Below are 144179 nucleotides of genomic sequence, written 5' to 3' on the forward strand. Positions count from 1 at the left end.
GTGATTATATTACAGTAAGTCATACTGAGTTTCTAATGGAACGTGATGATTCACAGAACATACCGTCATCATGTACTATTTACACGACTCTTACATTCTACCCAATTTCCAAACATATTAAGAACATATCATCTTGATAGCTCTATATTTTCGGATATTCTGGTAATTTGCCAAATCAAGATCGTGCCATTACGATTTTCTTCTTGGAACATTAACTATGTTCATCCAAAAATTCATATCTACAAATTCTGGACCATTATCCACTTGACTTAAGGTCGGGAAGAGAAAACGAAAGCATGAAGCTCCGAAATATAATGGAGAATATAAAGCCCGATAACAACCCCGAAATTACAAACCGTGTATATCAATGCGTATAGCAATATAAAGACACGGGAGAATGAAAAACACAATAACCCCAAGGTAATGGTAAAAGAAAATAAGTTCCTCCGGTGGTAGATGAAAAAGAAGAATGACAGATATGAAAGTTAAGAGTATATCAAGAATCAATACTGGATGAAGCATATTATCGAATGCTTTAAAGTATGAATTGGGGAGAAAGACTAGAAGGTGTGAGCTGTGGAAATAAAGAAACGAAAGGGGGTGGATTTATAGTAAAATATCAGACAAAGAAATCGAGACAGATTATCGCATTTAATCAAAGAAGATCATGATTTCCTTAATCGCCGAAGAACCAAATCTTATTGCAAAGATTTTCTTTAAATCCCATGAATTCCGGAAATCAATCATAACTACGTCATCGGTTAAAAACAAATATACGTTTACTCATTTCACTCTCTTGCGATAGCTTCACTTATACTCTTCGCGTAATCAAATTGTTTTATCTATATTACTCAATGATGATAAAACTCTATTTATCAACTCATATTCGTCATGAAAACATTTTTATAGTTAGCCATGACGACCTCGATCAAATTTCAGGATGAAATTTCTTTAACGGGTAGGTACTGTGACGACCCGAAAATTTCTGACCAAATTTAAACTTAACCTTTATATGTTTCCGACACGATAAGCAGAATTTGTAATGTTGAATCTCAAAAAGTTTGGAACTACATTCATGTAATCAATTACCCTTTGACCGTGTTCGACGATTCACGAACAATTATGTGTATATAGATATGTATATATAATATATAATAACTGAAAACATTAACAAAGTATTTGATATATATGACACTTTACATGAACGTATTTGTTTCGATATATTTATCGACAGAATTAAGAGATAATATCAAAAGATTGAATTATCAGATACATTATGATATGATTACGGGCCAATGTTATGAGGTCCACTGTGATTTAAGAAATCTATTCTTTTTGACAATATTCGAAAAATGGTAAAGTGATCTATAAGTAAGAACGTGGAGTGTAAATAACTTAGATGTTGGATATCGACAAGTTAAGTAACTCGACATTTTTCATTAAGATGATTTCATACGTTTATTAAACCTTTGGACTTTATCCCATGCTTCACCAACAGACTGTAATTTAAAAACTTGAAACCTATTATGAATATATATAATTCTACTTTTCTAAAATGTTTTATGATATAACAATTTAAATTAATATTAAATATATTTATACGCGTATTATACGTACATAGTTTTATACTTTTACTATACTTTAACTTTACCTTTACTTTACTTTTACTTTACTTTTACTTTACTTTAACTTTAATAATTCATACTTTAATAATTCATACTTTAATAATTCACTTTAATAATTCATACTTTAATAATTCACTTTAATAATTCACTTTAATAATTCATACTTTAATAATTCACTTTAATAATTCATACTTTAATAATTCACTTTAATAATTTATACTTTAATAATTCATACTTTAATAATTCACTTTAATAATTCACTTTAATAATTCATACTTTAATAATTCACTTTAATAATTCATACTTTAATAATTCACTTTAATAATTCATACTTTAATAATTCACTTTAATAATTCAAAAATCTATTATAAATAGAATTCAATAGGTTTCATTATTTCATAGAAACTTGAAAATATATTTCTCTAAACTCTCTCAATCGAATTACATATAAATATTTTCTTTGTATTATTTCAAGATATTATTAGTATACATAAAATACTACGACGGAGTTATATTCAGACGATTTCAAAATAAGTTTTCAAACGGGATAGAGCTGAGGAAATTATGGGTTATAGCTATGGAGGTTATGGGTATTGATCGAGGGTATTGCTCGTGAGGTCAACCTAACGTTTATCATTTTCGTTGCGTCTACGTACTTTCCTGCAATATTGAATCACAATATTGATACGTTCGTGAATTCGAGACAAACCCTGCACTTGTTCAGTGCCGTCATATACATAATTGCTATGAAATACAGTATTGTGAGTTTCATTTGCTCCCTTTTTAATTGCTTTTGCAATATATATTTTTGGGCTGAGAATACATGCGCTATTTTATAAATGTTTTACGAAATAGGCACAAGTACTAAAACTAATTCTACGTGGGTTTAAACCAGAAATATACCCTTAGCTTGGTAACATTAAACTACTTGTCTATGTACGATAGGCGCGAATCCTAAAGATAGATCTATTGGGCCTGACAAACCCCATCCTGACTATGGGATGCTTTAGTACTTCGAGGTTATATTAAACACCCCTGATCTGGTGTACTTCAGAGGGTAAAACATGAATGTTAAGGCTTGTTACCGGGTGCCTACAACTTATAGAATACTTTTATACACTTGCGAGTGTACGGATATTTATGGAAACTGAAATCTTGTGGTCTATTACTATTACGGAAATGATTGATTATGATAAACTAATGAACTCACCAACTTTAGAGCATGTTTATTCTCAGGTATTAAAGAAATCTTCCGCTGTGCATTAGCTCATTTTAAGGATATTACCTGGAGTCATTCATGACATACTTTGAAAGACGTTGCATTCGAGTCGTTGAGTTCATCAAGATTAATATTAAGTCAATTATAGTTGGATGTAATATGAAATGGTATGCATGCCGTCAATTTTTGATGTAAAGAAAGTTTGTCTTTTAAAAACGAATGCAATGTTTGTAAAACGTATCATATAGAGGTCAAATACCTCGCGATGTAATCAACGATTGTGAATCGTTTATAATGTATATGAACGGGTCCTTTCAGTAATCTACTGCTACGAGGACATATTCTTTCCCATTAGACTTTGGGAATGGGCCCATGAAGTCTAATCCCCATATATCGAAGATCTCGCAAGCTTGGATATTAGTCCGAGGCATCTCATTCTTCATAGAGATAATACCTTGCCTTTGGCATGCGTCACAACGCTTTAAAAGCTCTTGCGCACCTCGGAATATAGACGGCCAGTAGAATCCTGATTCGTATAATTTTCTTGCGATTAAGTTTGCTCCATGATGACCTCCAGTTGGTCCATGGTGACACTGGTGAAGAATCCCTGCTGCTTGCTTTTCATCGACGCACCTCCTGATTATCTGATCAGGGCAAATTCTAAACAGGTAAGGATCTTCCCAGTAGTAGTACTTGGCATCCCTGAAGAACTTCCTTCTTCGGGAGGTACTCATTCCCTTTTGTACTACTCAGGCAACTAGGTAGTTGGCCATTTCGGCATACCAAGGAGTGTCAGTAAATTGTGATCCTATGTGAGTTTGTCCTAAACTCATAAGCTGTTCCTCCGGAAATTTATCTCTGATATCTTGTTTAGCAAGGTTTTCCATCGCTGGGTCCTCCAAATGACTAAGATGATCTGCTGCGACGTTCTCTGCTCCTTTCTTATCTTTAATCTCAATATCGAATTCCTGAAGGAGTAAGATCCATCGTAGGAGTCTTGGCTTTGCATCTTGCTTAGTGAATAGACATTTGAGGGCTAAATGATCTGTATAGACTGTAGTCTTGGACAGGATGAGATAGGAACGAAATTTGTTGAAGGCGAATACTATGGCTAGCAACTCCTTTTCCGTGGGAGTGTAATTCTCTTGAGCTCCGGTTAAGGTTTTTCTTGCGTAATAGATTGGATGAAAGTGTTAATCTACCCGTTGTCCAAGCACAGATCCAACTGCGAAATCACTCGCATCATACATGATTTCGAAGGGTAGACTCCAATCAGGAGCTATTATGATGGGCGAATGTGTTAGCTGTTCTTTCAGATAGTTCAATGCTTTTTGACATTCTTCATTGAAGACAAACGGGACTTCCTTTCCTAGGAGATTAGTGAGAGGTCGTGTGACCTTTGAAAAATCCTTAATGAAGTGTCGGTAAAAACCGGCGTGTCCTAGGAAACTCCTAACCGCTCTTACTGTGGTAGGTTCTGGAATTTTGGTAATGGTCTTAATCTTAGCCTTATCAACTTCTATTCCTACTTTTGAAATCTTATGCCCTAAAACTATCCCTTCTTTTACCATGAAGTGACATTTTTCCCAATTCAGAACTAAATTTGACTCTTCACACCGGGTGAGCATCTTGTCAAGGTTTGAAAGGCACGAATCAAAGGTACTACCAAAGACTGAGAAGTCGTCCATGAAGACTTACATACGACGTTCAATCATGTCGTGGAATATTGCCACCATGCATCGCTGAAATGTAGCCGGTGCATTGCATAACCCAAAGGGCATGCGTCGATACACAAATGTTCCATAAGGACAGGTGAAGGTTGTTTTCTCTTGGTCCTTTGGATCGAGGGGAATTTGAAAGTAGCCGAAAAAAATGTCAAGGAAACAATAGAATTCATTTTCTGATAGACGTTCCAACATTTGATCGATAAAAGGTAATGGAAAATGATCCTTCCGGGTTGCATCGTTTAGTTTACGATAGTCTATGCAAACCCTCCAACCGGTGACTTCCCGTGTTGGAATAAGCTCATTATTCTCATTTTGAATTACGGTTGTCCCTCCCTTTTTGGGTACCTCTTGAACAGGACTGAACCATGGTGAATCAGAGATGGGATATATCAGACCTGCGTCTAGAAGTTTGATTACTTCTTTCTTGACGACTTCTTGAATCATAGGGTTGACCCTTCTTTGCCTATGAACTGATGGTTTGAAATCATCTTCCATGAAGATCTTGTGGGTGCAATAGTTGGGGTTGATCCCTTTAATGTCGGAGATCTTCCACGCAATTGCCTTCTTATGTGATTTCAAAACTTGAATCAATTTTGCCTTCTCTTGTGGCGTGAGGTCTTTTGATATGATCACATGGAGTTGCGATTCTCCTTCTAAGAATGCATACTTCAGATTGTCGGGTAACTTCTTCAATTCTAATTCCGGAGGCTCCTCGATAGATGGTTTCATCCTAGCTATTTCCTTTCGGTCTAACGAGTCGTACCTCTCCTGGAATTCTGATTCTTCAGTAGCGGTCACTGATGCTATCTGTTCTTAATTTCTGGAAATTGTCTTTCTTAATGCTTCCTCTTCAGAAACGTCTTCCTTAGTTTCGAAGGTAGGTTCGGAAACTCCTCACAGTCTTCCCTTGACTGGGGTTCCTGATATACCGGAATGAAGTCTATTTCTTCATTCGGTCTTCTCCTTAATAGAGGTAAAGGAATGCCTTGTCCTAGTTGTAAGACCCGAATAATGTTTGTAAAGTGGTGTAAATAGGGTACTTGAAGCGTGGGAAATTTTGTGCAGTTAAACAGTGGTCAGAGACTGAGCTGAGCAAGGTTCGCTCAGCGCACACCTAAAGGTGCGCGTGGCGCACTACTTCCTGTAGCCAAATTCAGTTTCTTTTAATGAGATATTTTGAAGGGCTTTTTGGTAATTTCACTTGTGGACGATTTTAAGGCCAGTAGGTTAGATCTTGGGGTGTCATTCACTCCATTTCCAACAACCTTATCTTATCCACTTCAATTTTAGAGAGAGAGAGAGAGAGAGTGATATTCTTGTGTGAGAAAGCTCAAGCAAAGGAAGAAGGAGCTAGTTTTGAGTCTTAACTCGAGTTATAAAGTTGTTCATCTCCTCTCTAGCTACATTTTGGTTGTAGTGGTATGTTCTAACCTTGATTTCCCTATTTTAATTTGTTAAGGGTTAGGGTTTGGGTTAGTGAAGAACATAAAACCCATATTTGGTGATTTTGGGTGTTCTTGGGTAAGATCGAGTCATGAGGACTCAAGAATTACTAACCTAGGAATTTGAAATGATAAATGACTTTATGAGTCATAATTGGTTAGTTAATTACTAGCACACCTAGTTAATAAAATGAATGGGGATTATGTGGGCTAGTGGATGACCCGAAATGGGTGTATTGACCTTAAATGGTAAGTTTCAATGTAAATGGGGCATTTAATGCATTTAAGTCATTAAATGCACATGAGTGAGTTGTTGGTGTTTAGTCCAACTAGTGTGTGTGTGTTGATTGAGTACTTATTGTATTAGGTACTCGGCTTTGAAGCATTCGGAAGTGTAAAATTGTCACCAAATCATTAAGGTGAGTGAAATAATTATATATGTATGTATATGATTTATTTGCTTGTGGGGTATGGGTTAAAGTTCGATGCTGACGATACCATATCCTAGAGTATATTGTTGGTTCGTTTTGATGAGAGTTTAAGTTCGATGTTGAAGATACCTCATGTATGGATTTAAAGTTCGATGTTGACGAAGCCATACCGCTATTGTAGTGAAATTCAATGAGGGTTTAAGTTCGATGTTGACGATACCTCATATGTGGTATTATGTTCGATGTTGACGATACCACATTTATTAGGACGAATGGGAATTAAGTTCGATGTTGACGATACCATTCGTTGGGCTAGCCTAGGGATTCGAGTACTAATGGATGTTGTGAACATCAATGCGTATGTATTGTGTTGTAACGTATTGTATTGTTTGCATTATATGATATTGTTACACTAGCTTATGTTATCGAGGATTTTAGCGTTATACATTATAAAGGTATGCTAATTATGTTGCTAGTATGTATGCGGATTTGTTGTAAGTGTTTGTAAATAAGTAAGTTTTATATGTATATGTATAATTATTGCATTCACTAAGCTTTGCTTACCCTCTCGTTGTTTACCTTTTTATAGCCTCGGGCGTTGACAAGGGTAAGGGCGTACGATCGGATTAGAGATCCCGCTTGTTTGTTAAGGGACGCTTTTGGATGTGTTAGCTTTTGAAGTTTGACCGAGAGTTGGATAGTTTAACTGTAGTGACCCGAACTTTTCCGAACCTTTCTATGATTATATGTTTAATGAAAACTATATTTACATGATTAAATGTTTCCAACATGGTAAGCAATCAAACTTGTTAAGACTTGGTTAATTGAAACGGAAATTTTGTAAACGTCTGATTACCCAGTTTGACCAATGATTCACGAACGCTATAAGTTGTATATGACATGATGATACATAAATGAATAAATATATATGTTTAACATGATATAATGATCATCAAGTATCTCATTAAAAATAGTAACAAAAAGTTATATACTTAAAAAGGAGACTATTGACGTATGAAACTCGAAACGATACATATAACGATTATCGTTATAACCACGTCTTACTAAATATATATGAAGCATATTAATACATTGTTATATTATATATAACATGATAATATGATAATTAAATATATCATTAAGTGTATTAACAATGAACTACATAAGTAAAAACAAGACTACTAACTTAAGGATTTCGAAACGAGACATATATGTAACGATTATCGTTGTAACGACATTTAAATATATATATCATATTAAGATATATTAATATATCATAATATCATGATAATATAATAATTTAAAATCTAATTTGATATTATAAACTTTGGGTTAACAACATTTAACAAGACCGTTAACCTAAAGGTCTCAAAACAACACTTACATGTAACGACTAACGATGACTTAACGACTCAGTTAAAATGTATATACATGTAGTGTTTTAATATGTATTCATACACTTTTGAAAGACTTCAATACACTTATCAAAATACTTCTACTTAACAAAAATGCTTACAATTACATCCTCGTTCAGTTTCATCAACAATTCTACTCGTATGCACCCGTATTCGTACTCGTACAATACACATCTTTTAGATGTGTGTACTATTGGTATATACACTCCAATGATTAGCTCTTAGCAGCTCATGTGAATCACCTAACACATGTGGGAACCATCATTTGGCAACTAGCATGAAATATCTCATAAAATTACAAAAATATGAGTAATCATTCATGACTTATTTACATGAAAACAAAATTACATATCCTTTATATCTAATCCATACACCAACGACCAAAAACACCTATAAACACTTTCATTCTTCAATTTTATTCATCTAATTGATCTCTCTCAAGTTCTAACTTCAAGTTCTAAGTGTTCTTCATAAATTCTACAAGTTCTAGTTACATAAAATCAAGAATACTTTCAAGTTTGCTAGCTCACTTCCAATCTTGTAAGGTGATCATCCAACCTCAAGAAATCTTTGTTTCTTACAGTAGGTTATCATTCTAATACAAGGTAATAATCATATTCAGACTTTGGTTCAATTTCTATAACTATAACAATCTTATTTCAAGTGATGATCTTACTTGAACTTGTTTTCGTGTCATGATTCTGCTTCAAGAACTTCGAGCCATCCAAGGATCCGTTGAAGCTAGATCCATTTTTCTCTTTTCCAGTAGGTTTATCCAAGGAACTTAAGGTAGTAATGATGTTCATAACATCATTCGATTCATACATAAAAAGCTATCATATTCGAAGTGGTAAACTAGTAATCACTAGAACATAGTTTAGTTAATTCTAAACTTGTTCGCAAATAAAGTTAATCCTTCTAAATACACTTTTAAAATCAACTATACACATGATCTATATCTATATTATATGCTAACTTAATGATTTAAAGCCCGGAAACACGATAAACACCATAAAACCGGATTTACGCCGTCGTAGTTACAACCGGGGGCTGTTTTGGTTTGGATAATTAAAAACTATGAAAAACTTTGATTTAAAAGCTATACTTCTGGGAAAATGAATTTTCTTATGAACATGAAACCATATCTAAAAATCATAGTTAAACTCAAAGTGAAAGTATGTTTTTCAAAATAGTCATCAAGATGTCGTTCTTTCGACGGAAATGACTACCTCTTTCAAAAACGACTTGTAACTTGTATTTCCGGCTATAAACCTATACCTTTTCTGTTTAGTTTCATAAAGTCATGTTCAATACGAAACCGTGGCCTCTTAAATCACTCAAAACGGATTAGCAACGAAGAAATGGCGAGCAAAACAAAATTGGTAAAAACTACTCATTTTAGCTACGTGAAAATTGGTAACAAATCTATTCCAACCATAACTTAATCAACTTGTATTGTATATTATGTAATCTTGAGATACCATAGACACGTATACAATGTTTCGACCTATCATGTCGACACATCTATATATATTTCGGAACAACCATAGACACTCTATATGTGAATGTTGGAGTTAGCTATACAGGGTTGAGGTTGATTCCAAAATATATATAGTTTGAGTTGTGATCAATACTGAGATATGTATACACTGGGTCGTGGATTGATTCAAGATAATATATATCGATTTATTTCTGTACATCTAACTGTGGACAACTAGTTGTAGGTTACTAACGAGGACAGCTGACTTAATAAACTTAAAACATCAAAATGTATTAAAAGTGATGTAAATATATTTTGAACATATTTTGATATATATGTACATATTTGTTATAGGTTCGTGAATCGACCAGTGGCCAAGTCTTACTTCCCGACGAAGTAAAAAATCTGTGAAAGTGAGTTATAGTCCCACTTTTAAAATCTAATATTTTTGGGATGAGAATACATGCAGGTTTTATAAATGATTTAAAAAATAGACACAAGTACGTGAAACTACATTTTATGGTTGAATTATCGAAATCGAATATGCCCCTTTTTATTAAGTCTGGTAATCTAAGAATTAGGGAACAGACACCCTAATTGACGCGAATCCTAAAGATAGATCTATTGAGCCTAACAAACCCCATCCAAAGTACCGGATGCTTTAGTACTTCGAAATTTATATCATATCTGAAGGGTGTCCCGGAATGATGGGGATATTCTTAAGTATGCATCTTGTTAATATCGGTTACCAGGTGTTCACCATATGAATGATTTTTATCTCTATGTATGGGATGTGTATTGAAATATGAAATCTTGTGGTCTATTATTACGATTTGATATATATAGGTTAAACCTATAACTCACCAACATTTTTGTTGACGTTTTAAGCATGTTTATTCTCAGGTGATTATTAAGAGCTTCCGCTATCGCATACTTAAATAAGGACGAGATTTGGAGTCCATGCATGTATGATATTGTGTAAAAATTGCATTCAAGAAACTTATTTCGTTGTAACATATTTGGATTGTAAACCATTATGTAATGGTCGCGTGTAAACAGGATATTTTAGATTATCATTATTTGATAATCTACGTAAAGCTTTTTAAACCTTTATTGATGAAATAAAGGTTATGGTTTGTTTTAAAATGAATGCAGTCTTTGAAAAACGTCTCATATAGAGGTCAAAACCTCGCAAAGAAATCAATTAATATGGAACGTTTTTAATCAATAAGAACGGGACATTTCAGTTGGTATCAGAGCGTTGGTCTTAGAGAACCAGAATTTTGCATTAGTGTGTCTTATCGAGTTTGTTAGGATGCATTAGTAAGTCTGGACTTCGACCGTGTTTAATTGAAAAATGGTTGCTTAACAAATTTTGTTGGAAACTATATATTTTTAACATGTGAATATTATGTGATATATTAATCTCTTAATGTGTTTGATATTATGTGATAGATATCTACCTCTAGAACAAGTCCCATTGACTCACCTAATAATAATGAAGAGTCAAATGTAAATTGGAATGATTCGTGGACTGATTCACAAGTTCCCGAAGAGAAGCCGGAAGAAGAGTCGGAACCGGAAGAAGAATTAGAACCGGAAGAAGAATCGGAACCAGAAGAAGAAATAGAACTAGTGGGGGAAATAATAAAATGGTTAAGTAGAAGAAAATCCTCAACCAACCGACCAAAGTTAATTATGGTCAATGGTGTTTCCGCCAAGGAAGCAAAGTATTGGGAGGATTACCAATTCTCTGATGAATCGGATCCCGACAAGGATTCCGATGATGTTATAGAAATTACCCCAACACAATTTAATAAGGCAAAAGAGAACAATAAGAGAAAGGGCATAAAAATAGAGAAATTTGATTCCAAACCCGATGAACTTTATATGTATCGTCAACACCCGTATTTCTTAAGTTGTGACAATAACCCGGGAACCTCTAAACCACCAGGTTTTTCTAAACTAATGTGGAAAACGACGGCTCGTATTAGGGGAACATCATATATCCCTAGAAACTTGGCAAAACGAACCAAAATCGAAGAAGAAGAAACGAGCGAGTCGGAATAAGATAGTTGTATTCGTGTGGTGTAATATATGTAATATAGTGTGCTCATGCTTTATGATATATATAAAAATTGCTTGTATTAATAAGTATTTTTTTTTATGAATCTAACTCTTGTCTATTTTACAGTATAAAAACACAAAATGGATAGACAACCCAATATTTTAAGAGACCTACCCGGAGACATGATTGATGAAATCTTGTCTAGAGTCGGTCAGAATTCCTCGGCACAACTATTTAGGGCGAGATCAGTTTGTAAGACATTCGAAGAACGTTCCAAGAATGCCTTGGTTTATAAAAGGCTTTCGTTCGAAAGATGGGGGATATCACATTGGGAAATCCATAAGTTACGATGTGTTTACTTTGATGCATATATTGCGGGGAACCCAAATGCTATTTTACGCAACGGGTTAAGAAATTATTTTGACTCAATATATCCAAATATAGGACTTCGTGATTTAGAAAAAGTGGCTAACATGCAACATAAAGAAGCATGTTATGCTTACGGGTTAGTAATGTTCGCTTCTCACTAAAGTGAGAACAAGAACATCGGGCTACAACTATTAAACAAAACGTTCCCACAAGTGACAGAGTCGGTAATTGGGGTAAGAAATGAGGTTTTTAGATTGTTACAGGACTGTTGGACATTACGTAACCCTCGTCCCTTTGACGACGTTACAACACGCTGTCTTATCAATGGCCATAACGGTTATGTTCCACAAGACCAAGGATGGGAAGTAGTCCTAGTAAAACCAGAATGCATGACTTGTTTCTGGACGTATGAATTACATGTCTTTATTGCCTTTGCTGAACGACTTGTGTACTAGCTAGACTTATCTTCACAACTATCTTGTATCAAAGTTATTGTGTACTATATTTCATGTTATATGTAAAATAAGCGGTATTGTATGTTTGTAAAATATTGTGAAAAAGTTTGAACGCGAAATATTATTATAATCAGTTTTTCATATAGAATTGTAGTAGTTGAATTGTATATTAGCTACTAAGTATGAACTTAACGGGTAGGTACTACCCGAATTTAAACTTATAAAACACTAATATGAAGAAAAAGCTTTTATAAATGAGTTCATATTATGCTACGAGATACTATTGACTACTCTTAATATTCTGTATGATTAACTTGTTTCATTTAACTATTTTGAAGGAAATGGCACCAACTACTCGACAAACCTTGAATATGAGTGAAGAGGAATTTCGTGCCTTTCTTGCTTCAAACATAGCCGCAGTACAGGCTGCGCTACATACCAACAATAACCTTGGATCTAGCAGTACAGAAAATCGTGTAGGATGCACCTACAAAGAATTCACTTCCTGTAAACCTTTAGAATTTGATGGAACCGAAGGACCGATCGGATTGAAACGGTGGACCGAGAAGGTCGAATCGGTGTTTGCCATAAGCAAGTGTATTGAAGAGGACAAAGTGAAGTACGCTATACATACCTTCACAGGTACTGCGTTAACATGGTGGAATACCTATCTAGAGCAAGTGGGACAAGATGATGCTTACGCACTACCGTGGTCAGCATTCAAGCACTTGATGAACGAGAAGTACCGTCCCAGAACCGAGGTCAATAAGCTCAAGACAGAACTTAGAGGGTTACGAACCCAAGGATTTGATATTACCACGTATGAAAGACGATTCACAGAATTGTGCCTATTGTGTCCAGGAGCGTTCGAAGATGAGGAAGAGAAGATTGACGCATTTGTGAAAGGATTACCGGAAAGAATCCAAGAAGATATAAGTTCACACGAGCCCGCCTCCATACAACAGGCATGTAGAATGGCTCACAAACTAGTGAACCAGATTGAGAAAAGAATTAAAGAACAGGCGGCTGAAGAGGCCAATGTGAAGCAAGTCAAAAGAAAGTGGGAGGAAAACGGTGATAAGAATCACCAATACAACAACAACAGCAATTACAACAATAATCGCAACAACTATCCCAACAATCGCAACATCAATCGCAACTACAACAAACGGCCCAACAACAACAACAACAACAACAACAACAGCAACTACAACAATCATCCCAACAATAATAACAAACGCAACAACAACAATAATCAGAAGCAGCTATGCCAAAGGTGTGAAAAGTATCACTCGGGGTTCTGCACCAAATTTTGCAACAAGTGTAAAAGAAATGGTCATAGCGCGGCGAAGTGTGAGGTCTACGGACCAGGGGTTAACAGAACGAAAGGAACAAATGGTGTCGGAACGAGTAATGGTGGAGCAAGTAGTGTCGGAGCAAGTTATGCCAATGTAGTTTGTAATAAATGTGGAAAACCGGGCCACATTATTAGAAATTGCCCGAACCAGGAGAACACGAATGGACAAGGCCGCAGAAGAGTTTTCAATATTAATGCGGCAGAGGCACAGGAAGACCCGAAGCTTGTTACGGGTACGTTTCTTATTGACAATAAATCTGCTTACGTTTTATTTGATTCGGGTGCAGATAGAAGCTATATGAGTAGAGATTTTTGTGCTAAATTAAGTTGTCCATTGACGCCGTTGGATAGTAAATTTTTACTCGAATTAGCAAACGGTAAATTAATTTCAGCAGATTATATATGCCGGAATCGAGAAATTAAACTGGGTAGCGAAATATTTAAGATTGATTTAATACCAGTAGAGTTAGGGAGTTTTGATGTAATAGTTGGCATGGACTGGCTGAAGAAGGTGAAAGCAGAGATCGTATGTTATAAAAATGCAATTCGCATTGTACGAGAAGAAGGAGAACCCTTAATGGTGTACGGAGAAAAGGGCAACACGAAGCTACATCTTATTAGTAATTTGAAGGCACAAAAACTAATAAGAAAAGGTTTCTATGCTGTTCTAGCACATGTCGAGAAAGTACAAACTGAAGAAAAGAGCATCAATGATGTTTTTGTCCCAAAAGAATTTCCCGATGTATTTCCGAAAGAATTACCGGGACTACCTCCACATCGATCTGTTGAATTTCAAATAGATCTTGTACCAGGAGCTGCACCAATAGCTCGTGCTCCTTACAGACTCGCACCCAGTGAGATGAAAGAACTGCAAAGCTGAAATGTCCCGTTCTTATTGATTAAAAACGTTCCATATTAATTGATTTCGTTGCGAGGTTTTGACCTCTATATGAGACGTTTTTCAAAGACTGCATTCATTTTAAAACAAACCATAACCTTTATTTCATCAATAAAGGTTTAAAAAGCTTTACGTAGATTATCAAATAATGATAATCTAAAATATCTTGTTTACACACGACCATTACATAATGGTTTACAATACAAATATGTTACAATAAAATAAGTTTCTTGAATGCAGTTTTTACACAATATCATACAAGCATGGACTCCAAATCTCGTCCTTATTTAAGTATGCGACAGCGGAAGCTCTTAATAATCACCTGAGAATAAACATGCTTAAAACGTCAACAAAAATGTTAGTGAGTTATAGGTTTAACCTATATATATCAAATCATAATAATAGACCACAAGATTTCATATTTCAATACACATCCCATACATAGAGATAAAAATCATTCATATGGTGAACACCTGGTAACCGACATTAACAAGATGCATATATAAGAATATCCCCATCATTCCGGGATACCCTTCGGATATGATATAAATTTCGAAGTACTAAAGCATCCGGTACTTTGGATGGGGTTTGTTAGGCCCAATAGATCTATCTTTAGGATTCGCGTCAATTAGGGTGTCTGTTCCCTAATTCTTAGATTACCAGACTTAATAAAAAGGGGCATATTCGATTTCGATAATTCAACCATAGAATGTAGTTTCACGTACTTGTGTCTATTTTGTAAATCATTTATAAAACCTGCATGTATTCTCATCCCAAAAATATTAGATTTTAAAAGTGGGACTATAACTCACTTTCACAGATTTTTACTTCGTCAGGAAGTAAGACTTGGCCACTGGTTGATTCACGAACCTATAACAATATATACATATATATCAAAGTATGTTCAAAATATATTTATAACACTTTTAATATATTTTGATGTTTTAAGTTTATTAAGTCAGCTGTCCTCGTTAGTAACCTACAACTAGTTGTCCACAGTTAGATGTACAGAAATAAATCGATAAATATTATCTTGAATCAATCCACGACCCAGTGTATACGTATCTCAGTATTGCTCACAACTCAAACTATATATATTTTGGAATCAACCTCAACCCTGTATAGCTAACTCCAACATTCACATATAGAGTGTCTATGGTTGTTCCGAAATATATATAGATGTGTCGACATGATAGGTCGAAATATTGTATACGTGTCTATGATATCTCTAGATTACATAATATACAATACAAGTTGATTAAGTTATGGTTGGAATAGATTTGTTACCAATTTTCACGTAGCTAAAATGAGAAAAATTATCCAATCTTGTTTTACCCATAACTTCTTCATTTTAAATCCGTTTTGAGTGAATCAAATTGCTATGGTTTCATATTGAACTCTATTTTATGAATCTAAATAGAAAAAGTATAGGTTAATAGTCAGAAAAATAAGTTACAAGTCATTTTTATAAAGGTAGTCATTTCAGTCGAAAGAACGACGTCTAGATGACCATTTTAGAAAACATACTTCCACTTTGAGTTTAACCATAATTTTTGGATATAGTTTCATGTTCATAATAAAAATCATTTTTCTCAGAATAACAACTTTTAAATCAAAGTTTATCATAGTTTTTAATTAACTAACCTAAAACAGCCCGCGGCGTTACTACGACGGCGTAAATCCGGTTTTACGGTGTTTTTCGTGTTTCCAGGTTTTAAATCATTAAGTTAGCATATCATATAGATATAGAACATGTGTTTAGTTGATTTTAAAAGTTAAGTTAGAAGGATTAACTTTTGTTTGCGAAAAAGTTTAGAATTAACTAAACTATGTTCTAGTGATTACAAGTTTAAACCTTCGAATAAGATAGCTTTATATGTATGAATCGAATGATGTTATGAACATCATTACTACCTTAAGTTCCTTGGATAAACCTACTTGAAAAGAGAAAAATGGATCTAGCTTCAACGGATCCTTGGATGGCTCGAAGTTCTTGAAGCAGAATCATGACACGAAAACAAGTTCAAGTAAGATCATCACTTGAAATAAGATTGTTATAGTTATAGAAATTGAACCAAAGTTTCAATATGATTATTACCTTGTATTAGAATGATAACCTACTGTAAGAAACAAAGATTTCTTGAGGTTGGATGATCACCTTACAATATTGGAAGTGAGCTAGCAAACTTGAAATTATTCTTGATTTTATGTAACTAGAACTTGTAGAATTTATGAAGAACACTTAGAACTTGAAGATAGAACTTGAGAGAGATCAATTAGATGAAGAAAATTGAAGAATGAAAGTGTTTGTAGGTGTTTTTGATCGTTGGTGTATGGATTAGATATAAAGGATATGTAATTTTGTTTTCATGTAAATAAGTCATGAATGATTACTCATATTTTTGTAATTTTATGAGATATTTCATGCTAGTTGCCAAATGATGGTTCCCACATGTGTTAGGTGACTCACATGGGCTGCTAAGAGCTGATCATTGGAGTGTATATACCAATAGTACATACATCTAAAAGCTGTGTATTGTACGAGTACGAATACGGGTTCATACGAGTAGAATTGTTGATGAAACTGAACGAGGATATAATTGTAAGTATTTTTGTTAAGTAGAAGTATTTTGATAAGTGTATTGAAGTCTTTCAAAAGTGTATAAATACATATTAAAACACTACATGTATATACATTTTAACTGAGTCGTTAAGTCATCGTTAGTCGTTACATGTAAGTGTTGTTTTGAAACCTTTAGGTTAACGATCTTGTTAAATGTTGTTAACCCAATGTTTATAATATCAAATGAGATTTTAAATTATTATATTATCATGATATTATCATGTATGAATATCTCTTAATATGATATATATACATTAAATGTCTTTACAACGATAATTGTTACATATATGTCTCGTTTAAAAATCATTAAGTTAGTAGTCTTGTTTTTACATATGTAGTTCATTATTAATATACTTAATGATATGTTTACTTATCATAGTATCATGTTAACTATATATATATCCATATATATGTCATCATATAGTTTTTACAAGTTTTAACGTTCGTGAATCACCGGTCAACTTGGGTGGTCAATTGTCTATATGAAACATATTTCAATTAATCAAGTCTTAAAAAGTTTGATTGCTTAATATATATAAACATGGAAAAGTTCGGGTCACTACAGTACCTACCCGTTAAATAAATTTCGTCCCGAAATTTTAAGCTGTTGAAGGTGTTGACGAATCTTCTGGAAATAGATGCGGGTATTTCTTCTTCATCTGATCTTCACGCTGCCAGGTGAACTCGGGTCCTCTACGAGCATTCCATCGAACCTTAACAATTGGTATCTTGTTTTGCTTAAGTCTTTTAACCTCACGATCCATTATTTCGACGGGTTCTTCGATGAATTGAAGTTTTTCGTTGATTTGGATTTCATCTAACGGAATAGTGAGATCTTCTTTAGCAAAACATTTCTTCAAATTCGAGACGTGGAAAGTGTTATGTACAGCCGCGAGTTGTTGAGGTAACTCAAGTCGGTAAGCTACTGGTCCGACACGATCAATAATCTTGAATGGTCCAATATACCTTGGATTTAATTTCCCTCGTTTACCAAATCGAACAATGCCTTTCCAAGGTGAAACTTTAAGCATGACCATCTCTCCAATTTCAAATTCTATATCTTTTCTTTTAATGTCAGCGTAGCTCTTTTGTCGACTTTGGGCGGTTTTCAACCGTTGTTGAATTTGGATGATCTTCTCGGTAGTTTCTTGTATAATCTCCGGACCCGTAATCTGTCTATCCCCCACTTCACTTCAACAAATCGGAGTCCTGCACTTTCTACCATAAAGTGCTTCAAACGGCGCCATCTCAATGCTTGAATGGTAGCTGTTGTTGTAGGAAAATTCTGCTAACGGTAGATGTCGATCCCAACTGTTTCCGAAATCAATAACACATGCTCGTAGCGTGTCTTCAAGTGTTTGTATCGTCCTTTCGCTCTGCCCATCAGTTTGTGGATGATAGGCAGTACTCATGTCTAGACGAGTTCCTAATGCTTGCTGTAATATCTTCCAGAATCTTGAAATAAATCTGCCATCCCTATCAGAGATAATAGAGATTGGTATTCCATGTCTGGAGATGACTTCCTTCAAATACAGTCGTGCTAACTTCTCCATCTTGTCATCTTCTCTTATTGGCAGAAAGTGTGCTGATTTGGTGAGACGATCAACTATTACCCAAATAGTATCAAAACCACTTGCAGTCCTTGGTAATTTAGTGATGAAATCCATGGTAATGTTTTCCCATTTCCATTCCGGGATTTTGGGTTGTTGAAGTAGACCTGATGGTTTCTGATGCTCAGCTTTGACCTTAGAACACATCAAACAATCTCCTACATATTTAGCAACATCGGCTTTCATACCCGGCCACCAAAAATGTTTCTTGAGATCCTTGTACATCTTCCCCGTTCCAGGATGTATTGAGTATCTTGTTTTATGAGCTTCTCTAAGTACCATTTCTCTCATATCTCCAAATTTTGGTACCCAAATCCTTTCAGCCCTATACCGGGTTCTGTCTTCCCGAATATTAAGATGCTTCTCTGATCCTTTGGGTATTTCATCCTTTAAATTTCCCTCTTTTAAAACTCCTTGTTGTGCCTCCTTTATTTGAGTAGTAAGGTTATTATGAATCATTATATTCATAGATTTTACTCGAATGGGTTCTCTGTCCTTCCTGCTCAAGGCATCGGCTACCACATTTGCCTTCCCCGGGTGGTAACGAATCTCAAAGTCGTAATCATTCAACAATTCAATCCACCTACGCTGCCTCATATTCAGTTGTTTCTGATTAAATATGCGTTGAAGACTTTTGTGGTCAGTATATATAATACTTTTGACCCCATATAAGTAGTGCCTCCAAGTCTTTAATGCAAAAACAACCGCGCATAATTCCAAATCATGCGTCGTATAATTTTTTTCGTGAATCTTCAATTGTCTAGACACATATGCAATCACCTTCGTTCGTTGCATTAATACACAATCGAGACCTTGCTTTGATGCGTCACAATAAATCACAAAATCATCATTCCCTTCAGGCAATGACAATATAGGTGCCGTAGTTAGCTTTTTCTTCAATAACTGAAACGCTTTCTCTTGTTCATCATTCCATTCAAATTTCTTCCCTTTATGCGTTAATGCAGTCAAGGGTTTTGCTATTCTGGAAAAGTCTTGGATGAACCTTCTGTAGTAACCAGCTAGTCCTAAAAACTGGCGTAAGTGTTTCGGAGTTTTCGGGGTTTCCCACTTTTCAACAGTTTCTATCTTTGCCGGATCCACCTTAATACCTTCTTTGTTCACTATGTGACCGAGGAATTGAACTTCTTCCAACCAAAATGCACACTTTGAAAACTTAGCGTACAATTCTTCCTTCCTCAATACTTCTAACACCTTTCTCAAATGTTCACCGTGTTCTTGGTCATTCTTTGAGTAAATAAGTATGTCATCAATGAAAACAATGACAAACTTGTCAAGGTATGGTCCGCACACTCGGTTCATAAGGTCCATGAACACAACTGGTGCATTAGTTAAATCAAACGGCATGACCATAAACTCGTAATGACCGTAACGTGTTCTGAAAGCAGTCTTTGGAATATCATCTTCTTTCACCCGCATTTGATGATACCCGGAACGTAAGTCAATCTTTGAATAAACAGACGAGCCTTGTAGTTGATCAAATAAGTCGTCGATTCTCGGTAGTGGGTAGCGGTTCTTGATGGTAAGTTTGTTCAACTCTCGGTAGTCGATACACAACCTGAATGTACCATCTTTCTTCTTGACAAACAAAATAGGAGCTCCCCACGGTGATGTGCTTGGTCGAATGAAACCACGCTCTAAAAGTTCTTGTAATTAGCTTTGTAGTTCTTTCATCTCGCTGGGTGCGAGTCTGTAAGGAGCACGAGCTATTGGTGCAGCTCCTGGTACAAGATCTATTTGAAATTCAACGGATCGATGTGGGGGTAATCCGGGTAATTCTTTCGGAAATACACCGAGAAATTCTTTTGCAATGGGAACATCATTGATGCTCTTTTCTTCAGTTTGTACTTTCTCGATGTGTGCTAGAACAGCGTAGCAACCTTTTCTTATTAGTTTTTGTGCCTTCAAATTATTAATAAGATGTAGCTTCGTGTTGCCCTTTTCTCCGTACACCATTAAGGGTTTTCCTTTTTCTCATATAATGCGAATTGCATTTTTGTAACAAACGATCTCTGCTTTCACTTCTTTCAACCAGTCCATACCGATTATCACATCAAAACTCCCTAACTCTACTGGTATCAAATCAATCTTAAATGTTTCGCTAACCAGTTTAATTTCTCGATTCCGACATATATTATCTGCTGAAATTAATTTACCATTTGCTAATTCGAGTAAAAATTTACTATCCAAAGGCGTCAATGGACAACTTAATTTAGCACAAAAATCTCTACTCATATAGCTTCTATCCGCACCCGAATCAAATAAAACGTAAGCAGATTTATTGTCAATAATAAACGTACCCGTAACAAGCTCCGGGTCTTCCTATGCCTCTGCCGCATTAATATTGAAAACTCTTCCGCGGCCTTGTCCATTCGTGTTCTCCTGGTTCGGGCAATTTCTAATAATGTGGCCCAGTTTTCCACATTTATAACAACTACATTGGCATAACTTGCTCCGACACTACTTGCTCCGCCATTACTCGTTCCGACACCATTTGTTCCTTTTGTTCTCTTAACCCCTGGTCCGTAGACCTCACACTTCGCCGCGCTATGACCATTTCTTTTACACTTGTTGCAAAATTTGGTGCAGAACCCCGAGTGATACTTTTCACACCTTTGGCATAGCTGCTTCTGATTGTTGTTGTTGTTGCGGTTATTATTGTTATTGGGATGATTGTTGTAGTTGTTGTTGTTGTTGTTGTTGTTGTTGTTGTTGGGCCGTTTGTTGTAGTTGCGATTGATGTTGCGATTGTTGAGATAATTGTTGCGATTATTGTTGTAATTGCTGTTGTTGTTGTATTGGTGATTCTTATCACCGTTTTCCTCCCACTTTCTTTTGACTTGCTTCACATTGGCCTCTTCAGCAGTCTGTTCTTTAATTCTTTCTTCAATCTGGTTCACTAGTTTGTGAGCCATTCTACATGCCTGTTGTATGGAGGCGGGCTCGTGTGAACTTATATCTTCTTGGATTCTTTCCGGTAATCCTTTCACAAACGCGTCGATCTTCTCTTCCTCATCTTCGAATGCTCCCGGACACAATAGGCACAATTCTGTGAATCGTCTTTTGTACGTGGTAATATCAAATCCTTGGGTTCGTAACCCTCTAAGTTCTGTCTTGAGCTTATTGACCTCGGTTCTGGGACGGTACTTCTCGTTCATCAAGTGCTTGAATGCTGACCACAGTAGTGCGTACGCATCATCTTATCCCACTTACCCTAGATAGGTATTCCACTATGTTAACGCAGAACCTGTGAAGGTATGCGTAGCGTACTTCACTTTGTCCTCTTCAGTACACTTACTTATGGCAAACACCGATTCGACCTTCTCGGTCCACCGTTTCAATCCAATCGGTCCTTCGGTTCCATCAAATTCCAAAGGTTTGCAGGCAGTGAATTCTTTGTAGGTACATCCTACACGATTTCCTGTACTGCTAGATCCAAGGTTATTGTTGGTATGTAGCACAGCCTGTACTGCGGCTATGTTTGAAGCTAGAAAAGTACGGAATTCCTCTTCATTCATATTCACGGTGTGTCGAGTAGTCGGTACCATTTCCTTCAAAATATTCAAATGGAACAAGTTAATCATACAGAATATTAAGAGTAGTTAATAGTATTTCGTAGCATAATATGAACTCATTTATAAAAGCTTTTTATTCATATTAGCGTTTTATAAGTTTAAATTCGGGTAGTACCTACCCGTTAAGTTCATACTTAGTAGCTAAGATACAATTCAACTACTACAATTCTATATGAAAAACTGATTATAATAATATTTCGCGTTCAAACTTTTATACAATATTTTACAAACTTACAATACTGCTTTTTTTACATAAAGCATGAAATATAGCACACAATAACTTTGATACAAGATAGTTGTGAAGATAATTCTAGCTAGTACACAAGTCATTCAGCAAAGGCAATAAAGACACGTAATTCATACGTCCAGAAACAAGTCATGCATTCTGGTTTTACTAGGACTACTTCCCATCCTTGGTCTTGTGGAACATAACCGTTATGGCCGTTGATAAGACTGCGTGTTGTAACATCGTCAAAGGGACGAGGGTTACGTAATGTCCAACAGTCCCGTAACAATCTAAAAACCTCATTTCTTACCCCAATTACCGACTCCGTCACTTGTGGGAACGTTTTGTTTAATAGCTGTAGCCCGATGTTCTTTTTCTCACTTTGGTGAGAAGCAAACATTACTAACCCGTAAGCATAGCATGCTTCTTTATGTTGCATGTTAGCCGATTTTTCTAAATCATGAAGTCCTATATTCGGATACATTGAGTCAAAATAATTTCTTAACCCGTTGCGTAAAATAGCATTTGGGTTCCCCGCAATATATGCGTCAAAGTAAACACATCGTAACTTATGGGTTTCCCAATGTGATATCCCCCATCTTTCAAACGAAAGTCTCTTATAAACCAAGACATTCTTGGAACGTTCTTCGAATGTCTTACAAACTGATCTCGCCTTAAATAGTTGTGCCAAGGAATTCTGACCGACTCTAGACAAGATTTCATCAATCATGTCTCCGGGTAGGTCTCTTAAAATATTGGGTTGTCTATCCATTTTGTGTTTTTATACTGTAAAATAGACAATAGTTAGATTCATAAAAAAAATACTTATTAATACAAGTAATTTTTACATATATCATAAAGCATAAGTACACTATATTACATATATTACACCACACGAATACAACTATCTTATTCCGACTCGCTTGTTTCTTCTTCTTCGGTTTTGGTTCGTTTTGCCAAGTTTCTAGGGATATATGATGTTCCCCTAATACGAGCTGTCGTTTTCCACATTGGTTTAGAAAAACCTGGTGGTTTAGAGGTTCCCGGGTCATTGTTACAACTTAAGGGCTTCGGGGGTTGACGATACATATAAAGTTCATCGGGGTTGGAATTAGATTTCTCTATTTTTATGCCCTTTCCCTTATTATTTTCTTTTGCCTTTTTAAATTCAGTTGGGGTAATTTCTATAACATCATCGGAATTCTCGTCGGAATCCGATTCATCGGAGAATTGGTAATCCTCCCAATATTTTGCTTCCTTGGCGGAAACACCATTGACCATAATTAACCTTGGTCAGTTGGTTGAGGATTTTCTTTTACTTAACCGTTTTATTATTTCCCCCACCGGTTCTATTTCCTCCTCCGGTTCCTCCTCTTCCGGTTCTGATTCTTCTTCCGGTTCTGATTCTTCTTCCGGTTCTTCTTCGGGAACTTGTGAATCAGTCCAATATATATTCGACTCTTCGTTATTATTAGGTGAGTCAATGGGATTTGTGCTAGAGGTAGACATCTATCACACAATATCAAACATGTTAAGAGATTAATATATCACATAATATATACATGTTAATAATATATAGTTTCAACAAAAATGTTAAGCAATTATTTTTAAAGAAAACACGGTCGAAGTCTAGACTCACTAATGCATCCTAACAAACTCGATAAGACATACTAATGCAAATTTTTTGATTCTCTAAGACCAACGCTCGGATACCAACTGAAATGTCCCGTTCTTATTGATTAAAAACGTTCCATATTAATTGATTTCGTTGCGAGGTTTTGACCACTATATGAGACGTTTTTCAAAGACTGCATTCATTTTAAAACAAACCATAACCTTTATTTCATCAATAAATGTTTAAAAAGCTTTACGTAGATTATCAAATAATGATAATCTAAAATATCCTGTTTACACACGACCATTACATAATGGTTTACAATACAAATATGTTACAACAAAATAAGTTTCTTGAATGCAGTTTTTACCAAATATCATACAAGCATGGACTCCAAATCTCGTCCTTATTTAAGTATGCGATAGCGGAAGCTCTTAATAATCACCTGAGAATAAACATGCTTAAAACGTCAACAAAAATGTTGGTGAGTTATAGGTTTAACCTATATATATCAAATCATAATAATAGACCACAAGATTTCATATTTCAATACACATCTCATACATAGAGATAAAAATCATTCATATGGTGAACACCTGGTAACCGACATTAACAAGATGCATATATAAGAATATCCCCATCATTCCGGGACACCCTTCGGATATGATATAAATTTCGAAGTACTAAAGCATCCGGTACTTTGGATGGGGTTTGTTAGGCCCAATATATCTATCTTTAGGATTCGCATCAATTAGGGTGTCTGTTCCCTAATTCTTAGATTACCAGACTTAATAAAAAGGGGCATATTCGATTTCGATAATTCAACCATAGAATGTAGTTTCACGTACTTGTGTCTATTTTGTAAATCATTTATAAAACCTGCATGTATTCTCATCCCAAAAATATTAGATTTTAAAAGTGGGACTATAACTCACTTTCACAAATTTTTACTTCGTCGGGAAGTAAGACTTGGCCACTGGTTGATTCACGAACCTATAACAATATATACATATATATCAAAGTATGTTCAAAATATGTTTACAACACTTTTAATATATTTTGATGTTTTAAGTTTATTAAGTCAGCTGTCCTCGTTAGTAACCTACAAGTAGTTGTCCACAGTTAGATGTACAGAAATAAATCGATAAATATTATCTTGAATCAATCCACGACCCAGTGTATACGTATCTCAGTATTGATCACAACTCAAACTATATATATTTTGGAATCAACCTCAACCCTGTATAGCTAACTCCAACATTCACATATAGAGTGTCTATGGTTGTTCCGAAATATATATAGATGTGTCGACATGATAGGTCGAAACATTGTATACGTGTCTATGGTATCTCAAGATTACATAATATAAAATACAAGTTGATTAAGTTATGGTTGGAATAGATTTGTTACCAATTTTCACGTAGCTAAAATGAGAAAAATTATCCAATCTTGTTTTACCCATAACTTCTTCATTTTAAATCTGTTTTGAGTAAATCAAATTGCTATGGTTTCATATTGAACTCTATTTTATGAATCTAAATAGAAAAAGTATAGGTTTATAGTCGGAAAAATAAGTTACAAGTCGTTTTTGTAAAGGTAGTCATTTCAGTCGAAAGAACGACGTCTAGATGACCATTTTAGAAAACATACTTCCACTTTGAGTTTAACCATAATTTTTGGATGTAGTTTCATGTTCATAATAAAAATCATTTTTCTCAAAATAACAACTTTTAAATCAAAGTTTATGATAGTTTTTAATTAACTAACCCAAAACAGCCCGCGGTGTTACTACGACGGCGTAAATCCAGTTTTACGGTGTTTTTCGTGTTTCCAGGTTTTAAATCATTAAGTTAGCATATCATATAGATATAGAACATGTGTTTAGTTGATTTTAAAAGTCAAGTTAGAAGGATTAACTTTTGTTTGCGAACAAGTTTAGAATTAACTAAACTATGTTCTAGTGATTACAAGTTTAAACCTTCGAATAAGATAGCTTTATATGTATGAATCGAATGATGTTATGAACATCATTACTACCTTAAGTTCCTTGGATAAACCTACTGGAAAAGGGAAAAATGGATCTAGCTTCAACGGATCCTTGGATGGCTCGAAGTTCTTGAAGCAGAATCATGACACGAAAACAAGTTCAAGTAAGATCATCACTTGAAATAAGATTGTTATAGTTATAGAAATTGAACAAAATTTTGAATATGATTATTACCTTATATTAGAATGATAACCTACTGTAAGAAACAAAGATTTATTGAGGTTGGATGATCACCTTACAAGATTGGAAGTGAGCTAGCAAACTTGAAAGTATTCTTGATTTTATGTAACTAGAACTTGTAGAATTTATGAAGAACACTTAGAACTTGAAGATAGAACTTGAGAGAGATCAATTAGATGAAGAAAATTGAAGAATGAAAGTGTTTGTAGGTGTTTTTGGTCGTTGGTGTATGGATTAGATATAAAGGATATGTAATTTTGTTTTCATGTAAATAAGTCATGAATGATTACTCATATTTTTGTAATTTTATGAGATATTTCATGCTAGTTGCCAAATGATGGTTCCCACATGTGTTAGGTGACTCACATGGGCTGATAAGAGCTGATCATTGGAGTGTATATACCAATAGTACATACATCTAAAAGCTGTGTATTGTACGAGTACGAATACGGGTGCATACGAGTAGAATTGTTGATGAAACTGAACGAGGATGTAATTGTAAGCATTTTTGTTAAGTATAAGTATTTTGATAAGTGTATTAAAGTCTTTCAAAAGTGTATAAATACATATTAAAACACTACATGTATATACATTTTAACTGAGTCGTTAAGTCATCGTTAGTCGTTACATGTAAGTGTTGTTTTGAAACCTTTAGGTTAACGATCTTGTTAAATGTTGTTAACCCAATGTTTATAATATCAAATGAGATTTTAAATTATTATATTATCATGATATTATCATGTATGAATATCTCTTAATATGATATATATATATATATATATATACATTAAATGTCTTTACAACGATAATCGTTACATATATGTCTCGTTTAAAAATCATTAAGTTAGTAGTCTTGTTTTTACATATGTAGTTCATTGTTAATATACTTAATGATATGTTTACTTATCATAGTATCATGTTAACTATATATATATCCATATATATGTCATCATATAGTTTTTACAAGTTTTAACGTTCGTGAATCACCGGTCAACTTGGGTGGTCAATTGTCTATATGAAACATATTTCAATTAATCAAGTCTTAACAAGTTTGATTGCTTAACATGTTGGAAACATTTAATCATGTAAATATCAATCTCAATTAATATATATAAACATGGAAAAGTTCGGGTCACTACAAAAGCCAACTGCAAGAACTATTAGAACGTGGTTTCATTCGACCAAGCACATCACCATGGGGAGCACCTATTTTGTTTGTTAAGAAGAAAGATGGTACATTTAGGTTGTGTATTGACTATAGAGAGTTGAACAAACTTACCATCAAAAACCGTTATCCACTGCCGAGAATTGGCGACTTATTTGATCAACTACAAGGCTCATCAGTTTATTCGAAGATCGATTTACGTTCTGGATATCATCAAATGCGAGTAAAGGAGGAAGATATTCCAAAAACTGCTTTTAGGATGCGTTATGGTCATTACGAGTTTATGGTTATGCCGTTTGGATTGACTAACGCACCAGCTGTGTTCATGAACCTTATGAACCAAGTGTGTAGGCCATATCTTGATAAGTTTGTCATTGTTTTCATCGATGACATACTTATTTACTCAAAGAATGATCAAGCGCACGAAGAACATTTGAGAAAAGTGCTAGAAGTATTGAGGAAAGAAAAACTGTACGCTAAGTTTTCAAAGTATGCATTTTGGTTGGAAGAAGTTCAATTCCTCGGTCACATAGTGAACAAAGAAGGTATCCAGGTGGACCCGGCAAAGATCGAAACCGTTGAAAAGTGGGAAACCCCAAAAACTCCGAAGCATATACGTCAATTTTTAGGATTGGCTGGTTACTACAGAAGATTCATCCAAGATTTCTCCAAAATAGCAAAACCCTTGATTGCATTAACGCATAAAGGGAAGAAATTTGAATGGAAGGATGAACAAGAGAAGGCGTTTCAGTTATTGAAGAAAAAGCTAACTACGGCACCTATATTGTCATTGCCTGAAGGGAATGATTATTTTGTGATATATTGTGACGCCTCAAAGCAAGGTCTCGGTTGTGTATTAATGCAACGAACGAAGGTAATTGCTTATGCGTCTAGACAATTGAAGATTCACGAGCAAAATTATATGACGCATGATTTGGAATTAGGCGCGGTTGTTTTTGCATTAAAGACTTGGAGGCACTACTTATATGGGGTCAAAAGTATTATATATACCGACCACAAAAGTCTTCAACACATATTTAATCAGAAACAACTGAATATGAGGCAGCGTAGGTGGATTGAATTGTTGAATGATTACGACTTTGAGATTCGTTACCACCCGGGAAAGGCAAATGTGGTAGCCGACGCCTTGAGTAGAAAGGACAGAGAACCCATTCGAGTAAAATCTATGAATATAATGATTCACAATAACCTTACTACTCAAATAAAGGAGGCGCAACAAGGAGTTTTAAAAGAGGGAAATTTAAAGAATGAATTACCCAAAGGATCGGAGAAGCATCTTAATATTCCGGAAGATGGAACCCGGTATAGGGCTAAAAGGATTTGGGTACCAAAATTTGGAGATATGAGAGAAATGGTACTTAGAGAAGCTCATAAAACCAGATACTCAATACATCCTGGAACGGGGAAGATGTACAAAGATCTCAAGAAACATTTTTGGTGGCCAGGTATGAAAGCTGATATTGCTAAATACGTAGGGGAATGTTTGACGTGTTCTAAGGTCAAAGCGGAGCATCAGAAACCATCAGGTCTACTTCAACAACCCAAAATCCCGGAATGGAAATGGGAAAACATTACCATGGATTTCATCACTAAATTGTCAAGGACTGCAAGTGGTTTTGATACTATTTGGGTAATAGTTGATCATCTCACCAAATCAGCACACTTCCTGCCAATAAGAGAAGATGACAAGATGGAGAAGTTAGCACGACTGTATTTGAAGGAAGTCGTCTCCAGACATGGAATACCAATCTCTATTATCTCTGATAGGGATGGCAGATTTATTTCAAGATTCTGGCAGACATTACAGTAAGCATTAGGAAATCGTCTAGGCATGAGTACTGCCTATCATCCACAAACTGATGGGCAGAGTGAAAGGACGATACAAACGCTTGAAGACATGCTACGAGCATGTGTTATTGATTTCGGAAACAGTTGGGATCGACATCTACTGTTAGCAGAATTTTCCTACAACAATAGCTACCATTCAAGCATTGAGATGGCTCCGTTTGAAGCACTTTATGGTAGAAAGTGCAGGTCTCCGATTTGTTGGAGTGAAGTGGGGGATAGGCAGATTACGGGTCCGGAGATAATACAAGAAACTACTGAGAAGATTATCCAAATTCAACAACGGTTGAAAACCGCCCAAAGTCAACAAAAGAGCTACGCCGACATTAAAAGAAAAGATATAGAACTTGAAATTGGAGAGATGGTCATGCTTAAGGTTGCATCTTGGAAAGGTGTTGTTCGATTTGGTAAACGAGGGAAATTAAATCCAAGGTATATTGGACCATTCAAGATTATTGATCGTGTCGGACCAGTAGCTAACCGACTTGAGTTACCTCAATAACTCGTGGCTGTACATAACACTTTCCACATCTCGAATTTGAAGAAATGTTTTGCTAAAGAAGATCTCACAATTCCGTTGGACGAAATCCAAATCAATGAAAAACTTCAATTCATTGAAGAACCCGTTGAAATAATGGATCGTGAGGTTAAGAGACTTAAAAAAAACAAGATACCGATTGTTAAGGTTCGATGGAATGCTCGTAGAGGACCCGAGTTCACCTGGGAATGAGAATATCAGATGAAGAAGAAGTACCCGCACTTATTTCCAGAAGATGAGCCAACTCCTCCAATCGCTTAAAATTTCGGGACGAAATTTTTTTAACGGGTAGGTACTGTAGTGACCCGAACTTTTCCGAACCTTTCTATGATTATATGTTTAATGAAAACTATATTTACATGATTAAATGTTTCCAACATGTTAAGCAATCAAACTTGTTAAGACTTGGTTAATTGAAACGGAAATTTTGTAAACGTCTGATTACCCAGTTTGACCAATGATTCACGAACGCTATAAGTTGTATATGACATGATGATACATAAATGAATAAATATATATGTTTAACATGATATAATGATCATCAAGTATCTCATTAAAAATAGTAACAATAAGTTATATACTTAAAAAGGAGACTATTGACGTATGAAACTCGAAACGATACATATAACGATTATCGTTATAACCACGTCTTACTAAATATATATGAAGCATATTAATACATTGTTATATTATATATAACATGATAATATGATAATTAAATATATCATTAAGTGTATTAACAATGAACTACATAAGTAAAAACAAGACTACTAACTTAAGGATTTCGAAACGAGACATATATGTAACGATTATCGTTGTAACGACATTTAAATGTATATATCATATTAAGATATATTAATATATCATAATATCATGATAATATAATAATTTAAAATCTCATTTGATATTATAAACTTTGGGTTAACAACATTTAACAAGATCGTTAACCTAAAGGTCTCAAAACAACACTTACATGTAACGACTAACGATGACTTAACGACTCAGTTAAAATGTATATACATGTAGTGTTTTAATATGTATTTATACACTTTTTAAAGACTTCAAGACACTTATCAAAATACTTCTACTTAACAAAAATGCTTACAATTACATCCTCGTTCAGTTTCATCAACAATTCTACTCGTATGCACCCGTATTCGTACTCGTACAATACATAGCTTTTAGATGTATGTACTATTGGTATATACACTCCAATTATTAGCTCTTATCAGCCCATGTGAGTCACCTAACACATGTAGGAACCATCATTTGGCAACTAGCATGAAATATCTCATAAAATTACAAAAATATGAGTAATCATTCATGACTTATTTACATGAAAACAAAATTACATATCCTTTATATCTAATCCATACACCAACGACCAAAAACACCTACAAATACTTTCATTCTTCAATTTTCTTCATCTAATTGATCTCTCTCAAGTTCTAACTTCAAGTTCTAAGTGTTCTTCATAAATTCTACAAGTTCTAGTTACATAAAATCAAGAATACTTTCAAGTTTGCTAGCTCACTTCCAACCTCAAGAAATCTTTGTTTCTTACAGTAGGTTATCATTCTAATACAAGGTAATAATCATATTCAAACTTTGGTTCAATTTCTATAACTATAACAATCTTATTTCAAGTGATGATCTTACTTGAACTTGTTTTCGTGTCATGATTCTGCTTCAAGAACTTCGAGCCATCCAAGGATTCGTTGAAGCTAGATCCATTTTTCCCTTTTCCAGTATGTTTATCCAAGGAACTTAAGGTAGTAATGATGTTCATAACATCATTCGATTCATACATAAAAAGCTATCATATTCGAAGTGGTAAACTAGTAATCACTAGAACATAGTTTAGTTAATTCTAAACTTGTTCGCAAATAAAGTTAATCCTTATAACTACACTTTTAAAATCAACTATACACATGATCTATATCTATATGATATGCTAAATTAATGATTTAAATCCCGGAAACACGATAAACACCATAAAACCGGATTTACGCCGTCGTAGTTACAACCGGGGGCTGTTTTGGTTTGGATAATTAACAACTATGAAAAACTTTGATTTAAAATCTATACTTCTGGGAAATTGATTTTTCTTATGAACATGAAACCATATCCAAAAATCATAGTTAAACTCAAAGTGAAAGTATGTTTTTCAAAACAGTCATCAAGATGTCGTTCTTTCGACGGAAATGACTACCTCTTTCAAAAATGACTTGTAACTTGTATTTCCGACTATAAACCTATACCTTTTCTGTTTAGTTTCATAAATTCAAGTTCAATACAAAATCGTGGCCACTTAAATCACTCAAAACGGATTAGAAACGAAGAAATGGCGAGCAAAACAAAATTGGTAAAAACTACTCATTTTAGCTACGTGAAAATTGGTAACAAATCTATTCCAACCATAACTTAATCAACTTGTATTTTATATTATGTAATCTTGAGATACCATAGACACGTATACAATGTTTCGACCTATCATGTTGACACATCTATATATATTTCGGAACAACCATAGACACTCTATATGTGAATGTTGGAGTTAGCTATACAGGGTTGAGGTTGATTCCAAAATATATATAGTTTGAGTTGTGATCAATACTGAGATATGTATACACTGGGTCGTGGATTGATTCAAGATAATATATATCAATTTATTTCTGTACATCTAACTGTGGACAACTAGTTGTAGGTTACTAACGAGGACAGCTGACTTAATAAACTTAAAATATCAAAATGTATTAAAAGTGTTGTAAATATATTTTGAACATACTTTGATATATATGTACATATTTGTTATAGGTTCGTGAATCGACCAGTGGCCAAGTCTTACTTCCCGACGAAGTAAAAAATCTGTGAAAGTGAGTTATAGTCCCACTTTTAAAATCTAATATTTTTGGGATGAGATTACATGCAGGTTTTATAAATGATTTACAAAATAGACACAAGTACGTGAAACTACATTCTATGGTTGAATTATCGAAATTGAATATGCCCCTTTTTATTAAGTCTGGTAATCTAAGAATTAGGGAACCGACACCCTAATTGACGCCAATCCTAAAGATAGATCTATTGGGCCTAACAAACCCCATCCAAAGTACCGGATGCTTTAGTACTTCGAAATTTATATCATATCCGAAGGGTGTCCCGGAATGATGGGGATATTCTTAAATATGCATCTTGTTAATGTCGGTTACCAGGTGTTCACCATATGAATGATTTTTATCTCTATGTATGAGATGTGTATTGAAATATGAAATCTTGTGGTCTATTATTATGATTTGATAATATATAGGTTAAACCTATAACTCACCAACATTTTTTTGACGTTTTAAGCATGTTTATTCTCAGGTGATTATTAAGAGCTTCCGCTGTCGCATACTTAAATAAGGACGAGATTTGGAGTCCATGCTTGTATGATATTGTGTAAAAACTGCATTCAAGAAACTTATTTCGTTGTAACATATTTGTATTGTAAACCATTATGTAATGGTCGCGTGTAAACAAGATATTTTAGATTATCATTATTTGATAATCTACGTAAAGCTTTTTAAACCTTTATTGATGAAATAAAGGTTATGGTTTGTTTTAAAATGAATGCAGTCTTTGAAAAACGTCTCATATAGAGGTCAAAACCTAGCAAAGAAATCAATTAATATGGAACGTTTTTAATCAATAAGAACGGGACATTTCATTAACCCCCAAACATCATGCTCTAGTGTCGTTTGGAATTTAAACTAATTCGGTTGAAACTTATACTTTTGTACGAAACTCGTATTACGGCACATGTGGGCCCGGTTTTGTAAAACTTATTTTATTAATGGGTCGCGTGAGTTTTAACTATTATATCATGTTGTGAAAAACGTTTCGTCTAAATATGCCGGGAAGTGGGAGATCTTTATTTGAAAATTTGCAAAACCAGACAGAACTGATTGGGGCCTGTGCGGGCCGCGCACCCTGAGGTGGTGCGCGTGGGGCACTCTTCTGAATAAAAAAAAAAATTTGTTTCGCGTAATCGGTTGGTTATTGGTTTGGGTTATTACAAGTGGTATCAGAGCATGGTCTAAGGGATTTAGGCGACTTGAGATAGGTGCCTAGACTTGGACTTTATTGTGTATGCGCGTTATGTGGGACTTGTAGGAGACGGGTCGGACCGGGGATTGGTTAGTGCCTAGTTTTAGGTGGACTAACTATGCGCTAATTGTTTTGTGTTGTGTTTAGCAATCATCAAGCGAGATAGACGTTGTACTAGCAAGTTAATGCGACGTGCTCGTGTAACAATGATTAGCTACCATTGTTACGGGTTCAAATCGTGTCAAACAAGTGATGTACGACGATTGTTGAGCAAGATAGGGTAGTGTGGTGTATATGTATATACATATGTGTTAAGTCCTTTCGTTTCGTTGCTTAATTTACTTCGTTTTATAGAATGAAGATGAGAAATGGACATGATACCAATGAAGGGGCACGAGCGAGGACGCTGAACTCACGGCCAAGGTTGAGGCCATCTTTAAAAGGCTAAAAACGGATTTTCTTGACGATGTCCGAAAGGTTTTCCAAGAATCGGTTGATGGGCAAGTAACCAAAATGATCAATGAGCGAATGAATGCCGCGATCGAGGAGGCATTAGAAACTAGAAACATTCATCCTCGTGGTGAAGGGGGTGATGGTAATGGTGGTTATGGAAGTCGAGACTTCCATTACAAAAATTTCAAGGATGCTCAACCCCCGATGTTTAATGGGGTACGAGATCCGTTAAAAAGCACATGTTGGATTTCTGATATCGAGGGAGCTTTTCGTACCGCGGAATGTCCTCCCGAGAAGAAGGCGAGGTATGGGTCTAGCATGTTACGAGAAGAGGCGAAGTTGTGGTGGGATGATAAAATCCAATTATATGGTGAAGAGCAATGCATGAACTTGATGTGGGAGGAATTTAAGAAGGAATTTTTCAAAGAATACCGAACTTCTTCTGACCTTGATAGAATCCGGGACGAGTTGCACAATTTGCGACAAGGTTCAATGGATTTGGTTACACTCAAGTCTACCTTCTTGGCAAAGACTCGTTTTTGTCCGAAATATGGTGGTGACGATCACAAGTTGATGAAGGATTTCTACCGTACCATGAATGATGAGTTGAAGGGTAAGATTAGTCGGGGAATGGCCAAGTCTTTTGAAGAGTTATTTGAATTAGCTCGGGGTTTTGAGCCGGAGGTACCAAGGAAAAGTGATTTTTCTTTTTCTAAGAGAAAGTTTGAAGGTTCAAGTCATTCGAACTTTTCCAACAAGAAAAGCAAAAAGGGTTCCAAAAGTGTAAATAGTGTGAAGAAGGGTGGTTTCGGGAACTTTATCCCTACTTGCTGTGATGACCCAGAAATTTCTGACCAAATTAAACTTAATTTTTATATGGTTTCGACATGATAAGCAAAGTCTATTAAATTGAATTTCAAAATTTTTGAACTAGTTTATAAAAATCATTTGACCTTCGACCAGTTCTGACGATTCACGAACAATTAATTGTAAATAGAAATGTGTGTATATATATATATATATATATATATATATATATATATATATATATATATATATATATATATATATATATATATAATTTAAAATATAAATTGAAATATTATATGTTGTTGTTATTAAAATTAAGTATGTAAAATAAAATAAAAGTATGATATTATAATAATTATTATTTAAAACACATCTATATAAATAAAGTGTATATATATATATATATATATATATATATATATATATATATATATATATATATATATATATATATATATATATATATATATATATATGTGATTTTGAAGTTATTTAGTAAACGATGGTAACACCCAGTTATCATTTGAACGATATTACACGAGTTAAAAAGGAGCTTATGTGATTTTAAGATAAACAATGATCCGAAAATGAGTTTTTTAACTTATAGGCTTATTAAATATATATTTAGTAACTATTTGTTAAATTTTAAAACTTTTTATATTTTACTTGGGATTGGGAGTGAATAATTAATGTAATTTTTCTTTAATAGTTAATGACCGAATTAAATAAAGAAACTTAATCTAAAAATTTGGAATTTTTCGGAAGACTTTTATCCGTCACTAATTTCAAATAGTAGACGATACACAGTCCGTGTTAAGACCGTCGGTAGCATATAGCCAAAGAAGGTTCACGAGATTCTTAACTACCATTATTATGAATATTATATTAATACTTTATGTTATCATCAATTCTATAGTTATGTATACATTCATATACAAAACCCACAACTTGCAATTGATTTCCTCAAATAACTGTACTTAATTGACAAGTTGGTTAGAGATTACTACGCTTACTATTACTAATTGACGATCAATTACTTTTCCTATTTTTAACTTTATGAGAATGAGAATTCAAACTTTAATATATATACATAAATTGCATAAACAATTACATACACTAAACCCACCATCTTCATAAAAACACCTACTCATTTTTTTTACTATTCGAGTACCACACTACTACAACCATTAGACTAATGTTCTATTTTGTGAATCAAATACCACACAACCCGAACACATCTTGCTCGACCATATTGGATTGCTACTGCCATCGGTTTTCTGTTTCTTGTATATTCATCAAACTAACCAATTGAAACCTCACTCGTTGATAGAATAAATGCTACCGTCGGCCTCTAAAAACCATCACCTTCTTCAATAACCTCATCAACCCATGAAGACCAACATGTGAGCTGCGATATTACTGCTGCTAACCAAGACCAATCACTACTATCTTCCTGATTTAAGCAACCATTAAAAAACTACAACGAACCATCATCACCCGTCGAGTTTTCAATCACCATCTCTTTTGTTTTTACTTCTGTTTATCCTCAATCATCAAATAAACTTGCAAACGAGTACTTTTGTTTTTCTATTGTGATCAACCACCAACAATACCATCTAACAACTCCCATATCACCATCATTAGATCGACCACCTAAAAACCATCACACAAAGTATGCTCCTGCTGTACTCGTGTTTCTGTTTTGAACACCACCAGACCCATCACAAACTGTCACCATTGGAATGCTTTTTATCACTATTTCTTGCTGCTATTACAACGTGTTTATGCTGCTATTTTTTTCTTTATGTTTCTGCTATTAATTTAACGAGTAAAGATGAAGAGGATGAGGAGAGAAATGAAGTATTGCTGCAGCTTTTTCTGTTTCTTCTTCTACTAAAATATCGATGGTGATGATTAATGATAATGGATAATCATTAACAATAATGATGATCGATAATTAGTGATCTGAATACCCCACAGGCTGTTTTCCTGTCGTTGTTACTAACCTATTTCCTAATCCATAAAAACAATTACTGGACCTTATATAAAATGGAGGTTTGTTAATTTTCTTTGGGCTATATGAAGTTGTAGTTGGGCTATAGGAAGTGGGCTTGTAGACTATGTTGTTGATATGCATTTTTTTCTCTAAACCGAAACTCAATAAGGAAACCATCGACTAGCAGTTTCTGCTATTGCTATACGTCACTGTTATGATGAAATTATGATAGAATGATACACGATTTAAAGATGATGATTTTGGTTATATACATGAAATCATGAACGTGATTTTATGCTGGATCGATGAAGACGGTATGACGATTATGATAAGAACGATGATGATGATGAATAGTTAGGGTATTGGACGTGATCGTGATATTGATGGTGACTATTTATAATGATTCTTGATGAACGATGATGATGAGCTGTGAATGTAATACAATGATGATTAGGTTAATTAAGAAGAAGATGAAGTCAGTTAAATAGCTTAAATAGAATTAAACCAAGAATTAAATAGAAAAACAAAATAGCTTAGATGGTTAAGGGGTGTGTCTGGTGAACGGGAGGTCGCGGGTTCGAGCCCGGACTGAGACAATTTGTTTTCTTTTTGGAAGCTCTTTTAAGGTAGTTCTATTATTATTATTATTATTATTATTATTATTATTATTATTATTATTATTATTATTATTATTATTATTATTATTATTATTATTATTATTATTATTATTATTATTATTATTATTACACTAATACTAACATTTATTTTATGAATATTATCATTAGTAATATAATTAAGATTACGAATGTAGGATTTTTAATAAGGTTATGAATATAAAAAGTATAGGTACAAATATTAAAATGAGAATGATTAAAATTATAATTAGGATATGATTTAAATGAATTATTAAGTATTATTACTATTATCAATAATATTAATACTAATATTATTATGATCATTAATATTATTATTATTATGATTAGTATTATTATTATTATAATCAATATTAATAAGTATAACTTTATTTTTTTATATTTTTAAATGTATTATGTATAAAATATAGCCATATTTTTATAATCTTAAAATTTAAAATGATAGATATTATAAGTTAGATGTAAACAATATATAAATTAGAAGTATATGTAATAAGTATTATTATTAGTAGTATTATTATCATTATAGTTATTAATATAAATATTAGTATCATTATTATTATTAGTAAAATCATTATTTTTATAGTTATTATTATTAGTATTCATTATTATTAAAATTAACATTTTTATTAAAATTATCTTTTCTAATTATACTATCATTATTATTATTTTTATCATTACTAATATTATTTTAGTATTATTATAATTTTAACAAACAAACGATATATATATATATATATATATATATATATATATATATATATATATATATATATATATATATATATAAATATATTTAATATATATAACATAACAAAAACTTATATTTATATTTATTTTAAATATACAAAATGAATATATGAAACATATAGGTTATTAATATAAAAATGATATAACTAATAAATTCATATATATAAACTTGTTCGATTACAATTATATATATAAATGATATAGGTCCGTGAATCCGAGGCCAACCTTGCATTGTTCAGTTCCGTCGTATGCATATTTTTACTACAAAATATCGTATTGTGAGTTTCATTTGCTCCCTTTTTAAATGCTTTTGCAATATATATTTTTGGGACTGAGAATACATGCGCTGCTTTTATAACTGCTTTACGAAATAGACACAAGTAAATGAAACTACATTCGATGGCTGGATTATTAAACCGAATATGCCCCTTTTTAGTCCGGTAATCTAAGAATTAGGGAACAGACACCCTAATTGACGCGAATCCTAAAGATAGATCTATTGGGCCCAACAAGCCCCATCCAAAGTACCGGATGCTTTAGTACTTCGAATTTATCATGTCCGAAGGGAGTCCCGGAATGATGGGGATATTCTATATGCATCTTGTTAAGGTCGGTTACCAGGTGTTCACCATATGAATGATTATTTTTGTCTCTATGCATGGGACGTATATTTATGAGAAATGAAAATGAAAATCTTGTGGTCTATTAAAAATGATGGAAATGAATGTTTATGTTAAACTCATGAACTCACCAACCTTTTAGTTGACACTTGAAAGCATGTTTATTCTCAGGTGTTAAAGAAATCTTCCGCTGTGCATTTGCTCATTTTAAAGATAGTACTTGGAGTCATTCATGGTATATTTCAAAAGACATTGCATTCGAGTCGTTGAGTTCAGTAAAGATTATGATTTAGTAAATGACAGATTAGATCATTTATAGATGGATATTATGAAATGGTATGCATGCCTGTCAACTGTCGATGTAATGAAAGTTTGTCTTTTAAAACGAATGCAATGTTTGTAAAATGTATCATATAGAGGGCAAATACCTCACGATGTAATCATATGTTATTGTATTCGTTCTTATGGATTAGGACGGGTCGCTTCACTTGCTACAATTGTGGGGTACGTGGTCATTTTCTCGAGATTGTACAAAGCCTCCTTCGACAAACAAGCTCACTTGTTTTAATTGCAACAAAGAAGGACACCGAAAGTCGGAGTGTCCCGATTTGAACACCGATCATGTCAAAAGGCTAGAGAAGGCGGCGGGTACGGCTCGGGGGTGAAACTATTTGATAACTAACGACAAAGCCAAGCAATCCAATGAAGTTGTCTCAGGTACTTTTATGGTTAACTCTAATCCGGCAAGGATCCTATTTGATAGTGGTGCCAACTTATCATTTGTTTCTCTAAGATTTGTGCCTAAGTTAAATAAACTGCTAGTTAATTTAAGTCGTCCGTTAGAAGTTGAAATAGCGGATGGAAAGACGGCACTAGTGGTTGATGTGTGTAAAAATTATAATGTTGTGTTTGGTGCCGAAAGTTTTAAAATCGATCTCATTCCGATGACTTTGGGTGATTTTGATATCGTCATTGGTATGGATTGGCTCGATCGTTATAGAGCCGATATTGCATGCCATGATAAGTTTATTTGGGTAAAGACTCCAAGTGGGGGAAAGTTAATTATTCACGATGATAAACGAAGAAGACTTGTGCCGATATGCACTTTTGCATGAGCACGTCGTTTCCTTGTTAGTGGTGGCATCGCTTTTCTTGCCCATGTTGTTGATACTCGAGATGAGCCACCATCCATTCGTGAAATTCCGGTAGTAAGTGAATTTGAAGACGTTTTTTCGGATGAGTTACCGGTTGTTCCGGCGGAAAGACAAGTTGAATTTCGCATTGAGTTGGTTCCGGGGGCTACCCCATTGCTAAAACTCCTTATCGTTTAGCACCAACAGAAATGCAAGAGTTGTTAAATCAAACCCAAGAGTTGCTTGAGAAGGGTTTCATTCAACCGAGTGCTTCGCCATGGGGCATTCCGGTTTTATTCGCGAAGAAGAAGGATGGTAGTATGCGGATGTGCATCGATTATCGGGAGTTGAATAAAGTGACGATCAAGAATCGTTATCCATTGCCTCGGATTGACGATTTGTTTGACCAACTCCAAGGTGCAACGTATTTCTCTAAAATTGACCTACGGTCCGGCTATCACCAAATGCGGGTCCGCGAGGAAGATATTGAGAAAACAGCTTTTCGAACGTGTTATAGGCATTTTGAGTTTGTGGTAATGCCTTTTGGTCTTACGAATGCACCGGCGGCATTCATGGATCTTATGAACCGAGTGTGCCAACCTATGTTGGACAAGTCGGTAATTGTGTTCATTGACGATATACTTGTCTATTTGAAGAGTATGAAGGAACATGAACATCATTTGCAGTGTGTGTTAAAGACGTTGCGGAAGGAGAAGTTGTATGCTAAATTCTCCAAATGTGAATTTTGGCTAAGGGAAGTTCAATTCCTTGGCCACATTGTGAACAAAGATGGTATTCAAGAAGATCCAGGGAATATAGAAACAGTGAAGAGTTGGGGATGACCGACTACGCCTACGGAAATCCGAAGTTTTCTCGGATTCGCCGGTTATTATCTTCGATTTATCCAAGACTTTTCTAAGATCGCTTCTCCATTGACGAAATTGACGAGAAAGAACGCAAGATTTAATTGGGAGAACGAGCAAGAAATTACTTTTCAATTGTTAAAAGAGAAGTTATGTCAAGCTCCAGTGTTAGTGTTGCCGGAAGGTGTAGAAGACATGACGGTTTATTGTGATGCTTCGTTAAATGGGCTTGGGTGTGTTCTAATGCAAAGGGGTAAAGTCATCTTATGCCTCTCGACAATTAAATGAACACGAAACGAGATATCCGACTCATGATCTTGAGTTAGCGGCGGTTGTTCATGCGTTGAAAATTTGGCGCCATTACTTGTATGGTGTCAAATGTACGATTTATTTGGATCACAAGAGTTTGAAACACCTTTTCGATCAACGAGATTTGAATTATCGTCAACGTAGGTGGATGGATGTGGTGAAAGACTATGATTGTGAAATACTTTATCATCCGGGCAAGGCGAATGTGGTCGCAGATGCGTTAAGTCGAAAGAGTCATCACCCGGCATTACTATTGGGATTGTTACGTATGATCATTACTAACGATTTTCTTGTAAAGCTTGGCGGGACTCAAATCAAAGCTTTTGTTAACAATAAGCATGAGGAACGAATCGTGGGACAAACAGAGTTTATTACCTTAGGTCCGCATGGTTTGTTATCTTTTCAAGGAAGGGTGTGGGTGCCTAAAATGGGTGATCATCGACGAGTGCTACTTGATGAAGCACATAAGTCAAAGTATTCTATTCATCCGGGCGAGACGAAAATTTATCTTGATTTGAGGAAAGAGTATTGGTGGCCGGGCATGAAACGTGATGTTGTTAAGTATGTTGAACAATGCGTCACATGTTTGCAAGTGAAAGCCGAACACTAAAAGCCGTATGGTAAGTTACAACCGTTAGAAATCCCGAAGTGGAAAATGGGAGCACATTACCATGGATTTCATTACAAAGTTACCTAAAATGGCGAGAACCCAATTTAATTCGATTTGAGTGATAATTGATCAATTGACGAAAAGTGCCTTGTTTCTTCCCATTCGGGAAGCGATATCATCGGAGACCTTGGCAAAGTTGTTCATCAAGGAAGTGATATCGAGACACGGGGTTCCTATATCTATTATTTCGGATCGAGATACCCGTTTCACATCTCAGTTTTGGGAGAAGTTTCATGAAGATATGGGTACAAAATTGAAATTGAGCACGGCGTATCATCCTCAAACGGACGGTCAAACCGAACGTACGAATCAAACTTTGGAGGATATGTTACGGGCGTGTATTATTGATTTCGATGGTAGTTGGGATGAGCACTTGCCTTTGGTGGAATTCTCGTACAATAATAGTTATCATACTAGTATCGGGATGCCACCTTATGAGATGTTTTATTGGCGGAGGTGTCGAACTCCAATTTGTTGAGGTGAAATGGGACAAAAGGAAATCGGGAGTACCGATTTGGTTTTAGAGACGAATAGCAAGATTGATATGGTTCGGACTCATTTGAAAAAGGCCCAAGATAGACAAAAATCTTATGCCGAAAAACGTAGGTGAATGATCGAATTCCAATAAGGTGACATGGTGATTCTTAAGGTTTCGCCATGGAAAGGTATTATTCGGTTTCGAAAACGAGGAAAGTTAGCTCCTCGGTTTATTGGCCCATTTAGGGTTATAGCTCGTGTTGGTGAAGTCGCGTATCATTTAGAATTACCCGAAGAGCTTGCGGGGATCCATAATACATTCCATGTTTCCCATCTCCGTAAGTGTCTTGCGGATAATTCATCATGGGTGCCATTAGACGAGATTGAGCTAAACAATAAGTTAGAATATATTGAGGATCCGGTTGCTATACTCGATGAGAAGGTCAAAAGATTGAGAAATAAAGAGGTGAGAACTTTTAAAGTTCAATGGCGTCGTAGTAAAGGTTCCGAGTTTACTTGGGAGCCCGAAGAGTTTGTGTTAGTTTATCTTCCCTCTTGTCATGCGGCTTGGATCGCGAGGATGCGCTCCGATTCAAGTAGGGGAGAGTTGTAAGACCCGAATAATGTTTGTACAGTGGTGTAAATAGGGTACGTGAAGCGTGGGAAATTTTGTGCAGTTAAACAGTGGTCAGAGACTGATCTGAGCAAGGTACGCTCAGCGCACACCTAAAGGTGCGCGTGGCGCACTACTTCCGGTAGCCGAATTCAGTTTCTTTTAATGAGATATTTTGAAGGGCTTTTTGGTAATTTCACTTATGGACGAGTTTAAGGCCAGCAGGTCAGATCTTGGGATGTCATTCACTCCATTTCCAACAACCTTATCTTATCCACTTCAATTTTAGAGAGATAGTGAGATTCTTGTGTGAGAATGTAAGATCCTGTTTTCTTTTTGGGTTTGGACGCCGTCCAAACATTTGGGACGCCGTCCCAGTTTGAAGACCTGGACGCCGTCCAACATTTAGGGACGCCGTCCCAGTTTGAAGACCTGGACGCCGTCCAACATTTTGGGACGCCGTCCAGAATGGCTGGCAGGCCTGTCTTTTTGCTGTTATTTATTTTAGATGGGTATTTTGGTAATTTCACTTCTTGGACGAATTAAAGGCCCTAGATCAGTTTGGTTGAGCCTCATTACTCCATTCCTAACCACCAAACTTCATCCACTTAAATCCTAGTGAGAGAGTGTGATTCAAGTGTGAGAAAGCTCAAATCGGAGAAGAAGAAGCTTGTTTCGGGTTCTAGCTCGAGCATTGAAGTTGTTCATCTCCTTGTTAGCTTCGTTTTGATTGTGGTGGTAAGCCCTAAAATTGATTTCTCTAGTAAATATGTTTAAGGGTTAGGGTTTGGGTTAGTGTTGCACATAAAACCCATTTGTGAGTAATTTGGGGGTTTTGGGTAAGTTTGGGTCATGAAGACCCAAATGGTGACTAACTTAGGGTTTTGAAATGTTGAAATGTGTAAATGGGTCTTGAAGGCCTAATAGATCACTAGTACACCTATAGTTAGTGTTAGTGGGAGTCATTTGGGTTGTGGGTGACCCAAATGGGTATGTTGACCTTGAAATGGGTCAAATGGGTCTTTGATGACCTAGGTTGTCTTGCATGTATGAAAACGAGTTAACTTTGTGGTTAAAAGTGTGTTAAGACCTTAATTGGCTAAAGTTAGGGTTTTTGGTGAAGTTAACCCATTATTAGGGTTAAAGGTGCAAAATGGTTCGGGATTGCACTTAGGGTCAAAATACTCTAGATTGTTAAGTGAGTTGCTTGGCCGACTTGAGTTGTGAATTGATTATGTGCTAAAATGTAATAGGTACGTTACATTGACGTTGCAAGTTCGGTTATCTTACACGAAGACTTTGAGGTGAGTGGAATAATTATATGCGTATGTATATAATGTATCTATTTGTTGTAGCGTGAAAGGTGTAGTGTCGAGGTGTTAAGACACCATATTTCACGTGAAGAGTGTAGCATCGAGGTGTTAAGATGCCACTCGGGTGTAGCATCGAGGTGTTAAGATGCCACCTAGGAGTGTAGTGTCGAGGTGTTAAGACACCACTCCGTAAAATAATGAGTGTTGCATCGAGGTGTTAAGATGCCACTTGGGGTGATGTGCCGAGGTGTTAAGGTGCCACCCTAGGGGTTAGTGGTGCGAGGTGTTAAGTGCCCTAACGGATGTTATGAACACCGATGGTGTTTTCGGGAGCGCCGTTCCCTTGTACTATTGGTTAACCATGGTTATTTGTGTTGTAAGCATATTATATTATTCGAGTTATATTTGTATGCGGTTGTTATGCTAGCTTGGGGGTATTGGTGAATTATAGCTTGTTATTGCGACGATAAGCTAATGTTGTTTGCTAGCATGTTTGCGGTTGTGTAACTGTATGCAAGTAGGTATAATTATATATGTATTCGTATAATTATTGCATTCACTAAGCTTTGCTTACCCTCTCGTTGTTTACTTTTTTTTATAGGCTCGAGCGTTGACAAGGGTAAGAACGTTCAATTGGATTAGTGATCTCCCGCTTATCTTGTTAGGGGATGCTTTTGGGTGTTAGCTTTTGGAGTTCGACCGAGATTGGGTAGTTTAACCCCAAACACCATGCTCTAGTGTCGTTTGGAACTTAAACTTATATTTGGTCGAAACTTTTATTTTTGAACGAACTCGTAAAATGGGCGATGTGGGCCTGTTGATGTAAAACTTTATTTGATGATGAAAATCTCTTAGTTTCACTTATATTGACTTGTGGTAAAAAGGTTTTCGTTTGAAAGTGTCGGGAAGCGGGTTTTCCGCTCGTGTGAGTTGGACCCGTGATCAGTAGTTTGGAGGCCATTGGGACGCCGTCCCAATTGCTTGGATGCCGTCCCAGTTATTTGATCTGGACGCCGTCCCAAACTTTGGACGCCGTCCCACTCTTCTGAGCTGGACGCCGTCCAGGATTCTGGACGCCGTCCAGATGCACTGCCGTAAAAAAATTTTTTGGTACGCGTTTTTGGGTTTATGAAGTCGGGTTGTTACAAGTGGTATCAGAGCATGGTCTAAGGGATTTAGGTGACTTGAGATAGGCGCCTAGACTTAGACTTTTTGTGTGCGCGTTTATGCGGGACTTGTAGGACTTTGGGTCGGATCGGGATGGTTAGTGCATAGGTTTATGTGAACTAATCATGCGCTATTTGTTATGTTGTGTTTAACAATCATCAAGCGAGACGGACATTGTACTAGCGAGTTAACGCGACGTGCTCGCGTAGTAATGATTAGCTACCATCACTACCAGTGCAAATCGTGTCAAACAAGTAATGTACGACGATTGTTGAGCGAGATGGAGTAGTGTGGCATATATGTATGTATATATGTAATCTGTCCTTTCGTTTTGTGGTTTAACCTAATTCGTTTTATAGAATGAAGACGAGAAACGGTCCCGAACATGATAATGGAAGTACGAGCGAGGACGCCGAGTTTTCGGCCAAGGTTGAGGCCGTCTTTAAGAAGTTAAAAGCGGATTTTCTTGCGGACGTTCAAAAGGTCTTTCAAGATTCGGTTGATGAGCAAATAACCGATCTAATTAATGAACGAATGAAGGCCACTATCGAAGAGGCCCTTGACGCTAGGAATATCTATCCTCGCGGTGAAGGAAGCGAAGGAAGGCGGGACTTCCACTACAAGAACTTCAAGGATGCTCAACCCCCGATGTTTAATGGGGTGCGGGATCCTTTAAAAAGTACATGTTGGATCTCTGATATTGAGGGAACTTTCCGTACCGCGGAATGTCCTCCCGAAAAGAAGACGAGGTATGGTTCTAGCATGTTACGCGAAGAAGCTAAGTTGTGGTGGGACGATAAAATCAACTTGTATGATGAAGAACAATGTATGGGCTTGACATGGGAGGAGTTCAAGAAAGAATTTTTCAGAGAATACCGAACTTCATCCGATCTCGATAGAATCCGGGACGAGTTGCACCATTTGCAACAAGGCTCAATGGACTTAGTTACTCTTAAGTCTACATTCTTGGCAAAGACTCGTTTTTTCCCGGAATATGTCGGTGATGATCATAAGCTCATGAAGGATTTCTACCCTACTTTGAATGATGAGTACAAGGGGAAGATTAGTCGGGGTATGGCTAAGTCTTTTGATGAATTGTTCGAGTTGGCTCGGGGTTTTGAGCCGGAGGTTCCAAGAAAGAGTGATTTCATGCTTTTCAAAAGAAAATTTGAAGGATTTAGTTACTCTAACGCCTCAAGCAAGAAGAGCAAGAGCAAGAGGGGGGCCGAAAGTGTCAATAGTGCAAAGAAGGGCACTACCGGCGGGTTTTCTTATACGTGCTACAATTGTGGGCAACCGGGTCATATGGCTCGTGAGTGTCCGAAACCATTTTCCGGAAACAAAATCACTTGTTTTAATTGCGGAAAAGAAGGGCATAAGAAGCCGGAGTGTCCCGACTTGCGCAATGATAATGTTAAGCGGTTAGAGAAGGCGGCGGGTACTGCAAGGGGTCGAAATTATTTGATGACCAATGATGAAGCCAAGCAATCAAACGAAGTTGTCTCAGGTACTTTCGTGGTTAATTCTAATCCGGCAAGAATTCTATTTGATAGCGGTGCAAATTTGTCGTTTGTGTCTCCTAAATTTGTGCCTAAACTTGATAGACCGTTAGCTAAGTTAAGTCGTCTGGTAGAAGTCGAAATAGCGGACTGCAAGACGGTGCTAGTGGTTGATGTGTGTGAAAATTGTGATGTTGTTTTCGGTGCCGAAACCTTTAAAATTAATCTCATTCCCATGACCTTGGGCGATTTTGATATTTTCGTTAGTATGGATTGGCTCGATCGTTATAGAGCCGATATTGCATGCCATGATAAGTTTATTCGTGTGAAGACCCCAAGTGGGGGAGAGTTGATTATTCATGGTGATAAGCGAAGGAGACCGGTGCCGATATGCACTTTTGCACGGGCACGTCGTCTCGTTGTTACCGGTGGCATGGCTTTCCTTGCTCATGTTGTTGATACTCGTAATGAGCCACCACCCATTCATGAAATTCCGGTGGTTAGTGAATTTAAAGACGTTTTTCCGGATGAATTACCGGGTGTTCCGGCGGAAAGACAAGTTGAATTTCGCATTGAGTTGGTTCCGGGGGCTACCCCCATTGCTAAAACTCCTTACAGTTTAGCACCAACAGAAATGCAAGAGTTGTTAAATCAAACCAAAGAGTTGCTTGAGAAGGGTTTTATCCGACCGAGTGCTTCGCCATGGGGTGCTCCGGTGTTATTTGTGAAGAAGAAAGATGGTAGTATGCGTATGTGCATTGATTACCGCGAGTTGAATAAAGTGAGGATCAAGAATCGTTATCCGTTACCTAGGATTGACGATTTGTTTGATCAACTTCAAGGTGCAACGTATTTCTCAAAAATCGACCTACGGTCCGGCTATCACCAAATGCGGGTCCGCGAGGAAGACATTGAGAAAACGGCTTTTCGAACGCGTTATGGGCATTTTGAGTTCGTGGTTATGCCTTTTGGTCTTACGAATGCACCAGCGGCATTCATGGATCTTATGAACCGAGTGTGCCAACCTATGTTGGACAAGTCGGTAATAGTGTTCATTGACGACATACTAGTGTACTCGAAAAGCATGAACGAACATGAACGTCATTTGCGTGAAGTATTAAAGACGCTACGAAAGGAGAAGTTGTATGCAAAGTTCTTCAAATGTGAATTTTGGCTAAGGGAAGTTCAATTCCTTGGTCATATTGTGAACGAAAACGGTATCCAAGTAGATCCGGGGAAGATCGAGACGGTGAAGAGTTGGGGATGACCGACTACGCCTACGGAAATCCGAAGTTTTCTCGGATTGGCAGGTTATTATCGTCGGTTTATCCAAGATTTTTCTAAGATCGCTTCTCCATTGACGAAATTGACAAGAAAGAATGCAAGACTTAATTGAGAGAACGAGCAAGAGATTGCTTTTCAATTGTTAAAAGAGAAGTTGTGTCAAGCTCCGGTGTTAGTGTTGCCGGAAGGGGTAGAAGATATGGTGGTTTATTGTGATGCTTCCTTAAATGGTCTCGGGTGTGTTCTAATGCAAAGAGGTAAAGTCATCGCTTATGCCTCTCGACAATTAAAGGAACATGAAATGAGGTATCCGACTCATGATCTTGAGTTGGCGGCGGTTGTGCATGCGTTGAAAATTTGGCGCCATTACTTGTATGGTGTCAAGTGTACGATTTATTCGGATCATAAGAGTTTGAAACATCTCTTTAATCAACGAGATTTGAATTATCGCCAACGTAGGTGGATGGATGTGGTGAAAGACTACGATTGTGAAATACTTTATCATCCGGGTAAGGCGAATGTGGTCGCAGATGCGTTAAGTTGAAAGAGTCAACATCCGGCGATAAAAATGGGGTCGTTACGTTTGATTATTTCCAACGATTTTCTTGAAAGGCTTGGCGAGAATCAAATAGAGGCTTACGTTCACAACAAGCATGCGGAACGAATCGTGGGCCAATCGGAGTTCATTACTATGGGCTCGCGTGGTTTATTGTCCTTTCAAGGAAGGGTGTGGGTGCCTAATATGGGTGATTACCGACGGGTGCTACTTGATGAAGCACATAAGTCAAAATATTCCATTCATCCGGGACAAAAATGTATCATGACTTAAAGAAAGATTATTGGTGGCCGGGCATGAAACGTGATGTTGTGAAGTATGTTGAGCAATGTGTCACATGTTTACAAGTAAAAGCCGAACACCAAAAGCCGTATGGTAAGTTGCAACCGTTAGAAATCCCGAAATGGAAATGGGAGCACATTACCATGGATTTCATTACAAAGTTACCTAAAACGGCGAGAACCCAATTCGATTCGATTTGGGTTATAGTTGACCGATTGACAAAAAGCTCTTTGTTTCTTCCCATTAAAGAAGCGATATCGTCGGAGGCCTTGGCTAAGTTGTTTATCAAGGAAGTGGTCTCGCGACATGGGGTTCCTATATCTATTATTTCGGATCGAGATACCCGTTTTACATCTCGGTTTTGGGAAAAGTTTCATGAAGATATGGGTACGCAATTGAAGTTGAGCACGGTGAATCATCCTCAAACGGACGGTCAAACCGAACGTACGAATCAAACTTTGGAAGATATGTTACGGGCGTGCATCATTGACTTTGGTGGTAGTTGGGATGAGCATTTGCCTTTGGTGGAATTCTCGTACAATAATAGTTATCATACTAGTATCGGGATGCCACCTTACGAAATGCTTTATGGGCGTAGGTGTCGAACTCCCGTTTGTTGGGGAGAAGTGGGTCAAAGAGGGATCGGGAGTACCGATTTGGTTTTAGAGACAAATAGCAAGATCGATTTGATTCGGGAACAATTGAAGAAGGCTCAAGATAAGCAAAAGTCGTATGCCGATAGATGTAGGCGATTGATTGAGTTCCAAGAAGGCGATATGGTGATGCTTAAGGTTTCGCCATGGAAGGGTATTATTCGATTTCGAAAACGGGGAAAGTTAGCTCCGCGGTTTATTGGGCCGTTCAAGGTTTCAGCTCGTGTTGGTGAATTTGCATATCGATTGGAATTACCCGAAGAGCTTGCGGGGATCCATAATACATTTCATGTTTCCCACCTTCGTAAGTGTCTTGCGGATGATTCCTCATGGATGCCTTTAGACGAGATCGAGCTAAACAACAAGTTAGAATATGTCGAGGAACCGATTGCTATCCTTGACGAGAAGGTGAAAATGTTGAGGAATAAAGAGGTGAGAACTTTCAAGGTTCAATGGCGGCGAAGTAAAGGTTCCGAGTTTACTTGGGAGCTCTAAGAGTTTGTCTTGGTTTATCTTCCTGCTTGTCATGTGGCGTGGATTGCGAGGTTACAATCCGGTTCAAGTGGGGGAGAGTTGTAAGATCCTGTTTTCTTTTTGGGTTTGGACGCCGTCCAAACATTTGGGACGCCGTCCCAGTTTGAAGACCTGGACGCCGTCCAACATTTAGGGACGCCGTCCCAGTTTGAAGACCTGTACGCCGTCCAACATTTTGGGACGCCGTCCAGAATGGCTGGCAGGCCTGTCTTTTTGCTATTATTTATTTTAGATGGGTATTTTGGTAATTTCACTTCTTGGACGAATTAAAGGCCCTAGATCAGGTTGGTTGAGCCTCATTACTCCATTCCTAACCACCAAACTTCATCCACTTAAATCCTAGTGAGAGTGTGATTCAAGTGTGAGAAAGCTCAAATCGGAGAAGAAGAAGCTTGTTTCGGGTTCTAGCTCGAGCATTGAAGTTGTTCATCTCCTCGTTAGCTTCGTTTTGATTGTGATGGTAAGCCCTAAAATTGATTTCTCTAGTAAATATGTTTAAGGGTTAGGGTTTGGGTTAGTGTTGCACATAAAACCCATTTGTGAGTAATTTGGGGGTTTTGGGTAAGTTTGGGTCATGAAGACCCAAATGGTGACTAACTTAGGGTTTTGAAATGTTGAAATGTGTAAATGGGTCATGAAGGCCTAATAGATCACTAGTACACCTATAGTTAGTGTTAGTGGGAGTCATTTGGGTTGTGGGTGACACAAATGGGTATGTTGACCTTGAAATGGGTCAAATGGGTCTTTGATGACCTAGGTTGTCTTGCATGTATGAAAACGAGTTAACTTTGTGGTTAAAAGTGTGTTAAAACCTTAATTGGCTAAAGTTAGGGTTTTTGGTGAAGTTAACCCATTATTAGGGTTAAAGGTGCAAAATGGGTCGGAATTGCACTTAGAGTCAAAAGACTCTAGATTGTTAAGTGAGTTGCTTGGCCGACTTGAGTTGTGAATTGATTATGTGCTAAAATGTAATAGGTACGTTACATTGACGTTGCAAGTTCGGTTATCTTACACGAAGACTTTGAGGTGAGTGGAATAATTATATGCGTATGTATATAATATATCTATTTGTTGGTGCGTGAAAGGTGTAGTGTCGAGGTGTTAAGACACCACGTTTCACGTGAAGAGTGTACCATCGAGGTGTTAAGATGCCACTCGGGTGTAGCATCGAGGTGTTAAGATGCCACCTAGGAGTGTAGTGTCGAGGTGTTAAGACACCACTCCGTAAAATAATGAGTGTTGCATCGAGGTGTTAAGATGCCACTCGGGGTGATGTGCCGAGGTGTTAAGGTGCCACCCTAGGGGTTAGTGGTGCGAGGTGTTAAGTGCCCTAACGGATGTTATGAACACCGATGGCGTTTTCGCGAGTGCCGTTCCCTTGTACTATTGGTTAACCATGGTTATTTGTGTTGTAAGCATATTATATTATTCGAGTTATATTTGTATGCTGTTGTTATGCTAGCTTGGGGGTATTGGTGAATTATAGCTTGTTATTGCGACGATAAGCTAATGTTGTTTGCTAGCATGTTTGCGGTTGTGTAAGTGTATGCAAGTAGGTATAATTATATATGTATTCGTATAATTATTGCATTCACTAAGCTTTGCTTACCCTCTCGTTGTTTACTTTTTTTTATAGGCTCGGGCGTTGACAAGGGTAAGAGCGTTCAATTGGATTAGTGATCTCCCGCTTGTCTTGTTAGGGGATGCTTTTGGGTGTTAGCTTTTGGAGTTCGACCGAGATTGGGTAGTTTAACCCCAAACACGATGCTCTAGTGTCGTTTGGAACTTAAACTTATATTTGGTCGAAACTTTTATTTTTGAACGAACTCGTAAAATGGGCGATGTGGGCCCGTTGATGTAAAACTTGATTTGATGATGAAAATCTCTTAGTTTCACTTATATTGACTTGTGGTAAAAAGGTTTTCGTTTGAAAGTGTCGGGAAGCGGGTGTTCCGCTCGTGTGAGTTGGACCCGTGATCAGTAGCTGGGAGGCCATTGGGACGCCGTCCCAATTGCTTGGACGTCGTCCCAGTTATTTGATCTGGACGCCGTCCCACTCTTCTGAGCTGGACGCCGTCCAGGATTCTGGACGCCGTCCAGATGCACTGCCGTAAAAAAAAAATTTGGTACGCGTTTTTGGGTTTATGAAGTCGGGTTGTTACAGAGAAAGCTGAAGCAAAGGAATAAGGAGCTAGTTTTGAGTCTTAACTCGAGTTATAAAGTTGTTCATCTCCTCTCTAGCTACGTTTTGGTTGTAGTGGTATGTTCTAACCTTGATTTCCCTATTTTAATTTGTTAAGGGTTAGGGTTTGGGTTAGTGAAGAACATAAAACCCATATTTGGTGATTTTGGGTGTTCTTGGGTAAGATCGAGTCATGAGGACTCAAGAATTGCTAACCTAGGGTTTTGAAATGATAAATGAGTTTATGAGTCATAATTGGTTAGTTAATTACTAGCACACCTAGTTAATAAAATGAATGGGGATTATGTGGGCTAGTGGATGACCCGAAATGGGTGTGTTGACCTTAAATGGTCGGTTTCGATGTAAATTGGGCATTTAATGCATTTAAGTCATTAAATACACATGAGTGAGTTGTTGGTGATTAGTCCAACTAGTGTGTGTTGATTGAGTACTTATTGTATTAGGTACTCTGCTTTGAAGCATTCGGAAGTGTAAAATTGTCACCAAATCGTTAAGGTGAGTGGAATAATTATATATGTATGTATATGATTTATTTGCTTGTGGGGTATGGGTTAAAGTTCGATGTTGACGATACCATATCCTAGAGTATATTGTTGGTTCATTTTGATGAGGGTTTAAGTTCAATGTTGACGATACCTCATGTATGGATTTAAAGTTCGATGTTGACGAAGCCATACTGCTATTGTAGTGAAATTCGATGAGGGTTTAAGTTCGATGTTGACGATACCTCATATGTGGTATTAAGTTCGATGTTGACGATACCACATTTATTAGGACGAATGGGAATTAAGTTGGATGTTGACGATACCATTCGTAGGGCTAGCCTAGGGATTCGAGTACTAATGGATGTTGTGAACATCAATGCGTATGTATTGTGTTGTTACATATTGTATTGTTTGTGTTATATGATATTGTTACACTAGCTTATGTTATCGAGGATTTTAGCGTTATACATTATAAAGGTATGCTAATTATGTTACTAGTATGTATGCGGATTTGTTGTAAGTGTTTGCAAGTAAGTAAGTTATATATGTATATGTATAATTATTGCATTCACTAAGCTTTGCTTACCCTCTCGTTGTTTACCTTTTCATAGGCTCGGGCGTTGACAAGGATAAGGGCGTACGATCGGATTAGAGATTCCGCTTGTTTGTTAAGGGACGCTTTTGGATGTGTTAGCTTTTGAAGTTTGACCGAGAGTTGGGAAGTTTAACCCCCAAACATCATGCTCTAGTGTCGTTTGGAATTTAAACTAATTCGGTTGAAACTTATACTTTTGTACGAAACTCGTATTACGGCACATGTGGGCCCAGTTTCGTTAAACTTATTTTATTAATGGGTCGCGTGAGTTTTAACTATTATATCATGTTGTGAAAAGCGTTTCGTCTAAATATGTCGGGAAGTGGGAGATCTTTATTTGAAAATTTGCAAAACCGGACAGAACTGATTAGGGCCTGTGCGCGCGTGGCGCACTCTTCTGAATAAATTTTTTTTTTTTGTTTCACGTAATCAGTTGGTTATTGGTTTGGGTTGTTACACTAGTGGTGCTATTTGAATAGTATTGCCAAGAAAGTTGCTTTCAGAGAGGGGATATATGTGTTGATTAAGGTCTATGGCGGAATGTTTGTCGCGATTTCCTTCAGGAGGTGTAAAGAACAGATCCTTAGAAATTTGATCTTGACTGCATATAGCCATAGTCTCTTCCAGGTATTCGTTGACGAGTTCTTGAAAAGAACCAGAGAGATTCACATCTTCTTCCTTAGGATGGTTCATGAGGCGATCAACATTGAATGTGATTTCTTCTCCTCCAACCCTTAATTTCAGAGATTTCTCGTGAACGTCAATTACGGCCTTGGCAGTATTCAGGAATGGTCTGCCAAGAATGAGTGGGACCTTCGTGTCTTCCTCAATATCCATAATGGCAAAGTCAATGGGAAACGCGAACTTATCCACTCTAACTAGGACATCTTCAGCTATTCCCCGAGGAATCTTAACTGATCTGTTCGCGAGTTGGATAGTCATTCTGGTTGGCCTTAAGTCATTTAATCCTAGCTTCTTGAATAATGAATAGGGCATTAGGTTTACACTGGCTCCTAAGTCTGCTAACGCATTGCTAATTTGGACATCTTGAAGGTAGCAAGGTACCGTAAATCTTCCTGTATCTCCTAACTTAGGGGGAATTCCATGTTGTAACACTAACGAGCATTCTTCACTTAAGGGCAAGCTAACTATCTCTCTTAATCTCTCTCTGTTTGAAAGTAGTTCTTTGAAAAATTTAGCGCAGTTTGGCATCTCTACTAAAGCATCAACTAGACGTACATTCAAATGCAAATTCTTAATAATATCCCAATACTTAGCAAATTGTGCTTCTTTTTTTCCTTCCTAAGCCTACCTGGGAAAGGTATGCGGGCGCGTGGAATAATTTCCGGGGCCTTAGGAGAGATAGGTTTCGGTGGATTGACAACTGGGTCAATTGGCACAGGTTCCTTATCGGAAAAATCTTGTATGGGTATATTAATAGTTGTTTCCTTCCCTCCTCTAGTAATTACTAGGGCATCAAACTCACTACACTCTATATCAATTTTAGCGGTTAATCGTTTAAGCGTAAGCTGAAAATTAGTGATTAATTCTTCAAAAGTCTTTATCAAAGTATCAAATTTGTTCTGGCATTCTATGACTTGAAGGTTTATCATATATTGCTTTTTCATAAATTCAACTAAAATTTCCTTAGAGTGGAGAGTAGGTTTGTGCAATGGGAAAATTATATTATGATCCGAGCTATTTTGCTGTTTGTGTGCCCATCTAGGGTAAGGATACCTTAGATTGGTTCTAGTAGCATCGGAGTTTTTAGGTAAACTTTAAAGAGTGAGGGTGAGATCTTGTAACCTGGTTTCCAGCATTTTTACCGTATGAGAGAAGACGTCATCCTTCTCATCAGCTTCATTGTCCCAATCTTCCTGTTGTGCAGCTATTGTGTCTAAGAGATCCCATGCTTCATCTGCTGTTCGAGACATGAAATTGCCTTGCGAGGCCATGTCTAGGAGAGACTTATCATCCTTGGTCAAACCATTGTAAAGCGTACATATTATGTCTGCCTGAATTAACGAATGATTCGGACATCTTTTAAGCATCATCTTTACTCTATTCCATGCTAGACACAATGACTCATTTTCTTTTTGAGAAAATTTAGGGATGTCATTCCTTAAACAGGTTTGCAGGGAGGGTGGATAGAATTTGTTTAGAAATTTAGTGGCTAATTCCTCCCATGTATGGATTGAATTCGGGTTAAGTGCGTCAAACCATGCTGAAGCGTGTGCAGAAAGTGAATATTGAAAAAGATGAAGTTTTAAAATATTTTTCTCGTTTGATTCTGTAACGACCCGTCAAAATCGCTATTGACGCGGCACGTTAATCATTGATTCCACAGTGAGGTTTTGACCTCTATATGATACGTTTTGATAAAATATTGCATTCATTAAAATAAGTGACTTTCTAAACATAGAAAGTTATAAACATGTGGGCGAGTGCTTAGGTATAAGCAAAACCCCGAAATACATAAGTCTTTAATTTACAGGTTGACATCACAGTCCAATTATTTATTACACAACGCAGTTTTATTTTGAATGTGATAAACTTTATACAAAGCATGAGAGACTCCATGCAGGCAACAAGCACATCACAGCAGAAGCATTCTAAGGACCTGAGAATAAAACATGCTAAAAAGTCAACACGAATGTTGGTGAGTTATAGGTTTAATTGCTCGAGACATAAACATATATAAAGATAGACCACAAGATTTCATCAAAAGTTTATCAATAGATTCTACGAAACAGAGCACCCTGGTAACTAAACTTAACGCTATAGTGATAATTACCCCATTCGTTTTAATACACGCAAACCAACGTGTCTTAAACTCAAATAACATATGTCCGTTAAAATGCTAGCGCTCTAGCTTGGACGGGGATGTCAAGCCCTATGGATCCATATACAATTATTCGCGCCCACCAGTCCATATCCAATGTACTGGCAGCTACTAGTTACCAAAGCTAAGGGATTTTCAGTTTAACTCAGTGTAGAATTTAGTATGTACTTGTGTCTTATTGCGTTTAAAATAAATTGCATGTATTCTCAGCCCAAAAATATTTAAAGTATTTAAAAAGGGAGACTATAAACTCACGGTTCAATATTGAGACTCAATATTGTAGGCAAATTGCGTAGACGTAATAATGGTAGACGACTGTATGGTTGGCCTTGGATTCAAGAACAATACCCCGAACAATATCCAATATTTCCTTAGCTTAAAGCGGTTTAAAACCCGAATTAAAACACCCTCAAATATACCTTATTATTATTAAACTTAAATTAAAATTATAATTATAATTATAAATTTACATTTAAATTACAGATGAAAAATAAAATGTGAATATATCGTCGAACAAACTGGCCTTTTATAGTACTTTTCGATTTACTATAGCTCATGCGATCGCATGAGTTTTCAGTGTTTTTGCCATGCGATCGCATGGCCGCCTTTTCCGTTTTTGTTTGCTAGTTCATCGACATCAAATAGTGTACTGTAGCAAATAGTGGTTTGCTGTAGCAAATAGTGTGTTACTGTAGCAAATAGTGTTTACTGTAGTAAATAGTGTTTTACTGTAGCAAATAGTGTTTTACTGTAGCAAAGTAATTTTTACTGTAGCAAATAGGGTTTTACTGTAGGAAAGTTGTTTTTACTTGTACATATATATATATACATACATATAATTGTTCATGAATCGTTGAGAGTAGTCAAAGGTAATTGTATATATGAAACAGTTCTAAAATTTTGAGACTCAATCTAACAGACTTTGTTTAACGTGTTAAAATAATAAATCGTATAGAGAATTGGTTTAAATAAGTCAAAAATTTTCGGGTCATCACAGATTCTTTCTTAAAAGAGTCAACCAGACTGATAAATTTGTTTATATGAAAGTTCGGATCGTCAGTCGGTAATCCTTGAAATTTACAGATCATACTGACTAGTTTAATCATGTGTGAACTGATTTCAGGAATTCCTTCGGTTCCTAAGGTGATTGGTCCTCCTCTTTCCTCTAAGCATGACTTATGCATAGAAGCAAGGGTGTCTTGTTGGTTCTTTTTTAGATTTTCTGTTAAAAAAAACTTAAAAGTAACTTTTAGAAAATATTAATTTACTAAAAGGATCGATAATTTAATAAAAACAATTATTCTTGATATTCGGTCGCTAACCAGATCGGATATCTTAACTGATAGGACTTCTCACAGATTACTCGTATCGAGGTGGCCAGGCCGACTACGGAGAGGCATGATCCTTTTGGTTCCAATATAATTGGAGACTGTTCGGAAAATCCAATAACCAAGTCCGTGTATAATTGTCTTTCTTAGACACCACCAAACAATACTTTGTCTGTTTAAAATCTTTCTCTATCAAAATATTCGAGTTCCCCGGCAGCGGCGCCAAAGAAGAAGTCTCTTTCTGATATAGCCAAAACGGACGGTTTTATTCGTGCGGTGTCGTTAGGTCGCAGGGCGTCAGATTCGGTATAGCATGCAGAGATTTTCGTTTAATTTATATTTTGCGGGGCCTAAATTTACTTTTACTTTCTAAAGTGTAGAAGGTGTAAGTTAACCTAGTGTCGAATTTTATGCTGATTAACGAATTGAAGATCAAGTGGATAACTGTCTTTTAGTTAAATTACCTAGATAAAAGATAGTAGTTGATTTTAGCTAAAGGTCCTAAATGCAGAAAAGTAAATAAAGTGGAAGGATATCCGGAGTATGCAGATCAGGGAAATGTTGACCAAGATATCAGAGTTGGGTTAGGGAAAGGTAATCATGCTTATGTTAAGACTATGCTTGGAATGATGTAGATCTGGTTGGATGAGCCAATTACACAGACCTACTTAACTCTGAACTCTCGGAGTTCTCTTTGAGCAGTGAGAAGTATGTCACTTGGTCGTATAACTGAAGTGTAACAATACCTCGGAGGTTATCCTCAGTAGAGTACTAGGGTTATTAGTGAGTTAAGCTCTAATCCTAAACCTGTTATCAGTTTAGGTAACTGAATAACAACATGACGTGTTGATTGAACACTGATCACAAACGGAAGGAGTCCGTCGATTTAAGTTGGCAAAACCTTAAATGAAAACTAACAACCATTCCATCATACTAATATGATCATAACAAATCAAACATTATACAGCATTACAGTTAACATACTGATAGTAAAGCAGATAGAAACCTAATGAATACCTAAACAGTTGATATGACTAAGACCTAGGGAAACAATCAGACAAGAACATGCAATAGGCTTGAGTCATACAGTAAAGGCACTAACTAGATCTTAACAGCTCCTAAGAGGTCTCTTCGAAATAGTCAATAGGCATACTAGGTCATTCATGTCTCAATTCCTAGGTTCCATGTCCTAAAAGTGCATTAGATGCCTCTCGGGAACTCCGACCATACCGAGTTCATAGAATCTTCAGATACAGTATAACCAGGGGTCTTAATCATATGAAGTAGCTAATTTCAGATAGGTGGACAAGTCCTGATCACAACCTAAGTTGGTCAATCCTTAAGATACTAGCATACAAATCTATCAGACTTCCTAATTCAGTATTATATCGGAACGCATTATTAAACATAAAAGGTAAGCATACATGTTTAATACAAAAGACAAGTGTTTCGGATAAAAACCTGAAAAGGCCGAACAAATCTGCCCGATATCGCAGGAACTCGCCGGGATATCCTCCAGAAAATAAAAGCTAAGCTAACTACTACTAAAACTAACTAAAAGATTGAAAATATAAATTGAATTGAAAGTTAAGTGTATGTTGGAATGGGTGGAGAAGGCCCTTTAAATAGACTAGGAATTTGCCAAAATACGGCTGGCAGGCCGTATGGCAGCCCGTTTGGTGACCCGTATTTGGCAAGCTGTTTTCATGGCAAGCCGTTTGGCAGCCCGTTTGGTGAGCCGTATTTGGAAGGCCGTTTACATACTGGCAGGCCGTATGGCAGACCGTATGGCAGGCCGTTTGGCAGGCCGTATGGCAGGCCATTTTTGGTGCCTGGTCAGTCTGATTCACTGGATCGTAACTTGATTTCTTGTCTTTCACCGTTTTCGCTCTAGAATCTTCGTTTCAGCTCCGTTTTGCTTGATTCTTTTTCGCCTTTGTAATTACTTGGTCTACAAAATCAACCGAAAAAGCGATAATTTTGCCGACAAATTTTTAATCTTTATTGTTTTGGGGCTCAATTTAGGGGGTAAAAACGTTAGTTTTTGCCCGATATCATGGTATCAAGAGCTTCGATTCGGTTTCATGGGAACAATGGCGGAAAAAAGTGATGTGAAGATTGATAAGTTTGATGTGAATGATTTTAGCTTTTGGAAGATACAAATTGAAGATGTGTTCCATCAAAAAAAGCTTTACCAACCGTTGAAGGGTGTTCAACCAGAAGAGATGACTCAAGGCGAATGGGAGTTGTTGAATAGGCAAGCCCTAGTGTAATGACCCGGAATTTTCCGACCAAATTATACTTATGAGATTAATATTTACATAAATTAAACCATACCAACATGATAAGCAATCCAAATTGTTGAGACTTGTGTTTTTGAAAAGAGTTTTACACAACGTTTGACCGTCCAATATGACCGATGATATCACGAACTATATAACATACGATAATTATATGTTTGTGTATATATATGTATTTATATATATTTAACATGATCTAAGGATGGTTTAACATCTCATTGTATACTAATGACAATGAGTTATAAGTATATTTTGAAACTACTAACTTAAGTTTTCAAAACGATAACTATACGTAACATTCTTTGATATATATATACTTATAAACTATAATGCTTATACATGTATCGTATATATAATGTATTTAATCACTTTTTAAGGACTTAAATACATAAAACAATATAAGTATATTCACAAAAGATAGCTATATTTGAATTCTCGTTCCGTTTCCTCAAGATTTCTATACGTATATCTAGGGTATATGCACCCGTATCATACCCAGCTTCTATACGTATTTACTATTGGTATATACAGATCAAATCAACATCCTAATCAAAATTATTACTGCCCTAGATATGAGGTAACTAGGATTTGTCAAGTAGTATGAATTATTAGTAAGAAAACAAAATTAGGAATCCTTTTCTTTCTTTATAAACTAAAAACGTTTTTATAAATGAACACCATTTTTTCACTCCATTTTCTCATACCTACACCCTCATTTCTCTCTCAAAATACTCCTAACTTCATACTTGATCATCTCCAAGCATTTTTCCCATCATTTAGCTTCAATTACAAGCCTTAAAGACCATAAGAAAACTCTTTCAAGAACATATCAAAATAACCACCCATTTGAAGAAGTTTACTTCCAACCTTTTGATCTAACTCCACCACTCTTTGATTCCAAGATTATTTCTTATCTTTTGTAGTAACTTTGTTCAAGTAACTTGAGGTAGTAACCTTGTTCATAATCTTATTCAATTCATATTCATATAGCTATCTTATTTTGTGGTATAAAATTTTAACAACAAGAACATAGTTTGAATGATTTCAAACTTGTTCGCAAACTAAATAGATCCTTCTAACTTAATTTTTAAAACACTTCAAGACCTGTAATATATCATAATGATATGCTAGCCTAACAAGATATAACTTGGTTTTACAAAGAACATCTTAAAAACTGAATCTACGTCGTCAGAGTGCAACCGGGGGCTGTTTTGGGTTGGATAATTAAAAACCATCTTGAACTTTGAATTGGAAGTTCATGTTCTGGAAAAATGATATTTCTTATGAATATGTTAACACATAAAAATTTCATGGTTTAACTCAAAGTGTAAGTATTTTTAGAAAAATGATCATTAAATGTTGTTTTTATGATGAAAAATGATCACTTTCATAAGTTTCACCAAAGTTTGACCTATAACCTATGATTTCGAATACAAACTAAGGTATTTTCAGATCATATTCTTAAAATTTGACTCGATCCAAGGAAGTAGCAAGTTGAACCAACAAAAACGGAGTTGTAATGAAGAAACTACGACTAAAACAAGATTGGGTATCTGAAGCTAGTTTAGCTACGAAAATATTTGGAGAAAAAGTAAATTAATCATATCTTTTCTAATTAATATGATATTTTATATATAATTACTTATGATTTGATTTTATATATTTCAGGACCACCCGTAAACAACACGAGAAGATTAATCATAAGACCTCATGATTGTACGCAACACTTCATTTGACAACACGGTACTTTATGTACGCAACACGTCATTTGACAACATGGTACCATGCGTCGAGATTAATTCTGATCAATACGAATACGATGGGGTCTTTATTTATTTTATTTAAGCAACTAATTGTGGACCACTAACATCGGACTGCTAACTACGGACTAAGAAAATATTAAAAGTATTAAAAGTATATATATATGTAACGATTACTTAAAAAGAAAATATGTTGATATATTATATATATGGTTAGGTTCGTGATATCTATCGAAGACCAAGTCGAATTAAATACCTTCAAGGCAAAAGTGAGTTTCATTTGCTCCCTTTTTAATTGCTTTTGCAATATATATTTTTGGGCTGAGAATACATGCGCTGTTTTTATAAATGTTTACAAAATAGACACAAGTACTTAAAAATATATTCTACATTGAGTTGTACCACTGGCATATTTCCCTGTATCTTGGTAACTACTATTTACATGGGTATTGTAAACGCGAATCCTGTTGATAGATCTATCGGGCCTGACAACCCCAACCGAACTGGACGACCAGTATTCAACGGTTGCACAGTACTTCGTTTTGGTGACTACACTTGGTACGGTGTAGTGAGATTTCATAATAAAGGGAATATGCGACGTTGATTAAATGTTAAGTATGGTTACCAAGTGCTCAACCACTTAGAATGCTTTACATACACTTGCGAGTGTATTATGTTTATGATTATGAAATCTTGTGGTCTATTAACTTATTGAAATGATTGTTATGATAAACCTATGAACTCACCAACCTTTTGGTTGACACTTTAAAGCATGTTTATTCTCAGGTACGAATTAAGTCTTCCGCTGTGCATTTGCTCAATATAAGGACATTACTTGGAGCCGATCATCGCAATGGGACCAAATGTTGATGACTTCGTCCAGGTGGATTAGGACGGGTCCTTTCAGTTGGTATCAGAGCGATGGTCGTAGCGAACCAGGTCTTGCATTAGTGTGTCTAACTAGTAGTTGTTAGGATGCATTAATGAGTCTGGACTTCGACCGTGTCTACATGTCAAAAGTTTTGCTTATCATTTCTAGTCGGAAATCATCTGCTTATCATCCTAAGGAAATTACCTGCTTATCATTCATAAGTCTAGACACATTTTACTGCATTTACTGCATTGATAGTGTATAGACGAATTCTTATCTTAGCATATCTTTTATTGCGAACTTTGACTGATACCTTTTCAAAGATTCTCCGTAATTTACGGGATTTTGGTATTATATATACATATGTAAATTATGTATTGAAGAGTACCAAATCTAACTCCTATAATCTATTCCATACCAAAAATTCATTTTCCCCATTATACAAGATAGATTCCGCATCTAGTTCGAATTCTTCAGATTCCGACAGTTATGCCGATATGGATTTCCATTTGGGCTCCGAAAGCAGCGTCACTGGAATGGATCAACTAATTTCCCATCATCTATTCTGGATGAATTGGGGATGGGTTCGTAATATACTAAATCACTGGAGACAAGAAGAAGGTGATCCATTCCATCCACCAAATTGCCCTCTTGGCGATGAACCTGAAGCACTTACCGGCGAACCTATTCGAAACACCATTTTCTCTCTCATTTCTAGAGTATCTCGTCACGATTATATACTATCCCATATTACAAATCTTGTTCATTCGCTCGCTCCAACCGCCAATCATCCCGGTGTACTAGCAGAAGTTAACGAACTTCGCGCTCGCGTGACGGCTTTGGAGAACATGGTGCGAAGGTTGCAAACACCAGCAGCAGCACCACCATCAATAACATCAACAATACCATCATCACCACTAACAAACAACATCCGCATCACACGTCTCAACATCATAATCTGTCCCACAAACATCAACATCATACGCACCATAGATACCAAGGAGTACCAACAATAATGAACGATGAAGTATTGATCCATAACTTCATTGATATTCTGCGAAGAATATGTGGTTTCAAAAAGTTTTAGAGATTTCTTATTCTAGCGCAAACCGAAAAGTAAATGAGATTAATATCATATTAACTCATTAAATTCATGATTTCATCTGAAGAAAATATATATGTATATATGTTTTCATAAAGATTGTAATTAAAAGTTCTTTTGTACAAAATATTAATGGTGAAATTTTTTTTAACGGGTAGGTAATACCCGGGGAATAATTAGATTTCATCTTAATAAGTTACATTGTACATTCGTCGAAGCTGATTCAACAGTCATTTACTATCCTACTTACAACCACCGATATACGTATCCGTTCACCGCAGAATAACCATTTTCATTCAATTTCATATTTGGATTTTGACTTCCCAGAATCCAACAAGTGGCATATGAAGAAAACGTATGACAAAATAAAATCTGTTAGAAACAAACAAATTAACTATGACAAATTTTGTTAAGAATCCACGCTAACTGTTCCAGCTAACTGTTCCTAGCTAACTGATTACATTTTATTTATCGCAGTTTATTTATCGCAATTTAATTATCACACTTTTATTTATCGTCATTTAATTTCTGTAATTATTTTACGCACTTTAAATATCGGGACACGTATACAATGTTTTGACATATCATATCGACGCATCTATATATATTATTTGGAATCACCATAGACACTCTATATGCAGTAATGATCGAGTTCTCTATACAGGGTTGAGGTTGATTCTACAATAATATATATAGTTTGAGTTGTGATCGAGTCTGAGACGTATACGGGTCACGACACGTATTAATTAATTCGTATATTATATATTAAACTATATATGAATTATTGGACTGTTACTGTGGACTATCGACTGTGGACTAATGACATTGGACAATTAAAATGAATTAAAATATTGATTATAACATATGAAACTAAACATTTCTTCAAGATTGCCACTTGATTTCATCTTAAACCTCATTGTATCTCGACGATTACAATCAGCGTTCAAATCTAGCATGATTCTTAAAAACACCTCAATCGAGAGGATAAACCAACCGCACTTCATCTACAGAAGAAAAGATTGATGCATATAGTTATGCACCTGAAAAACCCTCGGAAACTGAGTAAACGTTTGACACGTATCTGTTCTAGTTCCTTTGACATTGTTATTACCGAAGATCGTTTTGCAATCCCTTTCCAAAGTATCTAATTTTGTCACAGCTCCAGCAAGTCAATTCCGACTTTTCATCCTAAACAACTTTATTATAACCGCGATATATATGCGTACTCTTTATTGTTACTGGGAACCTTTTATATTCCACAATATTACCATCAGCGATTAATCATTCTAAAAAACACAATTCTCCTGAAACTACCTCGATTTGATAACCGATGACCCAGATCAGTTAACTTTGAAAATGCTGACGAAGCAGCATGTTGTAGATGATCTTAATGGCCAAAAGTTTGATGATAAAGAAAGGAGTGTTAGGAACGCTCAATAGAAAATTTAGTACCGAAAAGTGGATTATGCGAAACTATGAAGAAAGCCGTGGACAAATCACAAAGAATAAGTTTGCCTTCAAAGAATCCAAATGATTCTGTACCTGCTGAAATCGTTAGCAAACATCTTATTTCTCATTCTAAACCTTCACAGATAAATCTTCTTCATCATCCATTGATATTAGAAATTCTAAGATATTCTCGTATGTTCTATTATAAATATCCTCCATATTTCTGGCGATATTTTCACAACTATTCTTATCTGAGATCATTTATCTCTCTGTAATATCTGCAACATAAAAGAAACTGTGTTAGTTTCTAAATTCTGAAACCTTCGAGTTTAAAATATGAATGTTTAGAAGTAGTGTTGGGAACTGAAGCATGGATTAGTATAATATAATGACACTTGATCAACGTCATTATATTACAGTAAGTCATGCTGAGTTTCTAATGAAGTATGATGATTCACAGTACCGTCATCATGTGCCTTTTACACGACTCTTACATTCTATCTAATCTCTAAACATATCAAGAGAATATTTTTCTGGATGACTCGGTCTTCTCCAGGGTATTCTGGTAATTTAACAAATCAAAATCGTTCTATTACCATTTTCTTCTTAGAGCATTAGCTATGTTCATTCTGAATTTCATATCTACGAATTCCGGACCATTGCTCGCTTGACTCGAAGTCGAGAAGAGAAAACGAAAGCATGAAGCTCCGAAAAATAATGAAGAATATAAACTCCGATAATAAGCCCGAAATTACAAACTGTGTATATCGATGCAGATAGCAATATAGAGACACGGGAGAATTAGAAACACTATAAACACAAGAGTATAGTAGAAGTAAATAGATTCTTCTGGTGGTAGATGAAAAAGAAGAATGACAGATATAAAAGTTAGGAGTATATCAAGAATCAGGACTGGATGGAGCATATTGATGAATGCTTTAAAGTAAGAATCAAGGGAGAAAGAATAGAAGGTGTGAGTCGTGGAAAATAAGGAAACGAAGGGGTGAATTTATAGTGAAATATCCGACAGAGCAATCGAAACAGATTATTGCATATAATCAAAGAAGATCCTGATTTCCTTAATCACCAAAGAACCAAATCTTATTACATAAGATTCTCTTTAAATCCCTTAAATCCCGGAAATCAATCATAACTACGTCATCGGTTAAGACGAATATATTTTACTCATCTCACTCTTTTACGATAGTCTCATTTATATTCTTCGCATAATCGAATCGTTTTATCTACATTACTCAATGATGATAAAACTCCATTATCACCTTATATTTGTCATGAAAACCTTCTTATTGTTATCCATAACAACCTCTATCAAATTTCGGGGACGAAATTTCTTTAACGGGTAGGTACTGTAATGACCCAGAATTTTCCGACCAAATTATACTTATGAGATTAATATTTACATAAATTAAACCATACCAACATGATAAGCAATCCAAATTGTTGAGACTTGTGTTTTTGAAAAGAGTTTTACACAACGTTTGACCGTCAAATATGACCGATGATATCACGAACTATATAACATACGATAATTATACGTTTGTGTATATATATGTATTTATATATATTTAACATGATCTAAGGATGGTTTAACATCTCATTGTATACTAATGACAATGAGTTATAAGTATATTTTGAAACTACTAACTTAAGTTTTCAAAACGATAACTATACGTAACATTCTTTGATATATATATACTTATAATCTATAATGCTTATACATGTATCGTATATATAATGTATTTAATCACTTTTTAAGGACTTAAATACATAAAACAATATAAGTATATTCACAAAAGATAGCTATATTTGAATTCTCGTTCCGTTTCCTCAAGATTTCTATACGTATATCTAGGGTATATGTACCCGTATCATACCCAGCTTCTATACGTATTTACTATTGATATATACACATCAAATCAACATCCTAATCAACATTATTACTGCCCTAGATATGAGGTAACTAGGATTTGTCAAGTAGTATGAATTATTAGTAAGAAAATAAAATTAGGAATCCTTTTCTTTCTTTATAAACTAAAAACGTTTTTATAAATGAACACCATTTTTTCACTCCATTTTCTCATACCTACACCCTCATTTCTCTCTCAAAATACTCCTAACTTCATACTTGATCATCTCCAAACATTTTATCCATCATTTAGCTTCAATTACAAGCCTTAAAGACCATATGAAAATTCTTTCAAGAACATATCAAAATAACCACCCATTTGAAGAAGTTTACTTCCAACCTTTTGATCTAACTCCACCACTCTTTGATTCCAAGATTATTTCTTATCTTTTGCAGTAACTTTGTTCAAGTAACTTGAGGTAGTAACCTTGTTCATAATCTTATTCAATTCATATTCATATAGCTATCTTATTTTGTGGTATAAAATTTTAACAACAAGAACATAGTTTGAATGATTTCAAACTTGTTCGCAAACTAAATAGATCCTTCTAACTTGACTTTTAAAACACTTCAAGACCTGTAATATATCATAATGATATGCTAACCTAACAAGATATAACTTGGTTTTACAAAGAACATCTTAAAAACTGAATCTACGTCGTCAGAGTGCAACCGGGAGCTGTTTTGGGTTGGATAATTAAAAACCATCTTGAACTTTGAATTGGAAGTTCATGTTCTGAAAAAATGATATTTCTTATAAATATGTTAACACATAAAAATTTCATGGTTTAACTCAAAGTGTAAGTATTTTTAGAAAAATAATCATTAAATGTTATTTTTATGATGAAAAATGATCACTTTCATAAGTTTCACCAAAGTTTGACCTATAACCTATGATTTCGAATACAAACTAAGGTATTTTCAGTTCATATTCTTAAAATTTGACTCGATCCAAGGAAGTGGCAAGTTGAACCAACAAAAACGGAGTTGTAATGAAGAAACTACGACTAAAACAAGATTGACTATCCGAAGCTAGTTTAGCTACGAAAATATTTGGAAAAAAAGTAAATTAATCATATCTTTTCTAATTAATATGATATTTTATATATAATTACTTATGATTTGATTTTATATATTTCAGGACCACCCGTAAACAACACGAGAAGATTAATCATAAGACCTGATGTAGACCGAGTATTTATCTCTGAACTCAATTTATAGGGTTAATCAACCATAATCTCACATATCCAAAGCGACCATTATCGCCTCATACGGCTATCCCTGTTTAGAAGATTAATCTTCATTGATCAATGCCCAAACTTAATCCCTAAATCATCGTATATACTATAGATTTTTTTATATCAAAACTTCCTGTTATGTTCTTTGCTACTCAAACCCTAATTCATTGTGAGTCTAATTTCACCATATCCGCAATTTTAATGCAAATTGCGGTCTTGCCAATTGGTAATTAAATTTATTGCTGCAACTTTACCAACAAGCGAATACAGTTTGTTGGGTCAAAAATTTAGTTTAAACTCAGGTCTGTTTAACATGAAAGAACATGTTATAATTACGGTTTTCGCGAATTGTGGTGTTTCGACTAGTGGCGGTGATGCGTATTCGATTGGTGAGTTTACGGTTATGAAAGCTTATTATAGACAAAGCTAGAGTTTCTTGTGTGGGTTGATTATTGTCTTGACAACTCAGGTATGTTTCTTCATTTTTTTTGGTTACTTGATTAATATTTGTTCCTATCTTTGGGTGGTTGATTGTTGTCCTAGAAAGATAGTAAAATTATTGGGTATTCATTGTCGTTTTTAGGAGAAAACTCTCTAAACTCTATGTTTTATCAAAACTGGTTCCTTTTTGTTACTCCGTTTTAGTTGAAAATTGACATTTAGATGTCATTAGAAATTGCATTATCAAAGAAAACCATTATATTGTTAAAAACCCCAAAATCTATATCAAATTTCCCTTTTTAACTTAGGATTTTTCCAAAATAGCCCTTAAGACTATATTATTTTGAAGCATAAACTTTTTTAATATTGAAGTAGTTAAGTGTAGTGAGTGAGCGTTTATTACTTAAGTACAAACATTTATTATCAAAATTGTATAATATTATAATTATAATATATACTTCGTAATTTTTTTTTGTATATGTAAAGTTTACACGTTGATTGTATTTTTCAGAAAATTCCTCTTGTAATGGCTGGTCGTCGACCTCGTGATGCTGAGGTGGTATATGCGTCAATAGAAAAGGTTATCTTAAATTATATACGTAAAAAACCATCTTCGCATTGTCACAAATGTGTTTTTGTGTTTTTACTAACATTGTTTCATAATCAATCTTTTGCACATTTACTTTTAGATCAATCTTTGTTTTCTAGGGTTCGCTATGTTGATTTTCTGGTTATTTGGGTGTTTAGATAGGCCCTGTAATCCTATTGTAAAAGAAATTGGAAACTAATTCGTTGTGTATGTGTGACAGCTAATCCATGGTTGTCAACATTCTGATCTTTAAATTGGTGAGGTCATATCTTCATGCTTCTGCGTTTAAACACGACAAGCTCAAGGTATTGCCTTCTTATCCTTGCATATTTTTGTTTGTATATGATCACGATATTACCTGCCCTTGAATATTTATTTATTTTATTTCCTTTTTTGCGTTTCAGGTTTTAACCCTTTTAATTTGTTGCTCCGGTGGTGTTTGAACTTTTTTTTGCAGCTTCCTTCTTTGGTGTTGGTGAGGAAAGGCATTTTTATTGGTTTTGGTAAGAAATTATAACTAATGCTTTTCATTATCATTAAATAGTACTTTCGTTCCTTTTGTTTTGTGCTCCGTTTTGTCTAATGGTTGTGAGTGCTTGTGGGTTTTGTCTTTCTTAATTCATTTGTGGTCTCTTTTTTTAGACCATTTAGTGTTCAATATTGTTGTCTTTAATAATCATAATGGGTAGTAAGAAAAGAAGTAAAAAGGGCGTTGTTGGTGAATGTTCTACCTCACCATTGAGTGTCGGTGTTGCTGAACCGTTTGTATCTAGGGTCGTATCACAAAGGCAACTTGCAAGGCGTGACTATTTAAGAGACTGTTGACGCTTGGGTTAGGTGCTTCATGGTGATTATTCAGAGGTTGTCTCCAAATCTGTTTCGCCCTCTTTGATTGGTTCGGTCAGCACTCTGATGACTCGTTTACACGTACCCTTTCTTATTCATGTTACTTTGTTAAATATCTGTTAGTTGATTAACTTATGTACATGTTTTAAATTTGTAATTTTTGTTGTATTATGTTTGATTTCTAATGTTGTTTCGCCTTGCTATTATTATTTATGGTGTTATTTTAAATCTGTATATTTAAACAAAATGTATTTAAGTTTATATAAATCTCATGATGTACTTTTACTTTTGATCTTACAGGTAAATAAAATAAGGGCTACAATTTATAATTAAATAATGGGTTATTTTTACTCATACCTTCGAATGTAGTTTTATTGAAATTACCAACTTTGATGTGATACTGGACATAGACAAATTCAAACTTGTGGACCATGAAGTTAAAATCAGTTTGTTGAAAAAAACTACACTCAAAAGGTATCACCGATTTACTATTCTCAAAGATATATACAACTTCGTTACTTTTAAGGATGTTCAAGAGTAGTTTCTCTTAGGGTTTAGATTTAGGGTGTAGGTTATGGTTTAGGGTTTAGATTTAGGTTTAAGATTTTGGGTTTAGATTTAGGGTTTAGGTTAGGGTTTAGGGTTTAGATTCTAGGGCTTAGGGCTTAGATTTAGTTTTTAAAACAAAGCATTTAGAAGAGTTTATGGTTTAAGGTGTAGGGCTTATATTTTAGGGTTGTAAGGTTTAGATTTTATGGTTTAGATTATAGGGTTTAGGGTTTAGGTTAGGCATACCCAAATTATCATACGTGATCTGTAATATGTACATTGGTTTTACTAACTAAATCTGTAATCTATATATATTATGATGTATTTTCGGTATAATTATTTATGGTGTTATTTTAAATCTGTATATTTAAACAAATTGTATTTAAGTTTACATATAAATCTCCTAATACTTTTACTTTTGATCTTACAGGGAAATAAAATAAGGGCTACAGTTTACAAAAATATAATGGGTTTTTTTTTTAATCGTACCTTCAAAGAATGTAGTTTCGTTGAAATTACACAACTTTGATGTGATACTGGACAAAGATGAATTCAAACTTGTGGACCATGAAGTTAAAATTAGTTTGTTGAAAAAAAAGTATAGTCAAAAGGTATCACCGGTTTACTATTCTCAAAGATATTTACAACTTCGTTACTTTTAAGGATGTTCAATAGTGGTTTCTCTCCAAAGAAAACAGTTGGGTTTAGAGTTTTTAGGGTTTAGAGTTTAGGTTTAGAGTTTAGATTTAAGGTTTAAATTTTAGGGTTTAGATTTATGGTGTAGGGTTTAGGTTAGGGTTTGGGGTTTAGATTTAGGGTATAGGGTATATATTTTAAGGTTTAGAGTTTAGGTTTTTAGTTATGGGTTTAGGTTTAGGGTTTAGGGTTTAGATTTTAGGGTTTAGATTTTAGGGCTTATGGTTTAGATTTAGTTTTTAAAACAAAGGATTTAGAAGAGTTTACGGTTTAAGGTGTAGGGTTTATATTTTAGGGTGCAAGCTTTAGATTTTATGGTTTAGATTATAGGGTTTAGGTTAGACATACATAATATTATCATATGTGATCTGTAATCTGTAATCTGTACATTGGTTTTTACTAATTAAACCTCTAATATAGGTTTAGAAGCAGCTATAGAACACTAAAAAAAAACAGGTTTCAATTGTTAGAATGACAATAGTAATTGTTAATTTCAAGCTGTTATAATGAATGTACAATTATATTTTTTTTTTATTATAGACGTACATCACTAAGATGGAAGAAAACGTTATACAACTGAACAGGGAAATACAACTAAAAAATAAACTACTACAAAAGGTACTTTTTATACATGTTCACTAAAAAATAGAAAATATACGAATTTATGACTTTAAGTTCTCAATCCATTTACAATTACATTGCTAAAGTATTATATCACATTTATAGATTGCCAGGAACCAAGACCTCAATCGTGGTACATCTTAATTTTATATAATTTATATACTTCGATCTTTTATAAAACAATACTCCCTCCATTCCAGATTTATTGTCGATAAAAATCACACAGTTTAAGAAAAGTGACTGTCACATGTACCTTTTCTGTACTTTTTCTTTACTTTACAGTTTCACCCTCAAACAATTAATTAGAAAAACATTTTACTTTTGTAATTTAATTAATTGATTAGGGACAATATGGTAAACATGACTAAATTTACTTTCCATGTTTGGTAGTGGACAATTAATCTGGGACATCCCGAAATCGAATAGTGGACGTTTAATGTGGGACGGAGGGAGTACTATGTATACCTTATAAGTTTTTGTTTAAATATTTTCTGAAGATCCGATTAACTTTAGCAAAAAGTATAGTGATTGGTTTGCTGAACATCACCAACGTATATACAACTACGTAGAAGATTGATTGAAAAATTCATTGAAGACGACATTCTACCGATTATCAAAAACATATTATCACATTTCTATAGCTTCTTTAATATGAAAAAATTTGCTACTTAATTTGATGTCTTTAGTATTACATATGGTACTTGGATGTGTCATATTCAGCGGTGTATAATGTGGATTGGTGAATTACGTCCAACTGATATGCTACATGCAAGTACACGAAACTATTTCTTTACCTTATTTATTTTTATATGGTTTATAGTAACTACTTTTTCATATTTCAATTTCGATAGTTATTACAATTCTATGTCATTTTTAGTTGGAAAGCTTACTATTATGCACAACTTTATGGATGGGGTATACTATATCATAAATTTCATACATCTTCCAAATAATTAAAAAAAATAATACAATATTATGCATAATATTACAAATATAATGCTTCAACTCATTATAGGCTGACGAATTACGACAGAAAATTTTCTCAGGGATGCACAAAGTACTAACAAAAAGACAAAGAGTTATGACATCATTCACAATTCATGATCATCTAACAAGAATAACTGCATTGTCGAAAAGTGGGAAAATACAACAAAGATCTAAGATAACCATCCAAAATCCTTAATTTAATCGCCTAAAACTACATCACGATATTGGAGATAATTTATTTAATTTGAATCAAATATTTGCTTTTTTATTTATTCGTTAGTAGATTTTGAAACTTTAAAAATTTAAATCCCCTACAAAATAATTGATTTAATGTTCATCATATACTTAATAATAGTTCATTACTACATTTTGAAACTTTAAAAATTTTAAACCCGTAAAAAACATTTGGTTTAATGTTCATTTAGACATAATAATAGTTTTTTAATTTATATATTTAATTTTATAGCTTAAATGGTTAGACCTTTCAAAAATCTCGCGAAATCGTGAGTCTTTAACTAGTTAGTATATATATATATTACGGAGTAATAAAGTGACAATAAACGAAGAAAGAGAAATTGCAAAGGACGTGTTAAGAAAAAGGTTCAAACTGTTTAAAATAGTAATCAAGTTGAGTGTAAGCTTTTAATTATTTAAGTTTCATAAATTTAAATAATAAAGTCGGCTGTCCTGGTTCTTTTAATTGAGACATCTAAACAAATCTATCGCATATGATACAACACTCTAATGCATTCATAATGTATGGATTAACTAGTTAAATAAACAACTTATTGTATTTGTAACTTCTCAAAACATCTACATCTGCATACTTTTTTATTTGAATCAAATAAATTAAATGTTAGTGTTACACGACACATTAATACAATATACAATAAACATAAAAGTTGATCGTAAAGTATATCGAGATAAAAATAACAATTGAACGAAAAATTAATAAAGGCAAAGACACACACCTTATATACAGTAAAACTTCTATAATTTAATACTCGATAAATTAATAACTTCGATAAAATTAATAATATGTCCAATCCCAACTTGGACCAGTACAAAATTGGACCCCAATCAATAAAATAATAAGATAATAATTTTTTTTAAATCTCAATGTATATATATTGATCCCAACGAAACCATAAATTAATAATTACTAAAAGTTTTTAAAATTTTAGGATTCTCTAGTAAAAAATGAATCTATAGTCACTTATTTTATTGTGAACTTCAATCTATATTGAGTTCATCTTTAAATCTCCTCATTGCACTTAAGAGTTGAGTCATTGTATTCTTTAATCCGTGAATGTATATACACAAAGAAATTTTGAAAATCCTTGTTTATATTTTATTCAATTAAGTAAAGCGAACAGACGTGATAATTTTGAAGGTCTTCGATGCATTAAATTGAGAGTTGCTCACAAATATAAGTCAATTTTTTTAAATTAATAATTTATTAATTTACCGATATAATAATATCTCATTAAATTAATAAAATATCTCGTTCCCAACATTATTAATTTATAGAGGTTTCACTGTATATTTTTCACGAATATATGTAAATGTTTAACTCGAACTCACAATTTCTTAGTTTGAAAGGTTTGCTCAATACTGCTAAATTGGCCCTCATATTATATTAATAAGTATAAGGGTGCGTTTGATAAAACTGAATGATTTATCGCTGAATGGTTCAGAATCTAAATGATTCAGAGCCTCTGAATAAAGTTTGCTCTGAATGAAAATAAGCTATTTGATAATCATTTAGAATGGACGATATAAAATGAGTAAAATTACCTTATCAAAGTGTAACATGAATAAAATATTCAATATACTTGTTAGTTAAGTGTTCAGAATATGATTTGAAGAAAAAATTACAGAAAATTTAGGTTCTTAATAGTTAAGAGAGTGTTTCATCTCTGAATGGTTTAGCACTGAATTCTGAACCATTCAGCACCATATGTCATTCAGAGGTCAGAAAAAAACACATTGAATGCTGAATGGTTCAGCATTCAGCATTGATGTAACACCCTAGGCAAATCTTACATCGTCCATGGACATGAGTGATCATGGGATTATAAGGTAATACTCACACTTAAATGACACAACGCGTTTTGGGACCACAGGCAGAGCGGGTGTTCGAGTACGTTGTGGTTAAGCGTGCTCGGGTGAGAGTACTACGAGGATGGGTGACCTCCTGGGAAAGTGCTTCCCGTGTGTGGTCGCCAAGAAAAAGCCGTGCGCCTGCGGGCAAAGCGGACAATATTGTGGTCATGTTAAGCTGGGGTGTTACAGAATGGTATCAGAGCCACTCACGTGCCGTTGGGGGTAGGGGCAAACCTCATCGAGGAAGAAGAGTCCCTGAGGGGGGTGAATGTAACACCCTAGGCAAATCCCACATCGTCCATGGACATGAGTGATCATGGGATTATAAGGTAATACTCAAGCTTAAATGACACAACGCGTTTTGAGACCACAGACAGATCGGGTGTGCTAGTACATTGTGGTTAAGCGTGCTCGGGCGAGAGTACTACCAGAATGGGTGACCTCCTGAAAAAGTGTTTCTCGTGTGTGGTCGCCAAGAAAAAGCCGTGCGCCTGCGGCCAAAGCGGACAATATTGTGGTCATGTTAAGCTGGGGTGTTACAACTGAACCATTCCATTAAGAGGCAAACAAACGCACCCTAAGTATAAGTACTATAACCATGTATGATTTTTTAAATAATATAATCATATGGGTTATTGAAGTTTTGTAGGTAAAATATCTCTGATAATTCCGTAGTAATTTTTATGGGGAAAACCGTAGGCGCATTGTATATTTGTTTAGCTTTCTGAGCATAGGAAATAATTATTTTATATGAAGTGTAAATAATACTACTCATATTTGAGAAGTAGCTCAAAGGAAATCAGTCAGGCCGAGTGGATTCCTTGTCTACAAATATTTTATACGAAGTGTAAAATAATACGTATCATTTTAAAAGATAATTTAAAAAAAAAATAGCAAAACACTAGCGAATACTGTTGAGTGCGAATCATGTTAAACGAAACAAAGATTGAAAGATGCTGGTGGAATGGAAGTGGTGATCGCGATTGGTGCGTTGCGATGGTAATAGATGAGTAGTGACCGCAATCAGTGCATTGCGACTGCGATGTTTGGTCAGTTTGTGAAACTTCCGGAATTCATTAGATCGGGACATCGATCTCTACATGGTGAGCGCGAAATTCTTGTCGATCAGAATTGGATTTGAACTAGGAGCTCGAGTTGGCTTCAATTTCGTTTTGGCTTCAAACTATAAATACCCTTATATGTAACCTGCAATATATATACCTACGAAATATATAATAAGAATACTCTTTGATTTGGCGATGATTAAAGTAATCAAGTTTGATTACATATAACCTTGTCATATTCTCGTGTTTTTTTTTTTTTTTTACATTTATGCTAGTTACTTCGTGTTAATCACATTAGATCTGTTTATTGTCAGTGTGTTTGGTAACTTGAGTCTTCATTACTTCAGGTAGATCTTCTCTAATGGCAACTTTGTTGCGATCGGCCGAGGTTGATGAACGAGAAGTTTTTTCAAGGAGTCACGGTTAAGGATACATCCGTACAAATGTGAGCTGGCTCTGAGACGACCCGTCCTAATCCATAAGGATGAATACAATAACATATGGATACATTACGAGGCATTTGACTTCTATATGATACATTTTACAAAACATTGCATTCGTTTTTAAAAGACAAACTTTCATTTCATCGAAAGAGGACAGGTATGCATACCAATTCATAATATATCCAAACTATAATGACTTAATCTGTCATTTACTTAATAATAATCTTTATTGAATTCTACGACTTGAATGCAACTTCTTTTGAAATATGCCATGAATGACTCCAAGTAATATTTTGAAAATGAGCAAATGCACAGCGGAAGATTTCTCTCAAACCTGAGAATAAACATGCTTTCAAGTGTCAACCAAAAGGTTGGTGAGTTCATTAGTTTATCATAAATAATCATTTCCATTAATTTCATAGACCACAAGATTTTCATTTTCATTTCTCATAAACATCATGCATCTGCATAAAAATCATTCATATAGATTGAACCCCTGGTAACCGACATTAACAAAATGCATCTAAAATATCCCCAAAACAGAACCACTCGTCTGTAGAGAAAAATCGAAGTACTAAAGCAGTTCAAATTCTCTGACTGATGTATGTCAAAGCCCATAGATCTATCTTTAGGATTCGCTTCAATTGGTGGAAATTATAATAAACACCAATTCTTATGCTACCAAGTTCAACAAGGGCGATATCCGGTATAAAAATTCAACCATAGAATGTAGTTTCGATTACTTGTGTCTATTTCGTCAAATATTTATAAAAGTGAATGTATTCTCAGTCCCAAAAATATATATTTTAAAAGCATTTAAAAAGGGAGCAAATGAAACTCACAATACTGTATTTCGTAGCAATTATGCATAAGACGACACTGAACAAGTGCAAGGTTGGCCTCGGATTCACGAACCTATATTAAGTGTATATATATTTATATGTAGGTCAATATCTGTCTAACAATTTAGGTCAGGTCATAGTGTATCACAATCCTAATGCTCGAGATCGATATGCAAAAGTCAACAAAAGTTATCTTGGTCCAAAATGACTTCCAAAATCTATACATGTTTATTATTTAACATAAATATAGTCGTTTTATATATTTTTAAATATATTTATCAGATTTTAATAATATAAATCATTTGTTAATCAAAATTTATATAAAAATTGAAATATAATAAAAAAAATATACTTTTATATATCTTAAGTAATAAAATTTATAAATTTCATTTAATATCATAAAAAATATAGTGGTATGTAATATTAATGTACTTATATTACATGTGATAAATTATCTTTGTATCACATATTCATTTGATAAAATAATGTTGATAATAATAATAATAAGTAAAAGTTGTATTATTTTGTAATATAATAATAATTATTATTATTCTACTAATAATAATAACAATAGTTATATTTACTAATGATGATAATAATTATGATAAAATGATAATTCTAATCATGATAACTTTAATAATAATAATACTTTTTAATATTAGCAGCAATAATAATAATATTTTATAAAAATAATAATTCTATGATAATTTTTAATAATAATACTAAAATGCTAATAATAATATTTTATAATAACAATGATATTTCTATTAAAAAAATGATAATTTTAGTAAAAATGATAGTTTTAATATTAATAATACTTTAATGATAATAACAATATTAATAATAATAATAATAACAATTTTTAATAATAATACTTATATTAATTATGATAATATTAATAATAATAATAATAATAATAATAATAATAATAATAAAAATAATAATAATAAAAATAATAATAAAAATAATAAAAATAAAAATAATAATAATAATAATAGTTAGAAAATAATAATAATAATAATAATAATAATAATAATAATAATAATAATAATAATAATAATAATAACAATAATATGGATTATTATATAATAATAATAATGACGATAATAACGACGATAACGATAACGATAACGATGAAGATAACGATAACGATAATAATAATAATCATTTTAACAATAATACTTAAAATTATAGATAATTCAATTGACGATATCTTTTAATCCGTTCATCGAAATCATACGCTTTCTAAATGAAAAGTTATTAATTTTTCGCCAGCTTTCCAACGACATGCATATCATATATCTTATCTCAGTAGCATGTGTATTAAACTCATGATCTATCATAAACCATATAACTACGAAATTAAATATACAAGCATGCATAATCATAAATACTCGAGCACTAGTCAGGGATACACTATTAATATATAAAAGTTAAGTTATGAATGCTCACGTATCAATATTGAGATTCAATATTGCAGGAAAGTACGTAGACGCAACGGAGATGATAAACACTAGTTTGAACTCACGAGCATACCCCCGAACCATACCCATAACCTCCATAGCTATAACTCATAATTTCCTTAGCTCTATCCCGTTCGTAAAACCAGTTTTTAAATAACTCGAACATAACCTCGTCGTAGTATTTTATGTATAATACTAATAATAATACCTAATACTATTAATGATAATAAGATTAATAATATTAATCTTAACAATAATAATAACTAGTTGTTTACCATCGCTTCGCGCCGGGGGTTCGGTTTTCAATGTATTTTATTGCGTTTAGTTTAATGATGATGTCGTTGAAGCGCAACTCGAGTCGAACTAAAAGGTATAAACCGTCAAAGATTTAAATGTTATTTTAAATTAACAATATAGGTGCATCTCTGCGGGTGGAGAAAAATATAAAGGAAACCAAAAAAGAAAAAAAACTTGTTACAACGGGTAGAGAAAAATATAAAGGAAACAATCGGTACTATTCATATTTTTTGCCTAGTAGATATTTGCTGCTGCTAATTATAAAGAAACCATCGGTACTATTCATATTATTTGCCTAGTAGGTATTTGCTGCGGGTGAAGAAAAATATAAAGGAAACAAAAAAAAATGGGAAAAAAACTGTTACAAAAAAAAAAAAAAATTGCTACAGTACCGTGAATAGTACTGTTCAACGCGTTTCGCTATGGAATTGTCGAATTTTAAAAATTTAACGCAAAATCAACGTGTATGAAAAGTAACCCAAATATTTAGCGTTTTTAAAAAGCGTCCGTTTTGCGTATAGCTAGTGACATTGTGTTCCTAAAATTATTTCGAGTTTAACGATGGTGTCGGAAAAATTTAACTCGTTGCGAGCGAGAAGATATGACCCGTTTAATATTTGGGTGGAGTTTATTTAAGATTTTTTTTATGAAAATGGTTATTTGACACTTTACCCCCTGTTTGGGGGGTCGATTTGAATTTTTTAAAAAAGTGTGGGGTGCGTTGTTGAAAAAATGTAAGTTAGTTAAAAAAGGTGAAAAGTCGAAAATGCCCCTGGTTGCTATTCATAACTTTTGTCTATTAGTTAATAAGTAAATATATATTTATATTTAAACGGAGGAAGTAATATAGAAGAATATGTGTGTGCATAAGTGAACGAACGAATTTGGTTTATAAAGAGTTTCAGAACCCAGGCTCTATGCGATCGCATGGAGTTCCTTTGCTATGCTCATACGATCGCATGAGCTAGCTGTCCAGCACTCCATCATTTGTTTGCACTCTGCCAACGGTTTTTATTATTAATTATTTATATATATATAATATATTTAATATAATTATATATATATAATATATATATTTACATGCATAGGTGACTTTTAATTTTAGTTCCGAAAACTTGTACGTTAACGCTCGACTTATGTCTCGGTTCCGGTTTTTCGTACGCTTAGAAAACTAGCTCTTTACGTTTCGCTATGTGTACCTTTATAAAAAATTAGACTTAAACATCGATAAACTATATAACTCGAAGTATAATCTATACATTTGAGTGTTATGGTCATTTGCTTCTATAAATCAATGTCTCGTTGGTTATCAAAATATATATTTTAAATCAAACGTTTTATGACTAAGTTAATATTATCTTTATCACTTTGTATATATATATATATATATATATATATATATATATATATATATATATATATATATATATATTCTCATTAAAAATATAAATTTGTAAATATTGTATGTAATTGAAATATTTAATAATATAAAATTTAGTTTTTCAAAACTAAATATATTTTAAAGTTTGTTTTAAAATCGATTAGAAAAATATTATAACACGTAACGTTTACACTTTAAAACTTAATCTGATATTATTCATTTATGTGTTAGTTTTTATTTAAAAACATATCTAAATATCAATTGAATCAAATAACCAATGTTACTATCATTTGCTTAACTAATTTGAAATCATATACATAAACAAGTTTTAATACACGTTGCAAGTTATTTACATAATTAGTTCTAACAAATAACATTCCGACTTATGTATATATTCAAATTCATTCTTTAAAAGGTTTCATCTATATCATAAAACGTTTTCAATATTATGAAAACCAAATAATTATCTTATCAAAAGACACGAGGCACTTATTGCATTGAAAGTTAAGAGGAATCTCCGCTAACCTTTGTCCAGTTATCGTTGATTGACACATTTGTTCTTACCTGTAAATTACATTACCATTTATTCTGAATACCGTTAAAAAGGAACGATTTCTCAAATCAACATGGACCTCACAACAGGGACTCGTAATCATACAATGTATTTGATAAATCAATCAGTTGATATTATCTTCTAATTCCATCGATAAACATAATGAAACAAATACGTTCATGTAAAGTATTATACGTTTAATACTTTGTTAATATTCTCAAGTTAATATATATATATATATATATATATATATATATATATATATATATATATATATATATATATATATATATATATATATATATATATATATATATATATATATATATATAATCCTATCCATTTATATAGTGGTTCGTGAATCGTCAGAATTTGGTCGAGGTTAAATGAATTTATGAACACAGTTTAAAATTCTTGAGATTTATCTTAACAAACTTTTCTTATCGTGTCGGAATAATATAAAGATAAAGTTTAAATTTGGTCGTAAATTTTCGGGTTGTCACAGTACCTACCCATTAAAGAAATTTCGTCTCGAAATTTGATTGGGATGGTCATGGCTGACAATAAGTATGTTTTCATGACGCATACGAGCTGATAATTAGAGTTTTATCATCAGTGAGTAATATGGATAAAACGATTTGTTTATGTGAAGCGTACGAGTGAAGTTATCACAAAAGAGTGAAATGAGAAAAGGTAAAGTTTCGTCATATCTTTTAACGTAGATAGGGTTGATTTCCAGAGTTCAAGGGATTTGGAGAAAATCATTGTAATAGGATTTGATTCTCCGGTAATTAAGAAATTAGGATCCTCTTCGGTTATGAAAGGACCCGTCCTAATCCATCTGGACGAAGTCCGTATCGATTATAAATGATTCACAATAGTTGATTTCATCGCGAGGTACTTGACCTCTATATGATACATTTTGCAAATATTGCATTCGTTTTTGAAAAGACAATATTTCATTACATCGAAAGTTGACGGCATGCATATCATTTCATAATATATCTAACTATAATTGACTTAATATTAATCTTGATGAACTCAACGAATCGAATGCAACGTCTTTTGAAATATGTCATGAATGACTCCAAGTAATATCCCTAAAATGAGCAAATGCACAGCGGAAGATTTCTTTCGTACCTGGGAATAAACATGCTTTAAAGTGTCAACCAAAAGGTTGGTGAGTTTATTAGTTTATCATAAATAATCATATCATAATTTTAATAGACCACAAGATTTCATATATCCGTTTCTCATAAACATACGTCCCATGCATAGAGACAAAAATCATTCATATGGATTGAACACCTGGTAACCGACATTCACAATATGCATATAAGAATATCCCCATCATTCCGGGATCCTCCTTCGGACATGATATTAATTTCGAAGTACTAAAGCATCCGGTACTTTGGATGGGGCTTGTTGGGCCCGATAGATCTATCTTTAGAGTTCGCGTCAATTAGGGTGTCTGTTCCCTAATTCTTAGATTACCAGACTTAATAAAAAGGGGCATATTCGATTTCGATAATTCAACCATATAATGTAGTTTCAATTACTTGTGTCCATTTCGTAAAATAGTTATAAAAGCAGCGCATGTATTCTCAGCCCAAAAATATAAAGGGTAAAAAGGCAAATGAAACTCACGCATATAATTATTGTAAAACAGTTAATAAAACATTTGCATGTATTCTCAGCCCAAAAACGTAAAGAGTAAAAAGGGAGCAAATGAAACTCACCTAATGTATTTTGTAGTAAAAATACATATGACGATATTGAACAATGCATGGTTGGCCTCGGATTCATGAACCTATATCATTTGTATATATATTAATACATATACTTGTAATCGAACAATTATGTATACATTATTATTATTGATATAATTTTTATATTAGTAATTTATATATTTTATTATTATTATAATTTCATTTTTATATATAACTGAATAAATTTTTGTTATGTTATGTATATTAAATATATATATATATATATATATATATATATATATATATATATATATATATATATATATATATATATATATATATATATATATATATATATATATATATATATTCCATTTGTTTATCAAAACAATAATTTTAGTTATACTCAATTAATATTAATAATAATAAAAATAATGATAATAACATCAATAATATACTTACGTTAATAATAATAGTTCTACTATTTGTAAAATGTTAATAATATTTAATATTTATGAAAGTATTAATAAATTGTATCATTTTTATAATAATAATATTAATCATAATCATAATATTGAGATATTAAAATGGTAATATTAATAATATCAGTATTGCTTATAATAATACCTATGATAGTATTAATGATAATATTACTTAATAATAATACTAGTAATGATAATAATATTAATAATAATGGTAGTTTTAGTAAAAATAATACTTTTAATAATAAGGGTAATTTGTTTTTATAGTTTTAATAGAAAATCTCAATAAGCATACAATAACACTAATATTAAAGTTTAATTGATAAGTCTGTTAATGATACTTTGTAATATTAGTAATGATAATACTAATAATAATACCTATATTAATAATGATGACCATAATACTTATAATACTTGTTAATAATAATACCAATAATAATAATATTACTAGTTCCAATACATTTATGATAATAATAATATTAGCATAATGACAAGTGTAGTAATGATAAAAATCATAATAATCTTCATAATAACAATACAAATAATAATAATAATAATAATAATAATAATAATAATAATAATAATAATAATAATAATAATAATAATAATAATAACAATAATAATAATAATAATAATAACAATAATAATAATAATAATAATAATAATAATAATAATAATAATAATAATAATAATAATAATAATAATAATAATAATAATAATAATAATAATAATAATAAAATTTGAAGTGTATACCCTTGTAAAAAGCCATTCTAAAAAGATTTGCCCAAGACCGGGATCGAACCCGAGACCCCTCGCACACCCGGATCCACTCTTAACCATTCTTCTGTTTCGTCATATCCGATTAAACCCACACCCAATTTTACTTAAGCCTTTCTGTCTGTTTACCCTATTTCTTCATCTCTTCAACGATCAGAGACCAAACTCAATAAACCCCATGACTTGATCGAAGGTTTTAATACTTGTAATTAAAATAACACTCACTTATAAATATGACTTTAAATTTCACATGAAGGGATTAAAATAAATAAAAAAACGTGTACAACAATAAAACCGTTCGCTGTAGAACTCTATGAACTCAAATCGTGTTAACGAAATTAAAAACATCTTAGATGAAACTTACAATATGAAATAGTTTGTGAAAGACTCCTATAAGCTATATGGATTCTCAATTTAACTGGAAACAATTTACACAAATCAAATTTCATGATGAACTCAAATGTTGACTTTTTGTTGCGAAATTTTGACTCCAAAATTCAGATTTGTTATTAGGAATTTGGAATTCAAACTTTGCAGAAAGTTTAAATGTATCATTCCTAACAACTTGTAATTAATAGAATTTAAAAATTGTTTCGTTTTTGAGCTATTGATCAAATAATGAAGAACAGGGGAACCGGGACTGTTTTTCTTGAATTTCAATTGGGTTTTTCCTATTTCATCGAATTGAGTAGGCAGAGTGTTATGTAAAGGTTAATAGCTATAATTACAGTATAATTGAATCAATTTGATTTTGTTTCGTAGCTTGATTTCATCGACAAGAAATATCCTGTCAGAAGAACAATTGAAAAAAAAAATAAAATCGCCTTTTACTGTTTTTGTTCATTGTTGAGACTGATTAGGATTGATTGGAACAAGTTCACAGATATATACAAATTATAAAACAGTTTGATTGTTAAGTGTAACTGAATTGGATTCTTTTTCTAGATTTATTTTATATAAAATTGATATTAATAATAATAATCTTATTAAATATAATTAGTAAAAATACTGAAATAATAATATAACACTACTATTAATAATAAGTAACTTAAAAATATTAACGTTTAGAATAATAATACTAATAGTTATAATATTGTTTATAATAATATTATTAATGATAATGTTACTAAATTGTATTATTTGTATAATAACAATAATAATGGTAATATATATTAGTAATAATAATTCTTAATGATTCTACTAACAATTATCATAATTGTATAACAATAATAATGTTAATTATAATAATACTAATTATATAAATATTATTATTAATAACAATAATATTAGTAATCATATATCAATTTATATATGTTAACTTATTCATACCAATTTCATATATATATATATATCTTGTATTAGATATAATGATACAAATATTGATATTAATATTAGCACTGAAAATAATAATGAATTAATAGTAATAATTTTGATATATCAGTTATATTTTAACTTATAATTACATTCAATATAATAATATTACAACTTATTAATTATATCATATTTATTAATTATATCATATATATATATATATATATATATATATATATATATACTATAAAGTAACATTTAATGAACATTTAATTTATATATTTTATAAATGTCATAATGTAATTATTATTATTTGAAATCTTTCATTTATATATTCATATAGATAATAATATTATATATTTGTTTATATGTTCATCCTAACGATAACGTATTTATCTTGTTATTTTTTTTTCAATTTCAATTGATTAAAGTATAATTATTAATATTATATACTTACACTTATATATTTATATTTATATATATATGATTACATATTTATTTACACATAATTGTTCGTGAATCGTCGGAAGTAGTCAAAGATTAAATGCACAATTGAAAACACATCTAATATTTTTGAGAGTCAACATTACAGACTTTGCTTATTGTGTCGAGATCATATATAGATTAAGTTTAAATTTAGTCGAAAATTCCCGGGTCGTCACAGGTTAACTGCGATGATCTGTCTCGATTGCTCTGTCTGATATCTCACTATAAATCCACTCCCTTCGTTTCCTTACTTCCACAACTCATACCTTCTATTCTTCCTCCCTCAATTTATACTTTAAAGCATTCATCAATATGCTCCATCCAGTACTGATTCTTGATATACTCCTAACTTTCATATCTGTCATCCTTCTTTTTCATCTACCACCGGAGGATTTTATTTGTTTTTACTATTACCTTAGGGTTATAGTGTTTTTAATTCTCCCGTGTGTTTACGTGGCAATACGTATTGATATACACGGTTTGTAATTTATGTATTGCTGTCGGCTTTCTATCTTTCTTTATTTTTCGGAGTCCCTGCTTCTGTCTTCTATAATCTTTATCATCCACAGTTAATGCTCTCTCTTATTTGCTGCGATTTATACTCCAATTTCTATTTTGGAGCTTCATTCTTTTGTTTTCTCTTCTTACCATTAAGCACCGCATGTAATGGTCCAGGATTCGTAGATATGAATTTCGGAATGAACATAGTTAATGTTTTAAGAAGGGAATTGAAATGGCACGATCTTGATTTGTCAAATTACCAGAATATCCCAGAAAAGACCGAATCATCAAGAAAAATATTTTCTTGATATGTTTAGAGGTTAAGTAGAATACAAGAATCGTGTAACATGGAACATGATGACGTTATGGTATGTGAATCATCATGTTCCATTAGAAACTTAGCATGACTTACTATAATATAATCACGTTGATCAAATGTCATTATATCATACTAACTCATGCTTCAGTTCCCAACACTACTTCAATAATATTCATATTTTAAATTCGAATTTTTCAGAATTTAGAAACTAAAATAGTTTCCATTCTGATGTAATACAGATAGCGCGAAGAGATAATTGATTTCAGATGAGAATAATTATGAAGATATCTTCAGAAATATCGAGGATATTTATAATGAAAGATACGATGATATCTTGGAATTTCTAACATCAATGGATGATGATGAAGATTTATCCGTAAAGATTTAGAGTCAGGAGCAAGGTATTCGATAATAACTTCAGCAGACACTGAATCATTTGGATTCTTTGAAGGCGGGTTTAGTCTTTGTGATTTGTCCACAGCCTCCTCCATAGTTTGCTCAATTCGTTTTCCAGTTCCAAACCTTCTCTTTTTCTGAGCTTTGCCAACGCAATATTCTTTATCATCAAACTTTTGACTGTTAAGGTCGTTTACTGTTTTTGTAGCTTCATCAGTATTTTTCAAAATTTCGAGAACTAGTTCACAGTTTAGGGTGTTTTTCAGAAACTTCACATTCGAAATATGTAAGTTTAGGAGATAGACGTTATATGTATATATATAACTGTTGAAGTGAAAATGCTGCGAGATTCGAGATTGATGATTGATGATTTTTGATAGTTGGTATGGAAATTATTGTTACATGATGCAGATGAGTAGATGATGGTGTTTCAATGAGTACATATAATGATTTTTTCAGAGAGACTTACTGCAAAGGGTAACGAATTTAATGGTACATCTGCTGATAATGTCGTGGAATATAAGAGGTTCTCCTGTAACAAAAGGGTAATCGTATATATCCGGGTTATAATAAGGCTACTCCGAATGAAAAATCGAAATTGACTTGCTGGAGCTGTGACAGAATTTGCTACTTTGAAAAGGAATCGTAAATTTATTTTTGCTAATAAATGCCAAAGGATCTGACACGGGTACGTGTTAAACTATGACTTTGGTTTCGAGAGTTTTTCAGGTGCATGAGTGTGGGTAACATGTGGTTGGATCATCATCTCGATTGTTCATTATTTGAAGTGTCTTCAGAAATTTCGAGGGGTTTGAACATAGATTATAATCGTTAATATTCATATGATGTTCTAGGATTTTGAATGATACAAATACTTTTCTGGGTTCTATGAATAGAAATGATGTTCTAGCACAGTTTTGAAGTCAAAGTATAGCTTTGAAAGATGTAGGGATCTAAGAGTGATATCTTCTGCTAAATCTTGACTTGGATTTCTGATCTGTTCAAAATCAGGATATGTAATTTATGAAAATAGTTGTCCAGATTTTATGAAAGAATGTGTATCGCTGTAAAAGTAGTGAATATAGTTGATGACTTTTGATTTATAATTGAAGAATGTACATTGTATCATATTAATTGTGAATTCATATATTTCTTGGGCATCACCTACCCGTTAAAAGTTTCACAAGTAATATTTTGTACAAGAGAATTTCTATTACAATCTTTATGAAAATATATGTATATTTTCTTCAGATGTAATATAGATTTAATGAATTAATATTAAATTAAACTCGATTGATTTACGGTTGGAACTAGAATTGAATAATTCCTAAAACTTTAGAAATTACGTAATCTTCGCGAATTATTTCTTCAATGTAAATGAAATCATGAATCAATGCTTCATTATTCATTTTTATAGATATTTCTTTGGTGAATGATGTTGGTGCTCGTGGAATTCTTGCGAACTTCGCAAAATACGAATGATGTTGTCTAGAAAGTTTCGAGTATATCGAAGGTGTAAAATCAAATATGTAATTGAGTAATACCCTTAGTTTATTATGAAAAGGATTTCATTGAATTTGAAACAGAGATTGTAGTCAATGATGGTTAAGTTGCTAACGAAGGATGTACATTATAGCATATTAGTCATATGAATATGAATTAACCGAGTAGTATCTACCCCTTTTTCAATTCATACATAACAGCTTAATTAGTACGAAAAGATATATTATGTTTCCAAAATTTATATAATATATAAATTCTTTGAAAATAATGAGTTAATACTTCATAACTCATTATTTCAATATATCCATAGGTGATTGTAGTGTTGATATCGTTTGTGGTTATGTAACTGGTGGAGCTTGTAGTGTTACAGGTGTTGCTGGTATTGGTAATACTAATGGTGATGCTGGCGGTACTGATGGTGCTAGTGATGCTGACGGTACTGTTGATGCTGCTGGTAAACAAGTCTAGCTTGTAATTCGTGCATCATACTTTTTAGGGTTTCTATTCTTCCATGTATCATCTCTATCCATCCATTCATCTTGGTTTACGGTTATGATTAGAATAAATAATCTTTAAAACTTTAAAGATTACATAATCATCGTAGAATATTTCTCCGATGAAATTATGAATCAATATTTCATCGTTTGTTGTTGTTGGTACTCCTTGGTATCTATGGTGTGTGTGACGTTGATGCTCGAGGTACCGTTTGTGATGTTGAGGTGTGGTATGCGGATGTTGCTATTGGTGGTGGTGATGGTACTATTGGTGTTGCTGATGGTGGTACTGTTGATGCCGGTGATGCTGCTGGTGCTTGTAACCTTTGCACCATATTCTCCAAAGTCAATATTCAAGCGCGGAGCCCGTTGACTTCTTCTATTACACCGGAATGATCGGTGGTTCGGATGAGCGGGTGAATAAGATCTAGAATTTGAAATAGTATATAATCGTGACGAGATACTCTGGAAATGAGAGAGAAAATGGTGCTTCGGACAGGTTCGTCGGTAAGTGCTTCAGGTTCTTCGTCAAGAGGGCAATGTGTTGGATGGAAGGGATCACCTTCTTCTTGTCTCCAATGATTGAGGAGGCTACGAACCCATCCCCAATTCATCCAGAATAGGTGATGGCTGATTGGTTGATCCATTCCGGTCACACTGCTTTCGGAGCTCGAGTGAAACTCCATATCGGAATCCGAGGGACTAGAACTAGTGGCGAGTTCCATTTCGTACGATTGAATAAATTTTTTTTTGATATGAAATGATTTCCGGCTTTCGGGTGGTATTCTAATTATATAGAATATCTATATATATAGAACAAAAGATTTCATAGATTACGGAGGAATTTGCGGAATATGTCAGACAAAGTTTATAGTAACAGATACGCTAAGATATGAATTAGCAGATACGCTAAGATATGAATTTTGTCTATACACTATTCATGCAATCAATGTAGTAAGATGTTTCTAGACTAAGAATGATAAGCATGTAGTTTTCGACAAGAAATGATAAGCAAAACTTTTTGACATGCAGCTAAGGTCGAAGTCCAGACTCACAAATGCATCCTAACAACTATCAGTTAGACACACTAATGTAAGACCTGATTCGCTAAGACCACCGCTCTGATTCGCTAAGACCACCGCTCTGATACCACATGAGATGACCCATCCTAATCCATAAGGATGAATACAATAACATATGGATACATTGCGAGGCATTTGACCTCTATATGATACATTTTACTAATATTGCAGTCGTTTTTAAAAGACAAACTTTCATTTCATCGAAAGATGACAGGTATGCATACCAATTTATAATATATCCAAACTATAATGAATTAATCTGTCATTTACTTAATAATAATCTTTATTGAATTCTATGACTTGAATTCAACGTCTTTTGAAATATGCCAAGAATGACTCCAAGTAATATCTTTAAAATGAGCAAATGCACAGCGGAAGATTTCTCTCAAACCTGAGAATAAACATGCTTTCAAGTGTCAACCAAAAGGTTGGTGAGTTCATTAGTTTATCATAAATAATCATTTCCATTAATTTAATAGACCACAAGATTTTCATTTTCATTTCTCATAAACATCATGCATCTGCATAAAAATCATTCATATGGAATGAACCCCTAGTAACCGACATTAATAAAATGCATTTAGAATATCCCTAAAACAGAACCACTCGTCTGTAGAGAAAAATCGAAGTACTAAAACAGTTCAAATTGTAACAACCCAACCCGTTAACCATCCGTAAAAGTGCCATAAATTTTTTTTTTGAGAGCCAGTTGATCTGGACGGCGTCCAGTAATCTGGACGGCGTCCAGATGTGCTGCCTGATTCTGATCAGTTTTACGTTTTACACACGGGTGAAAAACTCGCTTCCCGACACTTTTAAACCAACACACTTTCACAATATATTACAATAGGTTAAACTAAGAGTTTTTCATAATAAAAACCGAGTTTTACGACACCGGGCTCACATCGACCCAAAATACCACAAGTGACTATTTCGACCCATTAGTTTATACAAAACATAGACCAAGCATGGGATTGGAGACACACTACCCAATCCTAAACAAATCCAAAAGCAAGTCTTCTAAAGCAACTACGCAAGTCCACTAGTCCCCGCGCTTACCCGAGCCACCGCATCCATGAAATCTATAAAGATGTAAACAACGAGAGGGTAAGCTAACGCTTAGTGAGTGAAAATATACTACATACATATATATGTATAAAATGGACACGCCACAATAATAATCAAATAGCGCATACCGAAGCATCCAAGTATAAGGCAAGCTAAACCTAGCATACCGTACGTTCACTAAGAACAAGCTAACAATACCAACAATATAGTAAGTTCGCAAACAACGTTGCGAACAATGCCAATAAGCTACAACCAGAAGGTTAGCTACATCACGTCAATACAACATTATACGTATACAATATATATATAACAACGCATAAAACTCCCAAGGTTAACCATAACGCTATGGTGCTACTGGCTCGTGGTTCACACCATACGCAATTGAGTCATACTCTTTTATAGTGCTACCGGCTCGTGGTTCACACTCAATGCTACAGGCTCGTGGTTCACATCAATTATTTTATAGTGCTACCGGCACGTGGTTCACACTCGATGCTACCGACACGTGGTTCACATCAATTATTTTATAGTACTACCGGCTCGTGGTTCACACTCGATGCTACCGGCACGTGGTTCACATCAATTATTTTATAGTGCTACCGGCTCGTGGTTCACACTCGATGCTACCGGCACGTGGTTCACATCAATTATTTTATAGTGCTACCGGCTCGTGGTTCACACTCGATGCTACCGGCACATGGCTCACATCAATTATTTTATAGTGCTACCGGCTCGTGGTTCACACTCGATGCTACCGGCACGTGGTTCACATCAATTATTTTATAGTGCTACCGGCTCGTGGTTCACACTCGATGGTTCATACCATAACATTCACAAATAAATACGCCATATACACATACGTATAATTATTCCACTCACAATACTACCCTTCGCCATTGGGGTTATATCTAAGTCCGCATCACAATATTAACCCTTCGCCATTGGGGTTATATAATCCACATCATACCGCGTGTGATAATGTACACACAAATTGTGTACCCCGCCAAAGGTGGACAACCAAAACGCACAACCGTGCCAATTGGACCTATACACAAGTCCATCAAATCCACCTATATGTGAAGTGAGCTCTATAACCAAGAAACACTTCCCCCGACCCGCACCCATCCTACACATACATATGCACATAGGATATTAACACTCACCTCGTCGTCTTGATGAATGCTTCCGAATAATCCGCAACGCACCAATGGAAAGTACCTATTCCATTATCACAAATACAATAACACGATTAGGGTTGACTTACAAACCAACCCATATGACACTTAGTGCAATTTCGACCCAAATGCACTTCCAAGTACAAACCGCGCCCAAAACTAACCAATAATCACTAACACGAGTGAAAATGGTCCTAACACACCAATTAAACCCGAACACAAGTGTTAAACACGTGTCATACCCATTTTGACACCAAAACCCTAGTTTTGACCCATTTCAAAATTAGTTAACCAAACACACCCAAAAGTGTTCCAACACTTCCAGAATCACTAAGCCTAGTGATTAAACTCATTATCAAACCCTAATCAAGGCCAAAACGTCAATCGACCCAAAACCCGCCAAATGACAAGAATAACAAGTCACCTTAAACCCATTTCATCACCTAAAAAGGTTTTACAACAATCTAGCTCAAAGCCCTAACTTGAATATCAAATCTAACAAATGAAATTCGGAGTTTGAGCTTACCAATACCACCACACGTAGCTAGGAGCGAGATGAACAACTTTAGAATCCGAGCTTTAAATCGACTCCTTCCCTTCCAAATCAAGCTCTCTCTCTCACTAAAAGTGAGTTTCTCTCACTAGGGTTTGAGGAGTGTGTTTGTGTGTGTGAAATATGATCCAAAATGACCAAGGAACCAGCCTTAAAGGCTCCAAAATGGCACCCAAGTGAAATGACCATTTTACCCCTTTTAAAATAAAAACACAGCTGGCTCGACAGACAAGTTGGACGGCGTCCCGACCCTTGGACGGCGTCCCACGCTTCACATCTGGACGGCGTCCCATCCCTTGGACGGCGTCCCGTACTACTGAAATTTCAGAAATAGAAACAGGGTGTTACACAAATTCTCTGACTAGGGCGTGTCAAAGCCCATAGATCTATCTTTAGGATTCACGTTAATTGGTGACAATTATAATAAACACCAATTCTTATGCTACAAAGTTCAACAAGGGCGATATCCGGTATAAAAATTCTACCATAGAATGTAGTTTCGATTATTTGTGTCTATTTCGTCAAATATTTATAAAAGTGCATGTATTCTCAGTCCCAAAAATATATATTGCAAAAGCATTTAAAAAGGGAGCAAATGAAACTCACAATACCATATTTCATAGCAATTATGCATATGACGGCACTGAACAAGTGCAAGGTTGGCCTCGGATTCACGAACCTATATTAAGTATATATATATATATTTATATGTAGGTCAATATCTGTCTAACAATTTAGGTCAGGTCATAGTGTATCACAATCCTAATGCTCGAGATCGATATGCAAAAGTCAACAAAAGTTATCTTGGTCCAAAATGACTTCCGAAATCTATACATGTTTATTATTTAACATAAATATAGTCGTTTTATATATTTTTAAATATATTTATCAGATTTTAATAATATAAATCATTTGTTAATAAAAATTTATATAAAAATTGATATATAATAAAAAAATATACTTTTATATATCTTAAGTAATAAAATTTATAAAGTTCATTTAATATCATAAAAAATATAGTGGTATGTAATATTAATATACTTATATTACATGTGATAAATTATCTTTGTATCACATATTCATTTGATAAAATAATGTTGATAATAATAATAATAAGTAAAAGTTGTATTATTTTGTAATATAATAATAATTATTATTATTCTACTAATAATAATAATAATAGTTATATTTACTAATGATGATAATAATTATGATAAAATGATAATTCTAATCATGATAACTTTAATAATAATAATACTTTTTAATATTAGCAGTAATAATAATAATAATATTTTATAAAAATAATAATTCTATGATAATTTTTAATAATAATACTAAAATGCTAATAATAATATTTTATAATAACAATGATATTTCTATTAAAAAAATGATAATTTTAGTAAAAATGATAGTTTTAATATTAATAATACTTTAATGATAATAACAATATTAATAATAATAACAATAAATTTTTTTAATAATAATACTTATATTAATTATGATAATATTAATAATAATAATAATAATAATAATAATAATAATAATAATATAATAATAATAATAATAATAATAATAATAATAATAATAATAATAATAATAATAATAATAATAATAATAATTAGATAATAATAATAATAACAATAATATGGATTATTAGATAATAATAATAATGACGATAATAACGACGATAACGATAATGATAGCGATACGATAACGATAACGATAACGATAATGATAATAATAATAATAATAATAATAATCATTTTAACAATAATACTTAAAATTACAGATAATTCAATTACCGATATCTTTTAATCCGTTCATCGAAATCATACACTTTCTAAATGAAAAGTTATTAATTTTTCGCCAGCTTTCCAACGACATGCATATCATATATCTTATCTCAGTAGCATGTGTATTAAACTCATGATCTTTCATAAACTATATAACTATGAAATTAAACATACAAGCATGCATAATCATAAATACTTGAGCACTAGTCAGGGATACACTATTAATATATAAAAGTTAAGTTATGAATGCTCACGTATCAATATTGAGATTCAATATTGCAGGAAAGTACGTAGACGCAACGGAGATGATAAACACTAGTTTGAACTCATGAGCATATCCCCGAACCATACCCATAACCTCCATAGCTATAACCCATAATTTCCTTCGCTCTATCCCGTTCGTAAAACCCATTTTGAAATAACTCGAACATAACCTCGTCGTAGTATTTTATGTATAATACTAATAATAATACCTAATACTATTAATGATAATAAGATTAATAATATTAATCTTATAATAATAATAATATATATTTATATTTAAACAGAGGAAGTAATATAGAAGAATATGTTTGCGCATAAGTGAACGAACGAATTTGGTTTATAAAGAGTTTCAGAACCCAGGCTCCATGCGATCGCATGGAGTTCCTTTGCTATGCTCATGCGATCGCATGAGCTACCTGTCCAGCACTCCATCATTTGTTTGCACTCTGCCGACGGTTTGTATTATTAATTATTTATATATATATATATATATATATATATATATATATATATATATATATTATATATTTACATGCATAGGTGACTTGTAATTTTAATTCCGAAAAATTGTACGTTAACGCTCGACTTATGTCTCGGTTCCGGTTTTTCGAACGATTTTTCGTACGCTTAGAAAACTAGCTCTTTACGTTTCGCTATGTGTACCTTTATCAAAAATTAGACTTAAACATCGATGAACTATATAACTCGAAGTATAATCTATACATTTGAGTGTTATGGTCATTTGCTTCTATAAATCAATGTCTCATTAGTTATCAAAATATATATTTTAAATCAAACGTTTTATGACTAACTTAATATTATCTTTATCACTTTGTATATATATATATATATATATATATATATATATATATATATATATATATTCATCAAAAATATAAATTTGTACATATTGTATGTAATTGAAATATTTAATAATATAAAATTTAGTTTTTCAAAACTAATTATATTTTAAAGTTTGTTTTAAAATCGATTCAAAAAATATTATAACACGTAACGTTTACACTTTAAAACTTAATATGATATTATTCATTTATGTGTTAGTTTTTATTTAAAAACGTATCTAAATATCAAATGAATCAAATAACCAATGTGTAACAACCCTGATTTTTCCGTTACTTCCGTTAACCTTCCGTTAGTTTATTTAACGACGATTATTTAACTTTTATGTGTTTATGGGTAATAAATGCATACTTGATCTTCAGAGGGTTATAATAATTAATATGGGTTGTGTGACGATCGCTCCAAATCCATATGGACGAACACGTCATTCATCGATTTCATTGCGAGGTATTTGACCTCTATATGATACGTTTTGTAAACATTGCATTCTTTTAAAAAGGCACACCATAAATGAATATTTAAATCAAAAGTTTTCGACATCTAATGATTTCTACATATAGACAATCACCGTAAATAATAGTTTACAATAGTACTTCCGTTGATAATGCAGTCAAAATAAGATACATGGTGATGATTTGGTGAATGCAACGTTTCCTTGAAAAATATGCCATGTAAGACTCCATGCATATAGCTTGTCTAACATATAAGCAAACAGCGGAAGACTTCTAGGAAACCTGAGAATAAACATGCTAACAAGTGTCAACACAAAGGTTGGTGAGTTCATAGTTTTAATGTATCGTATAATCTGTATATAAAGGTGGATCACAAGATTTCAGTTGTTTTATCCAGAAACTTTTATCAAAATATTCTACGAAATTGAGCACCCTGGTAACTAAAATTAACGTATATTTAATTTGTACCCTTTGTATAATCATCTTAATAATACACGCAAACCAACGTGTACTCTTCTCAAATAGCATACGTCCGTTAAAAGGCTAGTGCTCTAGCTCGGACGGGGATATCAAGCCCTATGGATCCATATACTACTACTCTCGCCCACTAGTTCTTATAACTGGCAGTTACTAGTTACCAAAGCTAAGGGATTTTCGGTTCAAACTCAGTGTAGAATTAAGTATGTACTTGTATCCATTGCGTTTAAAATAAATTGCATGTATTCTCAGCCTAAAATATTTAAAGCATTTAAAAAGGGATCTATAAACTCACCTTAGCAGCATATAAAGTCGTTCACCAAAATGTGATCGAAACTCGGATTACCAAATAACCGTAGATCTCAACCTAGAGAACATATGTTGGTCAATAAATGTCTATCAAGCTAGGTCAGGTCATAGTGTATCACAATCCTAATGCTCGATATCGACATACAAAAGTTATCCAAAGTCGTTTCAAAAAGTCAATTTTGACAGTTGTTTAACAAAACGAGACGTACCTTATATAAGGATTCATTTACTCGGTTGGTAATATTCAAAAATCCAATTTATCAATCTCGTAAACAAGTTGTTTAAATCTTAATTGTAGATTCAAAAGCAATTTCAATTAACGTCAATCATAATTCAGTTGATCATATCTTTTAATCCGTTCATTGAAATTATTCGATATCTAAATGAAAAGTTATTGATTTTTTGCCAGCTTTCCAAAAACATGTATATCATATACCTTTTACCAGTAATATATGTATTTAATTCGTGATTCATTATAAACTGTTTAACGGCGAAAATTAGCATACATGCATGCATAAATATATATACTCGAGCACTAGACATGGATACACAATTAAAATATAAAAGATACGATATGAATGCTCACGTATCAATATTGTGATTCAATATTGTAGGAAAGTACGTAGACCTAACGGAGATAATAAACACTAGGTTTGACTTGCGAATATTACCCATGAATATTACCCATAACCTCCATGGCAATAGCCCATAATTTCCTTAGCTCTAGCTTGCTCGAAAACTCGTTTTGAAATCATTTGGACATCACTCCGTCGTAATATTTTATGTATATTATTATTTTTGTATCGTAAAAATAATAATACTAATACTATTAATAATAAGATTAATAATAATAATCTTAATATTAATAATATATATATATATATATATATATATATATATATATATATATATATATATATATATATATATATATATATATATATATATATATATATATATAGTCGAGAGATAGATATATAAATGAATCAGAAATAGAAATCGCGGATTTATAGATGTGGCCAGCAAAAGGGTGCCATGCGATCGCATGGCTTCCCAAGCCATTTCCCATGCGATCGCATGGGAAGGTATGACAGCTCATAAATGTTTTTGTCCTACGATTGTCGACATATTTATTAATTATATTTATAATATATAATTTATATAATTAATTATATATTATATTAAATTCACGTGCATAGTTGACTTGTAATTTTTGTTCTGATAAGTCGTACGTCATTACGCGACTTATGTCCCGGTTCCGGTTTTCCGAATGACCCTTCGTACGCTGAGAAAACTAGTACTTTTCGTTATGCGACGTGTACCTTTATCAAAAATTAAACTTAATCATTGATAAACTATGTCACTCGAAGTGTAGCTTTAATCAATTAAGTGTTTTGGTTATTTGCTTCTATAAATCTTCGTCTCGTAGTATATACATATACATATATACATTTTCATTTTAAAATAGTGTTTTACTGTAGCAAATAGTGATTTTCGAAAACACTGTAGCTTTTCGGGTACTGTAGTAATTCGAAAATACAGTAGCAAATTAGTGTTTTACTGGTTCATTTTAAACGTTTTAGTTAACTTATCTAAATATCAATCAGATAATCAAACCAATAAGGTTAATGCACAGTATCATTTTCATAACACTTTGTTACGTTTTCAAGTTATAGTATATGTATCTATTTACATATAATTGTTCGCGAATCGTTGAGAACAATCGAAGGGTAATTGAATAGTTCAAAATTTTGAGATTCAACTTCATAGACATTGCTTATCGTGTTGGAAACGTTAAAGATTAGATTTAAATTTGGTCAGAAATTTTCGGGTCATCACAGTACCTCCCCGTTAAAGAAATTTCGTTCCGAAATTTGTGTGAGGTCGTCATGGCTAACAATAAAAATGTTTTCATGATGAATATGTGTTGATAAATATAATTTTATCACCGTTGAATAATATAGATAAAACAATCCGATTTCTCGAAGCGTATGAGAGAAGTTATCGTAAAAGAGTGAAATGAAAGAATAGAGATTCGTCTTAACTTTTGACGTAGTTACGATTGATTTCTGGAATTTAAGGAATAGAAAATCTTCATAATCTAAATAAGATTTGATTCTTCAGAATTTGCGGAAATTAGGATTTTCATTGATTAAATGCGTAATCTACCTCGATTGCTATGTCTGATATTTTGCTATAAATTGACCTCTTCCGTTTTATTTATTTTCACCACTCCTATAATCTTCTCCCTTATTTCATACTTCCAAAAGATTGTGAAATTGCTTCATCTAGTTCTGATTCTTGATATACTCCTAACTTTCATATCTATCATTCTTCTTTTTCATCTGCCACCGGAGGAATCTATTCACTTTTACTATACTCTTGGCTTTATAGTGTTTTTAGTTCTTCCGTGTCTTTATATAGCAATACGCATTGATATACATGGTTTGTAAATTTCAGGGTTGTTATCGGGCTTATATTCTCCTTTATATTTCAGAGCTCCATGCTTTCGATTTCTCTTCCCGATTTTAAGTCAAGCGAATAATGGTCCAGAATTCATAGCTATACATTTCGGAATGAACATAGTTAATGTTCTAAGAAAGAAATTATAATGACACGATCTTGATTTGTCAAATTACCAGAATATCTGGAAAAGACCGAATCATCAAGAAAAGTATTTTCTTGATATATTTAGAGATTAAATAGAATGAAGGAGTTATGTAACATGGTTCATGATGAGGGTGTGATCTGTGAACCTTTATCACGTTCCATTAGAAACTCATCATGACTTACTGTAATATAATCACGTTGATCAAGTGTCATTATATTATACTAATTCATGCTTCAATTCCCAACATTACTTCAAACATCAATTTTTCGAATTTTTCAGATTTTTGAAACTAACATAGTTTCTTTTATGATGTAACACAGATAGCGCGAAGAGATGAATGATTTCAGATAAGAATAGTTATGAAAAATATCTTCAGAAATATGGAGGATATTTATAATGAAAGATATGATAATATCTTAGAATTTCTAATATCAACGGATGGTGAAGAAGATTTGTCTGTGAAGGTTTAGAGTCAGGAGCAAGGTATTTGAAAGGACCCGTTCATATACATTATAAACGATTCACAATAGTTGATTACATCGCGAGGTATTTGACCTCTATATGATACATTTTACAAACATTGCATTCGTTTTTAAAAGACAAACTTTCTTTACAATGAAAGTTGATGGCATGCACACCATTTCATAATACATCCAACTATAATTGGCTTAATAATAATCTTGATGAACTCAATGACTCGAATGCAACGTCTTTCAAAATATGCCATGAATGACTCCAAGTAATATCCTTAAAATGAGCTAATGCACAGCGGAAGATTTCTTTAATACCTGAGAATAAACATGCTTTAAAGTGTCAACCAAAAGGTTGGTGAGTTCACAGGTTTATCATAACAATCATTTCAATATATTAATAGACCACAAGATTCCCGTTTATAAATATATGTACACTCGCAAGTGTATAAAAGTATTCTATAAGTTGTAGGCACCCGGTAACAAGCCTTAACGTTCATGTTTTACCCTCTGAAGTACACCAGATCAAGTGTGTTTAAAATAACCTCTAAGTACTAAAGCATCCCATAGTCAGGATGGGGTTTGTCAGGCCCAATAGATCTATCTTTAGGATTCGCGCCTACCGTACATAGACAAGTAGTTTAATGTTACCAAGCTAAGGGTATATTTCTGGTTTAAACCCACGTAGAATTAGTTTTAGTACTTGTACCTATTTCGTAAAACATTTATAAAAACATCGCATGTATTCTCAGTCCCAAAAATATATATAAAAGGGAGCAAATGAAACTCACAATACTGTATTTCGTAGTAAAAATACATATAACGTCATTTAATAAGTGCAAGGTTGGCCTCGGATTCACGAACGTATCAATATTGAGATTCAATATTGCAGGAAAGTACGTAGATGCAACGGAGATGATAAACACTAGATTGACCTCACGAGCATACCCATGAACCATACCCATCACCTCCATAGCTATAACCCATAATTTCCTTAGCTTCGACTCATTCAAAAAAAACTATTTTGAAATCACTCGGACAGCACTCCGTCGTAATATTTTATGTATACTAATAATATCTTGAAATAATATATATATATATATATATATATATATATATATATATATATATATATATATATATATATATATATATATATATATATATATATGTATCAATTGAGAGAGTTTAAAGAAATATATTTTCAAGTTTCTATGAAATAATGAAACCTATTGAATTCTATTTATAATAGATTTTTGAATTATAAAAGTGAATTATTAAAGTATGAATTATTAAAGTGAATTATTAAAGTATAAATTATTAAAGTGAATTATTAAAGTATGAATTATTAAAGTGAATTATTAAAGTATGAATTATTAAAGTGAATTATTAAAGTATGAATTATTAAAGTGAATTATTAAAGTATGAATTATAAAAGTGAATTATTAAAGTATGAATTATTAAAGTAAATTATTAAAGTATGAATTATTAAAGTTAAAGTAAAGTAAAAGTAAAGTAAAGGTAAAGTTAAAGTATAGTAAAAGTATAAAAAACTATATATGTATAATACGCGTATAAATATATATAATATTAATTTAAATCGTTATATATATTTAATGAAATAAAATATAAATATCGTTATATTTATTATACTGGTTAAGTAATGAGTTGTCAAAAGTGATTCTAGATATTTATAAAAGTTATATACGTTTTAATAATAAAGTTCTTTTTAAACTGAAAACGTCTTTATACGTTTGAAAATAGATTAATAGAATATTATGGAAACCAATTCTCCACTAACTTTTGTTTAACTTTCGTAAATGACACTTTTTATTTTTATTTATAAATAGCTTTACAAATTATTCTGAATATCGTTAAGAGGAATAGATTTTCTCAAATCATAGTGGACCTCTCAACAGAGACTTGTAATCATAATTCAATGTTTCTGATAATTCAATCATTTAATATATTTTTTTTCGTCGAAAATCATATTGAAACAAATACGTTCGTGTAAAGTATTATACGTTTAATACTTTATTAATATTTTCAAGTTATAATATATATATACATATACATATCTATTTATATATAACGGTTAGTGAATCGTCGGAATTTGGTCGAGGTTATAATGAATGTATGAACACAGTTTAAAATTCTTGAGATTTAACTTAACAAACTTTGCTTATCGTGTCTGAATAATATAAAGATTAAAGTTTAAATTTGGTCGGAAATTTCCGGGTCGTCACAGTACCTACCCGTTAAAGAAATTTCGTCCCCGAAATTTGATAGAGGTCGTCATGACTAACAATGAGAATGTTATTATAACGATTATAGAGTTTTATCATGTTCAAGAAGAATGAATAAAATAATTCGATTACTCGAAGCGTATGAGTGAAGTTATCGTAAATGAATGAAATAAGATAATAGTGATTCGTCGTATCTTTTGACGTCATCACGATTGATCTCCGAAAAGAAAATCTTTGTAATCTATATTGGATTTGATTATTCGGCGATTAAGGAAATTATGATCCTCTTCGAATTAATGCGATAATCCATTTTGATTTCTCTGTCGGATATTTCATTATAAATCCACCTCATTTGTTTTCTTACAACTCACACCTTCTCAACTCATATTTTAAAGTATTTGTCAATATGCTTCATCCAGTGCTGATTCTTGATACACTCCTCACTTTCATATCTGTCGCTCTTCTTTTTCATCTGCCTCCGGAAGAATATATTTACTTCTACTATACTCTTGGTTTTATAGTGTTTTTAGTTCTCCCGTGTCTTTATATTGCTATATGCATTGATATATACGGTTTGTGATTTCTGGGTTGTTGTTGGGTTTTATATCTTCCCTTATATTTCAAAGTCCTTGCTTCTTCTATAATCATTGTCATCCACAGTTAATGCTCTCTTCTATTTGCTATGATTTATACTCCCATTTCTAGTTCGGAGCTTTGTCCTTTCGTTTCTTCTTCTTGCGATTAAGCACCGCTTGTAATGATCTAGAATTCGCAGATATAAATTTCGGAATGAACATTGTTAATGTTCTAGGAAGAAAATTGTAATGACACGATCTTGACTTGTCAAATTACCAGAATACCTCGGAAAAGGCCGAATCATCAAGAAATATTTTCTTGATATTTAGAGATCAAAGAGAATACAAGAGTCGTGTAACATAGCACATGATGACGTTATGATCTGTGAATCATCATGTTTCATTTAGAAACTCAGCATGAATTACTGTAATATAATCACGTTGATCAAGTGTCATTATATTATACTAACTCATGCTTCAGCTCCCAACACTTCTTCAAGAATATTCCTATTTTAAACTCGAATGTTTCAGAATTTAGAAACTAAAATAGTTTCTTTTATGATATAATACAGATATCGCGAAGAGGTAAATGATTTCAGATAAGAATAATTATAAAAATATCTTCAGAAGTATGGATGATATTTATAATGAAAGATACGATGATATCTTAGAATGTCTAATATCAGAGGATGATGAAGGATATTGTCCGCAGGGGTTTAGAGTCAGAAGCAAGGTATTCGTTAATGACTTCAGAAAGTACTGAATCATTTGGATTCTTTGAAGGCAGGTTCAGCCTTTGTGATTTGTCCACAGCCTCCTTCATACTTTGCTCAATCCGTTTTTCAGTTCCAAAGCTTCTCTTTTTCTGAGCTTTGCCAATATACTATCCTTTATCATCCAACTTTTTACTGTTAAGGTCGTTTACAGTTTTTGCTGCTTCATCAGCATTTTTCAAAATTTCGAGAACTGGTTCGCAGTTTAGGGTGTTTTTCAGAAATTTCTCATTCAAAGAATGTAAGTCTTGGAGGTAGACGTTGTGTGTATATGTAATTGTTGATGTAGACATGATGCGAGGTTTCAAAATACTGATTGCTGATTCTCAATAATTGGTATGGCAATTCTTGTTATAAGGTACGAATGAGTATATGATAGGGTTTCGATAATTATAATGATTTTTTTTGGAAAGTCAAAGATCAATGAAGTTGTTGGTAAGTTTATTGCTAATGTGGTGAATATAAACGATTCCCCGGTAACGTTGGCGAAAGGGCAACGTATCTATCGAGGTTATAATAAGACTGTTTTGATTGAGAAGTCGAAGATGACTTGCTGGAGCTGTGACAAAACTGTCTATTTTGAAATGGAATTGAAAAGTTATTTTAGCTAGTAAATGCCAAAGGGTCTAACACGGATACGTGTCGAACTATGACTTGGGTTTTGAGAGTTTTTCAGGTGTATAACTGTGGGTAACATGTGATTGGATCATCATCTCGATTGTTCCTTAGTTGAAGTGTCTTCAGGAATTTCGAAGGGTTTGAGCACATATTGTAATCGTTAATACATATGATGTTCTAACACAGTTTTGAAGTCAAAGTATAGCTTTGAAAGATATAGGAATCTAATAGTGATGATACTGGTTATATTTCGAATTGAATTATGCGATTTCAAAATCAGAATATGTAATTGAATTTGAATGAGTATGATTGTTTTGATTTATATAAAAGAATGGATATTGTTGTGAAAGTAGGGAGTATAGTTGATGATTGCTGAATCAGTTTCGAAAAATGTAATATATTAATTGTGAATTTATATATCTCTCGGGTATTACCTACCCGTTAAAAAAATTTTCACAATTAATATTTTGTACAAAAGAAGTTTATTACAGTCTTTATGAAAATATATGTGTATATTTTCTTTAGATGTAATATAGATTTAATGAGTTAATATTAAATTAAACTCATTTGTTTTATGGTTGGAACTAGAATTGAGTAATCCCTAAAACTTTATAAATTGCATAAGTATTTCTTCAATAATATTGAAATTATGAATCATTACTTTGTTATTTGTTGGTTTTCGTGAAATTCTTGTGAACTTCGCAAGGTACGAATGATGTTATTTGAAAAGTTTCGAGTACATCGATGATGAAAGTGTAAAATCAAACATATATTCGAATAATACACTTGATTTATTATAAATTAGATTTTTTTATTGAATTGAGACAGAGATTGTAATTAACGATGGTTAAGTTGCGGACGAAGGACGTACATCATTGCATATTTGTAATATGAATTAACTGAGTAGTTAAGATTCACACATAATAGCTTAGTACGGGAAGATTTATTATGGTTTAAAAATTTATACATATAAAATATACATATAAATCTTTCGATTGGAAATGAGTTAATACTTCATAACTCGTTGATACAATATATTTGTTGTTGATTCGTAATGATGTCCACAATGATTCTTGAACTGACAGAGTTTGTAATGTTACAGGTGCTGTTGATTCTGACGATACTGACGGCACTGACTGTGTTGATGATGCTACGGTCCTGTTGATGCTGTTGGTAAAACAATTCTAGCTTGTAAATCGTACACCATTTTTGATCAAAGTTTCTACTCTACCATCTCCGTTCACTCATCCGATTTACGGTCAGAATTAAATAATCTCTAAGATTTTGGAGATTACATAACTGTTGCAGAGATATCTCTTCAATGAAGTTTATGAATTAATACTTCATCGTTTGTTGTTGTTGATATTCCTGGATATTTACAGGGCGTATGACGTTGATGTTTGAGATACATATTGTGATGTTGCGGTGTGGAATGTGGATGTTGTTGTGGGTGGTGGTGATGGTATTGTTGGTGTTGCTGATGGTGGTACTGTTTATGCTGCTGGTGCTGCTGCTGGTGTTTGTAACCTTTGCACCATATTCTCCAAAGCCACTACCCGAGCGCGAAGCTCGCTGACTTCTTCTATTACACCCGGGTGATTGTCGGTTCGGACGAGCGGATAAATAAAATCTAGAATTTGGTGTAGTATGTAATCGTGACGAGATACTCTAGAAATAAGAGAGAAAATGGTGTTTCGGATAGGTTCGCCGGTAAGTGCTTCAGGTTCTTCGCCAAGAGGGCAATGTGGTGGATGGAAGGGATCACCTTCTTCTTGTCTCCAATGATTAAGGAGGCTACGAACCCATCCCCAATTCATCCAGAATAGATGATGACTAATTGGTTGATCCATTCCGGTCACACTGCTTTCGGAACTTGAGTGGGATTCCATTTCGGAATCCGAGGGACTTGAACTAATGACGAATTCCATTTCGTACGATTGAATAAAGAATTTTTCGATATGAAATGATTTTCCGGCTATCGGGTGGTATTCTAATTATATAGAGCAAAAGGTTTCGTAGATTACGGAGGAATTTACGGAATATGTCAGGCAAAGTTTACAGTAACAGATACGCTAAGATATGAATTAGCAGATACGCTAAGATATGAATTTTGTCTATACACTATTCATGCAATCAATGCAATAAGATGTGTCTAGACTAAGAATGATAAGCAGGTAATTTTAGACAAGAATGATGAGCAAAACTTTTGAAATGCAGACACGGTCGAAGTCCAGACTCACTAATGCATCCTAACGACTATCAGTTAGACACGCTAATGCAGACCTGGTTCGCTAAGACCACCGCTCTGATACCAACTGAAAGGACCCGTTCATATACATTATAAATGATTCACAATAGTTGATTACATCGTGAGGTATTTGACCTCTATATGATACATTTTACAAACATTGCATTCGTTTTTAAAAGACAAACTTTCTTTACAACGAAAGTTGACGGCATGCACACCATTTCATAATACATCCAACTATAATTGGCTTAATAATAATCTTGATGAACTCAATGACTCGAATGCAACGTCTTTCAAAATATACCATGAATGACTCCAAGTAATATCCTTAAAATGAGCTAATGCACAGCGGAAGATTTCTTTAATACCTGAGAATAAACATGCTTTAAAGTGTCAACCAAAAGGTTGGTGAGTTCACAGGTTTATCATAACAATCATTTCAATATATTAATAGACCACAAGATTTCCGTTTATAAATATATGTACACTCTCAAGTGTATAAAAGTATTCTATAAGTTGTAGGCACCCGGTAACAAGCCTTAACGTTCATGTTTTACCCTCTGAAGTACACCAGATCAGGTGTGTTTAAAATAACCTCTTAGTACTAAAGCATCTCATAGTCAGGATGGGGTTTGTCAGGCCCAATAGATCTATCTTTAGGATTCGCGCCGACCGTACATAGACAAGTAGTTTAATGTTACCAAGCTAAGGGTATATTTCTGGTTTAAACCCACGTAGAATTAGTTTTAGTACTTGTGCCTATTTCGTAAAACATTTATAAAAACATCGCATGTATTCTCAGTCCCAAAAATATATATAAAATGGAGCAAATGAAACTCACAATACTGTATTTCGTAGTAAAAATACATATAACGTCATTTAATAAGTGCAAGGTTGGCCTCGGATTCACGAACGTATCAATATTGAGATTCAATATTGCAGAAAAGTACGTAGATGCAACGGAGATGATAAACACTAGATTGACCTCACGAGCATACCCATGAACCATACCCATCACCTCCATAGCTATAACCCATAATTTCCTTAGCTTCGACTCATTCAAAAAAACTATTTTGAAATCACTCGGACAGCACTCCGTCGTAATATTTTATGTATACTAATAATATCTTGAAATAATATATATATATATATATATATATATATATATATATATATATATATATATATATATATATATATATATATATATATATATATATATATATATATATATATATATATATATATATATATATATATATCAATTGAGAGAGTTTAGAGAAATATATTTTCAAGTTTCTATGAAATAATGAAACCTATTGAATTCTATTTATAATAGATTTTTGAATTATAAAAGTGAATTATTAAAGTATGAATTATTAAAGTGAATTATTAAAGTATAAATTATTAAAGTGAATTATTAAAGTATGAATTATTAAAGTGAATTATTAAAGTATGAATTATTAAAGTGAATTATTAAAGTATGAATTATTAAAGTTAAAGTAAAGTAAAAGTAAAGTAAAGGTAAAGTTAAAGTATAGTAAAAGTATAAAAAAACTATATATGTATAATACGCGTATAAATATATATAATATTAATTTAAATCGTTATATATATTTAATGAAATAAAATATAAATATCATTATATTTATTATACTGGTTAAGTAATGAGTTGTCAAAAGTAATTCTAGATATTTATAAAAGTTATATACGTTTTAATAATAAAATTCTTTTTAAACTGAAAACGTCTTTATACGTTTGAAAATAGATTAATAGAATATTATGGAAACCAATTCTCCACTAACTTTTGTCTAACTTTCGTAAATGACACTTTTTATTTTTATTTATAAATAGCTTTACAAATTATTCTGAATATCGTTAAGAGGAATAGATTTTCTCAAATCATAGTGGACCTCTCAACAGAGACTTGTAATCATAATTCAATGTTTCTGATAATTCAATCATTTAATATATTTTTTTTCGTCGAAAATCATATTGAAACAAATACGTTCGTGTAAAGTATTATACGTTTAATACTTTATTAATATTCTCAAGTTATAATATATATATATACATATACATATCTATTTATATATAACGGTTCGTGAATCGTCAGAATTTGGTCGAGGTTATAATGAATGTATGAACACAGTTTAAAATTCTTGAGATTTAACTTAACAAACTTTGCTTATCGTGTCTGAATAATATAAAGATTAAAGTTTAAATTTGGTCGGAAATTTCCGGGTCGTCACAGTATTCGTTAATGACTTCAGCAGACACTGAATCATTTGGATTCTTTGAAGATAGATTTAGTCTTTGTGATTTGTCCACAGCCTCCTTCATGGTCTGCTCAATCCGTTTTTCAGTTCCAAATCTTCTCTTTTTCTCAGCTTTACCACCATACTATTCTTTATCATCAAACTTTTGACTGTTAAAGTCATTTACAGTTTTTGCTGCTTCATTAGCATTGTTCCAATTTCAGAGAACTAGTTCATAGTTTGGGATGTTTTTCAGAAACTTCATATTCGAAGTATGTAAGTCTAGAAGATAGATGTTGTCTATATATAACTGTTGTCGTAGAAAATGTTGCGAGATTCAAAATACTGATTGCTAATTCCCGGTAGTTGGTATTGCAATTACCGTTACAAGATGTGAATGAGTACATGATAGGGGTTTTTTTTACTGTAGCAAATAGTGATTTTCGAAAACACTGTAGCTTTTCGGGTAATGTAGCAATTCGAAAATATAGTAGCAAATTAGTGTTTTACTGGTTGATTTTAAATGTTTTAGTTAACTTATCTAAATATCAATCAGATAATCAAACCAATAAGGTTAATGCACAATATCATTTTCATAACACTTTGTTACGTTTTCAAGTTATAGTATATGTATCTATTTACATATAATTATTCGCGAATCGTTGAGAACAATCGAAGGGTAATTGAATAGTTCAAAATTTTGAGATTCAACTTCATAGACTTTGCTTATCGTGTCAGAAACGTTGAAGATTAAGTTTAAATTTGGTCAGAAATTTCCGGGTCATCACAGGTTGATATTAATTCAAATAAATATTTCGAATGATGAAATACGATTAAAAAGATACGATTTTGATAATAGCTTTTTGAGCAACGAAACGCTCGGGTTTATTTTAATAATTAATTTAATTAATTATTTACTTTTTAAAATATTTAATTTATTGGATTTTTAATAAATTAAACGATTGGTTGCGTTTAACGATCGGTTTAGCGTTCCGGGCCTTCGGTACGACTAAACGACACTTAAAATGGACCACGAATACGCGCTTTTGCAAAACACGAGCCCGGGGATACCCATAGTGGGCCCCATCGGCCGAACACCCCTTTCCCTCCCCCTTTTATTTTCTAAATTGGGCCACTAGTGTATAATCCATGCTAATTAGTGTTAGGCCCTAACTATTTAAGACTAAACCTAAACCTAACACTCACATAAACCTCCTCCCTAAAAATTGCAGCCGTTTTTCCCTCTCCCTCCCATCATGATCGACGACCACCATCACACACACAACACCACTCAAAATTGATTTTTAGATTAAACCTTGAACACGAAAAGTGCAATTCACATCGTTCTCTACGCGTTGGTGTTAACAATTTATTGATCAAAGGTATAAACACATGAACCCTAATCTCTAAAAATTCTGATTTCATAAGGCTTCATAGTTATGTCAGTCAATTGCTCGATTCATCGTGTTTGTATGCTTGTTTAATCGTTAATTTGTTCGTATTGATTGTTTAGGGTTAAAACCGAATTGTTTATTACATGATAAATAATTTTTGATTTTTCAAATGCATGATATTATGTGATAATTAGATTCCTTGTGAAAAACTATTGAGTTTAGGCTTTGGAATCACTCGATTTCGTGTCCGAATGATCAAGTTATGCTTAATTAAAATTAACGTTGTGTTTTTGTGTGTAATCAGAAATCTGGGTTTGATAGACCACGAATTGGCATGTTAAAATTATACCACTAGAAAGATAATTTAAAAACACTCAGGTTACACTAGGATATCATGTCGTTTGCTTATGTATAGCCCGAGTTATGCTTGAATTAGTGTAAAAGTAATTTTATACAGCACTTGCATGAAAATAACCTTGTATGATAAAAATGTGTTAACTTTTATGATTAAATCTTTGCATATTTGAAATTTAGACAAAAAGTAATTCACTTTTCATTTGGATATCATAGGCTAATTGTATCTAGATCTTCAGATAATTGCGTGCGAATGTGACTAGCTAAATGAGAATCGAATCTGTAACTTGCTCACTGTTTTGTACTCTGTGGATTGTTTGTATTGCATGAGCATGTATGCTTCTCAAAAATGAAACTTATCATGATATGTGACTTATTGTTAGTTTATGTCAATCTCTGAAACCTTATGCATTGGGCACAATAGAGCCATACTTTATATAAATTCTGATTTGAGCTGAAAACCGAATGTTCAATTTGCACGAATAAACTGTACAAATTGGCTAAACAAAAGTTGCTAGATTTTTTATATGTGTTACTTTGATTTGTCTTTGAACTAAAGCCACTGGTTTGGTATAAATTTCATGTTCCTAACTCCGGTTATAGCCAAAATGAAATCAGTGCGCGGTCAGAAACTGACTTGGCAAACCCCAAATGTATCCCTTCTGATTCCTAACTTTTAATTGTTGTATGAGTCCCTGGCTGGACTTTTTGGAATCTATTTTAAGTATATTTACGATCTGGAGTTTGTCATGTTTACTTGAATTTTGTACTATGAGATAATGTGCTAAGTATGCTACGTGTTCATGAACTTTGTGCATAACGATAAACTGAAATTGTGAAAATGATCATTCATGACCTAAAACATATTGTTTGACTTAGGTTTGACATGTTGACCAATATTTGACATGAACCTACTGATGTTGACTTTATTTGACCACATTGACTAAGTTTGACTTTTGGTTTGACTTCGGTTGACTTTGTTTGACTTGCATGATATAGTTGACTTTTACTTTGAAAACGCGTCGAGTCGAGCAATAAGACAATGTACACTATGAAACCACACTTATTTAAGATATATATATTGACCAACCTAAATACGTATACTTAGGTTGCATTACTCAGCTATAAACCGTACAAGTTAATTGTCCACTTTTCAATCCGAGCTTTATTCAAAGGTGAGTCTACAGTCCCGCTTTTTACATGTTTTCAGGGATGAGAATACACGCTGTTATACTTACATTTTCAAATGCTTTTGTATTGACATGAGTAATATATATGCATATTGAGTTTGTTCAAAAAGCCTCTAGCTTGAATACTTTTAATACCATCGGTGTAAGCACAATTTAGATGGACGGATCCATTAGGTTGACAACCTCACCCACTATAAAAACTGTGGTGCATTTACTTTGAACAATAAATACATTTGAACAAGTGTATAACATTTTAGGAGGTAAAGGCGGGTATAATGGCTTCTATACTCGGGTCATTTCTAGTATTCAGGTGCTCATATTATGCAAACGTTAAAATCTGGTGGTCAGGGAAACTAAACTATTTTTCTTATAACTGCTTTTTAGATACTGTTATACTTTTAAACCTGTAGATTCACCAACATTATTTGTTGACATGTTTTTGCGTGTTGTTATTCTCAGGTATTAATTGCTTTCGCTGTAGAATATTGCTGTTACGTAGAAGTCAAGCCAAGCACTGGGACCAGCGTTAACATTCCGTTAAAGGGATTTTTGACGGGGTGTTACACAATGTTACTATCATTTGCTTAACTAATTTGAAATCATATACATAAACACGTTTTAATACACGTTGCAAGTTATTTACATAATTAGTTCTAACAAATAACATTCCGACTTATGTATATATTCAAATTCATTCTTTAAAAGGTCTCATCTATATCATAAAATATTTTCAATATGATGAAAACCAAATAATTATCTTATCAAAAGACACGAGGCAATTATTGCATTGAAAGTTAAGCAGGAATCTCCGCTAACCTTTGTCCAGTTATCGTTGATTGACACATTTGTTCTTACATGTAAATTACATTACCATTTATTCTGAATACCGTTAAAAAGGAACGATTTCTCAAATCAACATGGACCTCACAACAGAGACTCGTAATCATACAATGTATCTGATAAATCAATCAGTTGATATTATCTTCTAATTTCATCGATAAACATAATGAAACAAATACATTCATGTAAAGTATTATACGTTTAATACTTTGTTAATATTCTCAAGTTATAATATATATATATATATATATATATATATATATATATATATATATATATATATATATATATATATATATATATATATATATATATATATATATATATAATCCTATCCATTTATATAGTGGTTCGTGAATCGTTTGAATTTGGTCGAGGTTAAATGAATGTATGAACACAGTTTAAAATTCTTGAGATTTATCTTAACAAACTTTGCTTATCGTGTCGGAATAATATAAAGATAAAGTTTAAATTTGGTCGGAAAGTTCCGGGTTGTCACAGTACCTACCCGTTAAAGAAATTTCGTCCCAGAATAGATCTTTAATAGTGAAAAGACATCAGAAAGATCTATGTTAGCTGAGTCTGGGCTAAAAAATTCATACTGGACAGAAGCTGTGAACATTGCTTGTTTTACCCAGAATAGATCTTTAATAGTGAAAAGACATCAGAAAACTGCTTATGAAGTTCACAAAGGCAGAAGACCCTCAATTTCATTCTTCATGTATTTGGCACACCCTATTTCATTTTAAACAATAGGGATCAGCTAGGAAAGTTTGATGCTAAGGCTGATGAAGGTATATTTCTTGGATATTCCAACATGTCAAAAGCATATAGGGTTTTCAATAAAAGAAGGGGTTGTTTTGAAGAATCTATTAATGTTACATTTGATGAAACTACCCCTACTTCATCTTCTGGTCATGAAGATGAAGAGTTACTGTTTGAAGAGCCTACTCAGCAGCTCTAAACGATGAAGAAGAACCAGCAGCACATCCCTCACCAATCCATGTTACTGGGTTCTCTGATGATGAGATGGAACACTCTGTTCCAACTGTGTCCAAACCAAGTGGACCTACTAGCTCTACTGAAGTTCTACAACTCGAGCATAGGTCTACTGGTTCTGAAAGATCACAAGTTGGTACCAGTTCCACTAATATTGAACAGCTGTCTCCTACTGCTGCTCATACTGCTGAACCAACTAATGATCAAGATGCTGTGTGTTCCACAATAAGCTTACCTTCTCATAACACTAGATGGAAAAAGGAGCATCCAATTGAGCAAGTCATTGGTAATCTGGCTAGTGGTGTTAAAACTAGAAGGCATGCAACCAGCAACTTTTGTATGCATGTGAACTTTGTATCTACCATTGAACCTACATGTCCTGAAGAAGCAATCAAAGATCCAAGCTGGGCAGGAGCTATGCAAGAAGAGATCACCCAGTTTGATAGGAATAAGGTTTAGACATTGGTACCTAAACCTGATGATGAAACGAAGAAGATCATTGGTACCAAGTGGGTTTTCAAGAATAAGATGGATGAAGATGGGATTGTGATCAGAAACAAAGCTAGATTGGTAGCTCAGGGTTTCAAACGGGAAGAAGGATTGGATTATGGAGAGACATATGTACCAGTGGCTAGGATGGAAGCTATTAGATTGTTCTTGGTATATGCTACTAATATGAACTTTAGGGTATTCCAGATGGATGTTAAGTCTGTATATCTAAATGGGAAGCTGCAAGAAGAAGTCTATGTCAAACAGCCTCCTGATTTTGTAAGTAGTAAATATCCAGACCATGTCTACAAGTTAGACAAAGCTCTATATGGCTTAAAACAGGCACCAAGAGCATGGTATGAGACACTTCATGTGTATCTCACTGGTATAGGTTTTAAAGTTGGAACAATTGATACCACTCTTTTCTCAAAAGAGATAGATGGTGATCTCTTGCAGGTACAGATATACGTGGATGATATTATTTACGGATCTAAAAATGAACAGCATTGTTAAGATTTTTCAAAACTTATGTCAAAGACATATGAAATGAGTTTACAAAGAGATTTACAATACTTTTTAGGATTGCAAATTAAACAACTTGATGATGAGATTTTTATAAGTCAAGATAAATATATCAAAGATATGCTAAAGAAATTTGGTCTGACATGTTTAAAAGATATAGGGACTCCAATGGCAGCATCAATTAAAATAGATGCTGATCCCAATGGTGAACCAGTCAATATCACTGAATATAGAGGTATGATTGAATTCCTACTTTATCTCACAGCCAGCAGACCAGATATTATGTTTGCCACATGTCTCTGTGCCAGATATCAAGCTGATCCTAAAGAGTCACACTTGCTAGCATTAAAAAGGATATTTAGGTACCTAAAAGGTACTGCTAAACGTGATCTTTGGTATCTCAAAGACCAGGATTTTGAACAAATTGAGTATTCAGATACTGACTTTGCAGGGTGTAAAATAGACAAGAAAAGTACTACTGGTGGTTGCCAGTTACTGGGTGGTAGGCTAGTCAGCTGGACAAGCAAAAAGTAAAATACTGTGTCTACATCTACTGCTGAGGCAAAATATGTCTCTACTGGTAGCTGTACTGCTCAAGTACTATGGATGCAAAGCCAGCTAAAGGACTATGGTGTTCATGTTACAAAAACTCCAATCTAATGTGACAACACAAGTGCAATTGCTATTACCAATAATCGTGTGATGCATTCTAGGACAAAGCACATTGACGTTCGATATCATATCATAAGGGATCATGTTCAAAAAGGAGATGTGGAGCTACATTTTATTTCAACAGACCAGTAGTTAGCAGATCTCTTCACAAAGCCCTTAGATGAGAAACGTTTTAACTATCTCATCTCTGAGCAAGGTATGCTTGAACTTTAAAATAAAAGACAATTTTTTTGGTGTGCTGGTTCTACAACATGAAGGGCAAACCAGTAAGTAACAAATTTTTTACTTACTGCCTACATGTCAAACAATCAGCACAACGAGGTCTTTTATATCATGGTTATTCAATGTCTAATATGAAATAATAAATAGCTCACAACATTAAAGGATACCTTAACACAGAAACTCCCAATGATTTAAAATTAAACTCATGGCATATTAAATGTAACAAAGAATTTTTTTTATTTAATACAAACTTTATTTTGTGGTCTTTAACTTCATTTTGAATTAAAAACTGCTGCATTTAATGCTTAATGGGAGGTATGAGTGTTCAAGCCAATTATACGTCATGTCAACAGTCTGTGTCCCCTCAAAAACATGCCAGTCTGTCACATCTGCCCACGCGCCTGCAGATGACAGTTGCCATTTTTCTATTTCCTGCACTTTTTCCACCAATTCGAAAGGTTAAATAAGGTGATCCGTTTCTCATAATAACCTTCGGTTATTAACTCTTCAATTTACCTTTAAAAAACACACTCTTCTCTCTAATTCCCCAAATCTTCAAATCATTCATACATTCATCTTCAACAATCTTCTCAATGGCAGACCAACAATAATCACCACCCGTCGAGAACCAACCAGAGCAACAACAACAACAGCAACAACAACTTGAACAACCTCAACCATAACAACAACCTCCACCGGCACTGAAAGAACAGATTGAACATGGACCATTGTCCAATCTTCATTCAAGCCTTGTTAAGGCTGCTAACGCACCTGCACATGATCTCATTGGCCTATCTAGAGGCAATGCTGCACATGCTCTCTCCATCCCTAAGTCTAAAGCCAACATAGGCTATGAGACTTTGATCGACTACATCAGGCGATGCCCTTTGGCGAGACCCTTCATTAGAGTGCCTTCTCAACTTTATCCAGCCTGCTTGGCCAGATTCTGGTACACTGCCACCATGGCCACCACTCAACAGAATGCTCTATGTATTCATGGCATGGTTACTGAAACCCTAAATTGCTCAATCACCGTTGATGCCATTCGACGTGCCCTTCAACTGCCAGGTGGACCATTTGTTAATTCACCAACGAGTGATGAATTCAGGAGGCAAGTGTTGGAAACAATTAGATATACTGGTCCAATTGCTCATACGCTGTTAAGGAAGCACATGCCACCGTTGTGGTATTATTTCTTCAGACTGCTGACCCAGTGCATCAGCCAGAAGTACGGTAGCTTCGATCAATGATCAGACTTTGAGCTTAAGATTGGTCATGGATTGATGTTCAATAGGAACATTGATTATGCAGTTGAGATCTACCTGAGGTTAAGGGAAATGGTGCTTGCACCCAAAAGAACACATTTAATCCCCTTTCCAAGGTTCTTGAGCCTTGTGTTTGAAAACGAGCTGGGTGATGCTTATCAGTAGATTGCTGACGAATCGTTTGACCTGCCTTTAAAGCAAGGGGGATGCCAAAAGATAAACCGACTGCTCCATATGCTTCCTTGAAGCAATGCTTGAGTATCTAGCTGCTCAAGGTGGAGTTGCCCAATCGACTGCCTCTGGTGTTGCACCAGCTGAGGGGGAGGGAACTCAGCGAAAGCCAGCTACTCGTAGGAAGAAGCCAGCTACCTCAACTAGAACAGTCACCGTCTCACATACTGGTAAATCAGTAGTTGTATTAGAATCTAGTGCTCTATGATAATAAAGAACAGCCCTAGTCTTATATACTCACTACCCACTTCTAAGTATTAGAATCCGTTGCTTATCTATTTCTTGGTAACAGGCAAATTCAAACGTGCTAAAGCTGGCTCCACGCAAGCCACAGGGGAGATTGCCCCAGTCTCAACTGCTGCTTCTGAAAAGAAGGCTGCTATGGAACCTGGTGCGTCTCTAGACCAAACAGAAGAAATCTCTAACTTAATTAAAACTATTTTAACTGTTGACTTGAAAAATGAAAGTGGAGTTAAAGGTACAACCTTGGCTCCCAAGCTGACTGGTTTTAAAACTAGTGTTAAGAAGAGTAGTAACCCATACTCTTCTAACCAGGCACTTCCACATTTTTCAAAATTATACTTCATGAAATATCCTCTGCTAAAAGTACAACCAGCAGAGAACATACCTGACCCCCAAAGCAGTTTTGAGCTGGCTCCTCATCGTGTTAAACCAGCTCAGGCTACTGCACAACCTAAATGTTACTTGGATTATGATAAGAGTCACACTCCTACATCATTACCAACCAGAACTCTTACACTATCTGGGTCAACATGTGTTGCCAATGAGTCAGCAGAGTCATAGTTGCACTTACAGACACCTTGCTCTGTCTCAATCAAATGGCTGACTAAATCACCAGTCGGTTCCTAGAGACCAACAATAGATGCAATTGTTGAGTCAAATTTATTTGGTTCTACAGTTGTTAACATAAAATGTTCTTTTGTTTCAGTTCTTAGCAGGGTAGATGAACAGGCAGAGGGGGAGTAAGAAAAGAATGTCATTGTCTCTACTGATGAGCTCTCTGTTTCTGCTATTGGTATTGGTGCTACTGATTTGTATGTTGGTGGTGCTGATACTAGTGTTGTTGCCTCTACTACTGCTGGTGATACTGGAGATCATGTTGATGCTGGTTTAACTGTTCCTACTGGTCATGAGGAGATGGTTTCTGATGATACTGCTACTGCTATTCCTCCTCCTATTCTGTGACGCCCCGTACAAAACCATCGTGTACGGTTCATCAACAACAGGATCATTACAAGGTCAACACTATATGCTGTTTGAAAACCAGTTTTGCATTCATAAAAAGATGGCATTTTACAAAAGATAACGTGCTTCCTATGAATAGAAGCATTAACATAAGTATGTGACACAAAGGTCGTTACAAAGCCATTGTTTGAAAATAACGTAAGTTGCGAATGCACAATTAAAGTTCCATGATTGAGACATCTCTAAGTAATGCAGCGGGAGTCTAACACAGCAAGTCTGTAATAGTAAGTCTAAAACATCAAGACAGCAAGTCTAACAGCGGAAGCAACAACGTCTAAGTACGTGAGAAATACACGCTTAAAAAGTCAACACGAATGTTGGTGAGCTATAGTTTGTTTGTAATCAGTAAAGTAATGTAGACCACGAGATTTCAGTGCTTCAACCAGCAGTTTAAATCAGTATGAAAAGTATATGCTTAACCGTGGGCACCCGGTAACTAGACTTAACGTATGTATATCTCCCCCTAAAAAGGCACTTGACGAGTGCGTTTGTCCTCGAAGTATTAAACACCCGTTGTCTGTTAGCGCGACTAGCTCGAATGGGGTTGTCAAACCCTATAGATCCATATCTAATATTCGCGTTCACTAGTTCAAAAACCAATGATTAAACGTTACTGTTTTAAGGGAATCTTTGTGCCGTTATATCACCCACACATATATAAAGTTTAAGTACTCGTGTCTAGTATGTAAAACATAAAAAGTGCATGTATTCTCAGTCCCAAAAATAGTTGAAGTAAAAAGGGAAGCTATAACTCACAGTTAATAAGCAGTAAAAGTCGATACGAAAAGTATGCAAGTAGTAAGTCGGTTCGAAAGGTCGTCAACCTAAGTCAAAGGTCACTAAGTCGGTATATTGTCCTCATAAGTTTAAAAGTGCATAAACTAAGTTTAAGTGTCATCATCATCATCATCATTCGTCATTCATAAAAGCTAAGTAAGTTTAACAAGAATAGAGATTGAAACAAATGGCTGACTTTGATCAGATGCTACGACCTCTATAAAAATCGAAAAGACGCGTAGTCAGTGGCCAAGGTTCCGTATGTGAGTCCTCTAACCGCTGACCAATTTTCAGAACCTAACTCATCTTCATTTGACCGTGGTGATGGTTTAAGTGTGAGTAGGTCAGAATTTTTAGCACGTCGTTACAAAGGCGTAGTGACTTTCGGAAGGATATAAATCCTAAACCGTATATCGGATTTGGACGAGGCCTAAACGAAAAGTCATCTACTCGAAACGAACAATCTGAAAATCAATTTTCTATAAGACCAGGAGTCTGATCAGACCCCAAAAAACATCAAACAATTGCTCCATTGGGTTTCTTGGTGCTTGATGCTCATCACGGTTCTCATCCTTGATGCGTGTAAGCTTCAAGTGTACAAGTCATTGATGTGCTAGCATCACTTTGACCAAGATTCAACTATCAACACACAATATGTTAAGACCAAGCAAGAATACAACTCACTTAAGAGTTTTAGAAGGATGATGAACCAAGGTTACATCATATTCTTAGTCTTAACACAATTACAAGTTCTATTTGCAACTAAAGCTGCAAACTTTCCTTCAATCAAACAAGTATGAACACATACTTGATCAAATAAAGTAATGGAACCCTAAGCTAGAGAGCTTGGATCCTTTTAACAAAAATTATGAGATTACAAAGCTAGAAAGCTTGAATCTTTTATGTTCTTGAAAAATCTTGAAAGCATAAAGCTAGATCTTCAAGTTTCATGAAGACCATAAACACAAGTTTAGATCTTTATAATAAAGTAAAGAGACCATAAGCTATAAAGCTTAGATCTAGCAAAAGTAATAAAGATTCAAAGCTAGAAAGCTTGAATCTTGATTGTTCTTGAAGATCCTTGAAGCATGAAGCTAGATCTTCAAGTTACATGAAGATTACAAACACAAGTTTGAATCTTTACAACAAAATAAGAGATTAAAAGCTAAAAAATTTAGATCTAACAAAATAAGTGAAGATTCAAAGCTAGAAAGCTTGAATCTTCCATGTTCTTGAAGGATTCAAATCCAAGTTCGAATCTACAAGATGTAACAAGATCAAAAAGCTAAAAAGCTTGATCTTCACATGATGATGATGATTTCGTGACTAGGAGAAGAAGAAGAAGAGAAAGAAAATTTAATACTTACACTTTTTAGAGTGAGAAATACTAGAGAGAAAATAAGAGAGTAAGTGCGTGTAAATTGTGAATGGGATCAAGTGTGAAATGGGTGAGCTAAGGCTTGTATTTATAGTGGAAATGGGTGTGGGGAGGCCCTTATGGCCGTTGGCATAGGGAGGGGGACAAGGGGACACCTTTTTGCTTTTTGATTAATGGTTGTCTAAAGTTGGTGCTTATGTTGGGATCCCATGCAACATTAGTGATGATGGTAAACAAAAATGCTAGTATGTTGGCTCTTATAATTGAGTATTTATCTTACATATAAATGGGTCATAATCCATTAATAATTGGGCTAATTAAATAGTACACTAGCTAGAGTAGGGTGGGCTAAAGTCCAACAAGGTAGAAAGTCCAACAAGACTAACTAGTGTGTTCTAGTAAATTACTAAGCGTAATTAAGCATCCAAAAACTTAAGTAATTGTCATTATACAATAACAATTAGTGTTACATAGTCATAATATTCCGATTATGACCAATGTTAAACGTGTACCGAAAAACATAGCTCGTTTCAAATGTCCAGTGACACTAACGGTCATAAAAGCATTTGAGGATCAAGTTAAGTGATTACACACTTAATAGCAAGTTGTAAGATATTAATGAAAGTAATTAATCATTAAATAAGATCCCAGAGTATAAACTAGCTCAGTACGCACATATGCGCAGTTTTGTGAAAGCACAAAGCACAAAAGCAAGTCAAAAAATCCGGGTCGTTACATATTCCCAGTATTGTTGTCCCAACTACTGATTCTGAAGTAGTTGATGAAATGATAATAGAACCTCCTCCTACCCTTGAAACAGTTATTGATAATATTGTTAAGGAGGTTCTTGATTCCGATGTTACTGGCTCTACCACTGTTATTCCTCCAGCTGCTGCTACTGAGGAAATCACTACAGGTGGTGACCAGGATGACGGGGTGCTTACTGATAAGCTTATTGCAGAAAATGTTGCCTATAATGCACATGTCACTGGTTCTACGGAACCCACTATGGATGCTGGTACCTCTACTGCCGCTACTACTGACACTACTCCGGCTTCTGTTTCTAGTGAAAAGCCCAAGTATGTGTGCCAGGTAACAGATCCAGATGAAGTTGTGCCCAACTTCATTTACATGGGAGCCTCTATCACTCCCAAAATTACCTTGCTGGTGGATCAGCTGACTATTGATCCTCAAAGTGCGTTAGTTTCAGCCAGCAAGTTACCTACAGAGGAGTTGACTGAACTACTATCTCAGCTTGATCAACCAGCCCGTGAAGAGGTATATGAGAGGCTGGCCACTCTACGGCAAGTTAATGAGCAGCCATACTACCATTACTTTGGTATGGCTCCTGCTGCTTCTCTATGGCCTAGTACATGGAGGCCTCTCAAGTTATCATTGATCCTGCTACTGGTAAGTGTGTAATGCAAAACATTCCTGATTCGCCAGTACTTTCTAATTCCTCAGCTTCTTCCTCATCATCTTCTTCATCTGATGGCGATGCTGATAAAGGTACTTGTAAGGAAGAGCCAGTCATTCATGATAATGTGACTGGCTCCAAAGATAAACCAGTGGATCTCAGTGATGATGATGATGATAAAGATGATACTGCAAAGGATACCAGTGGTTCTAAACCTTCGGGTGAAGGTAAAAATGATGGTGATCATGGTGATGAGTCAGATTCTGACCTTTCACCTCCACCACCCCACGAAGGTACTCCTGTTGTAGCTGATAGTGATTGAAATGTCCCGTTCTTATTGATTAAAACGTTCCATATTAATTGATTTCGTTGCGAGGTTTTGACCTCTATACGAGACGTTTTTCAAAGACTGCATTCATTTTAAAACAAACCATAACCTTTATTTCATCAATAAAGGTTTAAAAAGGTTTACGTAGATTATCAAATAATGATAATCTAAAATATCCTGTTTACACACGACCATTACATAATGGTTTACAATACAAATATGTTACAACAAAATAAGTTTCTTGAATGCAGTTTTTACACAATATCATACAAGCATGGACTCCAAATCTCGTCCTTATTTAAGTATGCGACAGCGGAAGCTCTTAATAATCACCTGAGAATAAACATGCTTAAAACGTCAACAAAAATGTTGGTGAGTTATAGGTTTAACCTATATATATCAAATCGTAACAATAGACCACAAGATTTCATATTTCAATACACATCCCATACATAGAGATAAAAATCATTCATATGGTGAACACCTGGTAACCGACATTAACAAGATGCATATATATAAGAATATCCCCATCATTCCGGGACACCCTTCGGATATGATATAAATTTCGAAGTACTAAAGCATCCGGTACTTTGGATGGGGTTTGTTAGGCCCAATAGATCTATCTTTAGGATTCGTGTCAATTAGGGTGTCTGTTCCCTAATTCTTAGATTACCAGACTTAATAAAAAGGGGCATATTCGATTTCGATAATTCAACCATAGAATGTAGTTTCACGTACTTGTGTCTATTTTGTAAATCATTTATAAAACCTGCATGTATTCTCATCCCAAAAATATTAGATTTTAAAAGTGGGACTATAACTCACTTTCACAGATTTTTACTTCGTCGGGAAGTAAGACTTGGCCACTGGTTGATTCACGAACCTATAACAATATATACATATATATCAAAGTATGTTTAAAATATATTTACAACACTTTTAATATATTTTGATGTTTTAAGTTTATTAAGTCAGCTGTCCTCGTTAGTAACCTACAACTATTTGTCCACAGTTAGATGTACAGAAATAAATCGATAAATATTATCTTGAATCAATCCACGACCCAATGTATACGTATCTCAGTATTGATCACAATTCAAACTATATATATTTTGGAATCAACCTCAACCCTGTATAGCTAACTCCAACATTTACATATAGAGTGTCTATGGTTGTTCCGAAATATATATAGATGCGTCGACATGATAGGTCGAAACGTTGTATACGTGTCTATGGTATCTCAAGATTACATAATATACAATACAAGTTGATTAAGTTATGGTTGGAATAGATTTGTTACCAATTTTCACGTAGCTAAAATGAGAAAAATTATCCAATCTTGTTTTACCCATAACTTCTTCATTTTAAATCCGTTTTGAGTGAATCAAATTGCTATGGTTTCATATTGAACTCTATTTTATGAATCTAAACAGAAAAAGTATAGGTTTATAGTCGGAAAAATAAGTTACAAGTCGTTTTTGTAAAGGTAGTCATTTCAGTCGAAAGAACGACGTCTAGATGACCATTTTAGAAAACATACTTCCACTTTGAGTTTAACCATAATTTTTGGATATAGTTTCATGTTCATAATAAAAATCATTTTCTCAGAATTACAACTTTTAAATCAAAGTTTATCATAGTTTTTAATTAACTAACCCAAAACAGCCCGCGGTGTTACTACGACGGCGTAAATCCGGTTTTACAGTGTTTTTCGTGTTTCCAGGTTTTAAATCATTAAGTTAGCATATCATATAGATATAGAACATGTGTTTAGTTGATTTTAAAAGTCAAGTTAGAAGGATTAACTTTTGTTTGCGAACAAGTTTAGAATTAACTAAACTATGTTCTAGTGATTACAAGTTTAAACTTTCGAATAAGATAGCTTTATATGTATGAATCGAATGATGTTATGAACATCATTACTACCTTAATTTCCTTGGATAAACCTACTGGAAAAGAGAAAAATGGATCTAGCTTCAATGGATCCTTGGATGGCTCGAAGTTCTTGAAGCATAATCATGACACGAAAACAAGTTCAAGTAAGATCATCACTTGAAATAAGATTGTTATAGTTATAGAAATTGAACCAAAGTTTGAATATGATTATTACCTTGTATTAGAATGATAACCTACTGTAAGAAACAAAGATTTCTTGAGGTTGGATGATCACCTTACAAGATTGGAAGTGAGCTAGCAAACTTGAAAGTATTCTTGATTTTATGTAACTAGAACTTTTGGAATTTATGAAGAACACTTAGAACTTGAAGATAGAACTTGAGAGAGATCAATTAGATGAAGAAAATTGAAAAATGAAAGTGTTTGTAGGTGTTTTTGGTCGTTGGTGTATGGATTAGATATAAAGGATATGTTATTTTGTTTTCATGTAAATAAGTCATGAATGATTACTCATATTTTTGTAATTTTATGAGATATTTCATGCTAGTTGCCAAATAATGGTTCCCACATGTGTTAGGTGACTAACATGGGCTGCTAAGAGCTGATCATTGGAGTGTATATACCAATAGTACATACATCTAAAAGCTGTGTATTGTACGAGTACGAATACGGGTGCATACGAGTAGAATTGTTGATGAAACTGAACGAGGATGTAATTGTAAGCATTTTTGTTAAGTAGAAGTATTTTGATAAGTGTCTTGAAGTCTTTCAAAAGTGTATGAATACATATTAAAACACTACATGTATATACATTTTAACTGAGTCGTTAAGTCATCGTTAGTCGTTACATGTAAATGTTGTTTTGAAACCTTTAGGTTAATGATCTTGTTGAATGTTGTTAACCCATTGTTTATTATAACAAATGAGATGTTAAATTGTTATATTATCATGATATTATGATATATAATATATCTCAGTATGATGTATATACAGTTAAATGTCGTTACAACGATAATCGTTACATATATGTCTCGTTTCGAAATCATTAAGTTAGTAGTCTTATTTTTACATATGTATTTCATTGTTAATACACTTAATAATATATTTACTTATCATTTAACATAATTAACCAAGTGTATCAATATCTTAATATGATTCATATGTACCTAGTAAGACGTTGTTATAACGATAATCGTTATATATATCGTTTTCGAGTTTCTTAAATTAATAGTCTCATTTTTATGTATATAACTCATTGTTAAAATACCTAATGAGATACATACTTATAATAAAAACATGTTAACTATATATATAACCATATATATGTCATCGTATAGTTTTTACAAGTTTTAACGTTCGTGAATCACCGGTCAACTTGGGTGGTCAATTGTCTATATGAAACATATTTTAATTAATCAAGTCTTAACAAGTTTGATTGCTTAACATGTTGGAAACATTTAATCATGTAAATATCAATCTCAATTAATATATATAAACATGGAAAAGTTCGGGTCACTACAGTACCTACCCGTTAAATAAATTTCGTCCCGAAATTTTAAGCTGTTGAAGGTGTTGACGAATCTTCTGGAAATAGATGCGGGTATTTCTTCTTCATCTGATCTTCACGCTCCCAGGTGAACTCGGGTCCTCTACGAGCATTCCATCGAACCTTAACAATTGGTATCTTGTTTTGCTTAAGTCTTTTAACCTCACGATCCATTATTTCGACGGGTTCTTCGATGAATTGAAGTTTTTCGTTGATTTGGATTTCATCTAACGGAATAGTGAGATCTTCTTTAGCAAAACATTTCTTCAAATTCGAGACGTGGAAAGTGTTATGTACAGCCGCGAGTTGTTGAGGTAACTCAAGTCGGTAAGCTACTGGTCCGACACGATCAATAATCTTGAATGGTCCAATATACCTTGGATTTAATTTCCCTCGTTTACCAAATCGAACAACGCCTTTCCAAGGTGCAACTTTAAGCATGACCATCTCTCCAATTTCAAATTCTATATCTTTTCTTTTAATGTCAGCGTAGCTCTTTTGTCGACTTTGGGCGGTTTTCAACGGTTGTTGAATTTGGATGATCTTCTCGGTAGTTTCTTGTATAATCTCCGGACCTGTAATCTGTCTATCCCCCACTTCACTCCAACAAATCGGAGACCTGCACTTTCTACCATAAAGTGCTTCAAACGGCGCCATCTCAATGCTTGAATGGTAGCTGTTGTTGTAGGAAAATTCTGCTAACGGTAGATGTCGATCCCAACTGTTTCCGAAATCAATAACACATGCTCGTAGCATGTCTTCAAGCGTTTGTATTGTCCTTTCACTCTGCCCATCAGTTTGTGGATGATAGGCAGTACTCATGTCTAGACGAGTTCCTAATGCTTGCTGTAATGTCTGCCAGAATCTTGAAATAAATCTACCATCCCTATCAGAGATAATAGAGATTGGTATTCCGTGTCTGGAGACGACTTCCTTCAAATACAGTCGTGCTAACTTCTCCATCTTGTCATCTTCTCTTATTGGCAGGAAGTGTGCTGATTTGGTGAGACGATCAACTATTACCCAAATAGTATCAAAACCACTTGCAGTCCTTGGCAATTTAGTGATGAAATCCATGGTAATGTTTTCCCATTTCCATTCCGGGATTTCGGGTTGTTGAAGTAGACCTGATGGTTTCTGATGCTCAGCTTTGACCTTAGAACACGTCAAACATTCTCCTACGTATTTAGCAACATCGGCTTTCATACCCGGCCACCAAAAATGTTTCTTGAGATCCTTGTACATCTTCCCCGTTCCAGGATGTATTGAGTATCTGGTTTTATGAGCTTCTCTAAGTACCATTTCTCTCATATCTCCAAATTTTGGTACCCAAATCCTTTCAGCCCTATACCGGGTTCCGTCTTCCCGAATATTAAGATGCTTCTCCGATCCTTTGGGTATTTCATCCTTTAAATTTCCCTCTTTTAAAACTCCTTGTTGCGCCTCCTTTATTTGAGTAGTAAGGTTATTATGAATCATTATATTCATAGATTTTACTCGAATGGGTTCTCTGTCCTTCCTGCTCAAGGCATCGGCTACCACATTTGCCTTCCCCGGGTGGTAACGAATCTCAAAGTCGTAATCATTCAATAATTCAATCCACCTACACTGCCTCATATTCAGTTGTTTCTGATTAAATATGTGTTGAAGACTTTTGTGGTCGGTATATATAATACTTTTGACCCCATATAAGTAGTGCCTCCAAGTCTTTAATGCAAAAACAACCGCGCCTAATTCCAAATCATGCGTCGTATAATTTTGTTCGTGAATCTTCAATTGTCTAGATGCATAAGCAATCACCTTCGTTCGTTGCATTAATACACAACCGAGACCTTGCTTTGATGCGTCACAATAAATCACAAAATCATCATTCCCTTCAGGCAATGACAATATAGGTGCCGTAGTTAACTTTTTCTTCAATAACTGAAACGCTTTCTCTTGTTCATCATTCCATTCAAATTTCTTCCCTTTATGCGTTAATGCAGTCAAGGGTTTTGCTATTCTGGAAAAGTCTTGGATGAACCTTCTGTAGTAACCAGCTAGTCCTAAAAACTGGCGTATGTGTTTCGGAGTTTTCGGGGTTTCCCACTTTTCAACAGTTTCTATCTTTGCCGGATCCACCTTAATACCTTCTTTATTCACTATGTGACCGAGGAATTGAACTTCTTCCAACAAAAATGCACACTTTGAAAACTTAGCATACAATTCTTCCTTCCTCAATACTTCTAACACCTTTCTCAAATGTTCACCGTGTTCTTGGTCATTCTTTGAGTAAATAAGTATGTCATCAATGAAAACAATGACAAACTTGTCAAGGTATGGTCCACACACTCGGTTCATAAGGTCCATGAACATAGCTGGTGCATTAGTTAAACCAAACGGCATGACCATAAACTCGTAATGACCGTAACGTGTTCTGAAAGCAGTATTTGGAATATCATCTTCTTTCACCCGCATTTGATGATACCCGGAACGTAAGTCAATCTTTAAATAAACAGACGAGCCTTGTAGTTGATCAAATAAGTCGTCGATTCTCGGTAGTGGGTAGCGGTTCTTGATGGTAAGTTTGTTCAACTCTCGGTAGTCGATACACAACCTGAATGTACCATCTTTCTTCTTGACAAACAAAACAGGAGCTCCCCACGGTGATGTGCTTGGTCGAATGAAACCACGCTCTAAAAGTTCTTGTAATTGGCTTTGCAGTTCTTTCATCTCGTTGGGTGCGAGTCTGTAAGGAGCACGAGCTATTGGTGCAGCTCCTGGTACAAGATCTATTTGAAATTCAACGGATCGATGTGGGGGTAATCCCGGTAATTCTTTCGGAAATACATCGGGAAATTCTTTTGCAATGGGAACATCATTGATGCTCTTTTCTTCAGTTTGTACTTTCTCGACGTGTGCTAGAACAGCATAGCAACCTTTTCTTATTAGTTTTTGTGCCTTCAAATTACTAATAAGATGTAGCTTCGTGTTGCCCTTTTCTCCGTACACCATTAAGGGTTTTCCTTTTTCTCGTATAATGCGAATTGCATTTTTGTAACAAACGATCTCTGCTTTCACTTCTTTCAACCAGTCCATACCGATTATCACATCAAAACACCCTAACTCTACTGGTATCAAATCAATCTTAAATGTTTCGCTAACCAGTTTAATTTCTCGATTCCGACATATATTATCTGCTGAAATTAATTTACCATTTGCTAATTCGAGTAAAAATTTACTATCCAAAGGCGTCAATGGACAACTTAATTTAGCACAAAAATCTCTACTCATATAGCTTCTATCCGTACCCGAATCAAATAAAACGTAAGAAGATTTATTGTCAATAAGAAACGTACCCGTAACAAGCTCCGGGTCTTCCTGTGCCTCTGCCGCATTAATATTGAAAACTCTTCCGCGGCCTTGTCCATTCGTGTTCTCCTGGTTCGGGCAATTTCTAATAATGTGGCCCGGTTTTCCACATTTATAACAAACTACATTGGCATAACTTGCTCCGACACTACTTGCTCCGCCATTACTCGTTCCGACACCATTTGTTCCTTTCGTTCTATTAACCCCTGGTCCGTAGACCTCACACTTCGCCGCGCTATGACCATTTCTTTTACACTTGTTGCAAAATTTGGTGCAGAACCCCGAGTGATACTTTTCACACCTTTGGCATAGCTGCTTCTGATTGTTGTTGTTGTTGCGGTTATTATTGTTGTTGGGATGATTGTTGTAGTTGCTGTTGTTGTTGTTGTTGTTGTTGTTGTTGTTGTTGTTGTTGGGCCGTTTGTTGTAGTTGCGATTGATGTTGCGATTGTTGGGATAATTGTTGCGATTGCTGTTGTTGTTGTATTGGTGATTCTTATCACCATTTTCCTCCCACTTTCTTTTGACTTGCTTCACATTGGCCTCTTCAGCAGTCTGTTCTTTAATTCTTTCTTCAATCTGGTTCACTAGTTTGTGAGCCATTCTACATGCCTGTTGTATGGAGGCGGGCTCGTGTGAACTTATATCTTCTTGGATTCTTTCCGGTAATCCTTTCACAAACGCGTCGATCTTCTCTTCCTCATCTTCGAATGCTCCCGGACACAATAGGCACAATTCTGTGAATCGTCTTTCGTACGTGGTAATATCAAATCCTTGGGTTCGTAACCCTCTAAGTTCTGTCTTGAGCTTATTGACCTCGGTTCTGGGACGGTACTTCTCGTTCATCAAGTGCTTGAATGCTGACCACGGTAGTGCGTACGCATCGTCTTGTCCCACTTGCTCTAGATAGGTATTCCACCATGTTAACGCAGAACCTGTGAAGGTATGCGTAGCGTACTTCACTTTGTCCTCTTCAGTACACTTACTTATGGCAAACACCGATTCGACCTTCTCGGTCCACCGTTTCAATCCGATCGGTCCTTCGGTTCCATCAAATTCCAAAGGTTTGCAGGCAGTGAATTCTTTGTAGGTGCATCCTACACGATTTCCTGTACTGCCAGATCCAAGATTATTGTTGGTATGTAGCGCAGCCTGCACCGCGGCTATGTTTGAAGCTAGAAAAGTACGGAATTCCTCTTCATTCATATTCACTGTGTGTCGAGTAGTCGGTGCCATTTCCTTCAAAATAGTCAAATGGAACAAGTTAATCATACAGAATATTAAGAGTAGTTAATAGTATTTCGTAGCATAATATGAACTCATTTATAAAAGCTTTTTCTTCATATTAGCGTTTTATAAGTTTAAATTCGGGTAGTACCTACCCGTTAAGTTCATACTTAGTAGCTAATATACAATTCAACTACTACAATTCTATATGAAAAACTGATTATAATAATATTTCGCGTTCAAACTTTTATACAATATTTTACAAACTTACAATACCGCTTATTTTACATAAAGCTTGAAATATAGCACACAATAACTTTGATACAAGATAGTTGTGAAGATAATTCTAGCTAGTACACAAGTCGTTCAGCAAAGGCAATAAAGACACGTAATTCATACGTCCAGAAACAAGTCATGCATTCTGGTTTTACTAGGACTACTTCCCATCCTTGGTCTTGTGCAACATAACCGTTATGGCCGTTTATAAGACAGCGTGTTGTAACATCGTCAAAGGGACGAGGGTTACGTAATGTCCAACAGTCCCGTAATAATCTAAAAACCTCATTTCTTACCCCAATTACCGACTCCGTCACTTGTGGAAACGTTTTGTTTAATAGTTGTAGCCCGATGTTCTTGTTCTCACTTTGGTGAGAAGCGAACATTACTAATCCGTAAGCATAACATGCTTCTTTATGTTGCATGTTAGCCGCTTTTTCTAAATCACGAAGTCCAATATTCGGATATATTGAGTCAAAATAATTTCTTAACCCGTTGCGTAAAATAGCATTTGGGTTCCCCGCAATATATGCGTCAAAGTAAACACATCGTAACTTATGGGTTTCCCAATGTGATATCCCCCATCTTTCAAACGAAAGTCTCTTATAAACCAAGACATTCTTGGAACGTTCTTCGAATGTCTTACAAACTGATCTCGCCTTAAATAGTTGTGCCGAGGAATTCTGGCCGACTCTAGACAAGATTTCATCAATCATGTCTCCGGGTAGGTCTCTTAAAATATTGGGTTGTCTATCCATTTTGTGTTTTTAAACTGTAAAATAGACAAGAGTTAGATTCATAAAAAAATACTTATTAATACAAGCAATTTTTACATATATCATAAAGCATAAGAACACTATATTACATATATTACACCACACGAATACAACTATCTTATTCTGACTCGCTCGTTTCTTCTTCTTCAGTTTTGGTTCGTTTTGCCAAGTTTCTAGGGATATATGATGTTCCCCTAATACGAGCCGTAATTTTCCACATTGGTTTAGAAAAACCCGGTGGTTTAGAGGTTCCCGGGTCATTGTTAAAACTTAAGGACTTCGGGGGTTGACGATACATATAAAGTTCATCGGGGTTGGAATTAGATTTCTCTATTTTTATGCCCTTTCCCTTATTATTTTCTTTTGCCTTTTTAAATTCAGTTGGGGTAATTTCTATAACATCATCGGAATTCTTGTCGGAATCTGATTCATCGGAGAATTGGTAATTCTCCCAATATTTTGCTTCCTTGGCGGAAACACCATTGACCATAATTAACCTTGGTCGGTTGGTTGAGGATTTTCTTTTACTTAACCATTTTATTATATCCCCCACCGGTTCTATTTCTTCATCCGGTTCCGATTCTTCTTCCGGTTCCGATTCTTCTTCCGGTTCCGACTCTTCTTCCGGTTCCTCTTCGGGAACTTGTGAATCAGTCCACGAATCATTCCAATTTACATTTGACTCTTCATTATTATTAGGTGAGTCAATGGGACTTGTTCTAGAGGTAGACATCTATCACATAATATCAAACGCGTTAAGAGATTAATATATCACATGATATTCACATGTTAAAAATATATAGTTTCCAACAAAATTTGTTAAGCAATCATTTTTCAAGTAAACACGGTCGAAGTCCAGACTCACTAATGCATCCTAACAAACTCGATAAGACACACTAATGCAAATTTTCTGGTTCTCTAAGACCAACGCTCGGATACCAACTGAAATGTCCCGTTCTTATTGATTAAAAACGTTCCATATTAATTGATTTCGTTGCGAGGTTTTGACCTCTATACGAGACGTTTTTCAAAGACTGCATTCATTTTAAAACAAACCATAACCTTTATTTCATCAATAAAGGTTTAAAAAGCTTTACGTAGATTATCAAATAATGATAATCTAAAATATCCTGTTTACACACGACCATTACATAATGGTTTACAATACAAATATGTTACAACAAAATAAGTTTCTTGAATGCAGTTTTTACACAATATCATACAAGCATGGACTCCAAATCTCGTCCTTATTTAAGTATGCGACAGCGGAAGCTCTTAATAATCACCTGAGAATAAACATGCTTAAAACATCAACAAAAATGTTGGTGAGTTATAGGTTTAAACTATATATATCAAATCGTAACAATAGACCACAAGATTTCATATTTCAATACACATCCCATACATAGAGATAAAAATCATTCATATGGTGAACACCTGGTAACCGACATTAACAAGATGCATATATATAAGAATATCCCCATCATTCCGGGACACCCTTCGGATATGATATAAATTTCGAAGTACTAAAGCATCCGGTACTTTGGATGGGGTTTGTTAGGCCCAATAGATCTATCTTTAGGATTCGTGTCAATTAGGGTGTCTGTTCCCTAATTCTTAGATTACCAGACTTAATAAAAAGGGGCATATTCGATTTCGATAATTCAACCATAGAATGTAGTTTCACGTACTTGTGTCTATTTTGTAAATCATTTATAAAACCTGCATGTATTCTCATCCCAAAAATATTAGATTTTAAAAGTGGGACTATAACTCACTTTCACAGATTTTTACTTCGTCGGGAAGTAAGACTTGGCCACTGGTTGATTCACGAACCTATAACAATATATACATATATATCAAAGTATGTTTAAAATATATTTACAACACTTTTAATATATTTTGTTGTTTTAAGTTTATTAAGTCAGCTGTCCTCGTTAGTAACCTACAACTATTTGTCCACAGTTAGATGTACAGAAATAAATCGATAAATATTATCTTGAATCAATCCACGACCCAGTGTATACGTATCTCAGTATTGATCACAACTCAAACTATATATATTTTGGAATCAACCTCAACCCTGTATAGCTAACTCCAACATTCACATATAGAGTGTCTATGGTTGTTCCGAAATATATATAGATGCGTCGACATGATAGGTCGAAACGTTGTATACGTGTCTATGGTATCTCAAGATTACATAATATACAATACAAGTTGATTAAGTTATGGTTGGAATAGATTTGTTACCAATTTTCACGTAGCTAAAATGAGAAAAATTATCCAATCTTGTTTTACCCATAACTTCTTCATTTTAAATCCGTTTTGAGTGAATCAAATTGCTATGGTTTCATATTGAACTCTATTTTATGAATCTAAACAGAAAAAGTATAGGTTTATAGTCGGAAAAATAAGTTACAAGTCGTTTTTGTAAAGGTAGTCATTTCAGTCGAAAGAACGACGTCTAGATGACCATTTTAGAAAACATACTTCCACTTTGAGTTTAACCATAATTTTTGGATATAGTTTCATGTTCATAATAAAAATCATTTTCTCAGAATAACAAATTTTAAATCAAAGTTTATCATAGTTTTTAATTAACTAACCCAAAACAGCCCGCGGTGTTACTACGACGGCGTAAATCCGGTTTTACAGTGTTTTTCGTGTTTCCAGGTTTTAAATCATTAAGTTAGCATATCATATAGATATAGAACATGTGTTTAGTTGATTTTAAAAGTCAAGTTAGAAGGATTAACTTTTGTTTGCGATCAAGTTTAGAATTAACTAAACTATGTTCTAGTGATTACAAGTTTAAACTTTCGAATAAGATAGCTTTATATGTATGAATCGAATGATGTTATGAACATCATTACTACCTTAATTTCCTTGGATAAACCTACTGGAAAAGAGAAAAATGGATCTAGCTTCAATGGATCCTTGGATGGCTCGAAGTTCTTGAAGCATAATCATGACACGAAAACAAGTTCAAGTAAGATCATCACTTGAAATAAGATTGTTATAGTTATAGAAATTGAACCAAAGTTTGAATATGATTATTACCTTGTATTAGAATGATAACCTACTGTAAGAAACAAAGATTTCTTGAGGTTGGATGATCACCTTACAAGATTGGAAGTGAGCTAGCAAACTTGAAAGTATTCTTGATTTTATGTAACTAGAACTTTTGGAATTTATGAAGAACACTTAGAACTTGAAGATAGAACTTGAGAGAGATCAATTAGATGAAGAAAATTGAAGAATGAAAGTGTTTGTAGGTGTTTTTGGTCGTTGGTGTATGGATTAGATATAAAGGATATGTTATTTTGTTTTCATGTAAATAAGTCATGAATGATTACTCATATTTTTGTAATTTTATGAGATATTTCATGCTAGTTGCCAAATGATGGTTCCCACATGTGTTAGGTGACTCACATGGGCTGCTAAGAGCTGATCATTGGAGTGTATATACCAATAGTACATACATCTAAAAGCTGTGTATTGTACGAGTACGAATACGGGTGCATACGAGTAGAATTGTTGATGAAACTGAACGAGGATGTAATTGTAAGCATTTTTGTTAAGTAGAAGTATTTTGATAAGTGTCTTGAAGTCTTTCAAAAGTGTATGAATACATATTAAAACACTACATGTATATACATTTTAACTGAGTCGTTAAGTCATCGTTAGTCGTTACATGTAAATGTTGTTTTGAAACCTTTAGGTTAATGATCTTGTTGAATGTTGTTAACCCATTGTTTATTATAACAAATGAGATGTTAAATTGTTATATTATCATGATATTATGATATATAATATATCTCAGTATGATGTATATACAGTTAAATGTCGTTACAACGATAATCGTTACATATATGTCTCGTTTCGAAATCATTAAGTTAGTAGTCTTATTTTTACATATGTATTTCATTGTTAATACACTTAATAATATATTTACTTATCATTTAACATAATTAACCAAGTGTATCAATATCTTAATATGATTCATATGTACCTAGTAAGACGTTGTTATAACGATAATCGTTATATATATCGTTTTCGAGTTTCTTAAATTAATAGTCTCATTTTTATGTATATAACTCATTGTTAAAATACCTAATGAGATACATACTTATAATAAAAACATGTTAACTATATATATAACCATATATATGTCATCGTATAGTTTTTACAAGTTTTAACGTTCGTGAATCACCGGTCAACTTGGGTGGTCAATTGTCTATATGAAACATATTTCAATTAATCAAGTCTTAACAAGTTTGATTGCTTAACATGTTGGAAACATTTAATCATGTAAATATCAATCTCAATTAATATATATAAACATGGAAAAGTTCGGGTCACTACAGTGATCGCCCCTCAACCAGTAGTTTTGATCCTACTGAGGTGGCTGCCATTTCCACTCTGGCTGTTTATCGCACTATCGCCAGAATCACACCAGACATCCAGAGAACCATCCATGAAACTCTTATTGATCGCATGTCTGAAGCCATTCGCAGAGCTAGGAACGTTACAACGTCCACTATTGAAGCCCAGCTCAAACAAGTATGTGCTTTTGCAGATCTAGCGGTGGATGCCATTGTCCAACACCATGAAGAAGCGGAGGATTTTAAAAAGCAAATCATCTCTCATAAAGAATATGTTGATCATATTTCCCGTCTTCAAGCTGATCTTGATGCTGCTAATCGCAGGATTCTTTTTCTTAATGAGGAGAATAGGGTATTAGAAGAGAGGTTGGATTCGTAGGAACAGCAGATGGCTACAATGATTTCTGCCTCTACTTATGTTCAAATGGTGGAGGTAATGCAATGCATGGCTGCTCTTCAAGCTAATGTAAGAGCCAGCGTAAATCAAATGGCCATGGGTGTTGCAAGGAATGAAGTTCGTTCTTCAAACCTATGCCTCAGACAATATAGCGTGGATCCTGGTGCCCATCTATCTCCTGCTGATGCTGACTGGAACAACTTTGCCTTTTCTATTCCAGAGTCAGATAGTGACCTTGATGCACATGTTTCGCCAGACCATCCTTCTGCCCCTGCTAATGACAAAAAGGGGGAGAAGAAATCTAAGAAGCACAAAAAGAGAAAACAAACTGAGGGGAGCATGAGCATGAAAAAGCTCCAAAGCAGCAAAGGAGAGATGGTGATGATGGTGATGATGGTACTGGTTAAGGTACTGGCACTAGGCCCAGCAACGCTCATACTGAAGCAGGTGTCAAGACTGCAGGTGAATCTCAACCCAGTGTATCTGCCATATCTGTAGATGATATTGGTTCTGGCAGTAAGCCCAGTGATGTTTCTAAACTGGTTGTTGCTGAATCTTTTGTTGTCTCTCAAACGACTGAAATAAAAATGAAAAGGAAAATGGAGAGGCATCAGAAGAGACAGCAGGAACTGAACGATGCCTTTAATGCAAAATGGGAGGCCTATGTTGCAGGAACTGAGATTTGCCTAGGGTGTTACATTTACCCCACTCAGGGACTCATCATCCTCGATGAGGTTTGCCCCACCACCCCCAACAGCACATGAGTGGCTCTGATACCATTCTGTAACACCCCAGCTTAACATGACCACAATATTGTCCGCTTTGCCCGCAGGCACACGGCTTTTTCTTGGCAACCACACACGAGAAGCACTTTCCTAGGAGGTTCACCCATCCTAGTAGTGCTCTCGCCAGAGCACGCTTAACCACAATGTACTCGCACACCCGCTCTGCCTGTGGTCCCAAACGCGTTGTGTCATTTAAGCGTGAGTATTACCTTATAATCCCATGATCACTCATGTCCGTGGGCGATGTGGGATTTTCCTAGGGTGTTACATCCAAAAACCCAAGTAATTGTCATTATACAATAACAATTAGTGTTACGTAGTCATAATATTCCGATTATGACCAAAGTTAAATGTGTACCGAAAAACATAGCTCGTTTCAAACGTCCAGTGACACTAACGGTCATAAAAGTATTCGGGGAACAAGTTAAGTGATTACACACTTAATAGCACGTTGTAAGATATTAATGAAAGTAATTAATCATTAAATAAGATCCTAGAGCATAAACTAGCTCAGTACGCACATATGCGCAGTTTCGTGAAAGCACAAAGCACAAAAGCAAGTCAAAAAAGCCGGGTCGTTACATTACCCACCTGTTAAAGAAAATTTCATCCCGAAATTTTGAGGAGTGACCAACAATGGTACCGTATTTGATGAAAGGGGTGCGTATCAAAGTCCCAAGAGACTCTTGGGCTCAAAAGTGAGCGATTTACCTTGAAAGGTACTTGGGCGTATAAAAGTAAGAATAGGTATATGCCATTAATTAAGTCTCTTGTCCTAAGAGATCAACAAATTGATTTCGTTTCTTGCTAACATGAATATGTCATCCGAATATATACCCACAAAAGGAAAGATGATGTTTTTAGCCCTACATGCATCTTTAGTAAGCCGGATGCATGAAATACATCATGAATGTTTCCAAAATAGCAAAGCCCTTGACTGCATTAACGCATAAAGGGAGGAAATTTGAATGGAAGTATGAACAAGAAAAAGCGTTTTAATTGTTGAAGAAAAAGTTAACTACGGCACCTATATTGTCATTACCTGAAGGGAATGATGATTTTGTGATATATTGTGACGCCTCAAATCAAGGTCTCGGTTGTGTATTAATGCAACGAACAAAAGTAATTGCTTATGCGTCTAGACAATTGAAGATTCACGAGCAGAATTATACGACGCATGATTTGGAATTAGGCGCGGTTGTTTTTGCATTAAAGACTTGGAGGCACTACTTATATGGGGTCAAAAGTATTATATATACCGACTACAAAAGTCTTCAACACATATTTAATCAGAAACAACTGAACATGAGGCAGTGCAGATGGATTGAATTGTTGAATGATTACGACTTTAAGATTTGTTATCACCCAGGGAAGGCAAATGTGGTAGCCGACGCCTTAAGCAGAAAGGACAGAGAACCCATTCGAGTAAAAGCTATGAATATAATGATTCACACTAACCTTACTACTCAAATAAAGGAGGCGCAACAAGGAGTTTTAAAAGAGGGAAATTTAAAGGATGAAATATCCAAAGGATCGGAGAAGCATCTTAATATTCGGGAAGACGGAACCCGGTATAGGGTTGAACGGATTTGGGTACCAAAATTTGGAGATATGAGAGAAATGGTACTTAGAGAAGCTCATAAAACCAGATACTCAATACATCCTGAAACGGGGAAGATGTACAAGGATCTCAATAAACATTTTTGGTGGCCAGGTATGAAAGCTGATGTTGCTAAATACGTAGGAGAATGTTTGACGTGTTCTAAGGTCAAAGCTGAGCATCAGAAACCATCAGGTCTACTTCAACAACCCAAAATCCCGGAATGGAAATGGAAAAACATTACCATGGATTTCATCACTAAATTGCCAAGGACTGCAAGTGGTTTTGATACTATTTGGGTAATAGTTGATCGTCTCACCAAATCAGCACACTTTTTGCCAATAAGAGAAGATGACAAGATGGAGAAGTTAGCACGACTGTATTTGAAGGAAGTCGTCTCCATACATGGAATACCAATCTCTATTATCTCTGATAGGGATGGCAGATTTATTTTAAGATTCTGGCAGACATTACAACAAGCATTAGGAACTCGTCTAGACATGAGTACTACCTATCATCCACAAACTGATGGGTAGAGTGAAAGGACGATACAAACGCTTGAAGACATTCTACGAGCATGTGTTATTGATTTCGGAAATAGTTGGGATCGACATCTACCATTAGCAGAATTTTCCTACAACAACAGCTACCATTCAAGCATTGAGATGGCGCCGTTTGAAGTACTTTATGATAAAAAGTGCAGGTCTCCGATTTGTTGGAGTGAAGTGGGGGATAGACAGATTACGGGTCCGGAGATAATACAAGAAACTACCGAGAAGATCATCCAAATTCAACAATGGTTGAAAACCGCCCAAAGTCGACAAAAGAGCTACGCCGACATTAAAAGAAAAGATATAGAATTTGAAATTGGAGAGATGGTCATGCTTAATGTTGCACCTTGGAAAGGCGTTGTTCGATTTGGTAAATGAGGGAAATTAAATCCGAGGTATATAGGACCATTCAAGATTATTGATCGTGTCGGACCAGTAGCTTACATACTTGAATTACCACAACAACTCGCAGCTGTACATAACACTTTCCACATCTCAAATTTGAAGAAATGTTTTGCTAAAGAAGATCTCACTATTCCATTAGATGAAATCCAAATCAACGAAAAACTTCAATTCATCGAAGAACCCGTCAAAATAATGGATCGTGAGGTTAAAAGACTTAAGCAAAACAAGATACCAATTGTTAAAGTTCAATGGAATGCTCTTAGAGGACCCAAGTTCACCTGGAAATGAGAAGATTAGATGAAGAAGAAATACCCGCACTTATTTCCAGAAGATACGTCAACACCTCCAACTGCTTAAAATTTCGGGACGAAATTTATTTAACGGGTAGGTATTGTAGTGACCAGAACTTTTCCATGTTTATATATATTAAATGAAATTATTATTAACATGATTAAGTGTTTCCAACATGTTAAGCAATCAAACTTGTTAAGACTTGATTAATTGAAATAGGTTTCATATAGACAATTGACCACCCAAGTTGACCGGTGATTCACGAACATTAAAACTTGTAAAAACTATATGATGACATATATATGATTATATATATATAGTTAACATGATATTATGATAAGTAATTATCTCATTAGGTATTTTAACAATGAGTTATATACATAAAATTGAGTTTATTGAATTAAGAAACTCGAAACGATATATATAACGATTATCGTTATAACAACGTCTTACTAAATACATATGAATCATATTAAAATATTGATACACTATGTTTAATCATGATAAATGATAAGTAAACATGTCATTAAGTGTATTAACAATGAACTACATATGTAAAAACAAGACTACTAACTTAATGATTTCGAAACGAGACATATATGTAACGATTATCGTTGTAACAACATTTAACTGTATATATATCATACTAAGATATATTAATATATCATAATATCATGATAATGTAATAATTTAACATCTATTTAGATATAATAAACAATGGGTTAACAACATTTAACAAGATCGTTAACCTAAAGGTTTCAAAACAACATTTACATGTAACGACTAACGATGACTTAACGACTCAGTTAAAATGTATATACATGTAGTGTTTTAATATGTATTCATACACTTTTGAAAGACTTCAAGACACTTATCAAAATACTTCTACTTAACAAAAATGCTTACAATTACATCCTCGTTCAGTTTCATCAACAATTCTACTCGTATGCACCCGTATTCGTACTCGTACAATACACAGCCTTTAGATGTATGTACTATTGGTATATACACTCCAATTATCAGCTCTTAGCAGCCCATGTGAGTCACCTAAAACATGTAGGAACCATCATTTGGCAACTAGCATGAAATATCTCATAAAATTACAAAAATATTAGTAATCATTCATGACTTATTTACATGTAAACAAAATTACACATCCTTTATATCTAATCCATATACCAATGACTAAAAACACCTACAAACACTTTCATTCTTCAATTTTCTTCATCTAATTGATCTCTCTCAAGTTCTATCTTCAAGTTCTAAGTGTTCTTCATAAATTCTATAAGTTCTAGTTTCATAAAATCAAGAATACTTCCAAGTTTGCTAGCTTACTTCCAATCTTGTAAAGTGATCATCCAACCTCAAGAAATCTTTCTTATTTAGAGTAAGATATCTTTCTAATACGAGGTAATACTCATATTCAAACTTTGATTCAATTTCTATAACTATAACAATCTTATTTCGAGTGGAAATCTTACTTGAACTTGTTTTCGTGTCATGATTCTGCTTCAAGAACTTTCAAGCCATCCAAGGATCCTTTGAAGCTAGATCTTATTTCCAGTAGGTTTATCCACAAAACCTGAGGTAGTAATAATATTCATAACATCATTCAATTCATATATATAAAACTACCTTATTCGAAGGTTTAAACTTGAAATCACTAGAACATAGTTTAGTTAATTCTAAACTTGTTCGCAAACAAAAGTTAATCCTTCTAACTTGACTTTTAAAATCAACTGAACACATGTTTTATATCTATATGAAATGCTAACTTAATTATTTAAAACATGGAAACACAAAAAACACCGTAAAATCGGACATACGCCGTCGTAGTAACAACGCGGGCTGTTTTGGATTTGATAATTAAAAACTTTGATAAACTTTGATTTAAAAGTTGTTCTTCTGGGAAAATGATTTTTCTTATGAACATGAAACTATATCCAAAAATTATGGTTAAACTCAAAGTGGAAGTATGTTTTTCAAAATGGTCATCAAGACGTCGTTCTTTCGACTCAAAATGACTACCTCTTACAAAAACGAATTGTAACTTATATTTCTGACTATAAACCTATAATTTTTCTATTTAGATTCATAAAATAGAGTTCAATATGAAACCATATCAATTTGATTCACTCAAAATGGATTTAAAACGAAGAAGTTATGAGTAAAACAAGATTGGATATTTTTTGATTGTTGTAGCTACGGGAAATATTGTAACAATTCTATACAAATTATATCCTAGCTAACTTATATTGTATTATACATGTATTCTAATATATTATGTAATGTTGGGATACCATATACACGTATGCAAATGTTTTGACATATCATATCGACCCATGTATATATATTATTTGGAACAACCATAGACACTCTATATGCAGTAATGTTTGAGTTAGCTATACAGGGTTGAGGTTGATTCCAAATATATATATACTTTGAGTTGTGATCTAGCCTGAGAGGTGTATACACTAGGTCATGGATTGATTCAAGATAATATATATCAATTTATTTCTGTACATCTAACTATGGACAACTAGTTATAGGTTACTAACGAGGACAGCTGACTTAATAAACTTAAAACATCAAAATGTATTAAAAATGTTGTAAATATATTTTGCACATACTTTGATATATATATGTATATATTTTTTATAGGTTTGTGAATCGACCAGGGGCCAAGTCTTACTCCCGACGAAGTAAAAATCTGTGAAAGTGAGTTATAGTCCCACTTTTAAAATCTAATATTTTGGGATGAGAATACATGTAGTTTTATAAATGTTTTACGAAATAGACACAAGTAAATGAAGCTACATTATATGGGTGAATGATTGAAGCCGAATATGCCCCTTTTGCTTGGTAGCCTAAGAATTAGTAAACCGATCTACTAATTGACGCGAATCCTAAAGATAGATCTATTGGGCCTAACGAACCCCATCCAAAGTACCGGATGCTTTAGTACTTCGAATTCGTTTTTATCATGTCTGAAGGATTTCCCGAAATGATAGGGGATATTCTTATATGCATCTTGTTAATGTCGGTTACTATGTGTTCACCATATGAATGATTTTTATCTCTATGTATGGGATGTATATTGAAATATGAAATCTTGTGGTCTATTATTATGATTTGATAATATATAGGTTAAACCTATAACTCACCAACATTTTTGTTGAAGTTTTAAGCATGTTTATTCTCAGGTGATTATTAAGAGCTTCCGCTGTTGCATACTAAAATAAGGACAAGATTTGGAGTCCATGCTTGTATGATATTATGTAAAAACTGCATTCAAGAAACTTATTTTTGATGTAATATATTCTTATTGTAAACCATTATGTAATGGTCGTGTGTAAACGGTATATTTTAGATTATCATTATTTGATAATCTACGTAATGCTTTTTAAACCTTTATAGATAAAATAAAGGTTATGGTTGTTTTAAAAATGAATGCAGTCTTTGAAAAATGTCTCATATAGAGGTTAAAACCTCGCGACGAAATCAATTAATATGAAACGTTTATAATCAATATGAACGGGACATTTCAGTTGGTATCCGAGCGTTGGTCTTAGAGAACCAGAAAATTTGTATTAGTGGGTCTTATCGAGTTTGTTAGGATACATTAGTGAGTCTGGACTTCGACCGTATTTTCTTTAAAAACGATTGCTTAACACTTTTGTTGGAAACTATATATTATTAACATGTAAATATTATGTGATATATTAACCTCTTAATGTGTTTGATATTGTGTGATAGATGTCTACCACTAGTACAAATCCCATCGATTCACCTAATATTAATGAAGAGTCGAATATATTTTGGGAAGATTCACAAATTCCCGAGGAGGAACCGGAAGAGGAGGAACCGGAAGAGGAGGAACCGGA

The sequence above is a fragment of the Rutidosis leptorrhynchoides genome, chromosome 10 (assembly GCF_046630445.1).
Source record: "Rutidosis leptorrhynchoides isolate AG116_Rl617_1_P2 chromosome 10, CSIRO_AGI_Rlap_v1, whole genome shotgun sequence".
Taxonomy (NCBI): Eukaryota; Viridiplantae; Streptophyta; class Magnoliopsida; order Asterales; family Asteraceae; genus Rutidosis; species Rutidosis leptorrhynchoides.